The sequence below is a fragment of the Cyprinodon tularosa genome, unplaced genomic scaffold (assembly GCF_016077235.1).
Source record: "Cyprinodon tularosa strain WSP-4 unplaced genomic scaffold, ASM1607723v1 ctg488, whole genome shotgun sequence".
Classification (NCBI taxonomy): Eukaryota; Metazoa; Chordata; class Actinopteri; order Cyprinodontiformes; family Cyprinodontidae; genus Cyprinodon; species Cyprinodon tularosa.
Window position 1 is genome coordinate 144,669 of NW_024039216.1, and position 144,179 is coordinate 288,847.

General features: G+C 38.4%; 5 protein-coding genes and 1 long non-coding RNA gene across 10 annotated transcripts in view; 2 read left to right on the forward strand and 4 right to left on the reverse strand.

The window, feature by feature from the left end:
- Positions 1-1,757: 1,757 nt before the first annotated feature.
- On the forward strand, positions 1,758-43,058 carry rock2a (rho-associated, coiled-coil containing protein kinase 2a). Its single transcript, XM_038302333.1, has 32 exons — positions 1,758-2,581; positions 21,914-21,995; positions 22,095-22,195; positions 22,566-22,703; positions 22,793-23,053; positions 23,180-23,324; positions 23,407-23,545; positions 23,630-23,721; positions 23,810-23,969; positions 24,064-24,118; positions 28,110-28,198; positions 28,283-28,331; positions 28,414-28,549; positions 28,846-28,937; positions 30,018-30,264; positions 30,504-30,610; positions 30,781-30,940; positions 31,365-31,525; positions 32,143-32,327; positions 32,409-32,478; positions 35,636-35,739; positions 35,831-36,017; positions 36,094-36,187; positions 36,273-36,367; positions 36,449-36,640; positions 36,715-36,883; positions 37,252-37,322; positions 37,394-37,482; positions 37,562-37,640; positions 37,724-37,991; positions 38,081-38,285; positions 42,819-43,058. The coding sequence occupies exons 1-32, from the start codon at positions 2,483-2,485 to the stop codon at positions 42,820-42,822; spliced, it is 4,125 nt and encodes a 1,374-aa protein (XP_038158261.1). The 5' UTR covers positions 1,758-2,482; the 3' UTR covers positions 42,823-43,058.
- A 3,479-nt stretch (positions 43,059-46,537) lies between these two features.
- Positions 46,538-60,415, reverse strand: slc66a3 (solute carrier family 66 member 3). The gene is made up of 7 exons (XM_038302334.1): positions 60,164-60,415; positions 55,282-55,364; positions 53,636-53,705; positions 53,463-53,520; positions 53,014-53,134; positions 50,094-50,135; positions 46,538-46,848 (listed from the first exon to the last, which is right to left on the reverse strand). The coding sequence occupies exons 1-7, from the start codon at positions 60,307-60,309 to the stop codon at positions 46,748-46,750; spliced, it is 621 nt and encodes a 206-aa protein (XP_038158262.1). The 5' UTR covers positions 60,310-60,415; the 3' UTR covers positions 46,538-46,747.
- A 2,557-nt stretch (positions 60,416-62,972) lies between these two features.
- On the reverse strand, positions 62,973-63,786 carry cunh2orf50 (chromosome unknown C2orf50 homolog). The gene is made up of 3 exons (XM_038302344.1): positions 63,488-63,786; positions 63,347-63,386; positions 62,973-63,243 (listed from the first exon to the last, which is right to left on the reverse strand). Exons 1-3 carry the CDS (start codon positions 63,697-63,699, stop codon positions 63,043-63,045), a joined length of 453 nt encoding a protein of 150 aa, XP_038158272.1. The 5' UTR covers positions 63,700-63,786; the 3' UTR covers positions 62,973-63,042.
- A 561-nt stretch (positions 63,787-64,347) lies between these two features.
- On the forward strand, positions 64,348-115,377 carry LOC119794689 (CAP-Gly domain-containing linker protein 4-like). 3 transcript variants are annotated; one of them, XM_038302335.1, is made up of 17 exons: positions 67,940-68,091; positions 68,201-68,263; positions 68,480-68,620; positions 76,501-76,640; positions 78,268-78,361; positions 78,502-78,663; positions 83,932-84,050; positions 93,786-94,031; positions 97,013-97,148; positions 97,242-97,367; positions 105,350-105,445; positions 106,865-107,056; positions 107,152-107,283; positions 110,967-111,090; positions 113,406-113,470; positions 114,217-114,295; positions 114,562-115,377. In XM_038302335.1, the coding sequence occupies exons 2-17, from the start codon at positions 68,224-68,226 to the stop codon at positions 114,926-114,928; spliced, it is 2,259 nt and encodes a 752-aa protein (XP_038158263.1). In that variant the 5' UTR covers positions 67,940-68,091; positions 68,201-68,223; the 3' UTR covers positions 114,929-115,377. The 3 variants fall into 3 exon arrangements, with proteins under 3 accessions (XP_038158264.1, XP_038158265.1, XP_038158263.1); XM_038302336.1 differs by lacking the exons at positions 67,940-68,091; positions 68,201-68,263 and adding an exon at positions 64,348-64,404; XM_038302337.1 differs by lacking the exons at positions 67,940-68,091; positions 105,350-105,445 and adding an exon at positions 64,364-64,404.
- On the reverse strand, positions 70,046-74,845 carry LOC119794690. 3 transcript variants are annotated; one of them, XR_005282252.1, is made up of 3 exons: positions 74,630-74,845; positions 73,974-74,037; positions 70,046-73,831 (listed from the first exon to the last, which is right to left on the reverse strand). It is a non-coding gene; the product is annotated as an uncharacterized LOC119794690 (long non-coding RNA). The 3 variants fall into 3 exon arrangements; XR_005282251.1 differs by lacking the exon at positions 73,974-74,037; XR_005282250.1 differs by having other exon boundaries at positions 73,974-74,845.
- A 17,995-nt stretch (positions 115,378-133,372) lies between the features above and the next one.
- alk (ALK receptor tyrosine kinase) overlaps positions 133,373-144,179 on the reverse strand; it is a 293,190-nt gene continuing 282,383 nt past the window's right edge. The window contains exons 24-27 of the mRNA XM_038302349.1: positions 139,924-140,025; positions 139,665-139,799; positions 138,333-138,423; positions 133,373-135,745 (exon numbers count right to left, since the gene is read on the reverse strand). Coding sequence (XP_038158277.1) covers positions 134,702-135,745; positions 138,333-138,423; positions 139,665-139,799; positions 139,924-140,025 — 1,372 coding nt within the window. The 3' untranslated portion in view covers positions 133,373-134,701. The remainder of the gene's footprint in view (positions 135,746-138,332; positions 138,424-139,664; positions 139,800-139,923; positions 140,026-144,179) is intronic.

Genomic DNA, 144,179 nt, shown 5'->3' on the forward strand with positions numbered 1-144,179 from the left:
CTGTTATTAATTGGTGCCATGTAAGTAAACTGAATTTAAACTGCATTAAATGTAAATGTTTTACCATTAAAATTGTAAATATCGATATCAAGATTTTTTTTTATTTTACAACAGAATGTGAAAAGTACATAAGAGGATTAGGCCCACTGAAAAAATAAAAACATTTTTGCTGATTTTTAATCTTTAATCTCAGAATTCTGACTTTTTTTCCTCAGAATTCTGACTTTCTTCTCAGAATTCTCACTTTTTTCTTAGAATTCTGACTTTTTTCTCACAATTCTAACTTTTTCTAAGATTTCTGTCTTTAATCTGAGAGTTCTGACTATTTTCTCAGAATTCTGAATTTAATCTCAGAATTCTCACTTTTTCCTCAGAATTCTGACCTTAATCTCAGAATTCTCACTTTTTTCTTAGAATTCTCACTTTTTTTCTCAGAATTCTGACTTTAATCTGAGAATCTTCACTTTTTTCTCAGAATCCTGAATTTAATCTCAGAATTCTCACTTTTTTCTCAGAATTCTGACCTTAATCCCAGAATTATCACTTTTTTCTTAGAATTCTCACTTTTTTTCTCAGAATTCTGACTTTAATCTGAGAATTCTCACTTTTTTCTCAGAATCCTGAATTTAATCTCAGAATTCTCACTTTTTTCTCAGAATTCTGACTTTAATCTCAGAATTCTCACTTTTTTCTCAGAATACTGATTTTAATCTCAGAATTCTCACTTTTTTCTTAGAATTCTCACTTTTTTTCTCAGAATTCTGACTTTAATCTCAGAATTCTAACTTTTTTCTCAGAATTCTCACTTTAATCTCAGAATTCTCACTTTCTTTCAGAATTCTCACTTTTTACGGAGCCCCTCTGATGACATGGTCAAAAAAATGTTTTACTTGTGGCCACGAAGTAGTATTTCGTGCACAGAAAATACTACTTCGTGGCCACACAATAAGTTTAACGTGCGCACGAAATACTTAATAATAATATTAATATCATTCCTGGACAACTGGGTAAGCAAATCGAGCGCGCCTTCTCTAAGGTCTAAGGTAGAGGCGTTAGAGAGGCTTAAGCTTTTCAGAATGTCTTTGTAGCTCATTCCCAGCCTAAAATAAAATTCTATCATACTGTCCCTTTCCATCGTGCAGCTTTAGCTCCACGAAGTAGTATTTCGTGCGCACGTTAAACTTATTGCGTGGCCACGAAGTAGTATTTCGTGCACACGAAATACTACTTCGTGGCCACAATTAAAATTTTTTTTTGACCATGTCATCAAAGGGGCTCCGTACTTTTTTCTCGGAATTCTCAATTTTTTCTCAGAATTCTTTCTTTAATCTCAGAATTCTGATTTTAATGTAGGAATGTCAGAATTATGACTCAGAGTTCTTACTTTTTTCTCAAGAATTCTCACTTTAATCTCAAAATTCTCACTTTTTTCTTAGAATTCTCACTTTTTGCTCAGAATTCTAACTTTTTTCTCAGAATTCTAACCATAATCTCAGAATTCTCACTTTAATCTCAGAATTCTCACTATTTTCTCAGAATTCTGACTTTAATCTCAGAACTCTCTGTTCCCATATTAAACTGAAATAAAATGTAAAAATCAGTAAACTTTTTAAATTTTTTCAGTGACCCTAATCCTCTTCCGTAGAAAAGTGTACCTGTTCGTCTGCATTCTGTTTAGAAGCTTCAAACACTGGAGTTGGCGGACAAGGCAGAGGGACTTATGGGAAATGGAGTTCTTGCCGTTGATGTCAGGGGGAGGAGAGACTTCAGCTTCAGTAGATGTGGAGTGTGCTCAGAAGGAGGGCTTCTCTCTACGGAGAAGATAGTCCAAACTTTCCTCTCCTCTGTGTCCATCCATAGCCGTGTTCGGGTCGAGGAGGAGGATAAATGAGAAAATGCTTGAAGAGTCTCAGACGGGGAAGCGCTTCTTTTACCAGAGGACGGACATTACAGCCGCTTTTCGGGTGACTTCAGACAGCGGCGCGGACAAACTGAGACTCGAACTGTGTTGAATGGCGGAATTTTCTGCTAAAGTCTGGATTTCCAAACGGTCGAAACCCACAGAGAGAGGAAAGGAGCGGGGGAGGCGCTGGGAAAACGCCCTGCTGCCTGTTGCTGCTGCTGCTGTCTCCAAATTCAAACTTTCGAACCGAGTTGAGGAAAATATGCATCTTTCACTTAACGGGAGGTGAACATTTCAAAGCCGACGTCGTTGAAAGAAAAATACTCCCAACTATCATTACTACCTGGGTGACTAGTCGCTGGAAATCTCTTTGGAATATTTTCAACTACTGTTTTTCTTTAGTTTTTTCTACCTTTGGTCAGTATTCCAGTTGTTGGAGCTATTTGGGTGCTGCTTCTCCAGGCCTCCAGCCGTTAGCCAGGAACAAAAGAGGGGCTCCCATGTAAAGTCCTCACAGTTCAGAGAGAAACTTTCCAATAATTCCCAGGAAAAAAAACAACAACTTTGTTTTATTCAGCCATGTCGCTGGGCGCCGAGAGGAGGATGGAAAACCGCCTGAAGAGGCTGGAGGACATGATCAAGGACCCCCGATGTGCCATAAACCTGGAAAGTCTACTGGTAAGGATGGTTTATTAATGACTGTGTCTGTAACCCTGCACCCATATGCACACTTTTGACACTGATCTCCCCTTGAGAAATCAGACACCTTGATGTAATGTTCACCTTTAATAAAAAGAGGCAGTGGATGCTCTTCAGACAGGCCTGATTAATAGTTAAGACGCAGTGCAGACAGTGCAGTTTGGGGCTCTTTGAAGCGTGTCTGCAGATTAGGATTAACTGCAGGAGAAATGTCCCTACTGGGTGCTCACTGGGACTGATATTTCCTGCACCCCTGTTAAGGCTGCACATGAGGTTAATAACCGATTGCACATTGGCTCACTGGTAAAACAACTTCTCTATTGGAAGTGTCCTTTTAAACAATAAACATCAGCATTTCTTCACTTGCTGATTAAAATATGGATCATGTTGAATTTATTTGCATAAAGAAGTGCTCACACTTCCCATTTCACTCATCCTGTGTACACAACCTTTGTGTTTTATGGTTTTATTGTTTTTGTGATCACAGTTAAATGACCTTCCTCAAAAACCACCTTCTGCAGCACTGTGAGAAATATTATTTTTGGACATTCTTGGCTCTATCTTCTTTCCAACGTTGCCTTAGTTAATTAGTAGACATGTGTTTCTACATCACTTTCTTAACATTACACCACAGCTTTGAAATTACCGGTAGGTGGAGGTCTGGACTTTGACTGGGTCATTTCAACACCTGGTTCCTTTTCAGCCCCAGGAAATTAATGTACTGTTGTGATTGGTTGTTTGGGCCAATATTTAGCTTCCAGCCTGATTTATTATCCTTTATTATTTATTCCCAACTAGGTGACTTATTTTATTGGAATCAGTGGTATAGAGCTACATATTAAGGCCCTCTGATAAACACAGTCTCATATGAATAGAATCATCTGAAGCTACTAACCATAGATGCCTGATTACTGTGTTATAAACACACTGTTTTTTTTAGATGCATGATGCATCAGTTGTTCATATTCAGAATAAAAGAAGACTTAGACTTTGCCTTAGTTGGTGCTTTGCATTATAGCCGAACTTCTCTACTTTAGAAGTTTTGTGATTCATACACGTCCAGCCATGCAAACTTTAGTTTTGCTGCAATCTTAGTTGCTGTTAAGAGAGAAAAAGCTTTAACATTCAACTCTTTCCAACATGCCATGCTTGTCCTCTCATCATCTACATGTCCAGATGTGAATTTAAACATTTAACATTCTAACTGAAGGCTGTTGAGTTTGAGATGTGGCTTTTTGACATTTCTCTGAGAATTGCACATGCTGATATTATAAGGATTTTGATGGGATCTTCTTTCCATGGGACACTGGTAACTGGAAAATCTGTTTAATAAATAGAATGTGTGGAATCTGTTGAGTAGGCAAAATTAACCAGGTGAAGCTTAAAAAATTCTGTTCTGAATAGAGCATATTGACGGACGAAAAAGATTTTTATCTAAAATGCAAAATGTTTACATATTCTTTTTACAATTTTGGTATAATTACTGTTCTAAGTGGGTTACTCTTTAAGATAAAGGCATATTTTATAGTCTCTATACTCCAATTAACGATTAATCTATCACTAAATTAGTTCATTGTTATTGAAATAACCGATTAATCATGATTGATCCAATTAATTGTTTTTGCCCTACTTGAAATTAGATGTAAATCATTTGGCACCTAAGAGATTCAGTGCAATGTATTCAATACAATCAGTTGAACTGTAGTACGGTAATTCCCAATATTTGCTCCAGGTGGAAACTTAAGCTGGACAATTAATCAATTATATCAATTGTTTAAATTTTTTGTTCAGGAAAATTATTATTTTTTTAAATCCTAAATGCAAAAAGGTTTTTTTTTTATAACTAACTTTAATATAACTGCTGTAAGTGGGTCGCTCTGTCAGCTAAAGGATTTTTTTCACAGTCTATATATTCCAGTTAACGATTAATCAACTACTAAATTAATTGACTATTATTTAAATAATCAATAAATCACAAATAATCAGATGAATTGTTTCAGCCCTACTTTGGACAATACTAAGGTTTAGAGGCAATATATTTGAATTTTCAAATTTTTTCCCTTGTATGTTGCTTTTCAAAAAGTGTTCTAATCTTTGTACATCTACAGAACATCCCTTATCCATAACTTAATTATTAGAAAGCAAGGTTACACTAAAGTTTTTTTTTTTTTTCTTTTCTAACATTGGGATAGTTGTTTGCATGGACATGTGTGATTTAAGGTGAAAAACAGTTACTAATATGTGACTTTGCAGGGGATAAATCTTTAATATGTAAACGTTCCATTAATAGGCAATAGTGCTGATAGATGGCAACATTTCCCCCTCTCATTTCATGCCAGTGTGTGTTTGGGAACCAAACTATTTTAAGTACCTGTAGTATTTTGAGTCTGTTGCTCACGGGAGAAAAGAGCTATTCATAGTTTAGAGATGTTATTGTCTCTTTCTGAAGAAGTGCAGCTGGACGTGATGAGTTTTCACTTGCAAATGGTTGTGGAAAAAATTCATTTCCATTACTCAAGCGTGTATTTGTGTGTATATAATAACTTTAGACTTAAATGGGAATGGAAGATCTTCCCAAAACATTTCTTTGTTCCAGTTGGTTATGGAAATTTTTTCCACAGGATTTAACAATCTTGGAGACAAGAAAAACATGCGCTGTATTTTTTTTTTTTAATCTTTTTTTTGTTGTACTTTTGTTTTACGCTGGTTTCAAACTTCAATTAGAATCTAAAACTTACATCTAATGATAATGGTGCGAATCCAATAGAGGTTAATACAGTCGTCGGATTTTCATTATGTTTAGTGGAAAAAACAAAACAGTTGCTACACAACATCAACTATTGAAAAGCATCCAGAAAAAAAGATTTTAAACACTTACTTTGATTAATTTATCCTTTGTTTTGGACATGTTTTTTAGATGACATTTTATGCTTTAAATCAGTTGATTTGAACTCTACATTGTAAATTAAATCTTCAATGAAAGTACCACAATGTTGTAGTATTTATGCATACATGTAAATCAAAATGTGTCGGATAATCAAGTTGCCTCCAGTGAAAACAGAAATACCTCATTATGATGTTAGTAAAGTATTGAAATAATTAGATTCGTAATCATATTTCTGGTTAATTGTTATATTTAAAATTATATCTAAAGCCTGCATTGTTGAGAATTCATACAGTAAGCAGCAGTTTTGATGTGCCGACCATGCAGAGTTTACATATTGTTTTCCTCTTCTCCGTATCAGCCGGTTGATTAGGTGGCCAGACAGTCTGCAGCTGGCTTCGTACCAAGCTACAGCTCATAGTTTGCCAACTGTGGTCGTAAAAATGGATATCTACATAAGAGCAATGGGGGGGCACTTTTTATTAGTTTCCATCACACAACACGGCTTGCTTTATATGTGAGTGCTAGTACGGCAGTTTTTTTTTTTTTGTTTGATATGAAAAGGTGACAGTTTTTTACTGTGTCATACATAGTGGTAGTAATGAACTATTCTATACTCTAAATATGCTAACATTTTTAGCAAGGTTTCGTTTTAGGTTCACCTTGTTTAAGTTCTGTGAAAAAAACCTAAAGCCTTAAAAAAATAATTAACAAATTAATAGATCAGCGAAATAATGGTCCTGCTTTGAACATTCCCATGTTTGGACTCCTCTAACGCAGCAGGTAATTCTAGATCAGTTCACCAGTAACAGTGATGCTCCCAGTTTAAGGGAACCACTGGTTTCTGTTGCTCTCGTCTGCTTTATTTGGCCAGCTCGTTAGTACAATGTACAGCAGTGTGGGAGAGATTTGATTGCAGTGAAGCTTTACTGCTTTACTACTTTCCTCATTAGGAAGTTAGTTTATGAAGCAGGGAAGCAGTTCTGTGTTGGTTTTGTTCGTGCTATTTACTGGTACTGCCAAAGGAAGACCTGCTTTGGGCTGAATCATTAAAAGGATTGTCTGAGTTATCTCAGGCAGTCACTGGGTGAGAGGCAGGGTCACCAGTCCATCAGAGACGCACTAATGGGCGGGTTATACTTCTGCAACCACACACATCAAATGTCGTTTGCCTCTGGTCGTGAACGAGTTTTGCTGGTATGCTTCTGCAACGTCGGTCTGGTATTTCTAGGGATGCATAGCAGTTTCCCGCGAAAGCGATAGGGGGAGCCTATTCGAGAACTCGCGATAACGTCTGAGGATGGTCACGAGAACTTCTTTGGCGACGCCGGCGAGTGTTTATTTTCCAAACAACGTTGTCTGAGGCATCGTACAATTGGTTGTACTGTCGAACCTCCTCGATCAGCCTTTCGTCGTGGTTATCCATTGTTGTTGTTACTCCTCAGCTTTTAAATATGGCGCGCCCCGGCGCCGAATCGAGAAGGGCGACCACACAGACAGCCGGAAAGGCACACCAAGGACCAGTCACAGCTGCTTTTTGTCTTCGCACTTCTGCTTGAGATTATCGAAGGTCTGACGTGTAGTCGGGATTTTTTTGAGGTGCGCGACAACGGTTGCAGAGCGTCTGAGTGGGGGGCGTGGTCGCAGAGCCACAGAGACAGATTTGACGGTCACAGAGGCTATGCGTCAGAAGTATAAATTGGCCTTAATGCACACAAACACATCCTTATCTAAGGGACGATTGGGGCAATTTTTAGCATTTATTCTGGTTATTATTTAGTATTCATATGTTTTACTTGCTTTAACATAAAAAAAAACCTAACAGATTTTCAAAACCTTTAGAAACTGTTCCCTCTATTGAATATAATATAAATCTTTTACTTTTGTGTTTGATTTCAATTAATATGTTTAAACTTTATACATCAACTGTATAAAATGTGTTTTTTTTATGGACATCTTATGGAGGAAATTGAAATTTGGAGGAGAAAAGCGGGTTTGAAATGGTGTTGTTTCCTTTTTATAGTCTAAACCCCTCCCCAGACAACCCTGCCTCTATCTCCTGTATGCTCCCTTCTAACATCCACCAAAGACCTTAGCAGTGTTTACTTCCTGGGCATGAAGGTGCTGAAAGCAAAGTTGGAGTAGGAAGCTTGCGTAGGAGAGAAAGAGCTGCAGCTTTCCATTTTTAGCTGCCCTGCTGCTGCTGCTGGGATCAAGACGTTTTACTGGCCAGGGTGGGATTGAGACACACGAAGAGCTCAAGCATGACGAAGTGCAGGTTGAATAAAAAAAAACACACATACTTGAAGTGCCTTGATAATTGTTCATAACCTCAGCTATGGTAGCTTAGCAACAGCTAAAAAAGGAAACTCACTGGAAGAAGCTGAACTGTGGACTCAAAGTTGGTCTTCTCAGTCACTGCTCAGCAAAAACAAAGTCATTAATTTGCTTCAGGTTTCTGCTTAAAAGTCAGCGTGTAGGAGGACATGTTCAGATCTTTCCAAGAAGCGCCTCCCCTGAGAAACCGGACGGAGAGGAATCCGTTTCCTTATAATCAGCTCCTCCAGAACCCTTCTGTTCTAACACTCGTAGTCTGCACGGGAAATTCCCTCTGTTTTATTCCTTCAGTGTAACCTGAATTGTCAGATACCTTCTCTCATTATTTGGCTGTTAGCTGGTTTTCTAGGCATTCGGTGCATCAACGCTGACAGCAAAGTGATGTTTGACTACAGGAAAGGGAGGGCTGTGTTGCAGTTAAAAAATAGAAGAAATCTGTACACTTGATTGGAAGTGATGTTTTTTTTCCTGCCGTCCTAAAGGAAATGACCTCACTGAGTAAATAGTTGGCAGCTGAACGTGAGGCTCAAAGTCCCTACGAGTGGCCACACTTTCACTCTTTCATATTTTAACCTTATCTCTTTTTTTTCTCTCTCAGACTCTGTAAACACACTGCAGGTACTGCTGTGCTTTGACCCTGCTGCAGACCCGATGTGTTCAGAGAACTTGATGCACAGAGCTTAAGTAAATATGATGATAATGAGGCCTTGGAGGGAGTTGGATGTTCTGCCTTTTTATATTCTGTTGCTGTTTTTTGACTTTCTCTAGTTTTTATCTTATACTGTGCTTCATTTTCCTAATGTTTCCCATTACAGGGTTTCTCTCCCTCTATTTCTCGTTTATATGTAATTTCCCCTCAATGCTTCGGACCCTTAAGTGTGTAGCTTTATCCATGGGGAGCACAGGGTAGACCCAGCTTGTTCTCAGAGAGTCGACCTTAAAATCTGCCTCATCTCTGGAGTGTAGTCGACTTGTTCTCATTCTGAGCCTCAGAGTGCCTGCTGGAAAGAAACACTGCCTTATAAGGCACTGGGGGACGGTGGCCCCAGTACGTTTTTTTTCTTTTCTTGAAAACAAACCAGTCTCTCTGCTACACACCTCGTTTGGTGAGATCCTCAGGCTTTTGCATGGTCTTTTTTTAGGTTTTGCTCCTCTGCAGTGAAAGCCAAAGGAATTCATGAAATCATGTTTCAGCAAGCTGCTTTTGCTAGTTTGGGATTTTCCTTTTTTAATATATATTAACGACCGTGGATGAAAGATTTGTATCAAAAGGTGGAAGTGCAGCCATTTTCTTACTTTTTTTCCCCCCTCTCCCTCTCTCTGAGGGGTTGCGGTTTCTATCCAGTCTTGGAAAATGTAAAAATTTTCCTCTAATATTTCTCACATTTATTTTAGTATAGAAATAAATGCAGGGAGGAAGGGAGGAAGGACTATTTATATGTACTTAAAATAGTCAACATTTGGATCTTCTACCACGTCAATCCTGCAGTTTAAACAAATTCATTAACATCAAGAAACAAGCATACTGCTATGGCCTAATGGAGGTTACGGTTGACCATGTCTTGGATGTTGAAGGGGTTTGTACAGACAAGCCCCTTACTTATCTCCAACCGACGGCTTGATCCATGCATGTGAGCTTAAAACATGAAGAGATCTGTCTAACGGTATGGGTTTGCCAAAAAATCTAATTTGTGGTTATTTTCAACCATTTTTGTGATTGCAGTTTTATTGTTATTTCCCTTTGCACTAAGCACAACCATTTCACTCCAGTTTTTTCATGACCTTAAAGGCTTGCTTGTCCAGAGTCCATTGTTGCAGGACGTTGCTGTAACCTTTGCGTAACAAAAGTTCTTCCTTCTACTATAATGCATGGATCTTTGTGCTTGCTGCAACTTTGTCTTGCCTCCTGTGTGGCGGAAAACCCACTTCTAGTGTGTTACTGCCACCTAAAAGACTGGAGTGACAAATGTTGTGTCCTACTCTTGTTAAATATAATGTGAGTGCATCTGCAATTTGAAAATAATGTTTTTTCTAAATTGTGATAATATTGCAAATGCAATTAATTGCCCAGCCCTACATATCGGCTCACATAGCATTTGTTTCAAGAGCCTCTGCTAAATCTCTGTTAAAGAAGATGTTGGCAGCTCTGTTTTAAACATCAAGGTTCAAATAGTCTTGAGATTACTCACTAGGCCTGTTTTACAAATATTGTTTAGATACTAAAGACGTACTAAAATGTCAAAACAATTTTGTATTATAAAAATATTATAATGAAGTGAGAACCACATTTCAAACAATAACCTTTTAAGCTCAATGAAGAAATACTGTTCTTTACAGGCATAAAGTGAAGCATTCCAAAAATAAAAAAAAAGCTATATCAATAAAGTAGGTGAAATAAAAAGTTTGAAAATAAAGAAAATAAAAAAAGTTTAAAATCTAATCCAAAAGCAACCAAATGGCACATTTATAATGTATAAAAAATAAATAAATACAGAAAATAATGAACTTATAATGGTCCCCTTATAGAATTTTTTTTATCCTGTTAGTTGCATATATCAAAGTGCTTAAATCAGTGTCAGCAGGACGAAGCTTTACAAACCGGTCCAAAAACCAAAAACTCTTTCCCCTTTTTCCTGTCTGACATTTTACTGCAATGCTTAGTCTTTGCACACATGAAGCCTTGATTGTATCGGGCTGCTTCCAGACCTATTATTTGTCGTGGTTAACCAACCACAGAGCTGTGGTACATCAAACCACCACCCCTGCTGCACCCAAATTAAAGTCATTATAACCTGGTTAAACACTTTCTAAGGATACCTCTGCATCCTCAGGGAAAAAGTACAACATGAACACAGGATCTATTCTTTCTCTTCTGGAACTAACTTATGAGAACATATTAGAACAGAAGTTTAAGTACTTTTTAGACTTCCTGTTATGAGTGACCTTATTTATATAGTATTTGGAACAAAGGTGACGTCACCCATTGAGTGTGAGGGAATTTTTTAAAGGGGTTTAGCGATTTGCATTTACAAAATGATCTCTTGTTTGACATTTAGGTGGTTTTTGATATTATAGGATTTCATATTTGTTAATGGCCTAGGTGACACATGAACACACAACACTTTAACAGTAAATTTCATTGTCTCTATTGCCTTTGAAAATGTAGCTTTTTTGCAGCTAGCATTTTTTCATCCAGTCTGTTCCATGACAAACCAAACGTGAAAGCTCTAAAGGATAAAACAGAAGCTTTTTTTTTTCTTTTAGGCTCAGACTTACTCTTCTTTGCTCTCTTGCATCACTGGACAATCATAAAGATTTTTTTTTCTTATATGGCTTTATATATTGTTATACTTCCTCTAGATTAATTCCCCTCTCTTCACTCAACTTCACTCTCATGCAATCTTCTTCCTGCAGTAACAGCTTCCACACTAAAAAGTTTCCCCTAAGTGGAACTCAAAATAAAATGAAAAACATTCCCAGTCATTTACAATAACTGACTGCTGTTTCACTTTAATGGATTTCTACTGGATCAGTTCATATCAACTGGTCCTAAAGAGTTTGATACCTAGGTCTTTTTCTAATTTCAAATGGGAGAGAGAGAGCAGAGAAGAACAAAAAGCTCCCACACATTCACACCACTTCTTCCATCTGGCCTCTGTTTTATCTCTCCATCACAACCCAATGGTGAAACACAACCTCCTACACATACTCATGTACTGATTCAGGGACTTTTGCATTCATTTTCACAAGCAGACGCATTATTCTGTTGATCTTTGCGACAACAAGCCACATTGTGTGAAGCCAGCAACAATACAATGCATTGCCAAACAGCTTTGGATTGTCAGTGAGTTCGTACAGCTTTTGTTTCCTTTAAGGAACCCAAACAGGAAAATTTGTGTGATTGTCGATTTAGTCTTGCATCATCAAATCTGAAGGTGATGATTTAAATAGTCTGTGGCAATATTAATGTTTACATAAAAGCTAAGGCATTGCAATCTCTAATGACTGAAACTGAAAGTAGGACCTGTATGATGATGCTATTAGTCTGAGTGGTTTCTATTTTAAAACTATTTTCCGGCTTGAATAGTTCCGCAAAATTGGGTAAAATGATCAATCTTGAAGAATATTCAATTTTAATTGTGGGATTATGTTTTGTTACTATTATTTTTACGATTCGCAAAAATTAGCTGTTGATGGGTATGGATCTCTGCATGCAAAAGCCTTTGCAGTTGGGAAAGGAAAAACAAAACGCCATCTGTTGCTTTAGTTTTTGTGATGAGTTTGGTTCTTTTTTTATTTTAAGAACAGATTTGTTGCAAACATCTTTTCTATATCTTTTGCTTTTACTGTAGCTTACTCAATATTGGCAGTAGGTGTTTTTAAGTGAATTTCAGTACAGTGAAGGTCCTTGGAGGCCATCCTTTGAATAAGAATGCCTGTAAAGATTAACCCCTGTCCAGGAAGAACATCAGTGTCTGGAATTTCTGCTTGAAGTACCACAGAAGACTTGCATGAAGTTGTTTTATATGATGAATACTTTTTCTGATTTTTTGGGACATTTTTAAAATAATTTGTCAATAGAGTAAAAGATGAGTCTTCTATGATGCCGACAGTTATGCAACCTGATACAATCCATGTGTTTCCTCCCAAGTCTGTCCAACAACACCACCATGAATCAGGAGTGGGATCACAATCAACTTGTCCAAAGTTCCAGAAGTTAGATGATGATCAATGTTTTTTTTCTGTTTGAAGAAGCACTGCGTTTGATGGCAAAAGTGATACCAGATTTACTTAAAGCTCATAAAGTGACCCATTTAGTATAGTGTCAGGTGTAATCCTCAGATCTTAACCCTGTTAAAGTTCATTGTCATATTCTGAAAGTTATCTAGAAGCAGATGGATATACAGAAGCAAACAAGCTGGATTCAACTCCACAGTGTGAATTTTTTTAAATTGTAGAAGTTTTGAAGAAGGATCTGACAATATCAAATCCTCACTTTTAGATTTTATTTAAACTTATTATATAGAAAACAAGCTGTGCTTCAATCATGTAGGTTACTGCTGCTGATATCTCACCCTCTGGACTTGATATCGCCCACACGTTTAGGTTGCATAATCTATTGTTAGCATAGAGTAAGGCTGGCAGGTGTAAGCAGTTTGGGCATGCTACAGGCACTGGTTGTCCCCTACTTGCTGATTTTTCTGGCACCTTCTGTGTTTTTCACAAAAATGTGAAGGGTACAGGAGCAGGGGACAGAAATCTGTCGGAGGCATGAATAAGACACATGCTAAGACACATACACATGCTAATTGCGAGTCCAGGATTCCTGCTCTTGAGTTTCCATTGGAGTGTTTACTGGCCGTGCTTGGCACAGTCCCCTTGCTCTGCCCTTCTATGCAGTTTATCTGCATGACTATTTTTAAGATTACTGGAATTTAATCAAAACTTCAACTTCTCTTCAGTCCTTTTAAAGCCCAGAGCAGGGCTGCTTATTTTCCCGTTCCACATGCATGCCTGCCGATGAGCCTGGGACGCACTTCAGCTGTGATCTGAGGTTGTGCATGGTTGGGGTGTTTTGCATTGCATATTTCAGCACCAAAAACATTGCATTCCTAACTTTGAAAATCCACAAAATGTTTGTGAGTAGAGTGGAGCTCCTTTTTTGAATGTGTTATTCCTCTTATCTGTCAAATCTGCTGTCGACATTGCCTGCCTAAACTCTTCACCACCCTATAAAACAATGTAGATCTCTTCAAAAGGAAAAAAAAATTGAATCTACCTGAAGGGACATGCAGCTTTTTTCTAGTTATTACAGCTTCCTCTTTTTGTTTTGGAGTTTCTAAGCAACAGTAACCAACTAGTTGGGAGACAATATAACAAAAGATAAAAACTTGTTTTAAAGATACAGACCCACTCACTCTGATAAGATGTATATATATGTACTCCTGTGGTAGCTTGGGCAGATACTAAGGTTGGGTTGTTAACATACCTTTCATGAGATTTGTGACCCTGTGATGAAGGAGCTTGCTGTGTGTACTTTAAATTGCTTGTACTGACAGAAATTTGTTTAAGACTTTACACTCAGGATAAGTAGGCTGCTTCCTCCAGCAGAAAGTTAGCTTGGTTTCTTACTTGGCATTTTGTGGAGGACTATTGTCTTAAATAGGTTGCAGATCATATCGTCATACCGTTAATGATATTCAGCATTTAAGGCTTAAGAGTTTGATGCTCCCAGCTGTATTATGCTGAATTTTGAGAGTCAGTGATGTCTGGTTTATGCACAAAGTCTATAGTAGACATGCAATTAGGGGCATAAAAAGTTCCTGTTGTGCCTTTTGAAGTATTTAGAGTGTTAGACATGATCCGTTCTGATCTTTCAGGCATCACACTCCAACCGTGTCCAAAGCTTTAGGCCTTGAATTTGAAAAATCTTAAATTTTACATTGTGTTGCATTTTTGCAGCAGAAACAAAATTTCAAAAAGTAAAAAAAAAAAAAAAATTGTACTACTAAGAATTAAGTTTTATATACCTAGACATATTTAAACCTTTTAAGTGGCCGATTTATCATCTTGACTGAATATATGCTTATGATATCTAAAATACATTTCTTCATAGTCAAAGTAATACAAATTCTGACCAGTAACGATAGCAATATGGAGATCTGAAATTAATTTCTCCAGAGTGTTTATTCTAGATGTGAACAATGGTCATTTTGACAAGGGGACATTTTTTATTTTTTTTTCAGATATCAGAAATGGAATGCAATAGCAGACTATTGCATTGTCACCACAATAACATTATGAGGAAAACTATTTTATTGCTTTAATGGTAGTGGATCAATTTATCTATTTAGGTGAAATCACCTGTCAGCAGGAGAAAATGAAAAATAAAAACATTGTTCAAACAGGTAGGACCTGTGCATCATCTTATGGGGTTCCTCCTCAGTTTGATTCTGTCCTCCATCCCTCAGTAAATACTAAGTGGCTGTTTGCAGCCGCTTCAGATGTTATCATCCCAATAAATGTCAGTTATTAGCAGTTATCAGTCTCATAGAATGGCTACAGATTGTACTGGTAGGCTCAACAGGTTATCAAAGAATGAATCCTAATCATAAGGTAATACAATTTTCCTTATGTAATTTTATCTGTTTGTGAAATAAAAAAATAATTTCAGTAGCTCTTCATGTACTGTTAAAAAATAAAAATGAATAATCCGCATGTTACTGATACTAAACTAACCAAAAACTAATAAATGGCATATCCTGTAGACTGAGTTTTAGAATCCTCTCCCTATAAGTAGGAGGATCAGCACCTCCAAATCCGAGGCCGTGGTTCTCCACCGAAGAGAGGTGGACTCCCTTCTTCAGGTCGGTGGAGAGTCCTTGTCTCAAGTGGAGGAGTTAAGTATTTCGGGGTCTTGTTCACGAGTGAGGGGTGGATGGAGCGTGAGATTGATAAACGGATCGGTGCAGCAAAGCTCTCGATTTACTGATCGATCTACGTTCCCACCCTCACCTATGGTAATTATCGAAAGGACAATATCACAGATACAAGCGGACAAAATCAGTTTCCTTCGCAGGGTGGCTGGGCGCAACCTTCGAGATCGGGTGAGGAGCTCAGTTACTCAGTTATAGTCAGACTGACTCAATTAGTTTTATTTTCATCTAGACACCTGAGCTGCTTTGATGAGCTGTGATACCTTAGGTGTGAAAAGTGACTTATCCTAGACAGTTCTCTACATCTGATCGGTTCCTCTGCTTGGTTTTGATGTGTGTCACTGCTCAAGATGAACTCAAACATATAAGAAAAATGTACTTTTTGGTTGATAAAAGCTTGTTTAATTTTCCAATTGCATCCTCACTAAGCAGAACAGATCCCCATCCTATTTTATTTACTATTTTACTGCCTAAGAAATAAAATATTTTCATGTACCCCTTGCAATGCACTTGGGACCACTAGGGGTACGCATACCCCCGGTTGGTAAAACACTGCACTAAACTACAACAAAAATCTCCTGATTAACTCAGGAAATGAACAACGTGATTGCCGGTAAGGAGAGCAGAGACAAAGGACACCCCATGTTTACTCAACAAATCCAGCTCCGACCAGGTTAGCTCTGGCGAGAATGTTACTACGGCAACAGACAGAGGTTGAGTAAACTTTACTTTATGAAATGGAAAACTGAGTTTCCCTGATTTCAGGTTTAGAAAACTTAGTTTTCAGTAAACCCGATCTTTGAAACAGACCCCTGATCAACTGACTGAACAGAACATAAACGCCAAATAAAGGAAAGCTCCACTCTCTATTGCATCTGAGACTGGCAACACACATCAAATGCGTCTGCACAAACTTTGCTCAGCACCATTAGAGGGCTTCAAATCATTTGGACTTAGCATTACTTCTCAACCCTGTTTTTTTTTTTTTAGACATTCAATAATTGACTAAAAAAAAAACATGATATTCTTTATAAACATGGCAGGGAAATACGGTCCAGTGACATTCTAGTAAACCTACTCTACTGTCTCTAAGGCTAAAGCTCGCTAAATTTGTTGCATTTAACCACTCGTGTTTTTTTTCACCAGTTAATCAGTAATATGAGTGAAATAAGTCGAAATGCTGCATGGGAGATTTATTAAACTTTAAAATTGTTGAATCAGCTCCACTCTTCCCCAGACACCAGCAAGTTATTTATTATTTATAAATAGTCACTTTGACTCAGAAGCTGTGAAATGTTCCCTGGAGCCTTGTAGGCGTCTCTTTTAGTCATGAAACTCAAAGGAACCGTTAGCAGTCGTTTATATGCACCCCAGCAGCAGAATAATTACAACCACTGACATCTTTGTTAATCCTGATGTCTTAACAGCAGGCCTCTTAAGTAAACTGTTAACAGAAAACGGTTCTCTTTCCTGCTCTTTGAGACATCTTTTGGATTAAAGTTATTCTAATTTATTTTACTTTACTGGAATGGCTTGGATGCTATATTTTCTTTCAGAGAAAGAAAAACCCTAAACAAGGCTGCCGATATCTCCTATCTCTAATATATTACTGCATGTAGAGGTAGGTGTTGTTTACATTTCACACTGAAAAGAAGATGCAATTACACCAAAGATTATTCAAAAATTATTACATTTTTTTTTGTTTGTTATGCATCCCTCTGGTTTTGAGCTTAGAAAGAAAACATGAACTGCAATTAAAAATGTTTAAAGTTTATATTTCCCCAAATGGAACCAGTTGCTTAATAAGCTTGAATTGGTTGAATATGGATAGAAATATGTTTTATAAGACGTCACTTAAGTAGAAAGTAACAGGACTTATTTGTTTCTTAAGAAATTGCCAACTGTTATCTGGGAAGCTTTTTCAGTTCTGAACATAGTTCTGAGTAAACAGGCTAATAAGTTGTGGTTAGAACAATCCCACTAATAGGACCATTAAAGTCACTTGTTGAGCTATTAGCAGATGTGAGTCACATCCACATTTGTGTGTTGTTGCCCCTAACGATGCCATGTTAGTTGTTTTGTGTCCCCATGTTTGAATTATTGAAAAAAAACACCTGAGAAGACTTCATCTTTGACACATCCTCTGCAGTCCTGTAGTTAGAAGCCTGGATGTGAGCCACAGGCTGCAGCTGCTTTGTATGTTTTACTGTGAATGGATGAGGTTGGTTATTAGCCTGAGACACTCGTGGATTATGGGCTGATAATGGCTCGTAAACATCTGTTTATGTTTGCCGTGGCTTCATATTTCCTCACCGCATTAATGTTTAGCCTTTTTGAGTGACTCATGTCAGAACAGAATAAAGAATCTTATTTTGGACATTCGGCTAGCTCAGGGGTCTGCATTTTTTTGCTCCAGAGCTGCAAGTGACGCTTTAAAGCCCTAAAATGGCTCTTAATAATAGTGGCTTAAAATATATATTATAAAACAGCTAATGTAGTATGACGAGAGCTACCAGTCAGGGAAGCTTTAGTGTTTTTTTTTAAACAATATTTGATTACATTTTCACAACAGAATTACATAAAAAGAACCAGAAATATGTTTTTATATCTACTTTGCATTCATTATCTTGAATGCATTTGTTTATTTTTTAAATAAAAATCCTCTAGAAGAAAATCCATGCTTAAGCTTTTTTTTTTATGTATGTTTTGTGTTTTTTTCTTGTTATTTTAAAAACTAAAAATACAAATAAACTGTTGGTTGTTTGAAACCAATATATTCAAAGGTTATATAACATTTGCGGCTCTAAACAACTTTCTTTCAGCTGGACCCAAGCCCAAAAGCTCTTTAGATCTTAAAGGTTAGAGACCCCTGGACTAGCTGTAGCAATAGAAGAGCAGTTGTAATGGAAAATATCAGAATAAAAGCAATTTTTGTTGCCTTCATTCAGGCGTTCACACTCATTTGAATATGCACTACATTTGGTCTTGTTTATTATGTTGTAATTTTTAGCTTATTTGTATTATCTAGATCTATTATTTATTTATCTGTTTGTAACTAGAATTGATGATATAAAGTTTTGAATAAAATTATTTTATTTTTTTGCAAAAATCTTTCCAGTGTTTTAAAAAAACTTCTTCAGCTTAGAGTTGGGAGAAGCAAACCCTGTCAGACTTTAGTGAAACTCATATTGGACTGGAAAATATGAAGACAGGGTAAATCAATTTATTCAATTTCACTCAGAAATTAAACATCCATCCATTTTCCGTCACGCTTAATCCCAATCGGGGTGGCGATGGGTGCTGGTGCCTATCTCCAGCTGTCTAAAGGTGAGAGGCGACGTACACCCTTGACAGGTTGCCAGTCCATCACAGGGCTGCTTTTAATCTATTATTTTTGTGAGGGAATGAATTTGTTTCCAGTACAATTTTGATACAATTTTAAAATAAAATAAAACAGCACTGAGATGTTTTTGGATTAGGAAATTTCCACATTTGAATTCCTATCCCACAGCGATGCAGGGTTTGGCATTAAGTGATCTAGAAGTTATGAATTTGATGAGAAACTGTTAATCTCACTCATCATGAAACACGATCCAAAATTTGGTTGAAACTTCAGACTTTCCTTAGACTTAGAAAAACATATTTGTGAACATTTCTGGTTAAGACCAGACTCTTGTATTTTTTCAAGCTTGTACTTTGGAAGTCTGCAGGAAATTCTATTATTCTATGTATTTGACTCTTGGTTCAACTTCTTAAAGCAAAACACCTTATTGCTTTGTTACTAACAGTAGAAGTCTTTGGTTTAAATAAACATCCTAGAGCATTAGCTTAATACTGCTGAGATTCAGATTACCTGCAGATGTTTGTCAGGTTAAGCATACATTTGCACATTCCAGCTTTCAGGATGACTAACAGCCAGCAGTGTCCTCAGGAGGAAGTTCATCAAATAAAAAAAACTCTCTAACATCAGTTTGATATATTTATCTTATTTTCTCTAGCTCTTTATACATGCAGAAAGTAAGCTGAAGTAAGCAGCTGTAAATGAAAAGAATAAATATTTAGTACACAATCTTCAGATTACTATAGAGATGTAACTGCTATACAGCATCAATTAAAGGAAAAGTAATGATTCTTTATTGATATCAAATGGAATTTGCATGAAATTTTGCATTAATGCATGATAGGTGTTTCAATGACTTGTTTATGGTCTTAAAAAGAGGAAAAGCAGGGCACTTCTGGTAGCTTTTGGTGTGAACACCATCCAAGTTGCGTATCAGCGCTCAGCTGATCAAGGGGAAGTTTTCATTACTCAACTCATTAGCTCAGTCATACGCCCCCCTTAAAGAGACAGTTCTTGATTAATACTTTGAAGCAAATAACACTTTTCAAAGCTTCTTGTTTTTTGTTTTGTTTTTTTATATCTTTGACATTTCCTCCCACTAAAAAAAACAAATTTTACATCATAAATGCAGGTATTTTAACAAGGCCTTGTATTCTGTGGCTATTATGATGGTAAGCAGGCCCAAATTATCCAGCAATAATACAGTGTTTTTCCTTTTCTGGCTGCAGCTAAATAGTGCCGCTTCATAGGAAATGACTTGCAGGCAGAGAGATCAGCCTTACGACAGTGAAATTATCTGCGGGCCTCGGGGTGGGGTGGATCGTTTCCTGTATTGCCCGCGCTCATTGGGAGATCTTAAAGCAGGCATGTGTAAGGGCACTGACACTTGGTAACTCCCCTACACCCCCTGCAGTGTATGTGTGTCAGTGTTTTTGTCCTTAAATAGTAGTTTTGTGTGAGGTAAGTCCTTTATTGGGGAAGTGATGCAGAGATGAGGAAGCTGAGCGCTCAGCTTGGCTTACCGCTGACCAACGTTAGCAGAGCGTAGAGCGGCGGAGGGAGGAGGAAGAGGAAGATAAGTCTGAGAGAGAAAGATGAGGAAACCATATCAAAGGAAGTTAGTTAGATTTAAAGAGGATTGTACCACAAAGCATTTACAGCACAGGGTCAGATTTGGTCCATTTTGACCCAGTGTTTCAAACGGGGGCAATGCAGGAATGCGCAGCTGCCACAAGTTGATAGATGGCTTCCTTATTGTTGCACAATGTAACAATTAGAGACCAGAATCATTCTTAGTTAATAGCGTCCCTACATTACCCCAGCTTCGACTGCAGCAAAACGGCAAACCTGTTTTTTAACATGAAATAGGTGCACTAAGTTTTTTAGAAGTTTTGTGAGCTGAAGAGACAGTAAGTGGCGTGATTCTTACCGGAGGACGGAAGATTTTAATGCTAATGCAGAGCTGCTCAGGCTGTGGAGAGACCTTTTTCTTTATCTCTATACTTTTCTGATTTGAAAATGAACATTTAAACCACAGCTGCCCCAGCTAGGAGTTCCTGAGCTGATTTACTGATTGTCCAGATAATGATAAACACAATTTAAAGGGTCTATTTAAGATGCCTGATTAAAATAGTTTTTTTTTCTTTCTTTTTTTTTTTAAATTTAACTTTCCTGCAGGGGGGAAAAAAAACTACCTTCTTTATTGTATTTAAATTATAGCTAAGTCAAGCATTCCCTGTTCTTTCATGATTTTCTAAAAGGACATCCTGCCATGTGTGTGTTTGTGTTTTTTTGTTCTGTTTCCTGTTTTCACCCAAATTTTTTGACTCAGTTAAAAATCTAATTAAGGTGAGATAATATTATGAATTTTGATGGTCAGAGAATACATAAAAAAAAAGACTTGCCAAGTTACACCACATCAACATGTGTTTATCTAAATATATAAAAAATGCACAAAAAAGGAGCTCTCGGATGAAAAAAGATGCCTGATGCTTATTTTTCATGTTGCCATCCTGTCCATTCATCCCTCCTGTCTATAGGGGTGTTTTTATTCCTGTGTTAAAACTTTAAAGATTTAAAGCACTAGGATTGATAGAAGTTTGAGTCCATGATGAGTAGGAGCAGTGTTTTCACTCATCAATGATTGTGTAATATATGATGAATTACTGCAGAGGGGACGTATCTCACTCTGATTTTCTAAAGGTTATAAGCAGACAATGTGCTCATCAATCAAAGACAGACTGACAGATGAGGAATTAGTCACTTCCTCTGTCTTACAGCTTCCGTTAATGTGTGATTAAAGTGCTTGGGGGGGAAAGCTGCTCTATTTCATTCAGATTATCACTAAAGATCAACTGTTTTCATTCTGTTCAGTGATGAGAAAACTGAAAATAAACTGCTTAGAAATGGCAGTCAGTGGCTTGTAACGCTGAGAGTGAGCAAGGAAGCGGCTGTTATGGGAGCGGGCTCTTCTACCAAACATCTCAGCTGTAAATCAGGATGCGGTTTGCAGCAGGTGTTGTGACGGTTCCCACACATTTAGGATGAAAAGAGCACAGAAGTGATTGGTCATGGTTCACACTTTACGGCATGATGCTACTTCATGTTTTCTGGTTTGTTATGCAACGCCTCAGCTGCTAATGTTTCTGTGGAGGCTGGTGAGTCACTGGGGGTTTAATAAAAACTGACAGGAGGAGGAAAATGGAGAGAAAAGTTGCAGTTGGCTGTTTCAAAATGCACGTTTCTGTCTGTTTTTGTTTGTTGCTTCATAGCTGCTGTTCTGCTTGTCTGATTGGTGCCAATCTGTTTTCCAGGACTCCATAAATGCGCTGGTTTTGGATTTGGATTACCCGGCACTGCGCAAGAACAAAAACATTGAAACCTTTTTGAACAGATGTGAGTCGTTTTCTCATTTCTTTAATAAAAAAAAAAAAAGTTTCCAATGAAATTTTCTCTATCCAAAATCTAATCTAAATGTTTGAATTTTTAATTCAGATGAGAAGGTTATCAGAGAGCTTCGAAATCTTCAGATGAAATCTGAAGACTTTGAGAAAGTTAAAATCATCGGTCGAGGGGCTTTTGGTGAAGTCCAGCTGGTGAGTATTGATCCACTTTGTGATTTTTCATTTAAAAAATCAAGTTAATATACTTTATTACTTTCCACCATTTATAAACTCTTAATGAGTATCAACATTTATAGTTTTACAAACTCTGCTTCAAAGAATCTGTGTTTATTATACGATGCTCCAGTCTTTATGTGATAGTAGTCCATTCACCAATATTACTGTATCAAAACAAAGACTTCCTTTCAAACGGGTCAGCCTGAATTTTCTGGAATCGAATGTTCGTAATGTTAGCGATATAAAGAAAATGAAACATAGATTTTTGGAAAAAATATTTGGAGTCTTCAATTGAAAAACGGATTAACTTCGGCTTAATGTTCTTCTTCTTCTTGCGATGTTTAAGGTCCGACACAAACCTTCACGGAAAGTCTATGCCATGAAGCTGCTGAGCAAGTTTGAGATGATCAAGCGTTCCGACTCTGCGTTCTTCTGGGAAGAAAGAGACATCATGGCCTTCGCCAACAGTCCCTGGGTTGTACAGGTGAGACATTCTCCGAACTTTACTTCTTTCTAAGATTTTTCAAGCTCCTGCCTATAGATTCAATCAATCATTCTTCTTTTTCTGTTTAGTTGTGCTGTGCCTTCCAAGATGAGCACTACCTCTATATGGTGATGGAGTACATGCCAGGAGGCGACCTGGTCAACCTCACCAGCACCTATGATGTGCCGGAGAAATGGGCCAAGTTCTACGCAGCAGAGGTGGTGATGGCCTTGGATTCTATCCACTCCATGGGCTTCATCCACCGGGACGTCAAACCGGACAACATGCTGCTGGACGGACACGGACATCTGAAGCTGGCAGACTTTGGCACCTGCATGAAGATGGACTCGGTGAGTTTGTTTTCGGGGTTTAGGAAATGATGTGCTTAAATCAAAAGTGGGTCTTTTTGCTTATAGATAATAGTAATAATAGATTAAAACATATGAAAACTTACAGTTTTGGGATTTGCATTGCAGACTGGGATGGTCCACTGTGACACAGCTGTTGGAACTCCAGACTACATCTCTCCAGAGGTGCTGAAGTCTCAGGGAGGAGATGGGTATTACGGGAGGGAATGCGACTGGTGGTCTGTGGGCGTCTTCATTTTTGAAATGCTCGTTGGTGAGTGACCTTTTCACCAACTCTTCCAGACTTTAAAGGAACCAGAAGCGAGTTGGTTTCATTTCCACTCGCTTTCTTTTAGGTGACACTCCGTTCTACGCCGACTCTTTGGTGGGAACTTACAGTAAGATCATGGACCACAAGAACTCCCTAAACTTTCCTGATGATGTGGAGATCTCTAAAGATGCCAAGAGTATAATCTGTGCCTTTCTGACCGACAGGTAGAGAACAGGGAAACAGCACATCTTCTGAGCCTCCATGTATTAAATCTATTAATCATTAGTGATTTATGTATTTATTTGTAGGGATGTCCGGTTGGGCAGAAACGGGGTGGAGGAAATCAAACGTCACCCGTTTTTCAAGAATGACCAGTGGACATTTGACACCATCAGGGACAGTAAGTGATAAGCCTTATTCTGATGTTCATGAACTCTATTTTCCAACAGTTTCATGTATTTAATTTTGTTTTATTCTCCCCTGATCAGCTGTTGCTCCTGTGGTCCCAGAGCTTAGCAGTGACATAGACACAAGTAATTTTGACGAGATTGAAGATGACAAAGGCGACGTCGAAACGTTCCCCAAACCTAAAGCTTTTGTTGGAAATCAGCTACCATTTGTTGGCTTCACCTACTTTAAAGAGGACCAGTAAGTCCTCTTCGTTCTCTTATGCTGTTTCTAATCGTTTTGGAAACTTGCCTCCTTTTACTATGCATGATTTTGGTTTCTTTTCTCCTTCCAGGTTATTAACTTCTGCCAATAATTCCTCAGTGACCCATGATAATTCCAAAGGAGAGGTAAATACTTCTGAATTCATTGTGAGGAGATCTTTAAATCATATGGTGTTTGATTTTCCAGATATACATAAGATGCTTGAAAACATGTTGGATGTAACACCGATGTCTTGTAATATAAGTAGATCTGGTCAAACCATTCACTTGTTTTTTATTTTTGTAATTAATAATAATTCAGAAGGATTTTTAGACTTTAAAGATGAGGTCACAAAAGATCATTGCTGAAAGGCGAGCAGTTCTGATGGCTCTTTGCATGTATGTTTTAAAAGAGAGGTTTAAATGTGGTAGGAGGTGCTAAAAGAAATGCAAGGACAGAAGATTGTGAAGCAAAACCAAGAGTTTTGGTGAAAATGCACCAAGAGGGGACTGCAGTAGAGTTGGTGCTTCAGACACTCAGGACATAAAGTCAGAACTTGATTCATGTATTTGCTGCACAGTAATAAAAGATAGGAGTAATAACATACTTTGTTAGATAAAGAAACAGCTTGTTGTATGATGCTTGATCAGATTAGATTATAAGTTTATAAAAAAAGCATAATAAGCAAGTGTTTCATTAGCTCTGAGCAGTTGTTCTAAAGGAAGGCCAACAATTTTACAAATTAGAAGCAGCAGCAGAGTAGGGATGTTCACCCTTAGGTTAGATCTAGATCTTTTAAAACCATTTGCTTTTGGTGAGATAAAAGGTGAGAATGGGTCAGATCCTATTGAAGCTTAAAACTCAATGCTTACTTCTTAAAGATTAATCATGTAACCTAGAGGACCCCAGTGAGGAAGTGTGAAAAACTCCCCCCTTATTGCAATCAAAATCAGTATAACATGGATGGTAAAGAATATCCACTGAACTTTTATGGATTAAGACAAAAATGTATATGGATTGGGTTCTTATTTATCAAACTAAGTAAACCATGTATTGGGGGGAAATATTTAATTTATGCATGCACGACATAATCGGCCCCCTATCGTTATCGGCCTGTATCGGCCTTAAAACTGAATATCGGACATCGGCCACCCCACCGATATTTAACCCGATATTTGATCAGCTTCTGAGTTTCTAAAGTCTAAAAAAAAAAAAAAAAAAAAAAAAAAATACTACTTCTTCTTCTTCCTCAAAAACTTCTTTTTTACAGACTTAAAAACTTCTAAAGGGAAAAAATATTGATACATTTAAATATCACAATATCTTCATATGCTGATATATTGCCATTTAAAAACACCATATCAATCTCTTTTACTAATGAAATATAGCTATATGTCATCGTTATGCTACGAAATCCCCCGAAAATTCACGAAATTTTGCCATATTTTTATATGTTGATATATTGACTCGGTATCGATCTATTTTACTAACAAAATCTCACAAGAATTTGTAAAATATCACGAGAGTTTGTAACCGAACGATGAAATTTCACGAGATTTTGAAAGTAAAATAGATCGATACTGCGTTTTTAAAAATCAATTTGATATCAGCATATGAAAATATATTTGAGTATATTATTTTTCAGTGTCAGAAATGGATAACAAAACTGCTATTTTCAATGACTACTTATTTTTGTCCATCTTTAACATCTGTATCGATATCGGTTATCGGCTACATGAGTTTTAAAATATCGGCATATCGGATATCGGCCAAAATCCCAATATCGTGCATCCCTAATTTAATTATTATCCATTCACCTAAACTCCTCTGATTTCAGTCAGTGCTGGTTTCAGTGATTACTTTCTGCTGCTACTGTACTGATGCAGCAGTCCTCTGGGGATCAAAGTTCAGCCCTTATCTTGAATGTCTAAATGTATTTCCATTTGGTGCTGTTAAAGCATTAGATGGACTTTTGAATGGAGCCATGACTACAAAGTAAACAGTTTATTAGAAGGTTTTATCGATTGTAAAAAGACCGGCTTTGGATGTCATTAATGAAGCTTTTTACATCAGATTAAAAGAAAACATGAGAAAATATATTTTGATTAAAGCTCAAAGTTCCGGTTAAAACCCTTTTAGCCTCTGGTAAACTTCCCCTTTTTTAGATTTATGATGGTCAAGGAAAATGTCATTATCATCATCATCAGTAAATGGCGTCAGATGGTTGGGAACAATAAAGTATTTTTGAATTGACTTCACTTTTCAAATTTGAATTAAAAACAAAATCTTCCCTCTCTTACCATCCAATTTATTGTGGGTCACAGCATTAATTATTTTGCACATTTATTTGTATTATATATATGGACAGGAAGCTGTTTTCCGGATGATAAAAATCTAAATTAATTTGCCTTGTTTTAAATGTTCTGAAGAATGAAACTGTGAAATGATCTGAGTCATGCAACATTTATAAACATCCAAGCTAAACAGCAGATCACTGATTACTAATTAGAAGTTTCTATAAATGCATCACCTTTAAATAAACAGTCTAATAAAGTATTAACAGGATGTTTAAATAATACATGTATAAGATAATTATAGTCTTTATCTATTTTTTTATAGGGATTGTTTTGAGTGCTGACAGATTTGGTGTTGGAGTCATGATGCCTCAGCCATATAAAGTCATTTTACCAAGTGCTGTTATGTAGGACTGTTCATTTGTCTAAACGGTAGTATGGATAAGAACAAGCTTTTATTCTATACTAAAGAAAAACTGTCAAGGTCTGTGTCTTTTAAAGTTTGGATAATCATGTTTTCAGATATTTTCGCATTTATATTTTTTGTGTGAAAGCTTTGATAACATGCAGTTTTGTTTTAAAGGAGTTTTATAGTAAGATATATTCTAAATGTTTCTACTCCAGTTGCTCACTTACACTCTGGTTGAATATCAAGGCTTCCTTAATAAATTATGGCAGCTTTTGGCTTTTGATATACTCCCTCTGTGTATCACTGTTTAAATGTCTGCGCTCTGTATTTTTACCTTATAAATACCAGAGGTAATATTGCATATTTGTGTGAAAAAATACCATGAAATATATTTCCTCAGCAGTGGTGTGCATATTATAGATTAAATTAAAAGTATTAAAGTATTTAAAAAAAAAGTGAAGTCCAAACTATTTAAAAAGCACAATAACTATCAGCTGTGTTGGTAATGCTAAAAATACAAAATGAACGTTTGTGTTTACTTAAGTAGAAGCTAAAGCTGCTGAAGCTGGCTAGTGGATGGATGCATAAGAAAGTACTACAATCAGATGGCAACGATGTAAAACAATGTTTAAGTGTTGAATAGTGAAAAAAGTATGTTTTTTTTAGGCTCAAAAAGGGCTGAAGAAGCTCTCTCATCATGAATACTTTCCGTATGTTGTTTTATTTTAACAAAAATGTATGGATTTTGTTGTGTTTATTATTTTTGTATAGGCATAGTGCATGACTGCACCTATTTAAGGCTTTCCATGTTTTGTTTTTAATATTGGGGTTAGAAGCCATGTGAAGATTTGTTTTGGTTATAATTAGAGTAGTTTAAAAAAAACTAATTGTTATTTTAAAGGTAGCTTAAATTCCCCTGAGGCAGCTTAAGACCTGAGTAGATGCATCGTTAATCGCTGTAATAGACAGATGCATCTGTTGATCTTTGACCTAATTGAGGCAGGAAATGTTGTGCGTTTTTTGAAAATGGACACTCAGGAGAATGAGAATGGATGTAAGAAGGAGCCTAAAGGTACCCCACACATTCACAGAGGAGCAGCACTTATTTAGATGAAAGATGAAAAGAAACAAAATCAGGGTCGTTCCTTCTAATGCCAATACATTTGACTACATGTAGGACGGGGTAGCTGTGGTTCTCAGTTTTAGAGGTTATGATAATTTTTCAAAATATAGAAAACACCTGGCTGACCCCACTCTGCATAGCACAGTTTAAAAGGTTGTTTTTTTGTGGGTCATGCTTAGAAATGGCAGAACTGACTGCAGTCAGGCTGACATGTGTTCCAGCTTTATTCTCAAATGAAACTCGGAAAGTATCCTCCATAAATCCCTCCTCCATAAGCTGCTTGGTGATGGGTTGATGCCTTCTGTTTTCAGTCTGCGGCGCTTCAGAAGAAGCTTCACAATCTAGAGCTTCAGATGAATAAGGACAAGCAAGTCAAGGAGGAACTGGAGAACAAATGCAGGTGCAAGATCAGTCATCCATTAACCTGCTGTAATGTGAAAACTGTTAAAACCTGCACTCATGTTTTGTCCTCGTTTGCCTCCAGAGCTACAACTGTCCGTTTAGAAAAAATAACCAAAGAGCTTGAGGAAGAGGTAAGTTCCCTATCTGGGATCAGATGTTTTTCATTAGATCGGCTGTGATTTTGATTTAATTTTTTTCTCTGATTGACTTTAGGTGAGCAGCAGGAAGAGCCTGGAGTCGAACCTGAGGCAGCTGGAGCGAGAGAAGGCCCTGCTGCAGCACAAGAGCCTTGAGAGTCACCGGAAGGCCGAGAACGAGGCCGACAGGAAGCGCTGCCTGGAGAATGAAGGTAACAGACGCCCTCTACAAATGCAGGATCCCTCACGGGTCTTTAATTTATTTGCATGCCAATAATTGCTGCTATGAGTTAATTCTACTCCATATTACGGCCAAGTGAGAGTAAAGTATTATTGGCAATAGATTAAATTGAGTTAGAAGATGTGTGCAACGCTGCCACCACCTGGTCAAACTGTGAAACCTTTAGATTTTATCAGGCCTTCTGATGTTTATACTTTGTTTTGCATACATGAAGTTTTAACATAAAGGACTCTAACTTATCTATGCTCGACTTCTGTTCTGGTGCAGTTAACAGCCTTCGAGATCAGCTGGATGACATGAAGAAGAGAAATCAAAATTCCCACATTTCCAATGAGAAGAACATTCACCTGCAGAAACAGGTCCTTTGTATTTATCAATTTACTTTTCTTAACCTCTTTTAAACCCGGTGATTTAAGTCTTAAATATGAGGATCCTCTCCCAACTTGTGGTCATTTTGTTCTAAAGCTCCTTTAGGTCAAGATTTACCTAAGTTCATCAACAAACATTACCAACTAGTCTACAGTAAAAAGGAATTTAGAATTGGGAACAAAGTACCATCAAATTCACAAAGCTACTGTGTTCTTCAGTGTGGTTTTTAACCTTTTTTTTTTTTTTTGCATTAGGTGTCTGCTTTATTTTGCGTGCAAATTCACATCAGAAATTTAACTAAATGGTTTCGAATCTGAAAGCGTCAATCTGGAACAAGCAGTGCCTGATCAAATCATACAGATATGTTTAAAGTTTTCTATTTATTGAAACCCAGCTGTTTGCATCGACTCATTGAATCAACAACAATTTAGAACAATTTCTAAATAAACAAATGTTCTTAATTTAGAAAAAATAGTTTTCATCCTAAATAGATTTTTTAAATATCTTTTTGTAGATTTACGTCATCGTTCTTTCCATTGGTGGGCTATTTTTTCAGTAAAATCCATCTAATAGTCTATGTATCTCTACTCTAGGTAGTGATTCAATTACCAAATTAGCTGACGATTATTTCTATTTATTACTGTTAGTTAATAATTTCAAACCTAGTCAGGTTGCATTTGCGATCTTTGCAGCCACAAAGTCATCAGTTGCAGAAATAATCATAAAGAGAGCTTAGTATTTAGGAGATGAAGGAGCGCACAGGTTGTGTTTCTGACAGATGAAGCAAGCCTAGTGCCTTTCATGGCTGCAGTTCTTGGTGTGTTTATATATATATATATATATATATATATATATATATATATATATATATATATATATATATATATATATATATATATATATATATAAAGCTTAGTATTTAGATTTTTAAGAATATTACTTTATAAAATCCTTTTAACTGTTTATGCTTTTGATGGTGGGTCTGGTCTGAGTTGCAATGTTTTGTAAGAACTTATATTTATGTCCTTTAGCCATAAACTCAGTAAACTTAATCATGGATCACTTTGCAGCTGGAGGAAGCCAACACGCTGCTGCGGGCCGAATCTGAAGCGGCCACGAGGCTCCGCAAAGCTCAGACAGAGAGCAGCAAGCAACTGCAGCAGCTGGAGGCCAATGTGCGTGAGCTGCAGGATAAATGCTGCCTGCTGGAGCGCAGCAAGCTGAGTCTGGAGAAGGAGTGCATCAGCCTGCAGGCCGCTCTAGAGTCGGAGAGGAGGGAGCACAGCCAGGGCTCCGAGACCATCAGTGACCTGATGGGTGGGTGAAACGCATGAACCACGAGCCAGAAGACTGTTGGTAGAGTCCTTTGTTAGTGTGCCGTTTCCTCTGATATCATTCCTCTGTGTATATGATAAAACATCGATTGGAACATCCATTAATAAAAGACTTTAGATACGCTTCTGACTTTTCTTTCATTTACAGCCTATGTTTATATGCAGTGCAAGGATTTTTTTTAGGGTGTAGCTGATTCTGACAGCTTATTTTATCCTTTTCAGGACGTATTTCTGGACTGGAGGAGGAAGCCCGCCAGCAGAGACAGACTCTGTCGAAAGCTGAAACTGAGAAGAGACAGCTCCAGGAGAAATACACAGATCTGGAGAAGGTAAACAAAACCATTGTTTAGAAAAGTAAAATTACAAATGTATTTCCTTAAGCCTTTCTGTGTTCCCCTGCTTCAGATCTATCAGTCAAATTGAATCATTTTCCGGTTCGTTTTCTGCTTGGTGTCACCTTACAAATGAGAACAACTTCTGCCTTTTATTCTTTGTGCAGGAGATGAGCAACAAAGAGATAGAACTGACCTACAAGCTGAAGGTTCTGCAGCAGGAGTTGGAGCAGGAGGGGGCCTCACATAAAGCCACCAGAGCACTGCTGGCAGACAAGAGCAAGATTAAAGTGACCATCGAGGGGGCCAAGTCTGAGACCATGAAGGGTAAGGGTGGCCTCACGCAGTCAGACAGATCTGAAAGCACTAATTAAGTTTGTTCCTGGAAACCCAAAGGCAGATTTAATAATCGGGTAGATGTAATAAAAAAATGCATTAAAGGTTGATAGAGGAGCAACAGATTCATGGGACCCGACAGTTTTTGGCTCTCCAAGAAAGATGGACTTAGACTCAACTTTATTTGAGTCCAAGTTTATCTTGTTCAATGCTGAATATGCAAAGCAATAAAAGACCTGATTGTGTAAAATGTTTTGCAGAAGAATTACTCACAGTATTGCTAAAAATCTCTGATATACTTTATTTTCCCCACCTATGTTGTTTTAACCTTCCTTAATTAGATATCTAGTTAAATGGATTACTTTTTTCAGTCATTAATGATTCCTTGTAAACTCTTCCTGGATCCTTCCTGCAGAACTGGAGCGTAAGCTGTCAGAGGAACGAGCGGCCAAGCTGCGGTTAGAGAACAGAATCCTGGAGCTGGAGAAACACAGTAGTATGATGGACTGTGACTACAAACAGGCTTTACAGAAGCTGGATGAGCTACGCAGACACAAGGACCGACTCACGGAGGAGGTCAGAGCGTTACCAGTTAGAACCTGCATGTGGGGATATACCATCATTTAGGGTTGTCAAAAGTATCAATACTCAAAAAAGTATTGATACTGAAACGTTGTATCCAGATACAATACTCGTTTTTAAAAGTATCGATACAGTGCCACCACCAGTGGCACCTAAGCAGTCATTCATCTAAAGTGCAGAATAGAGGACAATGCACTTTCAGAACACTGTGTGATTGAATAATTCTACGCACTTTTCAGTTTCAGACTTTTTTTTTGTAAGAGGTGCAGCTGCTGAGGATTATTTTTGTTTCTTAACCGGTTTGGCTAGTGTCATTGTTATGTGTGCAAAGCATAGCCAGGGAAGGAACACTTAATTTTAATTTTAAGTTTTTTATCAAGCTTGCTTAATATTGTGCACAGCATACAACCTTTATTGTATTTATTTATTGTATTTTATTTATAAATGAAAATATTTCTGTAGAATTTTGGAGTCTTTGTTTTTATCCTTGTGGTATCGAAAATGGTATCGAGTATCGAATATTTTCCTTAGTATCAGTATCGAGTTGAAAAGTTTAGTATCTTGACAACCCTACCATCATTTAAAGTGGTTCCTCCTTTTTTTTTTCCCAGGTGAAGAACTTGACACTGAAGATTGAGCAGGAAACCCAGAAGCGTAACCTGACTGTAAATGACCTGAAGGCCCAGAACCAGCAGCTGAACATCCTGAAAACCTCTGAGAAGCAACTCAAGCAGGAAACCAACCATCTGCTGGACATCAAGCGCAGCCTGGAGAAGCAGAACCAGGAGCTACGCAAGTCCGTTCAGCTTTTTTCTGCTCTTTGCTGTCGTCACTATCTTTATGTGTTAGTCGCTTAATTTGCCTTTTTAACCTGCAGAGAAAGACAGGACACAGATGGACAAATGAAGGAATTACAGGACCAGCTGGAGGCTGAGCAGTATTTTTCTGTAAGTCTGGAGGGAAATGATGCACTAAATAATGCAGGCTGATTATTTGGGATTTCATAAGTTCCTTTGTTGTTTGTAAAACATTATATAAAAGATGATAAATAAGGGGAGGGTCCCCCACTCAATGAACAGACTCATGCAGTTCAGGATTCCTGTGCAGTCTGGAATTTGATTTATGTATTATCCAGGTCTGGAAAAACTGAAAATATTTTCTTCCCTGGCTTTATTCCCCTTTAAAGGCTGCATGTGTGAAGCCTAAAAACTTTGGAAAAGTTTTCCATAAATCCTCAGTGAACTTCTGCTTTAAAACGTGGCTGTAGGAGGATATAAAAAAAATTGGGTCTCAAAGAGGAAGATTCACCTGTTCTTTATTTACCCACAAGGGGGAGATTCAGAGCTTTGAAGTTTGGAGAAAAAAGGCTTCTGTAGAATAAGATTAGATATGACTTTATCCAATGCACGAAAATAATAGCAAGGCATTAGAGTGGAACTCAATAAGCCAAATTAAGAGGAAGAGGGGAAAGTTTGGTAAAAAACTGTAGTGAGATCATTTGTGACATCGATACAAGCAGGAAATCAGGACTCTGGAAATGTGAAACCACAGAAACCTGCAGCATTCTAGAGCTAGATCCAGTTTTTTAAACACATAAACAGCATTTTTGGTTAAACCATTACCTTTATGTGGGAAGCCACTTATTTAGCAGATTTGACTCTGAAGACATTCAAAAGTTTAGTTTTTATTTAAAAGCATGCAAAGTCAACTTTTTTTTAGTATTTAATAATGATATATTTCTCTCTGCTTTTAAAATGGTATTTTACTCGATTCCTACATGCCTGAAGATTCAGTCTGTCCAGTAGCCACTTCCTGTCCTATGAAAAGGAGCAGCCATCACTTTCCTGTGGAGAAAAGTGTTAACCTGCTCCCTCCAGGAAGCAGCTACCTCACTGTGCTGCACCTGAACATTAAAACATATGGGCCAGTTTTTCCGATCAGGAAGGGCTGATGTTAGACAGAGCGTGATGTTTCTGGCTAACTGTTGAGACAAAGTGACTCTTGTAGCTGATAATCTGCAGAGGGCGGCATCTGTTCCGTTATAAGCAAATGTTGAACAGCCCCCAAATAGTTGAATGGAGGATGTACATACTTTGAGCCACTCCCATTCGCATGTAAGCCTTCACAGTAGCTTTTTTTACATTTCTAATGCCTTCATTTCCCACAACGTCATGGCATCATCAGTTTTTTCTCTAGCTATACAAAAAATAATAGAAACAAAGACTAGATGATACTTGCATCGTTTCTGTCTGCGTGAGGTGGGAGTTAGAAAGGGACGGAGAGTGTGTCGCTGCCAGCGATCACCTGGGGAGCAGCTTGGTGTTTCATTCAAGTCATTTCTCTATGAATGCTCATTCCTGGTGAAAAAAGATTCCCTGCCCAGCAACGTAGTTAAACAGCTCATACGCAGTCGTACTAAATGTGCCTAAACCGCGTCTGTCCACGGGAAGTCGGCCTTGAGTTTGCAGGCTTAGTGCAGATGTTTGCAGACATTTGTTAATGTGAGTATTTGGGGCAGAAAATATAAGGAAATCTGTTTTTTGTTTTTTTTGTGGTGGGCTGCCATTTGCGGCGCCCTGGGAGCAGTGTGGGGTTAAGGGTCTGTGGGAGTTGGTTTCAAACTCAAAACCTCAGGTTTCAAAGCTCTATTCTCTAACCACTATGCCATCGCTCCCTATTATTGGCCTTGAGAGGTCTTAGACTTTGCTTAGCCTTTTGTAAATAGCATGAAACAAGGTCATGAAATGGGTGGTGGGGAGAAGCTTTGAAGGAGAGTTTTCTTCTTGGTTGTAAAAAAAAAAAAACCAAAACACTGTTCAATAAAGATTAATACTGCATAATGCTAAAGAGATTATTGTATCATATATATATATATATATATATATATATATATATATATATATATATATATATATATATGCCTATAGTTTACTTAAAAAGGCTTTAAAAGCAGGATATACTGTAGATCCTTTAAGGTTTTTTTTTTTTTTTAGATAAGTTTGAAAATATTCATCTGGAAAATTGACTTTGCTATCATTCAGCTTCTGAGATCTGAAGCGTGAATGAAGGATTGTTTTTATTTGATGATTAACTTGTTGGTTTGTTTTGTCACATTTTAACTTAGACGTCGTAGCAGCAAAGATTTCTAAAGATGACAGAGATCCTTCTGAAAGGACCAAAGTTTTAGGTGATGTCTGACTTCTGCCTGTTTGTTTTGGTTGTTTTCCTAAAGCCTTACATTCCTGCACAAAACAAACAGGCAAGCCAGTGTGTGAAGGGAAGCCCCCTGCTGAGGTCTGGTTCAGATGAAGGCCGTCTTTATGCTTCACTCTGTATGGATGCAAGTTTTTCTTTTGTTCACTGTGTTTGTATAATGCTGACCCAGTCAGTGGCTTTGAATGGAAGCATTTAACCCTGTAGTTTTACCAGAATATATGTATATAGGCAGTGTTTGTTTGCTTTGCAAAGCATGAAAACTTCACCCAAGCATAGTCTTTCAGATGACCAGTCGGACAATTCATCCAGCCTAGGTTTTGTCTGCTGAGGAATAATGTGATTTAATAAGAGAGGAGGTAGAAATGTATCTGCACTGTAAAGGTTAGTGAGCTCTGCTCTAACAAATGTAAATCCTTACCTAAATCTGAGAATCCCAGAAGACCGGCGACATTTTCTATTCATGTCAGATGATTTGTAGGATTAAAGTGAAATGACTAATTAATTTCACCTTGTTCAGCCCAGCTGTTATCTTGTCAAGTTTGCTCTCTCACTTTGTTGCTGACTAAATGAATTAGTCTGGATATGTTAGAGAGAAAAAACAATCTCTTAATAAGTTTTATCTCTTTGCTTTCTTTGTCTTCTTTAAACCACCTTAGTAGAGGTCTTTCTTACCACTGTTGTTTGGTTTGGTGTACTTTGAGGCTTTTACCGCCACTAGACTATTTCTTGATCCATCTCTTGATATTTTATTTTTAAAACTGTGGATAACCTGTAGCCATATTATAGTTATATCACAGACAGATTGTTTGTCTACATCTAGCAGAATAGGCTGGTGATAGAAGGTGTTTTGTGAAACGTCACGTGTACATTATCTGGTGTTTTTTCCAGACACTTTACAAGACTCAGGTTCGGGAGCTGAAGGAGGAGTGTGAGGAAAAGAATAAACTCTACAAGGAGGTACAGCAGTCTTTGCAGGAACTGCAGGAGGAGAGGTGATCACGCTGCTTGAAGGTCTAAAATAAAGTAGTTTTTGGGGGTATTTAGCTCTTTCAAAGTTGACGTTTATTTTCCAACCTCTTTCAGGGACTCCTTGGCAGCCCAGCTGGAGATCACTCTGACAAAGGCGGATTCAGAGCAACTAGCTCGCTCCATTGCTGAGGAGCAGTACTCTGACCTGGAGAAGGAGAAAATAATGAAGGAACTGGAGCTGAAGGAGATGATGGCCCGGCACCGTCAGGAGCTGTCTGACAAGGACATCACAATCAGCTCGGTGGGTTTCAGGATCCTCCACCTCCTGGTCGTTGGACCTGCCACTTGGTTCTGAGTGTGTTTTCTGCTATGTGCAGCTGGAGGAGGCCAACAGGACGCTGACCAGTGATGTCGCCAATCTGGCCAACGAGAAGGAAGAACTGAACAACAAACTGAAGGAAGCACTTGAAGGTTGATGAAAGGAAAACTTTGGCTCATCTAAACAAAACACAACACGGCATCACTGTTCAGTTTTTTTTCCTGTTTCTTCTTTCAGAATCTGATAAGTCAAAGGATTGGGAGCAGCAGATCAACCAGATGAAGCAGTCTTTTGAGAAGCAACTGCAGTCAGAGCGCACGCTGAAGACTCAGGTCCCAGTTTACTCATCTCATTCATTCCCTCTGTTCTCTTTGCTTCTGTGAGGTCCTAAAACTACACCCCCCCCTCTGCAGGCTGTCAATAAGCTGGCAGAAATCATGAACAGGAAGGAAGTTCGCGGCGGAGGCAGCCGCCGTGGAAACGACACAGACATGCGGCGAAAGGAGAAGGAGAACAGGAAGCTGCAGCTGGAGCTGAGGTCAGAGAAAGAAAAGCTCAACAGCATCATGATCAAGTACCAGCGGGAGATCAACGAGATGCAAGCAGTGAGTGCCGCTGTCCTTCATAACTCTCCTGTTCGCAGAGCCGTTTGGTTTCAGCCGTGCTTTCCTGTTTGCAGCAACTAGCAGATGAGAGTCAAACGCGTATTGAGATGCAGATGGCACTGGACAGCAAGGACAGCGACATCGAGCAGCTGAGGAATCTGGTGCAGTCGCTGAGCGTTCAGTCTATGGACTCGGCCAGCGTCAGCAGCGGGCCTGAGTTTGACACTGATGATGCATACGCGGGTAAGACACCACCTTCCAAGAAGTGGAGAATGTTTTATTGGAATGGTTTCAAATGAATGAGATAATGTTGCTGATATAAAAACCATTGCATTAGAGGTTCCAGTTCATTAGGAGGATTCATGATTTATTTGTATAAACTAGAACTATTGGGACACAAATGCTTCAATAATTAATTAAAATCAGTCAGAAGCTTTCTGCATTAACAACATCAATGAATAAAGTTACATGGGTTACATGGGTGGGGTTAGCAAGGTAGAAGTTTAATGTTCAGAGCTTGAAATGAGAACAAAAAGGCTAAAGTGAGGATTTTAAAATAAGAATGGAAATGTTTTCATTCTGAATATTTAAAACATTTTCTGTTTCCTCAGAAACGAGACTGGAGGGCTGGCTTTCTCTTCCTGTTAGGAACAACACCAAGAAGTTTGGATGGGAGAAAAAGGTCTGAATAAACCATATCTGAACTTTCACTCAAACTCACTTAGCTCTGAAATAATTGTCTTGTTCTTGTAGTACGTCGTCGTGAGCAGCAAGAAGATTCTCTTCTACAATAGCGAACATGACAGAGAGCATTCCAGTCCCTGCATGGTGCTCGACGTCGAGTGAGTGGAACTCCTGAACTGGAAAACACGGAGAGATGTTTGCTTTTGTGTTAAAATGTTATTTATTTCCATCTTGCAGCAAACTTTTCCATGTGAGGCCCGTCACCCAGACAGATGTGTACCGCGCTGATGCCAAGGAGATTCCCAGAATATTCCAGGTGGGGCTTCAACCTCTTTATTACTCGATACAGGAGTGTTTTGAAGGATGGAAACAACCAACCAGCCTCTGTCCATCTTCTAGATCCTTTATGCTAATGAAGGAGAGAGCAAAAAGGAGCCTGAGTTTCCTGTTGAGCCGCTTCCCATTGGGGAGAAGTCCAGCTATATCTGCCACAAAGGCCACGAGTTCATCCCCACGCTCTACCACTTCCCCACTAACTGCGAGGCATGCACAAAGCCCCTTTGGAACATGTTCAAGCCACCTCCTGCTCTAGAGTGCCGGCGCTGCCACATCAAGTGCCACAAGGACCACATGGACAAGAAGGAGGAGATAATTACTCCCTGCAAAGGTATTAAGATGTTATGATTTTACCAACTATATGTCAGCCTCCAGTTCGTGTTCAGGTCATTGAAAAGAGGTTTTCTCTTCTGCCATCAGTGAACTACGACGCTAAGAACCTTCTGCTGCTGGCCGCCTCCCAGGAGGAGCAGCAGAAGTGGGTGAGCCGGCTGGTCAAGAAAATCCCTAAGAAGCCTCCACCGGCGGAGCACTTCGGCCGCTGCTCCCCACGCACCTCCATGAGAGTTCAGTCCAGCCAGTCCTTGAGGAGGCCTAGTCGACCGCTTCCAACCAGTAAAAGCAGGTATGGAAAGCTGCTGATTGGTCCAGGGAGGATGTATGGTGTTTATTCTAACAGGACTTTTCTATTGCTCTGATGGTTAACTCGATGAAAGAAACAACAACTCGATAGTAGAATTTAATAAAAGTAACCATCAGAACGAATGTCCTCCTTTCAGACTGGAGGAGTTTAGTCTTCAGGACTGGCTCTTGGCATTGGATGAAATTGAAGAGGATTATTCCTCCATACATTTCTGATCAGGGTAATGCTCCGTGTGCTGTGTGCTGTGCTTGCAGTGCAGTGGCTGAATTCAAGACATTCATGCCGGAATTGAGCATCAAGGCCTACAGTGTGAACGTAGCCTGTGATGCTGTGAATCAACATATGTTTGAATGAGTAACCGAGAAAAGGATTAGAGTAGTCTTCTAGAGGATGAGTGGGACTGAGAATGAGGGAGGAGATATGGTGGAGGTGGGTGAAAGTTTGCTTGCATGCGGGAGAGAGAAGTTAGGTCAGGAGCTAAATAAAGGGGATCTTACAAGATGATCGGCTTCGGAGGAGGTGCGACCCCTGAGATAATTGGCTGGAGCTGAACGAGGAACATTGCAGGTGGCTCAGGTGAAGCTGATAAATCTTTCAGATTGAATTTAGGCTTAAGCTTAATTTACTGATTTATTCAGATTAACACTACTTTTGTTTTTTTCCATTCTAAGGGCGCTAATAGGAATAAGCCTTTAACACGTGTTTTTTATACAAACGGGATGTTGAAAATTACGTTTTAAAAGTTTCTGGTTAATTTAAAAACAGATTTAAATAGATTTCAGAGAATATCAAAAATGACCTAGTTCGGATCTTCTTTGCCCATGATTTGCTGTAACAATTAATACCGGTATGCGCTGGGGAGAAAGAGAAATCAATTAAAATTAAATAAAAACTATAGGCAATACAGGTGCTGGTCATAAAATTAGAATATCATGAAAAAGTAGATTGATTTCAGTAATTCCATTTAAAAAGTGAAACGTGTATATTATATTCATACATTACATACAAACTCATATATTTCAGATGTTTATTTTGTTTAATTTTGATGATTACAAATGACAACAAATGAAAATCTCAAATTCATCATATCAGAAAATTAGAATATTGTGAAAAGGTTCAAAATTGATGGCCCCTGGGGCCACACTCTAATCAGCTAATTAACTCAAACCACCTGCAAAAGCCTTTAAATGGTCTTTCAGTCTAGTTCTATAGGCTACACAATCATGGGGAAGACTGCTGACTTGACAGTTGTCCAAAAGACGACCATCGACACCTTGCACAAGGAGGGCAAGACACAAAAGGTCATCGCTAAAGAGGCTGGCTGTTCACAGAGCTCAGTGTCCAAGCACATTAATAGAGAGGCGAAGGGAAGGAAAAGATGTGGTCGAAAAAAGTGTACAAGCAAGAGAGATAACCGCACCCTGGAGAGGATTGTGAAACAAAACCCCTTCAAAAATGTGGGGGAGATTCACAAAGAGTGGACTGCAGCTGGAGTGAGTGCTTCAAGAACCACCACACACAGACGTATGAAAGACATGGGTTTCTGCTGTCGCATTCCTTGTGTCAAGCCACTCTTGAACCACAGACAGCGTCAGAAGCGTCTTGCCTGGGCTAAAGAGAAACAGGACTGGACTGCTGGTGAGTGGTCCAAAGTCATGTTCTCTGATGAAAGTAAATTTTGCATTTCCTTTGGAAATCAAGGTCCCAGAGTCTGGAGGAAAAGAAGAGAGGCACTTCATCCACGTTGCTTGAAGTCCAGTGTAAAGTTTCCACAGTCAGTGATGGTTTGGGGTGCCATGTCATCTGCTGGTGTTGGTCCATTGTGTTTTCTGAGGTCCAGGGTCAACGCAGCCACATACCAGGAAGTTTTAGAGCACTTCATGCTTCCTGCAGCTGACCAACTTTTTGGAGATGCAGATTTCATTTTCCAACAGGACTTGGCACCTGCACACAGTGCCAAAGCTACCAGTACCTGGTTGAAGGACCATGGTATCCCTGTTCTTAATTGGCCAGCAAACTCTCCTGACCTTAACCCCATAGAAAATCTATGGGGTATTGTGAAGAAGAAGATGCAATACACCAGACCCAACAATTCAGAAGAGCTAAAAGCCACTATTAGAGCAACCTGGGCTATCATAACACCTGAGCAGTGCCACAGACTGATCGACTCCATGCCACGCCGCATTGCTGCAGTAATACAGGCCAAAGGAGGCCCAACTAAATACTGAGTGCTGTACATGCTCATACTTTTCATGTTCATACTTTTCAGTTGGCCAACATTTCTATAAATCCTTTGTTTTTATTGGTCTTCAGTAATATTCAAATTTTCTGATATGATGAATTTGAGATTTTCATTTGTTGTCATTTGTAATCATCAAAATTAAACAAAATAAAAATCTGAAATATATGAGTTTGTATGTAATGTATGAATATAATATACAAGTTTCACTTTTTAAATGGAATTACTGAAATCAATCTACTTTTTCATGATATTCTAATTTTATGACCAGCACCTGTATATTCAATGAGGTGACTGAACATACTGCAAATAAGAGAACTGTCTATCCTATAGTGGGAAATGCACCTGTTAAAAACACCTAAACACGAAATCCACACAAACAAAATATAGGAATAAAACACAAAATCTCTCCAAGAAAATATTAAGCTATTTAGATTAAAATGGGTTTCATGAAGAGCTATCTGCCTAGGCGTAGTGCTGCAGTGAGTATTTTTAAATTTAAATGCCTCATTTGTTTACCATTGTACAGAGTGGTAAATTATTTTTCTTTATTTACTTGTACAAAAAGTGTTTGTTTTTTACTGTGAAGATGTGCTCCACAGCTGTTCACTCAAACAGCCAGTTTCAGAAAAAGAAAAGAAAGCCACGTGCTTTCATTATAGCTTGTTTCTGCTTTGTGTGCAAACATTTCTATTTTTTTTACAAGTGTGAAATGGTTGTTTCTTGTTTTGTTGAATTTTCTTCTTGTTTTAGTTTGTTTTTATTTATTTTTTCTCTATTTTTTTGTGCTTAAATTAGATTGGCTAACATTTGTTTATACATCAAGGAATATCTTACTGCATGCATCCTCTGACTTTAGCCCTCGCAGATCAAACGGCTTGCAAACAAAACCCGACGACTACAGCAGCGTTTGGTACAACTGATGACTTCTGGGATCTTGTTGCTCATGTAAACGACAGAATGAGTCTGTGTATGTGTCTGCTCTGCTGTCACTCAGCAGTGGTGTGGGCCCACAAGCAGGGGGTGAACACACTTTCTTCGGTGCACACTGTGCAGCTTGTGAATCAGTTTACTTGATGGTCAGGATCACGTTGTCACTGGGTGAATCAGAAGCTTGAGCTTCCCTTCTAATGCATGTATAAGCAGAATATAATGTTCAGCACACATTTCAGCTAAACATCAGAGCAGCAGGGAGTCTAGGTGAAGCTTTCAGATCCCAGAGGACATCCCCGACCTTAAAACATGGTGCAAGTACCAGAAGAATATTTAACTCTATGCCAGAAAATCAGTTAGTCTAAATAGAAGAGTGATCCAATGTCCAGCCAGTTCTAGTATGCAAAAACGTGCTCAGGGCCGATGTGGATTAGAAACTCTCATTGTAAAGTAAAACCTTTGCTTTCAATTCTTATTTAAAAGTAAATGTAATTTGGTAACCCATTACAATAAGCTAAACAAAATGTAATGAACTATTACAGAGCGCCTAGGGAACTAATGGGTAGTTAAGAAACAACTAAGAAACAACTAATGGATAGTCTTACTTTACTTAAGGGTACACAAAAACAATAGTTCAGGTAGTGATTAAGTAATCAATAGCTCCTCAGTAAGTACTTGGTATGATTTTTTACATCTTTACTTTAGGGTACATGAAAACATTAGATAATGGTTAGGTACTGATGGGTAACTATTAGTTCTTTAGTAAGTACTTGATATGTTGCTTCACACAATGAAGTCCATTAAATAACAGCTGGGAAATAATTTTCTACTCAGTAAAGTAGATTTCATATTTGTGATTCAGAACCATAGGGTTATTCAGAACAAACATTTATTTTTCTATTCTAATTTGTCATTAACCAACCAGTAGTCCCCTAAGAAGTACTTTTTAACTCCCCATTAGTTCCTGATTAATTCATCTTTATTTCCATGGTAACTCCCCATTAGTTCCTGTTTAGTTCGTCTTTTGTTTCCTTGGTAACTCTTAATTAGTCCCTGATATGTTCCTTGTTAACTCCTCATTAGTTTGTCCTTTGTTTCCTTGGTAACTCCCCATTAGTTCCTAATTAGTTCATCTTTGTTTCCTTGGTAACTTTGAATTAGTTCCTTGTTAACTCCTCATTAGTTCCTGAATAGTAACTCTTGGTTTCCTTGTGCTCTCAAGTTCCTTGTTAGTTATCTAGCAGGTGATCCCGTTTTCTGTTCCTTATTGTAAAGTGTTTCCTATTATTTAAATAATCAGCTATATGTGCAGTGCTGAACATCTGTCTCTCTGTTTTCTCTAGTTAACCCTGCTTGATGCGTCTCCAAGGTGATGCAGTTTGTTTCCTACGATGTTCCATCTGCAGGTCAGCAACTCCACATCCATCCCTTGCTCCATCCTGGGAGGAAAGGCTCCCCACTCCTTTCAGTCACTTCATAACAACCAAGCTTGGCTGCGTTTCTGTGAGCTGGACGGCTTATGAACAAAGTCTGCTGTGCTTCTTGAGAGTTCCTCCTTCTACAGAATAAAAACAAAAAACAGGGAGAGGCTGGATGGGAATTCACTTACCTCAACGGTTCTCAACAGGAAACAGTGCAATGGATGGAGCATGCAAAAACAAAAAAGCTTTGGAGGTTCAAACAGCCAAAAATAAGACATTCAGCTTAAAAACTGTGAACAGATTGAAGGGTTTAAAGGGGAACATGACACTTAAAAATATTCTGTTGGGTTTTTATCCCAATGGTTTTTGTTCTCCACATGATTGTAGCTTTTTCGCTTTCCAAGGTTCTGGTATTAGAATCCGAATTAAGGTACAGGAAGCTGTTACTTCACAGGAACTCAGAGTAGGAGGACAGAGTGAATAACTCTCTGGTTGCCTCTTACTGTGATTTGTCAGTGAAACACTTGCTCTGCTTGCAGTAGCGGTTACAAAGCGAGAAACCTGCACTGTCCAATCCAAGGGATGATGTTTACCGTGTTTTCCTCCTTTTTTTGTTCAGTTTGAATGTAGAATCTGGTGCTGTACCAGAGGCGACACCGGGCATCCTATTACCAAATATACTTGATTAAAGCCTGTTTCCATCAGCTGCTTGGAGCGAACCTGCATGCTTTCCACACGCCTCCACCAGGGTGTTTTTTTTTAAAGCAGCAGCGACCTTTAAGGCATGAAAAACCTCGTCCTGAGCAGCACTAGTCCACTGAAGGCTTTATTCAGATATTTTTGTCTATTAAAGGTAACCGAACTTTTAGATTGGATGCGTTGTGTGTTTGCGGCTCATACAAGCGCCTGGAGAGTAAACTGTATGTTGTGTACAGACAGCTCTCCTTTAACCAAGAAGCATGTTTTATACATATAAATACCCACAATTTATATTTTACATGCCATACTGTGCACATTATATTATTTATACAGCCTTGTCCACTTTGTATTTAAGGGCCTTTACATCGTGATTGCATGTTTGCTACCAAACGGCTCTATAATGATGATATTAATCACTTATCAATATAAAGACATGGATGTGCCTTTTTTGGTTCAGATTTTTATTCAACTTCTTCAAAAATGCATTTTAAATTTCAGTAAAATATTCAATATTTGTATTTTTTCAGCATTACAGAAAGGAATTTCACACATACAGTATAAAAGGTCTTAAAAATACAGTGTTTGTCATCTTTGTCAAAATCCTAACAGATAATAACATTAGATGTGAATAAACTGGAGTTTTGACGGTAAAAACTTTTTGGTTAAAAACAAATACTTCAAAGCTACAGGAATAATCAGTATTGGAATGTTTGATCAGTATATTTATATAAAATCTGAAGAAGTAAGTTCACCCTATCTCTGTTCATATGTTCTTTAGCAGGTGGTAAATTATTTAAATGTAACCCGAGATGCTCAGACTGCTCCAGTTCACATTATTAGACCCATTTCTTAGACTATATTCATAGGAGTCAGGGATTTCTATGATTTTCTTTAGGGATAAACAACACACAAAAATTGAAAGTAGATATTAATATATTAGCTTTTTATGGTTTTGGGTGTTTTTTTTTTATACCCTATCTGTTTCAATAGATTGAGGTTCTGATCTCATTTTGGGCTATCAGGAGAGTCAGAGCTCTGATCAAATAAAGTGGTCCCTCTTTCATGTAGATGTTTACTGAAGTCAGTTTATTTTCTGACGAAATATTAAAACTTACTGTAAGGATCTAAAATGATAGACGGTCAGAACTGATCGCCTTTTGAAAGACTGACTCAGCCAAGAAGGCTGGATATATAAAAACTAAAAACTGGAGGACTAAGATGGCCAGAAACAAATGAGAGATTTCTAACTGGATTGCCACGTAAACCAAGTCCAGCTCTGGGTTATTCCTCCCTTTTCAGACATTCAGTTATAGTTTTTCCCACTGTGGTTTGACAAGTTTGGACCAAGCTTTTGCTGTTGAATGAATGACCTAACCAAGAGTGATTTGGTCTATGAGTAACGGTCATAGTGATATTTTTCCATAGGAAAATATCCCCCTTTGTGATTAAAATTGTTTATATTCTCAAAACATTAATATGACATGTCGTAGAAGCGAAAACTAAAAATATTTTTCCTTCCAAAGACTTTTTTACATCAAATCAGGTGTTAATGGATACCATCCTCCATTAGTTTGTTTCTAATAGATGATAAATGTCAAGAATTTATTTATCTAAAAAAGCATTTTAGATTTTGCCAATAAAATCTGTGACCAGATCTTTCCTGCACTAAAGTGACACCAACTACCTGAGACATTGAAGCTCTTGGGATTCCTGCATTTTATCTGAGCTTTGCAAAGTTTGACTGCAGAGTTAACTGAAAAGGACCTTTACTGTTGATTCATGCCTTGGGGAAAAAACGAGCAGAAAACATTGCTTCTCTTAGGACTTCCTTCAATCTTGGCATTGTGTTGTTAGACCTGTACGCTCTGTTGGTGTTCAAACCAGGAGTTAAAGGAGAAGTTCGGTTTTTAACACTTTAAGCCCATTTTCTGTAGTGTCCAGGATGAAATCGAATGATCGACACCAAAAGTTTGACAATTGCTCCTGTCTCTGCTTTTTGGCTCATTTAGAATCCACCCCTGGCTGCTTTAGAATGGCTTGCATAGAGCATGTCCGATAATGTCCTTAAAACAACCTTAAACGTTCTTTTTTTAAAATATGCTACTCACCGGGTCGTCAGCGCTGTTCAATGACGTTCCAAAAAAAGTTTCGTGAAGAAAAAACGTTCCTGTAGTGTTTTATTTAGCATTTTGTAAATCCCATTGAGTTCTGTAGGAATAGTCAATATTCCGCTGCCACCGGAAACGGAAATGGGGCCTGTTTACACAGTTGTAGTCTTTTCGCTTCACTCTGTGTACTCCGACGTCGAGGTGCTAACGTCTCTGTTAAACACTTTAAAAAACTCTGAAAATGGAATACGAAAGGTGGATTCTTGATTCTCGACGTCGGAGTACACAGAGTGAAGCGAAAAGACTACAACTGTGTAAACAGGCCCCATTTCCGTTTCCGGTGGCAGCGGAATATTGACTATTCCTACAGAACTCAATGGGATTTACAAAATGCTAAATAAAACACTACAGGAAAGTTTTTTCTTCACGAAACTTTTTTTGGAACGTCATTGAACAGCGCTGACGACACGGTGAGTAGCATATTTTAAAAAAAGAACGTTTAAGGTTGTTTTAAGGACATTATCGGACATGCTCTATGAAAGCCATTCTAAAGCAGCCAGGGGGGGATTCTAAATGAGCCAAAAAGCAGAGACAGGACCAATTGTCAAACTTTTGGTGTCGATCATTCGATTTCATCCTGGACACTACAGAAAATGGGCTTAAAGTGTAAAAAACCGAACTTCTCCTTTAATATATTGATCAGTGTGATCCCTGGTCTAATTAGCAGCTCCTGGCTTGAACTTTCCTCTTTAATCCTATGGAAATATCAGGGTTTTCATTCACCAACAGATTTTCATCAAAATACTGGAAGTATATACCGGTAATCTTTTTTTTTTTTTTTATATAATAAAGGTAAGATTTGATCCATTTAAGAACGTGGTAAAGACCAGAACTTTTTTTATATAAGTAAAATCCCTGGCAGTGAAAAAGGGTGAATCTCTTTTCATCAGAAATGTAACCGTTAACCTGTTAGACTGTTTGTTCCTATATCATTGGCGATGCAGTGGGCTCCGAAGCACAGCCCGTCCAGGTTGCCCCCTGGATTTAATCTGCTTTCTTTGAGCTGCTTCTTCTTTGTTGGTAATAGATAACAGTGAGCAGCACCCACAAGTTCAGCAGAGTCATTGCCACAAATCGAACGAGAACTGCAACAAGAGAAAAGACCATTACCAACAAGGTTTATGCTTAATTTTATTCATAAACTGTGTATTCAAAGCTGTAGAAATATAAATGTATTTGCTGCCTGTTAAATGAAAACTTTAGTCTTCTGCAGTTCGGGAAAGCACTGTTGGGGGTGTTGGAGTAAAAAACTGGCATGGAAAATTTCCAGACTAAATGCAACGGCAGCCACAGCTGTGATGACATTTAAAAAAAAATCATAGATTTTCTATTTTATCTTTTTATTGGTTCCCTGTAAAGCCCAGAATACAAAGTTCTCCTACTCATCTATAAAGCCCTAAATAAGCAAGCTCCATGTTATCTCAGAGATCTGATTGTTTTCTATGTTCCTAACTACTTTGCTCTAAAAGTAGAATGGGAGGCAGATCTGTTTATCACGCTCTTCTCCTGTGTAACAACGACCGGTTTTTGTCTGTGATACAGAAAACCTGTCTAATTTTATGACCAGGCTACAAACGTTCATCGGCTTAACTGTTCATTCTGTAGTTAATATTATTTATAGATCAGCGCTTCTGTGTCGGTTGGAAATTAATTTCAGCTTAAAGGGAGTTCTTCCTCTCCACTGTCGCTGCATGCATGCTCAGTGTGAGGGATTGCTGCAAATCAGGAGAGGCCATATGGAACCAGCTGGTTTTCAATAGATAGGTTTGAACCAACCCTTTTGGCTGATTTTATTCCATTGTCTCTGTAAAGTGAATTGGTGGTATATAAACCGAATTGAACTGAATTAAAGAACACAAAAAATTACATAGAGATGGATAGAAGATATTGAAAATAAATATTATACAAAGTTTCTAATTAGTTAGGATGCATTGGTCACAATTTTGTATAAAAGATTATAATCTCCAGTATTCGTATGAAAAAATGTTTTACCAACTTATGCTAACCTCTTGGACACTAGGCCTGTTTTCGAGAAATATGCTTGAAAATAACATGCCCAAAATGAATTTAATATACCTCAAGAACTACACAGTTTATTTTAATTGTTTTGGTATCAAAATAAAGGTAAGACCCCAGAGAATATGTTACATTTCTAAAACCATCTTGGGGCGAGTGCTGAGGACCCAAATTTGGGTCCTCATGTTATGAAAAGGCTAAATGCTGCAGTTTCAAATTTTTTTTTTATTAACTATATGGCAAGAGATTGTGTTAACATTCAAATTATCTAGTGTCTAAGTACCTAATAGCAAAAATAAAAATTATTTCTTTTGTGTGGCCTTTTTTAGAAGTATCTCGGAAATTTTCTCTAGAAAGCAGACATGATGATCTTGCATTGCAGCTTTTTATATTACCTATTAGCATTGCTAGCTTTGCAAGAACTCCAATCTGAAAATATGTGTATTCTACACTCACCGGCCACTTTATTAGGTACCCCATGCTAGTAACGGGTTGGACCCCCTTTTGCTTTCAGAACTGCCTCAATTCTTCGTGGCATAGATTCAACAAGGTGCTGGAAGCATTCCTCAGGGAGTTTGGTCCAATTGACATGATGGCATCACACAGTTGCCGCAGATTTTTTTCGGCTGCACATCCATGATGCGAGTCTCCCGTTCCACCACATCCCAAAGACGCTCTATTGGATTGAGATCTGGTGACTGTGGAGGCCATTTGAGTACAGTGAACTCATTGTCATGTTCAAGAAACCAGTCTGAGATGATTCCAGCTTTATGACATGGCGCATTATCCTGCTGAAAGTAGCCATCAGAAGTTAGGTACATTGTGGTCATAAAGGGATGGACATGGTCAGCAACAATACTCAGGTAGGCTGGGGCGTTGCAACGATGCTCAATTGGTACCAAGGGGCCCAAGAAAATATTCCCCACACCATGACACCACCACCACCAGCCTGAACCGTTGATACAAGGCAGGATGGATCCATGCTTTCATGTTGTAGACGCCAAATTCTGACCCTACCATCCGAATGTCGCAGCAGAAATCAGGACTCATCAGACCAGGCAACGTTTTTCCAATCTTCTATTGTCCAATTTCGATGAGCGTGTGCAAATTGTAGCCTCAGTTTCCTGTTCTTAGCTGAAAGGAGTGGCACCCGGTGTGGTCTTCTGCTGCTGCAGCCCATCTGCCTCAAAGTTCGACGTACTGTGCGTTCAGAGATGCTCTTCTGCCCACCTTGGTTGTAACGGGTGGTTATTTGAGTCACTGTTGCCCTTCTATCAGCTCCAACCAGTCTGGCCATTCTCCTCTGACCTCTGGCATCAACAAGGCATTTCCGCCCACAGAACTGCCGCTCACTGGATGTTTTTACTTTTTCGGACCATTCTCTGTAAACCCTAGAGATGGTTGTGCAGGAAAATCCCAGTAGATCAGCAGTTTCTGAAAAGTCACTCAAATCACCTTTCTTCCCCATACTGATGCTCGGTTTGAACCGCAGGAGATTGTCTTGACCATGTCTACATGCCTAAATGCACTGAGTTGCCGCCATGTGATTGGCTGCTTAGAAATTAAGTGTTAACGAGCAGTTGGACAGGTGTACCTAATAAAGTGGCCGGTGAGTGTACATAATATAGATCTTTACCTTAATTTTGAGAAGCGGATATTTTCTTTATGGTCAATAGGCAGAGGTTCAAACCTCAGAAAGTTCAGTTCCTCTTTTCCAAACTGTTAAGCTTTCCTGTTATCTGCTCAAAATACGATTCTTTCTCACAAGCAGAAAAGTGTATCAGACGTCTTGCAAGATCTAGAAAATGCTGTTTAAAAGTTTCTTTGTTCTCTGTATTTCTCTAGCTTCCTTTATGATTCCTCCTTAATGCAGGAAAATACTTTTGCATGACACCTAACCTCCATATTGGCCTACAAAGCAGTTTTATTAGCTCAACCTAACTATTAATCTACTTATTAGCTATCTACGAAAACTGATTAAAATCTAAATGTATCACTATTAGTATATTTTTTCTCTGAATATATAAAATATGAATATTACAGATGATTAGAGTGCTATCTTCAGGTAAGCTATTAACAGTTTAAAACTTCCCAACAAATCCTCAGAAAGACTTTAACCAACTATGAGCTTAACACATTATAATGTTCATCTTTTAAAATATTAAAACAACTTTTTTTATACATGCAATATACACAGATATCTGTATGTGCTGATCATTGTTTAATATAAAGCCATACTGCAGCACGATTGCACACAGCTGCTGCAATGGAGGAAGTCTAGAGTAGAAAACCAAACATTTTTATGCCAGCTTACCCTGCACGTCTCCTGTCGTCACTGTGGTTGTGTAAATCCGCGCTGAAACAAAAAGGAGGCTGAGTTACTGACATGCACATTTTCTGACTCTCATATTTAATTAATGAAGAGTTGAAATGCTGATTTGCTGAACATGTAGCAAAATGAAGAGATTATCCATATTCATAACCTGAAAGTGATGCAAGTGGAAGAATTTGTTGAAATTTAGCAGCTGATGCATCAAAATAAATTCATTTGAGATTATAATAACAGTCATTTGAAATGCAGATATCTGATTTTAGGTCTTTCATTTCAAATGTCTAGTTTACCTGTTTGGGTGCATTCTTCCCGTTTAAGTTTTTTTTTTGTATGTCTATTAAATAAGAATCAAAGTTTAGGGAGGGGGGTATGCAGAGGTGTATTTATCAGATAGGACTAAAAAAAGCTGCAGAATGCATGTATAGGAATGTTAAGTGGAAGGAAAAAGTGTGGTGGAAAAAGGCAAACAGGGAACGAGGGTAACCGCAACCATAAAAATAAAATAATTTGGGAGAGATTAAAAAAGATTAGCAAGGCATGTACTGCTGCTGGTGTGCTTCAAAGGAACCACACCCAGGAGCCCATATTTACTCAGCATTCACTTTCTAATCTGGATTTAGAAACAATCTAGGATCTGTTCCAGATCTGTACTTCTCTGCATTAAAACACAAAACGATTTAGTTATTTCTTTCCCATATTCCAGCAGTGGAAGGCCTAAACACAGAGTTAGGACTGGCTAAGGAATATTATGACAGTGGTCGATAGAAAAAGATCTTGCATAGTCCTTTTTCACATCTTTTCTGCCATGCTTGAGGAGGTCGGGAAAAACTTTCCAGAGACTGACCAATTCAACTGCAGTGAATTAACAATCCCTTCGGGCATAATCTTTTCACACCTTATTATAGGGTCTTTCTTAAAATATCATATAAAGATATTGCTCTTTTAAATAAGTCATTACTGCTCAGAGTTATATACTTTTTGTAAGTTTATTCTTTTCAAGCAAAAGTGATGCTGACTGAACCTTATTGGCTGGTTTATGAAGTCCTCTTTAATACCCTGAAGCAGCTGGAGGAAGGAGGGCAGACTTCCTGTAGCAATGGTAACTTGTATTAAGCTATATTAATGTTAAAACTCCAGGGAGTCTCATATCTCAAAGGTCAATAAAAATGATGAATGCTATTTCCCCAGAAGGCAATTTACTGTTGCATAGAATTAAGCTTGGGGCGAATTTTGAATACCATATATAATTTAGAATCAACCTGAAATTGTTATTTTAACTTAATAATGTGAAAAGGATCAACCTTTCAAGAATCATAGAGTGACTCAAACAAGCAAATATAAATACCAACAGACATTAGATTGTAAATAATCTAAAGCTAAAAGGATAAACTTTCGGGTGAGTGAAAAGCTATTAAAGCAAGAAGGGGGCACCTGATCTGTAATTTCAAAGTGTAGCACCACTTATCGCCAATGGCAACAGTCTCCTTCAGTGTTTTGGATTCTGATAGCCAACCAATTTGCATCAGCAAACTGAGAAGTCATGGAGTTACTAATAAATTCAGTGCTGCATTCAATCTTCTGGATTAAATCCTACATCAGATAAACATGTTTTTTTTATGTTTTGTTGCCAAACAACTTTTAGCGTTGTTATCTCTGGTGTTTAAGGGAAGCTCAGACTGCTGTAAAGCAGGGTTCTGGGTCACATGAGTGATCTGACCCTCTAAGGTTAAACAGGGTGAGTTTTTGAGAAGGTCAGCGCATATGGAGCATTGGAAAACAAGCGTCATATATACTGACTTGAAAAATCTATTAATCTCAAATTAAGCTAATATTTAGTTTTAAAAGTTACACACTGTTGCTTGAAATTATCAAATCAAATGCAAAGGTACGTTCACAGCTAATGCAAATTTCACAGCTGAAGTGAAAGATTCCCATATTATCGATATGTAGAGGGCGGAAAGTAGAGCTGGGTATTGTTAGGAACCTCACGATTCGATTCTATTTAGATTATTGCTTAGATTATTACTGTGGGAATCTGGTAAACCTAGAAACGCCAATAGATTTGTTTGGCCCTCTAAAGTAAAAAAAACACTGCCTGTTGCGTTGTAAATCCATGTCCGCCATGATGAGGTGAAACCAACGACCAGCAGAACCTGTGATGTAGGAGCCTTTCACCCACCATGCAAAAGGCTTTCCCTGGTCAGATGAATTTCTGGGCGAGCAAAAGGAGACAGATTTCGCTAAATAATTGCATGTTTCGCGTTCGGTCTTAACGCAACTTAAAATCCGAGCCAGGTTTAACACAGCATCTTTTTTGAGAAGCTGACCATTCCTCCCTGACCCCGTGGAGCGAGTATGGTTGGTTGACAATATAATTTGGTCTAAATCTCAGAACCTAGTTAATCTCATTAGTGCATCAATCTCCAGCTGAGGAGCCGTCAGCAGGGACCGGTCAACCAATCAGGAGAGAACTTTAACAAAATATGTCAGTGAAACAGCCATTAAATAATGGATACCAATCTTTCTTCATGTCAGAGACTTTCTAAAATTCCCAAAATATTAGAAATCTATGACATTTAATTTTATTCCATTTAATTCAAAAATATTGTATTAATCCAAAAGGAAACTCATTGCCTTTTTTTAAGTTTCAAACATGTTCTATTAAAGAATGAATCAGTTCAACAACAATAACGATAAAAAGCTGTCAATTTAAAACTAATTATAGAAGGATTACAAATTTTTACACAAGGAATTTAACATAAACCAACAGTAGTTCAGACCAAACCTTCTTTGATAAGTATTCTATGATGTATTGTGCAATTCTGGATATTATAAGGTTATTTGGAAGTGGGCAGTATTCTCTACGGCCCACAGTGAATGGAAAGGCAGGTCTCTCACTCACCCATACACGTGTAGGTGGCCATGGCCCAGGAGAGGGCGCTAACCTGTCCGGCATCCTTGGACCTCCACATGCACTGCAGCTGGGCGAACTTACTGGCTGCACTAATGAATGTGCACAGGCTCTGAGGGGACATCGAAGGGTGACATATTACACAGTTAGAAGGCGACAGATTGAACACTGCAGGTGGGCTGGGTTATAAACAGTAAAAAGTTACTCTATGTGCCATCTAACATCTCAAACTCTTAAGTGGCAGAATACTTCCTTTACCTATTGAAATGTAAAATGCCTACAGACATGTTCATCTCATTAACCAAGCAGGTATGGCTGAGTTTCAGGGAGAAAGAAATGAGCTCTGGGTGAGTCTCTTCTCAAAGCTCCACATCATTACTCCTGACTGATGACGTGCCAACTCTTTACGGTGTGTGACTTATTTAAATCTGATGCATTACCATGGCCAGATCTATGATCCACCTCTCCACAGTGAGGAGCCTCCAGCCTCCGACCAACCTGAGCATGCATCGTTAAGGCAAAGCACAGAGCGCCCTGGGGGAGGGGTTATACATTTCCCTCAGCATCAAATGACCAGTTTCACAGCTATTACTGCCGGAGAGCGAAAGGATACAGCAAGGCGTAGATCAGGCTCTGCCGCAGGCTGCCGTTGTAGTGAAGAATCAGGAGCAGGAGAATGACATCTGATGACACACAGAGCAGGTTATAAACGTGCTCCACTCCAGGCTGGGTTAAGGCTTCATTTCAGGGGCCACCGATGTACAACTTATTCATAATGTTCTAGAAAAAGAAGCATCTTGGAAACATTTCCTGATTTGAATTTCCCGTAACTCTTCTCCGCACAACGTTCGACAAACAGGCTGCAACAAGTTTTAAAAAGCATCCCCACAAAAATGTCTTAGAGCAATTTGCAGAGTAACTATATAATTTTTCTTTACACTCACTGGGTTCAAGGTAGCCTACAGATGTTAGCGCATTCAGAGTTGTTCCTGATCGATTTTCTGTCATTTAAACGACACAGGGGACACACCTGATCCATCCTACTTTTACCTACTATACAGCGATAAAGAAAACTACCAGCTGGATATAATCATGATCCAAATCAGGCATTATTTGATCAACTCTAACGCTTGATGAGAATGAATGCATATATATATGAGCTTCTATGTACAATTTGACCTACTATGATTAGAAAAAATTTAATATATATATGCATAATTCACATTTTTGAAACTAAGGTAACGCTGCATAACTTTTAGCCATCAGATTGTGTCGGCCTGTAACTTCCAGGCTCAAACTCGCCTTTACGCATTAAATCCTACATTATGAAAACAAAATATCTGATCAGGTATTTTAGGAGGATCTTTGACTGCCTTAACGCTCGCGGCAGTGATGGATCCGAGTATAGTTTTTTATAAGGGCAGGCTAAATATAGCATCAGTATTCGCCTTCATGCTGTATATTGAACTAAGAATTATTTTCATATATATGTATAATAAGGTATTACTTGCGTCAAGTTATGCATTGTTGCTTTAATTTAGTTAATGCTGGATTTTCTCTGTCATAAAAATGTGCGATGTCCTGGGTCGGTCCTTCAGTGGCTGAGAAGTGATCTATGAGTTTATATCGTCTCCCCCTGCTGTTCTAGAGGACTTCCGTTATGCAAAGCCAGTGTGTTGATTTTTTTTACATTCATCTATTTATTTCTTGCGGCTGTTTCTGTTTTTTTGCACGTTTTGTATGTTAGTCTATTTTTTTTGTTTGCAGGTCACAGATTTACAGCCGCACAAGCAGTGCTGGGAGATCCGGCATCACCGAGTCATCTCCATGTATTTGTTCTGCCCAGCCGCTGACCCAGGTGAGTCCAATCTGCACAATCTAATACACTGTGCAGTTTGGACACACTTGGTTCAGCGGCTGAGCAGAACAAACACATGACATAGAGATGACTTGTTGACTCTACATCTCCCACCTCTGTACACAAGCAGTTTTTGTATTTGCTGCGTGTTTCCGCATTTTCAGTGTATCTGCATCCTACATCCGTACATTCCTTATTTCTGTGCAATAATTACATACATTTATTAATTTTTTTTAACTAAGATTTTAATGGGCCAGTTCAGACTTTTGCTTTTCAGGTTCTAATGGCATCCAGTATTGGTAAATTCTCAAATGAAAAAAATTCTAGAAATCACATCGTTCTAATTCATTACACTCATTACACTTAAAATACTCATTATATCACGTTACTTCCTAGCTTACCTTGAGCAATAAGGATGGGATATTCCAGGTATGTTGGGGGTGGGTAGTCGTAGTACATCTGGTAAGTTACAAAAACTATGAATCTGAAAAAGATTAAAAATATTTATAGTTGTAATGACTTCCTGGAGCGGAGGAGAATTTTTTGACAGATGTAATCGGTTCAGATCAGAAGAGGATTCTGACATCTTGGGTTGATTAAGAAAATCAATAACTATCATGGGAATCCCCGACCTCCCCAGATACATGATGCTGATGAGAAATTATATTAACTTTTGACTGCCCACTCTTTGATCTTTAGGACATTGCTTCCTGCTTCTTGGACAGTATAGAAACTTCTGCTTCCTTGAGATTCTCTTTTTTTCCCCAGTGATGCTAAATCTATCTTAATAAAGAGTGCTAAAAATATCCACAACACCTTGCAAATTTAACCAAACTTTTGAACCTTCTGCTACATTCAGACCTCACGCGCTAGAGGCAGCAGAAGCAGCTAGTTTACATGCAAAGTCAATGGTTGACGCGCATCAAGGAGCAGCAAAAGGTATGCGGTGCAGTGCATCTGAGCAGCTGAAAGAGCGCCTCACAAGCTTCTGAGCATCTGATGCGAAAAAGCAGCAGCTGCTGGAGTTGGAAAATTTAACTTTTTTTGCTCCGTGTGCCATATCAACCAATCAGAGAAGCTGATCTGGGAGCTGGCAGGGAGACAGACACAGCACTGATGATGCAGATCGCTATCATCACTCCTCTGACATACTTTAATAACGCCTTAATTAACTTAAAATGTCGAAACCTGCTGACAAAATATGTTCACTTTTATTCTGGTGCCTGCAGTTTGGATTATGTACATGAAAAACACCTTCCAGCCGCCACAAATGTTAGCCCCTCTCTTTCAATGGGATTCCCACTAACAGAGCGCCTCCGGTGGTCTGAGAGGCTTCGACAGCGAAATGATATTTGAAGGCAGGATCGTAATCTTAATGAACTGACCTCAGAGACGATGTTTTCAGGTTTCTCACATAAAAACATATTAAAACTGCTTTTTACCCACTTATAACAGCAAATATAGCAAAGCTGCTTTCTACCATTGAACACAAGAGCAGCAGAAGCATCTGGACACACTTTTTTTACGCGTCTCAGGAGCATCAAAGATGCTCTAGATGCACGTCTCACCTTAATGTGTACGAGCATCAAAAATGAAGTAGCAGAAGCTTTTTTGCTGCTTCCAGCGCTTACAGTCTAAACTCCCATTACTCAGATTATTTTACAGCGACAAACTTCAATGCTTTTTTTATTAGTATTTAGTGAGACAGACTAAATACTGCATCACTAAATATCAATTAAAAAAGGGGTTGTTCATGTCGCTGAAGTCTGACTATTTGATGTTACTGAAAATTACGCATTGTAGCTTTAAGATTATTATTAAGGAAATCGGGCCTAACTTTTTATTTGCTATATCTGGGGTCTCCACAGCCACAATCAGCTTTTTAGTTCAGCAGCTAAGTATATTGAAAGGTAAACTAATGCCCTGTTCTTTGTTCATGCTCTTGTTTTGTGCCCCCATGAAAAAAAAAATATTTAAGAACTTAATTCTAAAAATAAAATCACACTCAGAGCAGAGGCGTAGCCAGAATTTTTTTTATAAGGGTGGCCAGGCAATAAGCCATGTATACTGAGGGGGGGCTGAAGGTGGATCGGCCCCAGAACCTCAGGGTCAATCTACACTATGGCAACAGGAAAATTAACAAGCACAACATCCATATTTCCTACAGCCTTTGCTAACAAATAGACCCAAATATTTAAAAATCAGTGCTTTCTAAATAAATATTGGATACAATTCTTTCAGATTTGAGTTCTGGGGCAAACACCTCTTCCTTTGTCATTACTTACCTACTTTTATCAACACTTATTCTGCATAAAACTGATATTTACTAAAGTATAAGTATACTAAAACATACATAAATTCATTATTAAGGTTTTATTAAAATAGTTATTTATCTATGATTTCACTAAAGACTCCTAGAAGACTTTCAGAGACTCACCATTTTCTCTTTACCCCATAAAACACAAAATCTAGTTCTGAAATAAGCATGTAATATCATCTTTAATGTTAGTATATTGAAGTGCATAATTAACTACATTGTTTTTTTTTGTAATTGTTAATATATTAACAATTATAATATATTGTCACATGTTAGGGGTGGAACGGTTCACAAAATCCACGGTTCGGTTCACGGTTTCGTCGTCACGGTTTTCTGTTCGGTATATGTTGATTGTTAGCCTGACATGTTGGTCATGTTGCTGTTAGCATAAACAAAACGTGTTGCACAATGCTTGCACACTGTTGCACTTTCATCCACAACTTTCTTTCCACCGTCATCGTAGGTAATGCTACGTTCGCACCGGACGCAGCAGGAGCAGCAAAATCTGCTGCTTCATTTTTGCTGCTTGTACAAGTTCAGTTTTGACGCGCATCTGATGCAGCTTTGCTGCTCTGGCTGCGCAGTAGAAAAAGTGTGTCTGACGCTCGTTGGATGGAGCTACTCTATCCTTTCTTTGCCTTGCAGCTATATTTGCTGTGATCAGTGGGAATAAAGTAGTTTTAATATGTTTTTAAGTGAGAAAATCCATCTGAAAACTTAATCAGTGCAGCCAATTCATCCAGATTACCATCCCGCCTTCCAATATTATTTCTGTCGGAGCCGCTCAGACCCCCACATACCGGCGGTGCGCTGTCAGTAGGGCTGGGCGATAATTCAATAACGATATATATCGATCGATAGACGTGTGGCGCAATAGAAAAAAAGAGGGTCGATAAAAGTTCGATAAAAAAGAAACGCAGTTTTCCGTCCTTCTCATTGTAGCCTAGCATGTAGGTTTATGCTAGTCACTGCTTCCTCCCAACCAATCACAATCGCGGACCCAGGCACGCCGTCACCAAGCACCGCCCTCTCAAACCACAACACAGAGCACATGAAGATGCAGCAAGGAGAGGCGAAAGAAATTGTTTCAAAGAAAGGTTTTTGTAGTTCGGCAGTCTGGCAGTATTTCGGTCATGGCAAGTCGGACCAAAAACAAACCACAGTCATCTGTAAAATGTGTCGGGAACCAGTGAAAACCAAGTCTGATAACACAACCAACTTTTTTTTTTTTTTTTTTATCATCTCGGCCGCTCACACCCGCAGGAGTACGAGCTGTGTAGGCCCCAACGCGGCTCTCCTCCGAGGAATCTTCGGGAATTTAGGGAAAATATATATATATTTTCAGTTCTGGGCAGTTTCCCACGTAGTTCTAACAATTGAGATAAAAATGCTGAGGGGCCAGAAACTTCAAAGTAATAACTCAGGTTAAAGCAGGAAACGGGGGCGGCGGTGGAAGGGCAATTATTTATTTGTTATATTTATTTTGGTCACTTTTCTGGTCACTTTAGTTTATTCTTTGTCAGTATTTAATAACATAACTCAGGTCTCTTAAGTTATTTTTCTTTAAAACAATTCTGTTATGGTTAAAAAAGTTAAATAAAGATTTAATTGGAAGTCTGTGTTTGTGTTTTTTATTAAAATTAAATCATTTAGCAATATTATAAAAAGTCCAGGCAGAGCTGCACATAAAATATGGTTTCAAATCTTTTCAATAATTATCGATATCGATCAATATGCATTTTTTTTTATCGATAAGCTTTTTTTCTATATCGCCCAGCCCTAGCTGTCAGTAAGAATCCCATTCAACAGCAGCCTATGGCCCGGTCGCCTCCTCGCGGTTTGCAGCGGCGGATGGAAGGTGGTTTTCATGTACATGATCAAAACTGCAGGCACCAGGATAATAAAAGCGAACACGCTTTGTCGGCAGGTTTCAGCATTTTAAGTTAATTTTGGTATTAATAAACTGTTTCAGAGGAGTGATCATAGAGCTCTGTATCATCAGCACTGCATCTCTCTCCCTGCCAGCTCCCAGATCAGCTTCTCTGATTGGTTGATGCGGCGCATCAAGCAGCAAAAGTTCAATTTTTCAGACATGCTGCACCTGCTGCTCAAATCGTGCTGCGGGACCTTTTGCTGCGCCTTGACGCGCATCAACCATTAACTTTGCATGTAAACTCGCATCCGAGTCCGGTGTGAAGCATGAATGCAGCATGAATGCAAAGCGGTCCCAAACAGCAGACCTATAAATTGCTGCTGGCACGTCTTCCAACTCCTGTTCTTTCCCACTCGCCATACCCACACAATTCTCTGCAACAATTGATTTTTTTTTCTGCTACACCGGCTACACTGCTTCACTTCTTCTTGTTGTTTACTACTGGTGGTTGGCTTTGGTCGCAGTACCGCCACCTTCTGCTCTGGAGTGTAAACGCTTCGCCTATGAGAAAAAGGAGCCGCGCATGAACCAAATGCAACACATGCGAATCGAACCGAGACAGTCGAACCGAACGGTTCGGACGGTTTTCATAAACTATTCCATCCCTATTACATATTATAATAGTTAACATATTAACAATTATAACATTGTTAATACATTAACAATAATACATACATAATACATACATAATGCATACATACATACAATAATACATTGTTAATACATTATAATTGTTATAATATTGTTAATATATTATAACAATAATAGAACACAGATTAGCTGCAGGTGGCCATGGCCACCCCTGCCCCCCATTATATCTTCGCCCCTGCAGTGTAGAAACAGTGTTTGTATGACTCCTGATAAAGTTGCATCAGCTTATAAACTACCTGGAAGATTATAAAACAACCTTTGTGCGCAGTTAAAAACAGAAAGACTTTCCTCACATCTGTCCAAGTTCCTCTTTTCTCCGCCTGCAATCAAGTCTCCAGCCCCACTAGAAGTGGACCAGAGCCTCCTACAGAGCAGCACCTACCCGATGAGCTCCAGCAGCAGACTGTTGAGGCTGACCCCCGTTGAGCTCTTCGCTCTCATCAGCACGAAGATCTGCGGAAACTTCAGCACCATGCACATAAACAGCGTGCTGAAGTTGGCGATGTGCAGCAGCAGGTCGGACTCCATGCTTCTGAAAGATGGGAACTTTCTATCTTTTTTAAATCTTTCTTTATTCTGCTTTAACTACAGTAATACTAGCTTCCAGATGCTGCCGTGATGCAAACACTGTGAAGGTACTGAAATAAGCATGCTGTAACAGGAAATTAGGTATAAAACTTTCAAAATAAAGTTGGTAATTAACCTTCTATGCTCGCTAAGATGCTGTTATCAGGAATTTTATAACTCACTTAATAAAATAGAAATTTTCTAAATATTGAATTAACCACAAAAACAGTGTTATTCGTAATATAATAAAATAATCAAAGAAAATATGCTTTTAATGTGAAATAAATGTGGCTTACTTCCGGTGATGTAATGTAAAATTGACAGCTTCCTGTCGACACCGGCATAATTTTTTCATTTCCGCGTATATCCTGTGAAAGCTGATTGGTTCAGAGTCAACCACAGGGTTTGAAACCTGGTTTGGAAAAGTAACGCAGCTTTACTTTCGATTCTACTGAAGAGTTTATGATGGAAGAGAAAAAAAAGATTTCCTGGATTATGTTTGCATTTATAGTTTAAAAATAAATGTAAAGCTAAGTCTGCTAAAACTCAGAAATATATATATATTTTTGATATTTGCTCTAGTTATGAATTTCATTTAGGGTTTAAAACATATTTTCTTCACTGTCTTATTTTTTATTTTACTTTGAGAATTTTTTTTTTTTTCACAATAGTTAAGCAGTATTGTACTTTTATTTATTATTAATTTTGTTGTAGATACAACTCCAGGAAGAAATATAAGCAATTAATACACCTTCCCTAATGTTTTAATTGTTTTGATACAGCTTTTAATTACATTTCTGCACAGTACCTTACTATTTGTTTGTTTTTCTGTTTGATTTAAAGAACAAATTATTATGATTTTTAAGTTTCCTAATTAATGATCTTTTAGCATTTTCTGTACAGATTCAATATTTTATTTATTTCTATCTGATCTTGTATTAAAACGTATTGCCTTTTACATCTGGGTAACAAGTTTGATTCCAACCAATCATTATAAGAGTCCTCTTTTCAGCATTGGATGGGATCAAACTGGAATATGAAACATAAACCCAACAAAAAGTTTCCCAAACAGCTTTAGGTTTTAAACGTGGCATGCAGCGAATGATCAATGAACAGTGATGCCAATCCAGTTACAGGTCTTTGGAGAGACTTCCAATTTTCTCTAAATGATTGTCTTTTAAATTTTGTTTTCACTACTTTCACACCCTCCCTCCAACTTTTAAAACCATGGTGCAGGAACATCCAAATAAGTCAGAAATGTAGGAGTTTGCTTTACTTAAATATTCACAGACCATGTCAAATAAAATAATATTTTTCATAATATGAGGTATATTAGAGAGTTATATAGAGAGAATATGATACAGGGCTCAAGGTTTTTAAAAAACACCCTTTGCTGTCTTTAGTTGAACCAGTTTACCAGGTAAATTATACCCATATGCATGTAGTTGAGAAGAAGGACTAAAGAGGGTTAGTTTGTTAAACTACATCCTGGTTCTCATAAGGAACTCTGTTCTAATTTGGAAAAGGTTTAGTATGCTAAAACTACAAAACCATAAAGCTGTGATGGGCCAAGTAAACCAAGGATGGTGCAGGTGGAGTGATAGATCAGAAAAGCAGCCAAAATGTCCATAGGAACTGCACCGATCCACATTTAAGTTGGAGAATCTGTTAACAGAATGCTGATTAGTTTTTTGCTTCCTAATTCTGAAATTTATGGAAGAGTGATGGAAGGAAATTCATTTTTTAAATGAGGCATTTGGAGAGGCTCTAGCTTTTATTTGGCTACATTTCAGAGGATTTAGAGGAAGACAAAATATCTGGTCTGGTGAAACTAAAAATCTAATTTTCTGAGAAAGGCTACATACAAAAATCCCTCAGAGTGTCCAATCCCTACAAGTAGAAGCAAAAGCTTTCATGTCAGTATCAGCATTGCAGTGGAAATGTTATTTAAACAAAGACAAGCTGGTGAGAGCTAATGGGAATAGGGATGGAGCTAAATCACTCCTTTGAAGCTAAAAATTTAAAGCGAAATTGAACATTCTAATAAGACAACTAAAAACATTCACCTAAAGTCATAATGGAATAACTTAAAATATTATTAACAATTGGTGATAATAATTGAAACATGAAATCCAAAGCTGATCTCTTTACATGATCATTGAATTAAAATTAGTCAGAAGAAAATGTTGATCAAGGTTTAGATAGACTTTCAGATGGATTGCAAGTTTTTTTTTCTCTAGTATTGACTCTGGGGATGGATCCACAACCACACTGCAGTTTTTCAAAATAAAAAAATTTGAAAATTTGTAGCATTTTTTCTTCAGTTTCAAGTTTACCTTTTGATTCCTGCCGGTTTATCACATAATCGTTCAATAAAAACAGTTAAAGATAGTTTCTGTGTTGATTCCTATGAATCTGCATACTTTCAACAGTGAGCGGATGAGGTGATACAACCTTTCAGTTGTCCAAATAAGCTCAGGTGTCTGTTTAACCACACAACAGAGCTCAGATTACATGAAACTGATCTGTCTGGATCCTATTTTCTGAAGATGCAGTGGCATACTTTTTTAAATTCCTGTAGTTAATGTCAAACGATAATCAAGAAATAATAGAATGCAAAAATAATTTTGGACTATTTATTGGCTTTATAAGATATCCAGGTGCAGACCCCTGCTTTGGTGACACATCCTGGCTTTAACAAGGCTGCAGCTCCAGGTCTGGCTTCATCCTGCGTCTGTGGCTTCCAGACCAGAGAATCAACCTGTCCCGTCTGACCATCTCCCTCCCCAGAGGTGTGAACTGTCTGTTCCCGTAAATCTGATTAGTGGTGTTGGGTGAGCTATCAGAGAAGACTGAGATGTTGTTGGGTAAAGATATCTCTTCCCTTGGCCCACCCTGCAAACATCCACATGGGGAGTGGAAAAGATAGTCATGCATTAATAGAAAACTGCATTGTGGATTTTAAGAGTTGAGGAAAGCAATATTTGTTTTTGCTTACCAGAGTATCAGATTTTAAAAGAAAGTCCCAGGTCTTCTCCCTGTGGACCACAGCTTCTTGATTAAAGTGATAACTTGTTTTTTAAAATAGAGTGATCTAAGTTGGTTAATCTTTTTTTTGCCTTTCCACACATCAGCTCACCATTGCTGTGCCTGTCCCCTCTCTCTGCACACCAAATCTTTCCACAGTTCGTCCTGTTTTACCGCATTTTTCCTGGACCTATCATGTTCCGCTGGGTCCTGCTGCGTCCTGCGGTCCCCTGCTGCGGGGCTCGTTGCGGGGCTGATCTCCTTTGGTCGCTGCGAGACCCGGCGGCCTGCTGAGGACACCTGTCTGACGCCGGTCAGGTCCATTGCTACGGACACGCGACTGTTTAGAATGGAAGTGGACACAAATCACGGACAGGTTTTTGTTTACGTTTCCATGGAAACCTTTGAAAAAAGAAGCTGACGTAGGCTACTTCATCAGACGTAGCTGGCAGATGCGTTACCAGCCTATGTAGGAGGCCTGTTTGTTTGTTGATTCTTCATTAGCTCTAATAGAACTACTACTACTACTATTACTACTACTAATAACAAATACTTTTGTGTTGGCTTAGAAATGTAACTAATTGATTTTAGGGCTTCAGTGACTACAGTAAAATATGCAGACAATAAAATAACTTCTTTGAATTATTATTATACTGTGCTTACATTTCAAAAAAACATAAATCTTAGGGGGTTATTTCACAATCTTTAAAATAACTCGATTAACTGATTAATTTAGTAAATGGATGGAAGTACCTGTATGTATTTAATCTTTTAAGCTTTTTTTGTGTTTTATTTGGTGTAATTATAGAGTTAAATTAAACTTGTAGGATCTTTGTGCTTGTCTTTAGTTAAGTCTGTATTTATTATTTTCGGAATTCTGTGCTTTTATTACGGCACCGGAAGTCATCAATGGGAGCTTTTATTCTGAAGGGTAAATGCCAAAACAGGAAGCATTGAGAGTGAGGGAAACATAATCCGCTAGTCCTAGCTCTGTGGGCATTTTACACTGAAACCAACCACTGAAACCAGGTAAGGTTAATATTTATCCACTATATTTGTTCTACACATATCGTTATTTACCTCACATTTGAATTAGCTGCTGCTCGAGCTGGGCTTTAGTATTTTCCAGGGTAAAAGACCATCCTGGGTTCGCTGTGTGTTCCTCTAATTTAAGGATACAACTGAGGAGTGTGGAAAAGGACTTGACCAACTTCTTTCCTGCATATTTTCAATAGAAGCACCGAGTCCTGAATGCTAACTGTAACTAGGTATCCTATGATGCAGCATTAGCATAAAGTTCAGCTTTTATAGTTGAAGGTGAGCAGCTAACCTAACGGCTAACCGGCTAACCTACAGAGAAACTTGAATCCTTGACCTGCAGGAGAACAGGCAATGAGAGGCCACTTTTAATTCAATTAGAGACAGAGACAGACAGATTTGTCATTTTGTTAGACAAGTGTAACACAAAAATAAAGTTGGTTTGGAAATAGCTCACTGGACAATTTCATTTTTTTAAAAGTGCAGCCTTGAAAAATGATAAAAATGACTGTAAATTTACAGTTCTAACATTTTTAAATTTATTTCTATAGCGCCAATTCACAACACATGTCATCTCATGGCCCTTTACAGTTCACCAGATCATCCAATCAAATTGATTTAAAGTTTTCTATAAGGAAAACCAGTTGATTGCATCGAGTCATTGACTTGAATGCAATCCCTCACACTAAGCATGCTTGTTGCGACAGTGGAGAGGAAAAACTCCCTCTTAACAGCAAGAAACCTCTAGCAGAACCAGACTCAGTGTAAGCGGCCATCTGCCGAGGCCGACTGGGGTTCAAGGAGACAGAAGCAGAGATACTAATGAGGCAACACCTTCAGTTCCTGCTGCTGTGTTGGCAACTTCGAGTTCATGAAAAAGAATAATATAAAAATGAGATAATAATCTCAATCCAATGCCTTATAATAAGCTGATTGAGTATAGCATGAATTATTTTGACCAACGTTTTTTTTTTTTACAGGTGTTGTCAATTATCCCGGTTAGAGCAGATAGTATTATCATGGGGGAGTAAAAATAGGGGTGCACCGTGCAGGTTTCTGGCCAATCACCATTTCCCAATCTTTTTTACCGGTAATATGAGAATCAGAAGTTTATTGCCAAGTAAGTTTGCACTTACAAGAAATTTGACTTGTGTTGGTGCAGACAAATTGGATATATATAAAGAATACAGAATCTATAACTATATCCAATATAAAACATACAATATACTATATGCAATATATAGTATATAGCTTTATACTATATACTATATACACAGTAGGCTCTGCCTTAATTTAACGCAGAAGATCTGGAGATGCCACGATGGTGTAGCTCCTAGGTCCTGAATGGGGAGGGAGAGGCCGTGTCAGGTGTCACTGGGGTCTCTGGGCCTTGTTGGTTTTGGTCCTGCCAGAGTGAAGTGTCTGAAATAGTTTGTTGCCGGGGAGGCGAGGGATCAGCCATAATCTTCCCTGCACGCCTCAGAGTCCTGGAGGCATACAGGTCCTGGAGAGATGGAAGATTGCAGCCAATCACCTTCTCTGCAGAGCAGATGACATGCTGCAGTCTGCCTCTGTCATTGCTGGTGGCATCAGCTTAGCAGATTGTGATGGAGGAGGTGAGGACGGATTCAGTGATGGAGGAGTAGAAGTGCACCATCATTGTTCTTGGCAGGTTGAATTTTTTCGCCACTGTCAGTTTTTATAAGATTACAAAACTTACCATCTTACTGTGGGACACTAATCAGTTCCTGTAAAACAATAAAAACGTCTAAAATAACTGCTCTCAAATATAAATAAATGTTAAGAGCATTGATTTTCAGACCTTTGCAGAGGTAGATAAGATCTGTGGAAATTGTTGGTTTCACACCTAAATATCGGCCTATAACCAAAAAATTAAGGAAATCTAGGTGGATAAATCGGCGGTCCGATCAATCAGTGCACCCCTACAAAAAAAACCACCCGCATCAAACCTGTCCTATCGCATGTCCATTTATACCAGGTGTCCATCTCAACACCAGCATCAGTGATCTAGATCACCTGAATGAAATGGAAGCTTTATTACTAGGCCTGTACAGATCCTGTGGAATATGTTATTCAGACGTGTCGGAGCGATGATTAGCTTAAAACTTACAAATCAGAGTCTAGGTTCACCTCACACATTCCTGAAGGGGGCAAGCTAATGTGTTTAAGAATGATTTAAAGACATCAGAGATGTTCACCCATCATGCTGTTCAGTACACGTTGTCCGTTTTAGATGAACACACTTATGTGTAAATGTGCATTTTAATCCTAAAAGCCTCAAAATGGGATCATGTAAATATAACCTTTTAAACTGTTGTTCCTTAATACCAGGAAATGGCAGATTTCTATTCTACAGATGGAGACCCTGTTGGACACCAAAACCTGGTCAGAGGTCATAGTTCAGCTAGCTTTAGCTAACTGGTACCCCAGTGACTCTGTTCTAGATATTATGTTGACAAAAGTTAGAGATACACTGATTGGAATACATCAATTTGTTCTCTTTACTGCTCTGGTTAGTGATTAAAAAAATAAATACCGCAATCTTGCGGCTATAAATGCAACAACTAAGAGTTTATACTTTTTATCAAGTTTGAGTTAATATAATTCAGTAAATTTCATTTATAGAAATACCATTTTAAGATGAGAGTTTACTTTAAAAATGGTTTTCCCAGTCCGATATTGATATTGGAAATAATACGTATTGAAATATATCGACCTTCATCTAAAATCTCTGCTATAAAGCTGATAGAAAAGCTCTGTTAATTAAGGTTGGTTAATAAGAAATGGATAATGACTATTGTTTACTGTTGTTTTCAGAGTAAAAACACTAGATCAAGCCTTTTATAACATTCTTTCTACAAAATGAGTAATAAAAGTATTTAAAATATCATGTCAGATTCATATTGGTCAATAGTCATAGCTGTAATAGCTGAATGGTGTTAGAAATATTTTATCAGGAGATCTAATATTTAACTTATCTGGTCAAATAAATATGATATAAAGGTGTTGAATATTTTATTAATATTATGATAAGTATTATTAATTCAAACCCAGCATGCTAAAAGCTGCATTAACTCTGATTTAAAAAGAAGAACATTTGGGGTTTGGTTCAGAAGGCAAGCAGATGGCAACACAAGACATAGAAAAAATGTATACAAGGAAAAAAAACATGTAAAAGATCACAAAGGGACAGACACTGAGTATATATAGATGGGGAGGCTGACAATTAAACACTGGAAACAAATTTAATAGAACCTATCATTGATTCCCCAATGTTGACAATAGACTGGTTTGAAAATGTGCCAATCTGATTTTTTTTCCCTTGTGGATTTACAAACAAAAAAAACCCCTTCAGCATTCTGCTTACAGCCTCTAACTAGAAAGGGCGGTATTGTGAAAGACAACCCTAACTGCATCCCGTGCCCTTCTGCACGGTGTTTATTTGCACTGTCACCCTACAGTCAAATTCTCTGCGTTGTGGATCCTATGTCTGGTAAATCAGATGAGTTGGCAGCGAGGTCAGTGGTTCACATGTGAGAGTGAAACTCCATCCTGGGAGATCAGAGCTGAGACCACCGTGGCTTTAAAGTCTGCAGACCATAAATAGCAACTGGATCTACCTCATAGTCAGAGGATAAACGGGTGTAAAAGGAAAGAGTGAGTTTGGAGACTGAAGTGATAGAAGTCAGTTTACCTGAGAGGTTATTTTGGATGTTTTCCTCATCTATTGGACCCAGTCTGTGTCTTTTGATTGTTTTTTTCATAGCTTAGATCAGCTGAAGGTTTCTAATGGAGTTCATCAAGAAAGGGGCTAATGGAGAGGAAAACAGTAAGTGTCAGGCTGTGTGTGAATCTGTGCTTATAGTTGATTTATAGTCTCCAGTGCTCCTTCTACAGCCCATGTGTTTGAACCTTAGGCCACTAGTAGTTTAAAAATCTTCAAGTGGATCAGGTGAAGTCTTCAATGTGCTAAAGCTGCTTTTATTGAGAGTGAAGACCTACTTGTGTTCTCAGAATAGACTTTCTAATATTGTTTCTGCCGCAGGCCCTGAAGGGGAGATGACAAAAGAGGATATTTCAGAGCCCGCTGAAGGAGACAGAGTCCTCGGCTGCTACGCCAGAAATGCTCCCCATCAGCGGGCGGTTATCCACCAGGTGGCCTCTGCACCCATGCCCAGTGACAGTGGTGAGGATCTAACTTTGCACGTGATTGAAGGGGGAAATGTTGAGGTGTTAACTTAGGTCACATTTTAAGTCTGGGTGGTTTAATGGGTAAGTTTAGATGAATTATGAGAAAAGTCCTTCAAAGCAACAAGCAAAGGAGTAGTTTTTAAAGTACATACCTAGTTATTGCTTCCAGTGGCTCTTAAAAGTATGGAAGAGGATTAGGGTCAATGGGGGGAAAAAAACAAAATAGCAAAAAAAAAAAAAGGCAAAAAAAAGTATTAAAAGTATTAATTGCAGCTCTAGTGAAGTAAAGTCAGGTGTTCTTATTGCTTCATGCATTAAAAGTATGGTTACCCATCCCCCAAATTGTATATAGCCCCTCAAATGCTATTTATAACTCTGCTCGCAGTAAAAAACAAACAAAAAAAACAAATCAAATTAATCAAAACAAATAAAATAAGAATAAAAATAAAATAAATGGTGAAGTTTTAGTCCCTGGGCCTGGTATTGAATTGCCATAAGCTCATTAACACTATAAGTCTTCATCGTTATTGCTTATATTGAAAGAAACCATCATTTGCTTTAAACATTTGCTCCTAAAATGTTATAATTTCCCCTAAATTGCATTCTGTTGATGCAACTTTACCATTCCCAAAAGTTAAAGTTTCAACTTGTTGTCCCTTTAATAATATTATGCTAATTAACAACTGACCAAACCATTTATCAAAAAACCCAGTCTAATTTATCACATAGTAAAACATCTCTAAATCCTCTTTTTTATTCCTCTATGTAAGAATACCCCACCCCCTGATGATATAAAGAAAATTTAGCAGACCATTTAAAATCTGTCGGTAAAGTTACTCCTATAATTTATATTCTATGTAGTTGCCATCACTTCTGATATTTCTCTTTAAGAAAATAAATAAATAAAGCAATAATACTAATAATCTCCAAACTACTGCCGCGTTGTTCAGAAAGATATTACATCTACCTGTTGATCTCCGTAAAGCAAAAATATTATTCATAGATCTGTATTAATAAACCGGTTTAAAATAAGTTGCCCATAATTTTTCATTGTGAATAAGAAATCTGGTGTGTCAGTTCACTTATCTTTTTTTTTTTCATCCGTCTTGTCCGATGATCCCATGACCTCCATCAACCCATCACTGCCAGTGGCCTTTTCTCATCTGAAGCAGTGGGCATCCAGTCATTTCCTTAATGTTCGCATCTCAGCAGCTGCAAACCATCCCTCCTTCTGAAGTTTAGGAGCAAAGTGTGTCTCTGTGCCCCTTGTAGGTTAATCCATCCTGTGACTCAAGAAAGAAAGTGTCCAATGTCTCTCCAAACAAAAAAGATCCATTGTTCATTTTGAAACATTTCCATCCGTAGTGTAGTCAAAACTATTAAAAAAAAAATTAACATGCGTGCCACGTCTTTTTTTTTTCCATAAAGGCTAAGATGTTAGTAAACAAACAGAAAACAGAAAACAAACAAACATACAGACACAAACAACGACAAACATGTAAGACAACAAAAACCCCAGTGGTGCCTCCGACTTCTCCAAATAGTTGTTGGTTCATCTTGTCATTCGTTAAATGCCTCTGTCAGCATGACTGCTCTTAATGTTCCACCCCAACAAAAGTCTGTGAGCTTCAAACCACCACATCAATCTGTACCTCATAGGTCATATCAGAACCAGAGAGGAATTAAAACAAACTCAGAGCTCACCAGAATGGCCTTCAGCCGGGAACAAAACATGCAGCCACAATCTCTACACCCTGTCTCTGGCATGCTGCGTTCTCACACCATCTCTCTCATGTCCTAATCCATGGTTCCGATCCAGTCCAGTTACTAACCAAGTCAGTCCAGTCAGTTCGAACCTATTCAAATCCTCCTATCAAAAAGTTTTCAACTATCTGAACCCCCCTCTCTCTCTTGCTCTAGTCACTCTCAGCCAAGTTGTCCATTTCACATGCCAGAACTTCTGCAGCTGTTGGGAAAATAAGGGTTAATGCACATCTTGAACAAAACACAATGAAGGATGAGACTTTTGTCAGCCTGTCCTGGAAGAAAAAATGTTAACATTTAAGGATTGTTACAAACACAGCCTGAAAAAGAAAAAAGAACATGTTTAAGCAAAACAATCTCCTGATCCTCCTTAAATGGGCCTCTGAATAATCATGCCTGCTCCCTGACAGCCGCACTGTCACCCTCTACAAGCAGGGAAAAAGTAAATGACCCCTCTGGTTTGTTACCAGGAAAAAGCTATCAAAAAGTTAATCAATTAGTCAATAGTTAATCACTTCATTCACAGAAATTTGTAAAGTTAGCAGAATTTAACACTTCATGCAAAGAAGGTAAGGCCCAGATGAACAGTGAAAAGTGTTAGTGTTAGTAATGATTAGAGATGCAAATTAATCAGTTCGTGCTTAGGCAGTTTCCAAACGGCATTATACACAGATACAAATAATTATGGATAAAAACTGACAGCTGAAAAAACCCAGGGTCAGGTCACACCGAAATCGTTCTTAACTCTCCAGCCTTGTTTAGAAAAGTTGACCCCGCTAATCTACTGAGCTCCTGCGGGTATCTTGGCCATATGCTGTGTCCAGTTCCAGCTCGAAGTGTGAATAACCTGTCCCTAATCAATCTCTAATAAAATCCTAATGAGAGAAAAATGAAACTAATCAATCTCTAATGCAATTCTAATGATTGAAAATGAAAACTACCTTTAAATTAAAATCATGTAATGCCCCTGTCTGAGATTTTAGTTCCCCAAAACGTAAAAACACCCATTCTGCTTCTGTCTGGATAATTACTTATATATTTAATTATTTTTCTAATCTATAATCTATTAATCTACAGTATCTCAGCTGCACTCCACACCCAAAAATTACCTCACACCTTACAACAGCAACCTGCTCTGGTCTTGTCAGGGCCTCTCATAGGTGGGGCCCCTGAGCAACATGTTTGATACGATTACCCTTCTGTTATGCCCCCAGAGCTCCTTCTCAATCCTGTAAAAATGCAAATCATGTTAATGTCACATCAAAAAATATTCTTAATCATGTCCAACTTCACCACACACATTCTACCTCACATGCATTCCACATTTAGGACAGACAGACAGACATTGGCCACATAAAGTTTGTTTAATCCATCAGTATCAATTTAGATTTATCTTCTTAGAGGATTTTTTCCCAATTTAAACAAAAAGTCATAATCTTTTTACCAGTCCGGTCTTAAGACCTCTGCGCCAGTGCTTGTCAGCCTCATTTTAGGATCCTTGTTAAACTATATGTGCACATTTATGGAAACCTAAGATTTATTTGCTCACGTTAGACAGCAAAATAAGTTTTCACACCCAATGATTTTTAATTCTAAGCGTCCCCCAAAAATGACATGTTTGAATTTTCAAATATGAGAACACCTCTAAGGGGTTCTGAAAAAGTGGTATGTTTTGTTTGTCTCCTGAAAATCCCATTACCTGTGCCGTTTTTTGGCAGGGGGCACGTGAAGATTCGTGGGGCTGTATCTGGCCCCCGTATTAACCATAAAAGGACAGTTGCTGCCCTCAATCAAAATATCTATCACTGCTGCTGGAAATCTCTCAAAAAAACTACCTCCATAACTACACAACTAGTGGGATCCCGGCCTCCCTAGTATTGCTGCATTTACTTCCTTTCTCTAATCCTTACTGAACCCGCACTTCGATCTTCTTTGCCCATTTCTCCCCTTCTCTATCAAACTCACCCTCCATTTCATCTACTGCTGTCTGCCTCTCTTCTTTTTATCCACTGAAATCAACCTTCCTAATTTATCTATTTGATGTAACCCACTCTATTTTGAACAGTTGACTGAGTAAAGATCCATTTAATCCACCTTAGAGTATCCTCAGTGATCAGTGTTTAATTTATATTCACTTTGCTACAGTTTGACAACCTTAGCTTGTGTGGTCTAACATTTTCAAATATAAGCTCCTGAATCAGTCACTCTAAATGCAGATTACAATACCATTCTAGTGTAGTAATTGGTAGATGTCTTTAAGGTAAAAACTGCTTGTAGACTCCTGGGCCCTGCCTCTGCTGTGATCGGCCCTGTGCGCACTCAGTCTCTCTGTGTCTTCTTTTTCCTTTCTCTCCTGCCTCTAAGTGAAGGGCTGCTCTGTGTGATCCACCTTCTGGAGCTCAATGTTGGGCCGGGGTTGGGGTTTACAGCACTGAAAATGTACTAATTGATCTTCTTACCTTTAACATGTTAATTTCAAGACATCGTAAATTTTAAATATATCAACCTGTTATATTTTAAGCTTTCCTTTCCCAGGTTCACCTCCAAAAATCACAGAAACATCGACATTTTCATAACAATAGGAACTGAAATGCTGAAATGCTTTATTAACCGCCTCCTCTATTAAATCTTGCATCTGAAACTCCTTTCGTACCTCTTGTCCCAATTCTTCCTCTGCAGGCCTTATTTCACAATTTATCTGACCTTCACGCAACTCCATAACAGGCATCTGCACACATGGGTTTGATGGAAACATTGCATCACCAGCCTTACGAAATATTTCTCTGACACCTTGGTGTGGACTGGGGTCCATAATAGGCTCTGTTTCTGCAATATTAGATGTACTCATTAAAGGTTTTTCTTACCCTCTGAAGTGTCGAGTGCCTGCTCACCTCCCTGAGCCCCGTTTTGCTCCACCTGTTCCTGTTCAGGGTCCTTGTCAGAAAAATAGTTACTAAAATTGAACTTGGTTTGTCTAATCAAATCCAAAAGTTTTGTTTCTTCCTTCTGGTGTTTGTCTCGTCCGAACACACCAGCACCAGCCATTTTTTCACGAGCTTGTGACAATCTATTTTTTAGTGTATCCAAATAAAAACCACGTTGTGAAGTGTTTGGAGGGGGCCCCTCTAATTCCCCAAACATTCCATCTTCTCTCATTTTTTCTTTTTCCAACCCATTCATCAAATTTTCTAATGTGGTGCTCTGCATCCTTCAATGGATAACTCGCCATGATCATATTTCTCCCTTTATCCAGACTCGCTTTTAACGAGGTGTTTCTGGATTCAATTTCTAGTCCACATGCATCCATCTTTCACACCTTCCGTTCACACAGTGTATAAAATTAGACCTCGACGTCTTACGTGAGATCCCTCTGGGCTTTAAACCTTTTCCCTACAACCTTCAGTGAGCCGCTCTTCTGCTAAGGAAGCGCGTCCGTCAACAACTGTGTCCGTCAAGGAAGTGTGTCCGTCAAAAAATGCGTCCGTCAGTGAAAAGGAAAAAGGAAATTTAGAGAAAAGAAAAGATTTAGATATAGTTCCGCCTAGTTCACTCCACCAACTTTGAGGATTAGACAAACAAGTTACCTAATCCGGGCATCAGTCTCTTCTAGTTTTATGAGGAATAGCATTTTATCGTCTCTCTCTTTTCCTTTTATAAGAGAAGAGAAGGAAAGAGAAAAACACCTCAAAGGTCCGTTTCAACCTGACCCGCTCGCTTATTTCCAGTCTCGGTTTTTCGTACATGTCCTTATGGGAGGCATACTGGCAAACTCTAGCCGGCTATGTGACTGGTTTCTGTCTGTGCGTCTGTTTTCAGAAGTGCATCTTTCGTGTCTGCAGGCAGACCGGGAATAAAATCACCGTCCCTTTCTGCATGCAGAAACCGTTGGGCTTTCCAACCAACTTATCCTAGTGAGCAGTATAATTTTTGAAGGTGTTTGCGCAGGGTTCCTTCAGTCGGACTTTCAACCTCTACCCACAGCAGAACGCACGACTTTCTTTCTCTCTCTCTCTCCTTTTTTTTTTTTTTTTATGTGTACACGTTCGCAATGTAAAAAAAATAAAAACCAACAAATAAAACAAAACAAAAACCGCAAAAACAAAAACTAAAATCACTCTGAGCAATTTCTCTGTCCTCTTTTGCATAAAAAGCTTCAGCTCACTTCAGAAAATCACAACACAGCCAAAGTGTTTTAACATTAAAAACACTGGAGATATTTTGTAATAAGGAATCTCCTCACCTTATCAGTTGTTTCGGCCGCAGGCTGTGGAGCTTTTTCCGTCGGTGGCTCTGTTGTCCTGCTTCCAGGTCACGGGCGGAAACACCAATTTGTTAAAGTGAGAAGGATTTGTCCCCTTCAAAGTAAAGGCTGTAACGCCCCGGGGCCTCCTCACACGGTTCTTTTCCTGGGAGCAAGTTATTTACCACTCTTAACTCAAACTCATTAATACCATATAAAAAAGGACTATAAAAACAGGAGTAAAAAAGTAACAGAGTTTATTCTAGATCAGGTCGTTACAGGACAGAGAAAAATGCTTAGAGCTATGCACAGCTGTGGTCTCAAAAATCACGTCCGCAAGCGTCCGGCAAAGTTTGAGCCCCGATGAAGGTCATCCCCTGCTTCTTATACCTTGTGAGTCTATGTGTTGCATCATGTGGATGCTTAGCTGTCCGTATCAGAAACTGACACGCCATCCATGTCTTGAACTCCATGCAGGTTGCCTCTCTGTCTCAGGGTTACAGATACAGCAGCTCTCCTATCAGACCGGCTCCAAGATGTGCCCATATTCTGTGTACTCTTAGAGACACGAAGGCTGTCTTGATTAGATGACCTCCGTACACACCGCGACATCCACAATGTGAAGGAAGGCCTTCTGCTCTGTCTAATCTGACAAACAAATTAACAGTGCACCTGATGTATAAATAATAAACCTAACACAATAAAACACAATGGCTAGTAATTCTGACATTAATCTCAGATTTATGACTTTATTCTTCAGATTCTACTTGAATCTATATTCCAACTTTGTCAAAGTGATAATCTTGAGCTTTGGTGATAGAGGCCTAAATAACTATACTTTATTTTTAAGTTGAATTCTGAGATTAAAGTCAGAATTCAAAAGCATTTGTTTCTTTTATCCTCTTTTTTTTTGTAAAAATTTGAATATTTCTTGTAAAGGAGAAAAGAAAGTTTGAATAGATGTGAAAACTTATAGGTTAATGTTTTGTTGAAGCATCATCAGTTTGAGCATTTCCTCCTTGTGATCAGAGTCTTTAAGCATCATCCATTATAGCTCTCAGCTTCACCTGCCAATTTTCTCTGAATCTGTCAGATTGTTTTTTCAAACAAATCCATATTTCCTTTCTAATTTCCTTTCTTTAACGGAAGTCCCTTGCTGTTTTCTGTTAATTTTAATGTTTGCTTTGACTCTGTATGATGCAGAAAAATAAAACACATCTGGATCTTTCTGTTAGATGCCATCATTTCATCCATCTTGACAAAAACTCCGGTTTCATCTGAGGAAAAGTAACCCCAGAGCACCGTGCTTCTACAGCATGTTAGAAAGGGGGATTGCTGTGCTTTTGAACATACCTTTTTGTTTTAAGATCGGTTTCATCTGATAATGACAACATTGCCCATGAACTTTGAGATTAAATTCAGGCCAGAATGTTTTTCATTGGAAGAAAATGTTTCTGTGAAATATTGCATTTATTGTAGCATATTATTGAAATATTGCGATTAGGTTTGTGCATCCTTCTCCTGTCTCATAACTTTTTAGAAATCTCTTTGCTCTGTTGTAACCTCTGTGCAAGCTTTTCCCTTAGCTGAAGCCCTTTAATTGTCAGTAAATCTAAGCTGGAAAGCCATTTTCTAGTTCTTTTTTTGGATTAATAAAGTTTTTTTCTTTTTTACTCAACTGAAGTTGAGTTTAGATCAGTTGTAACTGAAGGCTGTTCACACTTATTCAACCATCTTAGACTTAGACTCCTTTAATCAGTTTAGATGTCAGATATTCTGGTTTTGGGACATCTGGAGATTATTTGTTTTATGGTTTATGGTTTAGTTAAAACTGCTGATAATCTCATTTCTGTTTTCTCTCTATCTACCAGAGTTTTCCTTCTTTGATCCTTCTGAGCCACAGTGTAGAGAAATTCTTCAGGATCCAAACACCACCATCCCTGAGCTGTTTGCTGTCCTCAGGCAGTGGGTTCCACAGGTCCAGAAAAACATTGACGTCATTGGAATTGAGGTGACGGTTGTTGTTTTTTTTGTTTTTTTTTTTTAACGCTGTCTTTCTCTGTTACTGCTTTAGCTGCTGTTACAACCAACATCTAAACAAAACTCTTAAAAAGATTGAGGTTAAACTCAGATCCTACGGCCGGAGCGATCTGCCTTCTGGTCCTTTAAACTGGTTTTGCTGGAAAGCCTGTTCAGTGTTATCTGCTTTGAAAGCACTTCAGTTATCCCTTGCAGTGAATGCTTAATCCTCCCTGTGGTGCCTTTGACTTTCTGTGTATTCTAACGTTGCAGGGAGGAAGATGGTTAAACTACAGAAACCAAACTTTAGACTTATCAAGAAAATATAAAAATGTAAAAGAAATAGAGATAGGCTTAGCTGCTGGTTTAAACACTGGTTTTATTGTTGATTCCACGAGGTTCTGTTGAATGCAATTATTGCATCCTGTTTATACATGCAACAAAACTATTTAAAGGGAGTGGTGTGTGAAATAAGCCATTTGATCATGGATCACTTCCATTTAGACCAGTTTTTGTGTCTCTGGGCTTTAAACAAATGCAGTGGTAGTTTAATAAACTAAAATACTTAAAAAAAAATTTTTTATCATCACTTTAACTGTTAGGATGATAAATGCATGGAAATTCTGTAATAGTCCTCATCTTTAGTTCAGCTTCACGAAATACTGAAGTGACTGGGTTTCTTTCTGGTTGTAATACACCAAAAATAGCTGTGCACTGCCGGCCAGCTGGCTGACAGAGGGCTACAACGCATTTCCTTCTCTTACTTGAATGTTTGTTATTTCTAGACATTGAATAGAAGCTAACAGAAACCCGTCCTTTCTATGTTTATGAGGTACATCTAACTGAAGCAGCTATCTGCTCAGGCAGCCAACCTCAGGGTACCTGAGCAGATAACCTGATTATTGAAAGATACTAGCTAAGTATGTTGTTTTGTGTAATATTTTAAGAGCAGAAGTGCTAATGAGGATGTTATTCATAAGTATGTTTACTTAGCAACTGTGTTATTTAGCAGGTGGTTTTCCTGATTTTTGCTAAAAGTTTGTATTTAAAAAAATGCATTTAAAATGTTAAAGGAAACATATATTTTTTTTTGTGTTGAACCATGAATTTTTGCAGCAGTGACAATAGTTTTCAGTTTTATTGAAGGCACTAAAATCATTCAAATAAGCCAATCAGATTTGATCTTATATTAATATATGTAATGGTCCCGATATTAAAGAAATTAGTATATTATCAGTAAAAATTGCCCTTTAGGAAACAGGTCTCAGTTTTCACTTGATTTGATTTAATAAAATATTCCAGTTGTCTTTAGAGAGTGAGGACTCATCATCAGTAATAAGCTTTCTGAGGTGAGTGATGTTTCTGGTTCCTCTGTGGATTTCTCACTCAGTCACCAACAAACATTTTCTATAACTTGTTTTCCTGTTGGGGATTTAATTAAACAGTTTTTCCTGTGTACTTTCTTTTTTTCTGTCTCTGGAGAAGCAAATATCTATTTTTTTTATGCTCCTGTTGCTTAAATATAAAAAAATGGTCCCACTATTCTTCAGTTCAGCCTGAGTTCCACTGTTATTTTACAGTGAGAAGGCCTCTCTGTGACTCATTGTGTCTTTGCACAGATCCTGAAGAGAGGTTGCGATGTGAATGATCGAGATGGTTTGACAGATATGAGCCTTCTGCACTACTGCTGTAAGGCCGGGGCCCCTGGAATCGGTTAGTACTTCCTTTCAGCTGTTTAAACATGATTTTTGATTAATCTGGCTGGTGGAAAAAAACTCTAGAGCTTAAAAGTACTCTTTTCCATCAACATATTGTTTTAAAACTGAAAAAGTGTATAAATGGTCTCTCCTCAGGCGATGCAGAAATTGCAGCCGGTTTTGCACGGCAGCTGCTAGCCTTGGGTGCCGACCCCAACCTTCGCTCACGATGGACCAACATGAGGGCGCTGCATTATGCTGCCTACTTCGACGTGCCCCAGCTCCTCGGTGTGGTGCTACAGGCGTCTCAGCCTGGAGGTAAGAGGAGAGAGAGGCTGCCATGCAATAGAGGGGAAGGCCGTGGCAACAGTCGGTGCAGGTCAGGCGTTTCTATTTTAAGCACCAACTGCCACTGGGATTAAAACCGTAGCAGTGAGTTTATCTTCTTGCTGTGGTAAACATTCTGGGTGGTACGTTTATTAGCTGCTTCCACGGATGAACGGAGGCAGCAGATGGTGGTGCTGTTGTATTTAATGGAAAAGCTTTTTCTGTTTACTTAAGTTTTTTTTTTTTTTCTGGTTTGATTGAAAAACCAATTATCTGACATTTGCTACAAGCCATGCAGGAGGAAAAGCAAAACAGTGTACAAAGGTTCCTTTTTCAAGTTGGAGCAAAATGCAAGTTTTTAGCCTACATTTATACCTGCCGTGTGTGAGTAAAATTACTGTTCCACAATCAGTGAAAAAAATCTATCATCTGTGAAACATGGTAGAGATGGCATCATGCTGTGGGAATGCTTTTCATCAGCAGGGGAAGCTGGACAGAACTTTTGATGAGATATGCCTCTTTTTTACCAGCTCCATTGTTTGGTAAATGTGTAGTTTTTTTTGTTTTTTTTTTTGTTTTTACCACCCCCACTTTTTTTGTTTGAACAGAGCAACTATGTTACAGGACAGACTGCCATTCACTGGTTGGCCATGAGCGTAATCAGCTGCATGCTGGCAGTGGGATGGGGAGAACTAAAAGAAGGAAGAAAAGAGAATAACCACAGGGTTTCCCCTATATTGGTTGATTTTGGCACAACGTCACGCCAAAATAAAAGCTCCCAGCATTAGGAAAAAAAGTTAAAATAATGTAAAAACATGATGTATCATACTTTCTATTTGCACACTTATTCTAATCATAATAAGAGTTTGAAATGAATGAAATCTCATGAAATAGATTTTTCTGTTTGGAAAAAGCAACACCAGCTGCTGTCTGTCTGGCTGTCTAAAAAGCCATCATTGATGGCTGCAGTGCACTGCACTGCTATCAATAATGAAAAAACAAGGTTTAAATACTTTAGACATTTTCCTTGGTCTTTATTTTTTAGGTTACCTTGTGAAGGTGATGCAGTGATGCTAACTTAGTGACTTTGTTGCAATTGTTGGGGACTTAAAAATCCTCTAAAGACGGTTTTTTGTTTTTTTTGTTTTTTGAATTTGAAACAAATGTAGTGATTTTTCTGTGTTTTTGGTGAGTTTAGAAACTTCACTTCTACTTTTGCTGCTGCCACACAGCAGTAAAAGCTTCTGTTAATCTCTCCCTGAGCGCTGTCTCACAGGCACAGGCCACTGCGTCTTCCTGAAAGCCCTGCATGCAGGAAGAACAGAGAGGAAACCTGCTCTGTTTTCCCACAGCTAATGTATAACACATGCAAAAAGCTACTAGTTATTCCACCCTAGATTAAAAATTGGGATAAAAGTATAATATAAATATTGTTTTTAATCCCGTCTCCCCCCCGAAACTGTTGCACTAAAATGATTACAACACAACTTAAATCACTTATTCACAAAGCATTTGCCACTGGCACTGATTACTGATTCAGGCAATGTATAAAAATTCATGCACCGTTCCATAAATTAGGGTTAACGTATGTTGCTTTTCAATGACATTTTAATGAATCCATTTACTCTTTATAATGATTAAAGATGCCTCACGGTTAAAGGAAAATAACTTCAGCTTTCTGAGTTACTCTACACACAAACTTGGCGCAGTTCATCACAACTTAAATCAACCGATCACAGACGTACACACTCGTACTCGTACTCGTCGTCTCCTGCTTTATCCGGAACCGGGTCGCGGGGGCAGCAGACTAAGCAGAGACTCCCAGACTTCCCTCTCCGCAGACACCTCCTCCAGCTCTGCTGGGGGAAGCCCTAGGTGCTCCCAGGCCAGCCGAGAGACGTAGTCTCTCCAGCGTGTCCTGGGCCTTCCCCTGGGCCTCCTCCCAGTGGGACGTGCCTGGAACACCTCCCGAGGGAGGCGTCCAGGGGGCATCCGAAGAAGATGTCCGAGCCACCTCAACTGACTCCTCTCGATGTGGAGGAGAACCGGCTCTACACTGAGCCTCTCCCGAATGACCGAGCTCCTCACCCTATCTCTAAGGGAGAGCCCAGCCACCCTGCGGAGGAAGCTAATTTCAGCCGCTTGTATCCGGGATCTCGTTCTTTCGGTCATGATCCAAATTTCATGGCCATAGGTGAGGGTAGGAACGTAGACCGAACGGTAAATTGAGAGCTTTGCCTTTTCGCTCAGCTCTCTCTTCACCACGACAGACCGGTGCAGCGTCCGCATTATTGCAGCAGCTGCACCGATCCGTCTATCGATCTCCCGCTCCATTCTTCCCTCACTCGTGAACAGGACCCCAAGATACTTGAACTCCTCCACTTGAGGCAGGGACTCTCCTCCAACCTGAAGGGGACAAGCAACCTTTTTCCGGTCGAGAACCATGGCCTTGGACTTGGAGGAGCTGATTCTCATCCCGGCCGCTTCACACTCGGCTGCGAACCGCCCCAGCGCACGCTGTAGGTCTTAGCAGGAGGGAGCCAGCACAGCTACATCCTCCGCAAAAAGCAGGGATGAGATCCGCTGGTCCCCGAACCAGACCCCCTCCGGTCCTTGGCTGCGCCTAGAAATCCTGTCCATAAAAGTTATGAACAGGACCGGTGACAGAGGGCAGCCCTGTCGGAGTCCAACATGCACCGGGAACAGGTCCGACTTAATGCCGGCAATGCGAACCAGACTCCTGCTCCGATTGTACAGAGAACGGATGGCCCCTAATAAAGGGCCCCCGACTCCATACTCCTGGAGCACCCCCCACAGGGCAGCACGAGGGACACGGTCGAATGCCTTCTCCAAGTCCACAAAACACATGTGGACTGGTTGGGCAAACTCCCAAGAACCCTCAAGCACCCTGCAGAGGGTGTAGAGCTGGTCCACTGTTCCACGGCCAGGACGAAAACCACACTGCTCCTCCTGCAGCCGAGGTTCGACAATCAGCCGGACTCTCCTCTCCAGCACCCTGGCATAGGCCTTTCCGGGGAGGCTGAGAAGTGTGATTCCCCGATAGTTGGAACACACCCTCCGGTCCCCCTTCTTATGGAGGGGAACCACCACCCCAGTCTGCCAATCCAGGGGGACTGTTCCCGACCTCCACGCGATGCTGAATAGACGTGTCAACCATGACAGCCCAACAACATCCAGAGCTTTAAGATACTCAGGACGGATCTCGTCCACCCCCGAAGCCTTGCCACTGTGGAGTTTTTTGACCACCTCGGTGACTTCAGCCTGGGTGATGAACGAACCCAGCCCCAAGCACCCTGTCTCTTCTTCCCCCATGGAAGGCGTGTCTGTCGGGTTGAGAAGATCCTCAAAGTATTCCTTCCACCGCCCGACAATATCCTCCTTCAAGGTCAGCAGCTCCCCACTCCCACTGAAAACAGTGTTAGCGAAGCACTGCTTTCCCCTCCGGAGGCGCCGGACGGTTTGCCAGAATCGCTTTGAGGCCAACCGATAGTCTTTTTCCATGGCCTCTCCGAACTCCTCCCAGGCCCGAGATTTTGCCTCTGCAACCGCCCGGGCCGCGACACGCTTGGCCTCACGGTAGACGTACACACGTTTACCCTAAAACACCATGAAAGGGCAAATGGAATAATTTAAATCAGGGGTGCTCAAATCCAGTCCTCAACAGCTACAGTCCTGCAACTTTTTGATGCACCCTATTTTTAACACACCTGAATCAAATGAGTGGCTTGTTAGGATACCCCTACTGAGCTAAATGAGGGGATTGAGCCTTTAGATTCGGGTGTGTTAGAGAAGAGATGCATCTTCACAGATGTATCTTCACAGAGTACATGTCAGACTAAATAATACTACTTCAACAATGGTTTTAAGGTGTTGCTTTATTGTATATCTCGTACCATGTCTTTCGGTTGTGCTGTTCTTTTTGCATCTCGTTACAGGTGATGAAGCAGACTGAAAATGTTTTGTCATGTCTCCGTTCTATCTCCTCTTTCTTTCATCTTTTTTTTTTTCTTTTTCTTCTTCTGTTTTCCTCTTCTGTTCTATTTACATTGCAGTGTCCGTATAAACTGTAAAACTCCCTGCATAATTGTAATAAAGCAATTTATATGCATGAAACAAGTGTAGCAGTATGGCAATTGCCATACTGCTACACTTGTGAAAGTAAAATCTGTTGGGCTCTTTTTGGCATCAAGAGAATTATTCTTATTGCCACATTGCCAGACAGGACACTGTAAAAAAAAAAAAAAAAGAGAGAAGAGATGCATCTAAAAGTTACAGGATGGTAGCTCTTGAGGACTGGATTGAGCATCCCTGATCTAAATGGAAATAGAAAGTGTGTGTGAATTCAGGAGACAATGGAACACCAACAGGTTCTGTACGGAGTGGAGTCGTGTGGACCTTGATCCTTCAAGGAAAAAGGGGAAGAAGAGAGGGAGAGGTTTAAGGAGGAAACCTGTTGGTAGCCTTGTTTCCATTCAAATGAAATTCAAATTTTAAACAAACTTTTAGAAAAAAAGGAAATGCAAATTTGTTGCGTTTCCATTTGGTTTGAAGCAAATTAGTTAAGGACTGCAAAGGCATGGTACGTCGTCGTCCATATTACGTCGTCAAGCTGATGTAGTGAACAGGAAGTATAGACTATAATCTGACCACAGATCAGTAATGGAGGACAGTTTTAATTAATGTGTTGCAATCAGTTAAGTTTGCTGACATTAACAAGTCAGTTAGTAATGGCCATGCTGTTTCCAGTCATGTCTAGGAGCATTATAGGAACATCCAGGAAGACGGTGACGGCTGAAAGATCAGATCAGTCATGTGAGAAAAAGTTCTCTGCGTCAGATCAGGATTTTGCGCATCAACCCTTTTTCGCAAAAGCCAAAAACTAACGTAAGAGGGCAAAAAAACTTGCTGATGCATTAGAAGAAGCTGAGGAAATCTGTAAAGACTTTGCTGCTCCCATTTTCTTTTCAGGAATATCAGCCTAGAGGCTTCTGATCATAAATACATCCCCATGTTTCACATTTCTTTTTGTAAAAATCAAATCACATATCTTTTTCCTAACCCTTTAGTTGATCCATCAGAGAAAAAGTTTGAACAGGTTTTATTAATGTCCGTAATGCGACACATTGTAAAAAGCTTCAAGAGGTAAAAACACTTATGCAATGTAATTGAAAACACAGAGCTCTCTGTAGTTTATGCCTGAAATTAAATTAGGTTTCCTCTGCCTTTTTTTTCCTGCAGAGGTTGATGCCACCTGCAGTGACTTTGACTTTGGCACAGCTCTTCACATCGCTGCATCCAACCTGTGCACGTCGGCTGTCAAATGTCTGCTGGAGTTTGGAGCTAATCCAGCTTTCAGGGTGAGCTTCTTATGTTTCTCTTCAATCACACGCCACCCAACTTTACTTCTGAGTTCAGGAATTTTTTCAGCACACCATTGCGACTGTTTATTTTTAACAGAGTTTGTTTTGTGGCATCGATCTGCCTATTTTCTCTTGAATCAGAAAGTGAATCCATTATTTACAGTTCTTTATAACGAGATCAGCTTGTTGGAAGTACATTTTGAAAAACACAATATTGGAGAACCGGTTTAGAAATAATTTGCTACTCTTTTTACTTGAGCAGCTGCTTTCTTTGAGCAGACAGTAAACAGACTTTTTTTTTATATATAGGATACTTAAAAAGAAATGGAAATCAATCTATAAATGGAATGAATAAGACGTCATGCCATGGAGGCAAAGCAGATGCTACCGGCCCGGTTAGATGGAACAAATAAGAGTTTATGAAGATTAAGCAAATCACATTAATGAGTTGACTAAAACTTTGCTCTTGCTTTGATTTTTGTAAGGAGATGTTTGTCCAGAGTTCAGACCAAGATCTTTAACACGTGCAACAATAAACCTTTTACACTTTGTCTGCGTGAGGAGTCATTGACCCCAAGTGCAGTCAAGTTCAAAGTTTAGACTGATGAGTCATAGTAATAATTTAGTATAGTAATACTATATTTACACTGATCATGTATGCCAAGGAAATTGCTGAAAAAAGGGCTAAACATTTATAAATCATAATAAAAATTTATCCATTGTATTTAGCATTTTTTAACTATTTTCTATAAGATTATATTAAAAACACAGTAAGTGAACATAAAAAATGGGTAATGAATAAACAAGATAAAGAGTGCAGTGGAAACATTATTTTCAATATAAATAGAAGACATAATGATTAGATGGGATGAAGGAGGGAATGCTCTTTATAGGTGGGTTTAAAAAAAAAAAAATTATTTTTAGGATTAGTATTCGTCCTCGTCATGTAGCCTTCAGTGTTGACCCCTCCCCCTCTCTGCTGCACTCTGCCCGGCTTCCCGTCTCCCCGGTTAGCCTTCGGGGCTAAACGCAGCCAGGTGTCTGACTCAGATCTACCGCTGTCTTCCTCCAAACCACCGGCAGAGAGTGAGCCAGAACGGGGCAGATTTGGTGGGACCGTACCTGTTCTAGTGCATTCTGTCCAACGCCTGATCCCCCATGGAGCTTAGTCAGGAACAGCAAGAGATCAGTGTAAGAACCCCCGGCAACGAGTGAGCCACAGCGGGGGAAAGTTTGCGGACCGTGCTCCATGAGCTAACAGCAGGAGATTGAAGTACTTGATCATTTTTTCCCGAACTGGCACGTTGTTAGACACTTCATCTTCACTGGTTGTCCTGCAGTTTGATTTGATGGATGCTGTTGGATCAAAACAGCGTGGATCTAATTTGATCAGATGTTGTGCTGACAGAAAAAAAACACACAGATGCACACATACACACAATAAGAGACACAGAGCGCTCTGTTGACGTCCTTTTTTGTGTTCAGGTTTTGAGGAAAGCAGCAAGTCTTGTCAAGTCAAAAGAATCAAATCCAAGGGAAGTCACAAGTTAATGATGTGAAAGTCCGAGTCAAGTTTCAAATCTCCTCATATTTATTCAAGTTGAGTCTAAATTTATTGATTTCATGATTGGAGTCGAAAACAGCCATTTAGATGTGCAGCAGTGGTTAGGGCACACCACCCATGTACGGAGTCCTCGACGTGGCCAACCCGGGTTCGAATTTGGCCTGTGGTCCTTTGCCGCATGTCACTGAACCCTTTCCTGTCGGCCTACTTTTCAAAAAAATGAGCCACTAGTGCCGTTAAACACCCCCCCGAAAAAAAAAAAAAAAAAAACAGCCATTTATACTCATTCACCAGCATAAAGGGACTGCCTGCAGCCTGAGGAAGATGTAAGTAGGCTCCTTTGAGTCAGAGAACCAGGAAATAACCAGAAGCCTGATAGTTTCCTCCTCTACATGAAAGCAGGCAGTTAAAACACTGGCCCCCATCTTAACTCAGATCTTCACAAAGCTGCAGGAGGCTCACTATGGCTTCAAGCATTCCACTGTCATTCTCGTCCCCAAGGTGCTGTAAACTAGCCTTTGTTTGCTGCTTCAGCTCCCTATGGCTGATAAAGTTTTACTGCACCTTTGAAAATGCACCATCATGGTGTAAAATGATTACAGATCTGTAGCTTTGACGTTTCTGGCCTTAAAATCCTTTAAGTGACTGGTTTCTAACCAGTCCAACTCCAATAGACATAAGGAGAATAGAGATAAATCCTAACGTCTAAATATTGTAATGAAAGACAGTAATAATATATATCTAATTTATTTGTCAGGTATTTACTAAAGTGTTTGTTGTCTTTAACGACATGATTCAGTAAAGGTATTTATTGTGTTATGCAATTTATTTATCAAACTGTTTATTAATTTCTAGTCCTGCATGCTGCTGTGGCCTCATTAAATATTAATAAAAAGGCTGAGTTGCACTCTTGAATATGTTTTAAACTGACCCTGAAGAGGGATTTAAAATGAAATATATCTTTAATTTTTAATCAACATCCCTTCAACAAACAGATTAAACAAAAACTGAATTCTATAATACCTGCCATCTTGGTTTTCTTCCGTGTCTGTTGACTGCTATAAAGATTTCCAGGTAGATTTTAATGCATCATATGTATTTTGGTTGTATCTTTGATAGAAAGCCTCTTGGTTTTAATGTTTTAGCACTAACTACCACTGGAGGTCACCAAAGCACTGTGAACAATTACACTATCATTTACTCGCTCAGACGTTAATCCATAAGTTCTCTCTGTTCATTATTCAGTTTCTTATAGGCTGTGAAGGCGAAGCTCTGAGCAGACTGACTCGGATGTTTTCAGCCGTCCTTGTCTACCTTTGAATTTAGATTTAATTAAAATGGTAACATAAATGTTGCCTCTTTTAGCCTGTAGCTTTCTTTATAGTATAAAACTAAGTAAGATGAGGGTTTATTAATGACCCAGGTGTTTGCTAAAATTGCTACCTTTGTTTTTTTTTTTTATCTTTTACCAATATCAGTTTCTTTACTCTGAACTGCTTTATTTATTACTGAAGCGTATAGAAGTCCTCTTCTTAGTTTTCTTTAAGTTGTATTTTTCAATTGTTTGGGAATAATCATTTTTACATAAAGGTTTTTTTTATTTTAAATGTGTGTGTAATTCTTTTTTTTCTTCCCAGCATAACACGTCCAAAAGTGTAGCAGTTGTTTAATTATTTCACCAGTTTAAAAGTTCAATGATTTATTTATTTCAGCCATTAAGTCAAAAGGGAGTTTTGTGTTATTGTTTTAATAACACAATGATGTGTTTGTGTTTATCTTGTGATTTTAATGTTTTATTAGAAAATACAATGTTAGATCTTATTAAGAACACTGATTTAATTTTGGAAATTAAGTAGGATGCGCATTAACATCAGTATTGGGTTATATAATTATTTTTTTAGCATATTGGTATTGGTCTTAAAAGCCAGTTTGAACAATTTTTATTTTTATTTCCATCCTATTGTTTGTTTTTCAGGATGGGTAGGGGTTGGCCATGTTATTCCTTTGGTCATGTAACAGTGAGGCAGCATTGTGGAGTGTTTAACTGAAGCAGAGGAGCTATGTCAGTGGTGAGGTCAGAGGGGTAATGTATGGAAATGTATGGTATGGTTAGATATTGGTTTTTGGACGTACGGCTGCAGGCCACAATGGTCTAACCCCTTTAGACTTAAAGGCCTGTGTAGAGCAGTGATGTGGAGTTCTGTGGGACCTTTTTAACCTCAGCTTTACCCAGGAGGTGGTTAAAGTGTTGTGGAGGATCGCCTGCCTTGTGTCGGTACCAAAGAAAACTCAGCTGTCTGTTTTTAATGACCACAGATCTGTTCGTCTAAAATCCCACGTCAGGAAGATCCTAGAGAGACTCCTGATGGGCACAAGGTTCAAAGCCCCTGCTCTGTGATCGCCGTATAATCTACTAATAAATGCCTCACTTTGAATATGGAAATCCTTTTATTATATCATTTAACTAGAAATAAGTCTACATCGTAGCTTTTTAGAAACTGTATTTTCATGAAGTATCAGATTACATCACATTTTGTCCTATTTTTTTTATTTTTTTAAATTCCATTTTATACCGGCTAGTAGGGCTGGGCGATGTGACCTCAAATAAATATCATAATAAATTTGGCAGTTTGACCTCGATAACGATAAATGCACGATAAATGCTCCAGCCCCTCTGTCTGAAAATAATAGCCTGTGCAGCAAATGTAACAGACCTATATTTCATTTAGTTATCAAATAAATAACATTACATAATAATTTCCATTAAATATTATACTCTTATACCTATTCAAGAACATTCAACAATGTCTTACTGAACAGGAGAATAAAGTTTCCTCTTGCAAACGTTTTTGCGCATAGGTAATAGAGCTTTTTGCACATCTTTAAACTCAACATGATGGCTGTGCTGTAGGTGGTGGAGGCTGGATGTGTTACTTTTGGTGGTGCCAATAATTTTCAGGCAAACTTTGCATTTCATGTTCATTTGCTCAAAATCTATGCTGTAATTTTGGTGCAAAAGAACTCTTGGTGCTTCAGAACAATGTGCATTGTTAAAACCTGCACACCCTCACTCAAAACCAGTTGGCTGGGCGCTCAACTCCTATAACGCTTGCTCAGCTTCATCTCTGCACGCCTTTTCTCTGGGCTCATCTGCCATTCTCTTTGTTTATGCTTCTGACTGGATGGATGGAGTCACGTGATTGCACAAACCCTGCCGCGTCTTGAAGAGTAAAAAAACCAGCCACCATCGCATGCAGGCAAAACAAGAACAGCCATAGTGGACCAAAAAAAGCAAAAAACAAACATGTTTGGAGCTGCAAAGATGTAAAAGTCTTGTATAAGTTTTATATGGCCTTTGGGATCCATCCAACGCTTTGTTTCCAACAGCCACCTGCCTGGCACCACGCAAATTTTTGCAGCATTGGAAAACGTAATGAATGAATGTTTGTTTGACCTCCTGTACACCATATTAAAACAAAAAAAAATCCATCCTTTTTACATTTTCATAAAGTTTTGAAAAAGCAAGGGGGGCGCTAAAGAGCCGCGGGTTCTAAAAAATCTACGATATTTTTGATCACCATATGGAGGTTCCTCAGGTTTAAAAATCTGCCAATAATTTTAAAACCTGCTTTTTGAACCAGGCATTAAATAGAGCCAAATGTTTACAAATTACCAAAGATTTTTTCACATCAATGAACAGAGAACAGTAACAACAAACAGGGAGGATTTATATTTTTTTACTGATAACTGATAAACTAGCTCCATATTCCTATATTTGTTTATAGGAATCCGTTAAATGGACTTTATCACCATATTTTGTGTTGTTTTTTTTTTTTGTGAGAGCAGCACAACTTAAAAGAACTTGCAGACTTTATGGCGATCGATTTTCTGGGAACGCAAATCACTGAAGTCAAAGAAAGAAATGACTGTTCTTAAAAATTAAAGAATAACTGAAAAGGCTTCTTTAGAACACTGCAGAAATTATTTAATTCAGATTTATCACCGAAGGCGACACGACTACTGGATTTAATCATATATTTTTTAAAGTATTAATATTTATTTCTATGTTTACAAAATCTGTGTGGAAAATAAAAGAACTAAAATTGACCAAAAGGTGCACACACCGATACAAAACTTAAAATGTAGATGAGCAAACACAAAAATAAGAGAAACACACAAATGAAAGGGATAAAAGCTGCAAGTTGCAAAAACAACTGCATGTTGAGAAAAGCTTCAAACTGGCTTCGCCTTATAAAGGTGCCCCAGACCACTAGGGGGAGACGATCATTGAATTATATGGTATCAGGAAATAGTCCTATTGCCCCTCGCAGAATAACGACCATCAACTCTTCCCTAAGATATGCAGCGTTGACTTCCTACCTTAGTCGCCTCCAGTCATAGATGTGATCACACCTTCAGTTGGTCTGCTCCCTTGGATTAGTAACACCCTGCCGCTGCAGTGTTTTTACACCTTGCTTCCAATTTTACTTTCTGTTTGTACAATAAAGAGTATTAGATCTGTTGTGTATTTTTTTCCCAATTTTAATATCGACTGAAAATATGGTATAGTCTGTCAAAGACTAGATTTCTATTGGTTGCTCGAAAGTGAATCTCGAGAAATACTACAGACGGCTCTGTTTCTCTTAAATATTTTCTGATATTTCTTGCACAAAAAACTCTTTTTCTGTTCAGTTGTTCTATGAGCTGTTGTGGATAGAAATGTGAAACCCTTTTTAGTAATTGGGCTCTTCGTCTCTGCTGTAAATGCCTCTGCAGCATGCTTGTTGACGACCCCTGAACGTTATAATTTAACTGTTGTAGACACAATAGGGCGGCTGTGTGGGAGAGGGAGTCATCAGCGGCTCGTCGATGTCAGAGTGTGGGAAAGAGTTTAAAGGAAGTCTGTCCTGCTGCGAGGCAAGGCTCGGGATTAAATTTGATTACGAACGGTGATTAACACAACTGATCATGTGAAAATGACTTGGCTAGAGTTTTTTTTCTTTATAAAGACAAAAAGTATTGAGTAAAAGCATAAGCAGCATTTTATTTCTTTCTCCAGTGTCTCACCTTCCCACGCCAATTTGAACATTAAAAAAAGCAACTGGTCTTTTGTGAGGATTATAAATCACATGAAATGATGACATGGAACAATCCTGCTCAGGTTTCTCCTCTGCCGGTCCTCTACAACAACCTCCCTCTGCAGCATCCTCTCATAAATTTAGCCTGCTGACTCAAAGATGTCTATCTTCGCTGTCATTGAGTCACCTGGGGAAACTTTCATCCCGCCTTCTGCTGATAAGCCTCTTTGAAACAAAACTGATGGGGATTTCATGCTGGGAGTTGCAGTATAATTAAAGAATCAAAGACCCAAAAAGCCTGTCTCTTTAGAGAGGTAAACCCAAGTTTAGAAGTTTCTTCGTGATCCAGAAGCTGTTTTGTTTGTTAAACCGATAAATTGCAAAAGGAAGTGGCAGCTATCATAGTTACAGTACCTTCAGACCTTTTTTTAAAAAATAACCTCAACCCTTCTTTCTTTTTGACTCACAAGCTAGCATTATGTAGCATTAACATTGCACACATCATCCATAATATGGACACTAAGTTGGTATCAGAATCTGATCAATAGTGATGTCCGATACATACTTTGGTCTAAGATTCAATCCTTTACTCACTAATCAGTAAAAGGTAGACTCACTGTTATACTTTATTTTAGAAAGAGCAAGAAAACAGCTCTGCTCATTACATTTATTTCATTAATGTAGTTTCTCAACTCTCTTCATAAAAGAGATTTACTTTATTTTTCAGACTATAGAGCGTACCTCACTATAAGGCTCGCCCGCTAAGTTCTTTGAAAAAACTGGGAACCTACATATATAAGCCGCACCGGACTATAAGCCACTGATGTCTACTGAACTGTTCTCCACCAAACCTGGAGGGAAAGCTCTACATATAGCCCCTAGAGTAGGGAAGAAGAAGAATGCTGGCTTCCGTGTTAGCACAGGGTTTCGTCAGCTCTTTAGCTCTGCAGGAGTTGAGCCCAGTCGCTACATCGGTTTGGCAGCTTTAAAGGGATAGTTCGGTATTTTTGACATGAATCTGTATGGCATCCCCATCACCAGTGTCATGCAATCACACTGACTTACCCCTGGCAGCATCCTGTGAGCAGAGTTCTCGTCCAGTTTTGGTCAAGCCGAAAGTAGTCCGGCAGGTTTGCTAGAGCCAGCGAAATAAAACGTTTCTCTTCCCAAAACATTATGTGTTCAAAAGAGCGATATTTTTGCATCCCAAAAACGTTGTAGTGGAAAAAGTCACACGTCGTTATCACTTGGTCCTATTTTCTCTCTGTTCGTATCAGTGCGCGCCGTCATTCAGACAGCTAGGGCCTACTAACCTGACAACAGCCAGATGCATGTCTCCCTCCGCCCAGCTAGGAGCTAGGCGGAGGGAGACATGCATCTGGCTGTTGTTGAGCTCGCTGTCTGAATGACGGCGCGCACTGATACGAACAGAGAGAAAATAGGACCAAGTGATAACGACTTGTGACTTTTTCCACTACAACGTTTTTGGGATGCAAAAATATCGCTCTTTTGAACACGTAATGTTTTGGGAAGAGAAACGTTTTATTTCGCTGGCTCTAGCAAACCTGCCGGACTACTTTCGGCTTGACCAAAACTGGACGAGAACTCTGCTCACAGGATGCTGCCAGGGGTAAGTCAGTGTGATTGCATGACACTGGTGATGGGGATGCCATACAGATTCATGTCAAAAATACCGAACTATCCCTTTAATGCACCAAATAAATGTCAAAATGTGTGAATTTGGGACATTTGTTCTCCTTCATGTCTACTACTATCATATTCTTGTGCTAAATAAAAATTCGCCCCTTATTCTTTAATTTCAGACTTTGTCTTCCCCTTTTAGCGGTGAGGAAAAATTCACAGAAAAGCCACACCTTCTTATAAGCTGCATGGTTCAAAGTAAAATACAGTAGTTTTTTTATTTAATTTAATTTAATTGAATTATGTTTTGTGCTTCCTTTCTCCAAAGAAAAAAATGCACAAGTTATTTCAGTGTTTTTTCTGTTGATAATGTTAATATCGTGATAATAAAGAAATTACCTTTAAACTTGTCCTCTCCTATGTTTTAACAAAATAATAAGAGAAAACCACAAGAAACAAGCAAATAATTCAAAAGTTTGACACACATCTCAAGTTTTCTTGTTATCAGTCTTTATTATCATGAACTAATCAACGAATTGAAAGTTCAAGAGAATGAGTGAGAACAAGAAGAGGAGCGTTATAGCCTGTATGAATCAGGTTTTGTTCATTCAATGAAAATAAAATAAAGATAAATATCATATTTATTTTGTTTTGATTATGTTAAAAGACAAGTCAGCAGAAATTTAGTGCTAATTGTACCTTGCAATGGGCTTAAATTTTTTCCAGTCCCAGCTACAATATAATAGGATTGGTGTAAATTTGCATTTTATGGACACATTAAGAGGTGACATCAAAATACTTTTAAATTGAGTGGATTTAAATGATACAAGTGCATTAACATAAAACAGAAGAATGATTTCAAATAGAAGGTTTTATTAAATGTTATCTCTCTCTTTATTGATATTGTTACTATTTAGGATCATTATAAAACAAAGTAAAGTTAAAAAGGACATTATTTGAATTGTTCCCTAACAAATCCAAATTTCAGCATTAATGTAAATAAAAACTGATCCATGCTTAAATTTTCTTTTCTACCCTTATAACTGAAGGGGGATGAGGGCTACAGGCTATCCAAATAAGAAAAATGTCAAAAAAGCAAAATACAAAAAGAGACTTGTTGAAATTAAGTTTTTGTTTTTGAATTAACTATTATTGTAATAAATAATGCTCGTAATGGTTTATTATGCCTATTTCTACCATAATTTTGCTTTTTTATTGAAATGAAACCTAGTTTTCTACAAACAATATATAGACCTGCAAAGAAGACAGATGGATATAATGAAGCAAAACAGGCTTCAGTTATCAGCAGTGCTGCACAATATGAAAGTTGGGAACCACCAGCTATCAAATGCATCTATTTTGGAAAGTGTTTATTTTTCCGCCTTGCATCTTATGGGTTTTTTGTATGGAAGTATTAAACTCTTGAATAACTGTCCGCTGTTTTTTCAGAATGAAAAAGGACAGTGTCCAGCAGACGTTGTACCTGACCCACTGGATATGCCCCTGGAAATGGCCGATGCAGCCGCCGTGGCCAAAGAGCTCCGTACTCTGCTGAGGCAGGCTTTACCCAGACCCAGCTCACCTCTGCCCCTCACACCGCAAGGCCAGGTCTCTGCTCTCTCTGATAAGGCAAGGAAACAGCTGGCCTCCATGGGAATCCGACTCGGGGATCGTGTGTTGATAGCCGGACAGAAGGTGCGTTTCATGTTGCTGTGAAAGGAGAAAGCGACATAATCCTCCCTGCTTATTTTGTCTGGTTCAGCAGCTTAAGTCTTTCATTAAACTGAGCCAAGTTTTATCAAGATGAGATGAATTCTCATATCTACAATAAAGCAAATAGTCATAAATCTCACAACAGGATACAAATATTTTATACAAAAATAATCCAAAAAAGTATTGAAAATTACCATTTCCTACACGCAGTGAGTGAAAATGTGGTATTTTTAGTGTCACATAGGAGTGCTTGGTCTAATTTAGCATTTAGCAAACCTATATGTCATGCAACTGATGTAAAACTAAACCTCAATCTAATGACTATTCAGTACTTTTTCTACATCTTCTTAAATGTCTTCACAACCTCATAGTGATTATGCATCTTCTTCATCTGTCAGTAATCTGCTTTCACACCTTTCTTTGATCTTTACCACCAACGGCGTCAACCAGACTTTGACTGTTGTTCATACTTCTCACTTGAGCTCATTACACATGTTTATTTCCTCAAAAGTGGCACACATGTTATCAGCACAAACCAGCACTCTAATGAGCATTACTACAAAGTCTTCAGACAAGTCAGTGTGTAATTACAGGTTACATTTCAGGAATATCCTCAGTAGTAGACCATTTATTCCCTTGGCTGTCACATCTTTGCAGCGTCACAACAGAAAACTCTAATTTATTTAAGATAAAAATTGTATCAGAATATATTTTCAGAAAATCTCTTTATACCTGAAAGAGATCTTTTGTCTTTCTGATTAGCGATCATTGCCTGTAGGCTGGAAACCACTGTAATCTCTTTGACGTAAACCAGGAAAGCTCTGTGGGAGGAAATATGTTCCCCATTAAGCTTGTGGAGTAGTGTTGAAGTGTTTAGTTTTCTGCTTCAAAATTCAGTTTGGATTGATTGATTTGATTCAGGTTCAGATAACAAGTAACCAACCTACTCATCTTGGATGGGTTACTGCGTTAGAATTGACTATTTTGTAAGTAATAGGAAAAACAGTAAAATCAATCTTTTCACTAATAACCTGACGTGGCTAAGATCGATTATCTTCCTGTTACACAGGAATCACTTCTGCTGCAGTGCTGTTAGGAACCACTTTTACTCTTTTTTTATATTAGTTTTCCTCCTTGATTAATTTGAAAAAAATAATCTCTAAATCTGAAATACCCCCAGAAACAGAGTTTATAGCATCAGGGACTGCTTCTTCCACACTGTACTCAGGAGTTTATTAAATTTAAATGAGGCCTTAAAAATGTTCTGTTTTATGGAAGCAAGAGAGAACATGGTCTAAGGGTCTGTAGTCAGTTTTCAATGATTCAAATAGAAAGTTTCTCTTTCTAAGAAGTTTCAAAGTTCAAATGAGGTCAGCGACGCTATAAAGTGTTGGAGGTTGTTAAATTCGTAAGTTGTGGTGCTAAACTTGAAGGTTTTAGGATTTATTATGCAAATCAAAGTAAATGATTTCCAACAATATGTGAGATTTTATCTACTTTAGTTAAATAATATGCATGATCCAACAGGGTGTGTCAGTTTAACAGATATCAGTTATAAATGTTGCCTCCTCTGAGACTTGGAGTTCATAATTGTAAACTAAAGCACAGAGACTAAATAAACAGACTACATCAACAAAAGAAAATAAGAACTTATCTTATTTGTAGCTGCATATTTTTTATTAATATTGAACAATCTAAAAAAACAATAACCACTGATGTTTTAATGTTATTGTGGATAATTGAAAAATTAAATGCCTGAAAAGACATTTGGATCCATCTGTTCAGAGCGTTGCTAATTATGGCTCTTAACCTGTTTTCTTATTGTACATTTTATTTTCTTCTCCTTCAATATAGATGTAGGAACTATAGATGCGCTGATCAGAGTTTTGTGTTTTCTTTTAAATCTTTGTTTTTTTATTAACTCTTAATGGGCCCAGAGTTAGTATTATAACCTTGTGGATTTCCTGACTGCAAAAAGCAGCTGTAAAAGGCGCCCAGGCAGATGAGCTCAAAGACGGCTCCAATGTCAGAGGATGAAGAGAGCACATCCAGCCAGTCACAGTAGGACTGCCTAGATGTGCCACTTGCAAAGTAGAGATGAAATAAGATATTATAACAGATGAGCAATAGAAAATCAGATGCCTGTGTTACGAAGGAATTTGTAACCATTACTGGAGCGAGTTTGACTGGAAAACAAAAGTTACTTTTAAATGTTGGAGAGGGGTGGGCATGGTTTGAGACCGTACACATATTTTCTGGGACCGGCCAAGGATAAACAGATTCTGGAAGATTTTCTAGAAGATTGAAGACATCATTGATCACCAATATATTTTACAAGTACTTCAACTGGTAGCAAAAACCTAACCCTAACCATTGCGCAATGGCTACAGCATCTAAAGCAGGTATTTTAGATTGTGTCTAACCACTCAGCTATGCCTTAAAATTGAGATATTTACATGTGCCATCTTTTTTTGAGGGACCCTAGTTGTTTTTCTCCTTTCTTTCTCTTTTTATTCTATCTTTTGATTAAAATAGAAAATAGGGAAAACAAATTTTAACAGTATAATAAGCCTTTTTAATGTACTGATGTACTTTAATATATCTTACGCCCAATTTATGAGCCAATCCTCAACACTTTTTTTATCAGATTGTAAACTATTATATATTATATTTTTACTTTTGGCAATAAATAAAAAGAAAAGAAAATATAGATACAGTAGAGAAGATGAACAAAACAAAGAAAAAGAGCTTCACTTGATCACCCCCCACCTCATTAAGCTCATAAATAAAATCCTCTTCCTGCTTTCATCCTAATATATAATCAGCCGTGGCTCATCAAACACATAAATGTTTGTCTGTGTTGAATATTTATATTACTTTGGCATTTAGCTGCTTTTATAGTACATTTTAATAGACATCCTGTTACATAGTGTTATTCTATGCGTGTTATTTGGTGTTTACAGGTTGGGACGTTACGATTCTGTGGCAGCACCGAGTTCTCTGGAGGCCTGTGGGCCGGAGTGGAGCTGGATAAACCAGAGGGGAAGAATGATGGCTCCGTAGCAGGGGTTCAGTATTTCACCTGTCGATTCAAACACGGTAGGAAACGTCACGCCGCTCTGCTTGATGATCAAACACACCGACTCACCCACTCGTTAATCTGAGTCATGAATCCCATTTTGTTTTCCGTAGGAATTTTTGCTCCCCTGTCCAAGATAAGTAAACCCTTGGAGAAACATAAGTCGAGCTCTGCAAAGACTCCTCTACGCCCCCCTCGTCGCATTGACGTGTCGCGTGTTACTGCCAAGATTAACACAGGTAAAAGATAAGAGCTGCTTATCAAGTCTTTGTTGTTTAGACTCATTGGAAACGGGGATGTGTCGAATTTGATGCAGCAGCTCCTGCTGGTTGAGCAGTGATTTCCCTGGTTCTGCTCTTGGGATTAAGCTGTATTCTGTCCCTGTCAGGTTCACTGAACAATGCAACAAGGTGAGCAATGAAGGCTTTTAGGAAAATATGTTTCCCCGAGGAGTTCTGCCACTATGTGCATTAATAAAAAGACATGTCATAACTTCGACCAAAGAGACGAGGACCTTGAAAAGCAATGAATTCCTGAATATTTGTGAATGTGAGTGAAAAAAAATCTTGTCAAAAGGCAGCAGATGAATGTCATGACACCGACAGGTTCTCGTACCATTCCCAGGAGATGGCCATGGATACAATGTTGAGGAAGAAAAAAAAGGAAAACCTGTTGAGACCTGCAACAACAGCAGGTCGGGGAAGAGCTTCCTTCCTTTGTAATGCCTCTTCAGAGAGTTCAGGTTCAAAACGTATTCTCATTAGAAAAGACTAATTATATTAAAAGGTGTTGATTGTGGCAGGATTAAACTTTGTAAAATGAGATCAAGGTTATAAACTAGTCAGTCTCACAATCAATACCAACTGAAGGATGAACTAAGCTACCTTTGTCATAAAGTGAGGAGCATTAGGGGATGTCTGTGTTTTTCTCAGGATTCACATTTTATTTGGATACAATATTATTAAAAATAGAAATAAAAAAGGAAATAAATCAACAATTAAATTAGCATCCAAGCAAAATAATTGCTTTTGATTTGATTAAGAGAAAGAAACATGCAAAAACAAGTCAAATTCTATTACTGCTTGACTGCTACTAATTAAAAATATGGTTTATTAACATTTTATGAACAGGAGATAAAAAAAAAACTGTTTTTACACCTTAATCTTAATTATAATCTCTAAAGTTAATTCTAAGAAAATAGAAAAACAATTTCAGTCTCTGAAAGCCAGAATGCAAAACGCTTTCAGCACAAAGTCTAACAGCAGCTGTTATCTCATCCTGGGAAGCGATATTTCATCTGGAAGCTCATTTTAGGACTGCCCGCCTGTCTGTTCTGGAAGAGTTACTGAATTTTTCAGCGGTTCCTTACATTAGATGTAAATGCAAGTGCTCCTAAAGAAGCTTAGGGAGCAGTGAACCCTGTAATGTGTGATGTACACAGAAACAGTCTTTGAATGATGATATTTCCCTGATCCAGTTAGCGAAGGCTTCTTTTTTACTGCTTTTGTTTTACTGAACCTAAATTCCACTCAAGAATAAAAAGGAGGATCTGTCACCAGGCTAATGTCTGCCAATCAGAAGTGGAGAGTTTTGTCATTTTAGATAGAATTACTGCAGAAATATATTTTTCTATGAACAGCTCTTCATACTGAGAAGCAAAAAATGCACAAGCAATAACTATAAACATAACCTGTATCTGATCAAGGTATTTGACTTTATAGTGTTTTTATAATAAATTTATACTTTGTATGAGACTTGTTTATATCTAGATATATAATTTACACATTGATCCAAATTCAACTTCGTCTTGAATTATTTCAAATTGTTTGCCGGTTATCCTCTATTAAAAAACTTTTTTGGCTTTTTGATTATGGAATCTTATTTGTTTGGTTTGATTAATATTGAAATCACAAATCATTAAAAAGACTAACTTGCCTGACAAAATATTTATTCCAGTGTTGGATATAAACAAAATAAACACAGCGGAAATCAACAAACTCAGATATGCACAATTGAAGGTATTAAAGAGGATTTTCGCAAATTTTTTAAAAGACCTGCCCTCTCCACTCTAAATAAACTGTGCGTGCGAGAGCAGAAACGAGCCCATTTCTCCTCGTGCACGCTCTGTTTAAAAGTTGCTTTTCTTATTGTTTATACAAGCTTATTGTGTCCAAACATCTTCCCCAAACCCTAAATGCCTCAATCACTGTACTGAACGGGGACTATATAGTGGACTTTATAGCGAACTCAGCCAACTTACTATTTGGATAGATGATCACTGCTTTCTGCTCCGTTGGTCACTTAACTCCTCCTCCACTGCGCGGTGCCTGCGCCATCTTTGTTATTAGTCGCCACTGTTGGGTAGCGACAGCCTATGGCGACAGCAGGCCGCTGTCACAGCAAATCCCATAATGCTTTGCATGGAGAGCTCTCCTCGCGAAGCATTTTGGGATATATCTGCCTCTTCTGAGGCCTTTCTTTTTTTTCTCATACACTTTAGACAGTTTTTCTCTTACGACCCTCGGCCATTTTCAAAGAACCACAGTGAGAAAAGTGAGCTTCAATGACTGTCTGAAACCGTAGCTCACCACAGATATACGCCTGAAAGTGTGCATGTGCAGAAAAAGATAGCTAACGGGATGAGCACGTAGAACGGCCTTATGTAAACATATCTCCAGAATGATTGACAATTAGGAGGACCACTTATTTACATGATCCACCCGAAAATAAAAAATCCTCCGTTATACCTTTAATGAGAAGATATATGAGGGGATTGTGTGGAATAGAAATGAAGGAAATCTTCTGTGAAGATTCTCAGTCATCCAGGTCATGGCCAAGCTTGAAAAAGTTCTGTTTAAGCAACTGGACGTTAAATTTTTTTTAGACGACATTTAATGTCTCATTCAAGAGGCCTCTTCAGTTCTAACTAAGGGTGTGAAGCGCTGAGATTAATATACTCTTGCTCTTACAAAGAATGAGGGGAATAAACAAAAGGGGGCTGTGATCCCACACATGGGATTAGCTAAGGAGGTCACATGGGGGGTGTTAATGGTTGTCGTTGACTCCCTCATCAGAGTGGTTTCACCCACATGCCTCATTAAAATTGTAGGTTTTTTAGAAAAGCCCATCTGGAATAACCACATTTCTTCAGGTATGTCCTAATATGATCCCGTTCTCTCCTCCTGCCTCTGTTGGTGGTGGCAGTGGTTTCTGCTCATGTCTGAAGGGTTCTGATGACGCCTAGTTTGCGGTCGAGTGGTTGGTGTGAGTCAAAACGGAAGTACTGGTCGGTGTGGGTGGGTCTCCTTTAGACTTCTGTGTTGTCTGTCTTCCATGATGTTAACCGCGCAGTCCATGAAGGCAAGGCTGCCATCTTTCATGTCTTCCTGGGTGAACTTGATGTTTCTGGCCACTGCGTTGATGTGTTCCGTGTACATGTTGATATCCTTGGTCTTTATTTTGACACATGTGTCATCTGCATCAATGACTGGGTTTTGATCCCATGTATGAGTGTAGAGCTCTGCTTTCCACTTCTTCCATAGGTTCGCCACTATGGGAGACACAGGAAACATTTATCCAGGTGGTTTGGTGGTTACTTGCAGAGTTAACATTTCAATGCAGTAAAGATCCACTACTGCCAAGTGCTTTTTCAGGAGAAGGGATTGCTGAAAAGCTGTGCTTTGGTGTGATTGGATTACCGTCTATATTTCGGAATACGAAATGGGGGCATCTGTCTTTTGAAGTACCTAGAGATGCCATTTACTGTGAATTGGTGCTGTGTAGATAAATTGTATTGAATGTCCTGCCAGTGTTCATTCCTACAGTGGAGGTTTGGGCCTCCTGTAGGGGGGACTGTGGGCCAAGGGGAGAAGCAATCAACTGAAAATGGTTAAGTCACATATAGATGTGATTTTATGCTCATTTTTATCCCGTTGAATATTGATCCTGTTTTATCTTGCCTACCCTGAGTGAACTTTGTTACTGCATGCCTGGATTTATTGCATCTCAACTTTGATATTAATCTTTCATGAAAGTGGGCTCTGAACCACTGCCAAAGGACAATGCATATATTAGACTGATGACGGGAGCCTGCTCTCTCAGTCCTTGAATGCTTGTTTCCACCAACTTCAGACAAATGACTCCAGTTGGTAATTTCCATCAAAAACCTTGTCTTGCGTTTTTTCGTTATTCCTGCCACTCCTCAGGTTTACAGCTATATTGTGTTTTTTTAATTATCAGAGTTCCGAGGGCCCATTGATTGGGATGTGACTAGAATACCGGACCTCAGAGAGGCCTATGCAGTTTAGTGATTGATAGTCCAATTAAGCCTAGTTTAATAACTAGGGCATAGACAGGCTGAGTGGCCTGGCAGCCATTAATCACAAGGTGTGTGAGTGAGTGTTTACGGACGGCGTGCAATGCATCTGAGGGCAAACGTGTCTGCACCGCTGTGCAACTTAAACTAGGCTAATTTATGAGCGCACACTTCTCAGGGCTTTTGTCAGCACAAACTTTCAGAGCCACCTGCTTTTTACTGTCCCACTGAATCACTGCTGGAGACAGCCTGCTCGTGTTTATCGATGGATTGCTTCGGTCATTGTTGAACAGTCAGTGAGGGAGACGGACGGAGGAGAATGCCAGGCTAGTCTCTATTGTGTCTCAGAGGGCAGGAGAGGCAGATGTGGAATCACAAAGGGGCTCTGCTTTGACTTGTAAAGCCTTGCTCTGCCACCTGAAGTGACTATCAGGGCGAAGCAGGGAATGGACGGCACCAGGGGCGCTCCGCAAGCTAAAGGTCAGGTGACAAGAAACGTTTGCTAAGTTGGAATGCAGTCAAGTGAGGACAAGAGCGTTCCCAGGAGCCTCCAAAGTCAACCTTTTTCAGCACATGCCTGTCGTATGACTTTCTCATGAATCCTCATGAGGGATTTTTTTTTTTTATTCCCTTACATTTGCTGCACAGATGTTAACTCAGTTATTGCCAATTAAAAAACATTTTTTTCTTATTTGAATAGATTTAATTTACAGCTATACGCTGGAGAACAACCTTGAAGTTAAATGCTTTATAAGAACGTGAAAAGAGGCACATTTGTACTTCAACTTCGGTTACCTTCAGCCCATTGCCATATGAAATTCTGTTCTAAATGCTTTTTGTTTGCTGATATTTTAGATTTTGTTTGGATTTAATTGCTTTTTAGTATTTAAGAATAATTCTTTGCTTGTTTTGTTTTTAACACTAGGGATTTTTGTGTATTGTTGAGTTGTTCTTTTATTTACTGTATACATACAATTCAGTCAGTAGCTTTAGCAACAGAGGGAATTATGCCTGTTTAATGAATGTGTAGCTTTTGTTTTGATTAGCTGCAACCTGACCAACCAACCCTTCTGCATTAGTTAAAGGAGAAGTTTGGTTTTTTACACTTTAAGCCCATTTTCTGTAGTGTCCAGGATGAAATCGAATGATCGACACCAAAATTTTGACAATTGGTCCTGTCTCTGCTTTTTGGCTCATTTAGAATCACCCCCTGGCTGCTTTAGAATGGCTTGCATAGAGCATGTCCGATAATGTCCTTAAAACAACCTTAAACGTTCTTTTTTTAAAATATGCTACTCACCGGGTGCGTCAGCGCTGTTCAATGACGTTCCAAAAAAAGTTTCGTGAAGAAAAAACGTTCCTGTAGTGTTTTATTTAGCATTTTGTAAATCCCATTGAGTTCTGTAGGAATAGTCAATATTCCGCTGCCACCGGAAACGGAAATGGGGCCTGTTTACACAGTTGTAGTCTTTTCGCAAGACCCAAGTGTTTCTGCTCCACTCTGTGTACTCCGACGTCGAGGTGCTAACGTCTCTGTTAAACACTTTAAAAAACTCTGAAAATGGAATACGAAAGGTGGATTCTTGATTCTCGACGTCGGAGTACACAGAGTGAAGCGAAAAGACTACAACTGTGTAAACAGGCCCCATTTCCGTTTCCGGTGGCAGCGGAATATTGACTATTCCTACAGAACTCAATGGGATTTACAAAATGCTAAATAAAACACTACAGGAACGTTTTTTCTTCACGAAACTTTTTTTGGAACGTCATTGAACAGCGCTGACGACATGGTGAGTAGCATATTTAAAAAAAAGAACGTTTAAGGTTGTTTTAAGGACATTATCGGGCATGCTCTATGCTAGCCATTCTAAAGCAGCCAGGGGTTGATTCTAAATGAGCCAAAAAGCAGAGACAGGAGCAATTGTCAAACTTTTGGTGTCGATCATTCGATTTCATCCTGGACACTACAGAAAATGGGCTTAAAGTGTAAAAAACCGAACTTCTCCTTTAACCATACTGTCTCCTTTTGATGCTCAGAATGGTGTTTTATCTAGACAGTAGAAAGTGTTTGATATGTCCTGGAGCTTCATGGCTTAGTTATTCATGATCTAATTTATAATTACAGACAGATCACCCTCTTGGAAGTGAACAGCATCACATATCATAACAATTATCTGGTCTTTATTGGAATCAGTTATTTAAATCAGTTCAAACTAGGAGACTAAGTAATGTTTTTTAAAGGATGTGTTTAAATGATTAAGCACACTCATGATTATTGTTTAAAGAGCCAAAATTATGTGTGAATTAATTTGTTTCATGTCATTGCTTCATTCTTATCTGCCTTGAACCATTTTAATGACGACTAAGCAGCTATTTAAATGTTTTCACTGATATTTTCGGGTCATTCCTTGCTGATAAGCTACATTTACATTCAAGTTGAATTGCATCCCTGCCATCTCCACAATCTTAATCTCTCTAAGCATTTTCTGTCAGTTTTAAGTGCTCACTCTTGCTAGAGTTTCAAAAATTTTAATCAAATTAAACTCTTACTTTAAACTTATGTCAGGATTATTAATAAATTTAGGGTGAATATTTTTTTTTTTTGCGCAAAATTCTTCCTGGAAAGAAAAATCATCATGGTGAAGCTATAGTCTGCACCTACATCGCAACAATAATCCACATGTTCAGATCCAGAACTTTTAAGTTATTGTTGCAGTCATGCTCACACTGCCCTCTACAGGCAACTAAACAAAGCCGAAACAAATACCTAAAATGTTTTTTCTATAAACCATTTTAAACAGAGGTGGGTAGAGAAAGTAAAAACTTAAGCCAAGTGAGGGTATAATTATTATTAATATGTATTTATTTATTAATTTGATGGGGGCCGTGCATGTTAATGGACACACATGAATGTAAACATGCCACATTGTAGCCAAAGGCTAATTTCCATCCGTTGTCCCACAGGCAGGGGTTACTGAGGGTACATAGTTATAAAACAATAACATTAACAAACCTTTATATATTTAGAAAGGGGTAACTTATTCATCACTTTCACAGCTCAACATACTTTATAATTCATGTCTGTATTTGGATAGATGTATAATCAACTCTTTTACTTAATTATTAACAGTAGGAAAATATTTGTTAAATTCTGCGAATACTATGTACTTATTTGATCAAAATCTGTAATTTAACTTATATAAATATATGATTACACTAATGAAAATATGACATCCTTTGCAAATTCTGGTATTCTGCAGAAGGGATGACAAAAAACAAAAAAGTGAACCCTCCCTTTATTTTAAAAACAGAAAAAGGAAAATGCTAATAGTATAGTTTTTAAAATAATTTTTTTATGACAAAAGCTTGTGAGACTGAAACTAATACTTCACGCTATCCATTTTATAGAGCATAGTATGCGATACTGGTAGAAAATAACATTTAAACACAACAGAATAGAACTAGTTGGTCTGAAGTTGGACTCTTTGTTTTTATTACGGTTTCTCTAAGCATTTTTTCTCCGAGCTTCTCATAGCTCTTTTCTTTCTTTACTTGGCATCCTGTTAACACACTTTGTCTAAGCTCCAGAGCAGACAGCTGGTTAAACCCTGGCTCTAATGGACGTCGTCACACTAATGGTCCAGTTCGTTTAATTAGCAGCCCTTTGCCACACTCCTCCTTAAATACAATAAAACATCAAGGATGTTCCTGATTCTTTGCGTATATCATTTTCCTTGATAGCTTTGTGTTTAAATTAATGAATAATAATCATATTGATTCAGCTTATTATTCATGAACTCGAGGTAAAATTTGATCAGATGATTTGATGTCCTGGTCAGTGCAGTATTTGCTTTTGTTTGCATCTGTATGCGTCGTTAAGAGGGCACTGTCTGTCTGTGTGGAAAGGTTTATCCCCCTGCAATAAAAAAACCCCGGACAGTGAAAAGCGTCCACCGAGTCCCAGTCAAAGCACAGAGGACGACAGCTCAGTCAGGAAGACAGGTAGTGTGGTGTGTACTGACTCCTGAATTGGTTCTGTCTGGTTTAGAGCTTATGGTTTCTGTTTGTGTTTGCATTAATTGTAAGTGTTGTACTAAAGCCTCTGTTACCACTCGATCTTCATGGACTTTAAAACAAGAATCCAGCATCTAAAGTCTGTCTGTAGGGAGCTGAATGATGATCCCAAACATCATTTAGATGCTGAGAACGTGTTGTAAATTGTTATGAAATGGCTATAAAACCCTGAGGCTTTTTACAGGTTTCATGTCCATTACTGTCTCTTTTTTCACAGTTTGTTTGGGGCCTAATCTTCCTCTTAAAGCACTTTGGCACAGATCAGATCAATTACCCTCAAAGCAGTGGCTATTTAATGAACTTACAACCCGGGAAGGTCTGTTGAAGGTAAAAGCCTAATGAGGTCCGGCGTCCAAATGGCCTCTAAGGAGGGAATTGCAGCCCTCTGCCCCATGTTTTCCCCACCATGTTGGAGGAGAGCATAAACACGTTGGATCCCGCTAATCGCTCACTAGAAACAAAAGCAATAAAGGCCTTTGTTTGTACTGCTGGAGGTTTCTAAAAAAAAAAAAAACACCTGCTTTAATTGTCTGAATTTCTTTAATATGTCACTATAAAATAAGGAATCATCATTAAATCCTAGTTTGAGTCAGACCTGAATGGAAAGATGGTGGATTTATTCATTCAGTGTCTTCAGACAGCTGCTGGGTTTCTACACAGTCTGAGAACGTTTGGTTTCTCTGTTTTCCAAGGAACAGATAGCTTGATTTACTTAGATTCCCTTACTTTTTCTGTTCCATCCTCCTAAGAGTTCTCCTTTTCTAAAAAATGTTTCCCCTGCATTATTTCCTCACCCTCAATCCTGCTTTTACTTCCTTCTGTCCATCCTTTGTTCCTAATATAAGTCCTCCTTCCTCTCTTTTTTCCTTTCTTTTTCTCTGTACCAATTTTGTCTCCCTCATTTCCTTCCTTTGTTTTCCTTGTATCCCACCTCATTTTCTTCTTTGTGTCCTTTCTTTTCTTCCTAGATTTTACCTCAATTTTTGGGGTGTATTCTCTCATCTTTACTTTCTTCTCCTTCAGTTTTGCGTCCTTCCTCCCCTTTCCTGGTTCCTACCTTCTTTTTTCCATTCTTTTTTTTAATTTCCTTTTGCCCTTTTCTCATTGTTCTGTCTGTTTTCTCAATCTGCTACTTTTTTCTTCACTTTGTTCTTCCCTCTTTCCTACCTTTCCTAACTAGTGTCCTTCCTCTTTTTTTTTCTTGACTTGCTTTCCTTCTTCCCTTTTTCTGTGTATAAACCCTGATGTAATGTTGGCTTTCTGGATGCTTTATCCTGCTAATATAATAACGGGAATGTCTGCATGTTTTTGTTTTCCACTGAACTTCTGCTTGGATTTTCTGCACAGGGATACTTTCCCGCTCCCTCTCGTCTTCTTCATCTTCGTTGGACTCTCGTCACGGACCAGGTGGCCGACCTCATCCTCTGCCAAGGCAGCGCCTCCCTCCTAGGCAGAGAAAGGAGAACATCTCCCCAAGTCTCCGGATGACTCCACCACCCGCACTCCACTCATCGCGCTCCTCAGCTCCTCCAGCTGTCGGTATGAATCACTGACCCAGTGAAGGTTTCAGAAGGTTCCTTTTTGTAAAGAAAGTCCGCTCGCCTCAAACAGATGAACTGTCCGCTGTGTTTCAGGTTTCAGGAGTAGGACCCCCTCAGCCAGCAGCTCTCTGTACGACTCTGAGGTGCGACAGGGGGAGAGGGTGCTGGTGGCGGGACAGAGGACCGGCATTGTTCAGTTCTGTGGGAAAACCAGCTTTGCTCCTGGTTAGTAAATCACATTTTTTCTTTAGTTCTACTTCTTAATATTTTGTGTTTCCCTTTATTTTCTAACTCTTAATCTAAAACTAAAAGTTCAGAAATGGTTAAAATATGCAATGTTTTCTCCTGATTTTATGTGTGTAGAGTTACTAAATCAAAATCTTCTGAGTGTAATAGGTTTAGAAAACGAGCTCACCAAACATTTTCAAGATAAAAACAGAAACAGGGTAATAACCCTTTAATATAAGTCAGAATCACAACCAAACTTCAGGGTTATTAGTTTAATGGTTTTAGGAGCCCATCAGCTGTAAAACTAAAGAGTAATAAAAGCCTATATGGCTCTTTGAAGAATTGAATGACATTTCATGTCCCTAATTTGAAATTTCAAATAAACTGCACAGAATACAGAAACTTATAGCTTTTATGGAAATTATTGTTTTGCTGACACACAAAATAAATTTAGTTGTTGGTGTTGCGCCGATGCCATTTTTTTGGCTCTGATACTGGGCTGTGAAGTATTGGCCGATACCAATTTGCCTGACGTAGTCCTACTCAATTCTAGTCAGAATATGAGTCTGATACTGCTCCTTAGAGCTGTGATTATGGGGCGTGTTTCGAACGAACCAGGAAAAAAAATGCTTCTGCACTCAATTGGATAGACCTACAACCAATAAGAGCAACGGAGTGCGTGACTTATGTTAAGCGAGGCATAGTTGTTGTCAACAAAAATCAAAGCGTGCAGTTGCACGCCTATAATAAGAAGATGAGCCTTGATCGCGTTTCTCTGTTCCTCTTTTAAAATTAATTTGCTGTCGATATCTTCTAGAACAGACCTAATAGCAGAATCTACACACCTCAACTCTCAAGCGGCAGCCATTGTTGTTGTCACCCAAGCGCGCTTTGGTGAAGTGGTTGATTACGTTACTGTTGATCATCTGTCCATCATCGTATAAAGCCCGCCCTGACAATTTGATTGGCCCGCCAGATATTGTGCGAGCATACTCGCGCTACTATTGAGCAATGCCAGACCGAACTTCCCGACCTCAATCGTTGTGGGCGGGACTAAGTTCGGAATGGCACCCAGGCTAGATACCGATACCATCTGTTTGAAATTGATATGTGTGTGTATATATATGAAGAACTACATACTGTTTGGATGTAAAATAATTGCCATCATGGCTTTCTCAAGCTGCTGCCTCCCTTTGTGAAGCAGGAAAAAGACAAATACAAAGTGAATCCAGTAGAACTTTTTATTGCCTACCTGGAATGGGTGACAATAGTTGAATCAACCTTTGGCTCTCACAATGGTATCGTTGCCCTATTTGTTGGTACTCGCTGCTACCGATACCATCATTTTAGTGCTGAATCAGGGCCCCACCTAATACTGGTATCAGTGCAACACTAGTAGTAGCCCTGAACGCACCCTAATATGGCTTTTTGTTTTGTGCGCCTCCCTGATGATGCTCAAGGTAAATCAAGTATAATAGATAAATTAGTTTAAAATCAGTTTTTCTTTTTTTTTTTTTTTTTTTTTTTTGATGATATATCTTTCAACATTTCTTATTATCGCAGGCATATGATATATGTTTTTAGTTGTGTTCCTAAGCTCTTTCCCTCAACATACAAAAAATCCTTTATTTAAACCCTTTAAGCCATTTGGAGGAAAAGAAAGTCAACTTTCTTGATTTAATGTTTAATGGATGCAGCTTATTAAATTTGTCTACTGAACCATTTGCCCAGAGCTCGGCTGTTTTGACATATCAGTATTTTCTATAGATCATTCCTCTTTATACTTTCAGAAGAAATATGTATTAAAAACCTTGTACAACATTTCTGTTATTCAGAGTATTTATTTGCCTCAATTTCTATCATAATTTCCAGTCAAATATAATCTGTCCCTTTACTCAGGTTTTAACCTGTTACCATAGCAATGAATACTTAATATACTTAAGATGATCTGAATAACAATCTAAGATTACAAGAATTTCAACTGTTGTCCTTCTCATAATTAAATAAGTTAATTCAGGCAAATGTCAATGTTAGTAAAGAGGAACATGTGAAACTTAAAAAATGTCAGTAAGTTATATTTAAAAAGTCAACATTTTAATTTAATTAAATCAGTGCCTGAATAAAATATAACTTCCTAGATTCAAGTATCTAGGATTTTTTTCTAATATATATATATTTTTAATTCAGTTAATCATGTGCCTGATAATGCTTCATCAAAAGTTTGCAGTTGATGGTTGAGCTGAAACATATTGTAATAGTTTGTGTTTTTCATGTAAGCACAAAACACCCACAAAAACAAATGATCCACTTCTGAAAAATATGGGACCCTACATTTTCCTTAAATCCTGCAATAACTCATATTCTCCCCGTATATGTACTACTTATTTTATTAAAGAAAAGAAAATCTATGAGGCTTGAAATCTTTGAAATGAAAAACAAATGAACCTTTTTCTATTCACTTGATTCTTCCTTCAAGAACAGTTAATTTCTTTAGGCCGTGGAGCAATTTACTTGTGCTGCTGAAGTTAAATGATCATAATTATTGTTTTCTGAATGTTGTTTTATACTTTCACTATGAAACTGATTCAGTGATAATCAGGAAATCTGGAAACATTCCTGAGAGACAACCTGCTTCAGACCAAATCAGCATCAAACAAAATCACAGCAGCTCACATGACTCATGGCTGAAGAGAACGGCTTCCTAAATATTAATGGATACACACTATGTCTGCCACCATGGTGGGGTCTCAGTCCTTTGATTCTCTTTTGCTCTTAATTGCAAAAAAACAAAAACACTTTTTGACAACATGTTTCTTAATAAGACCTTAGTTCTAATATTTGCTCAGTTGTTTTTTAGAGTAAGGAGTTCAGACATTTGTCTGTGTAGAAAGCTTGTTTATAAAATGTAGCTACAGAACTGTTGTTTGTGATCCAGGTCATAAATGGTGAAAGTGAATATTGTGTGAAGTCATGCTGGCTTGTAGTTACTGCTGTTTACTTATAAGGATGATAACAGAGCTATGTTTTATAGATGTATTAGATGGACACAATAACACATCATTTAAGTTGAGCTTCACCCTGTAAAAACCTGGAAGTTTAAATTAAGGTTCACATAAAAAAAGGAAAAAAGACCTCATATCTATACGTTCTCTTGTATCCATCCATCTGCTTGTGTTGCTTCAGCTATCAGAGGGAGGCATCCATGGATTCCTGTGTCCATCCACCCACTCACTCAGTGGTCCTTCCTTCCATTTGTCCGTTCACCCTGTGGTCCGCCTGTTTTTCCAAGATGTGCCGCTATTTATCTCTTCTTTCCTCCATCCATCCCTCTGCTGAATCAATCTCTAGTTTATGCTGGTGCATTATTTGGAAGCAGACAATTTTAAAAATATGTGCTATTATGTTTAACTCAACCTTTTTCTCTTTGTTCTTCTAAAATTATCTTAAGAGAAGAGAAGATTTAGGCATGAAAAAAAAAATGTTTTGAAAATGATGCACCCTGTAGTTTAACAATTTTAAGATTTCGTTTTTGATTTATTCATATATTTTTTTTATTTATTATTGTTGGTTTTGTTTTTGAGCAGCTGAACTTTAGGAGCGTCCATTTATCTTTCTTTGCAACATTTCCACTATTTGAAGTGATTCCTCTAATGTTCGCTTTAATCTCTGTTTCTCCTCAGGTATCTGGTTGGGCATTGAACTGGACAAGCCTAGTGGCAAAAATGACGGCTCAGTTGGAGGAGTCAGATACTTCAGCTGTCCTCCCAAACATGGAGTATTTGCTCCTCCCTCCCGTGTTCAAAGGTGAGAACTCAAGATTTTAATGTAGCCTGGATCCTGTCCTTACAGTCATTAGTGGTCATTTGTAGAGAGAGAAAAAAACAGACTTAACCACTAAAAAAAATAAAATGATTTAACATTCACAGCAGATTCAACAATAAATCCCCAAGGCTGCCTTTGATTGCCCTCATATATAAGTCTGATGGCACTAATGAGTTCCTTTGACAGTGCCATTTGCGTGACTGCTGACACATTTGATTTCGCCCTCTGTGCGGTAAACGCTTCTCTGTTCTGGTGATTAACTAGAGTCAGAGTTATCCAATGTGAAGCCCGGGGCCTTCACTCAGCAAGACTTTTCAGTTTAATATGACACCTTGTAATGAGCCAGATGCCGTAACGTCTGCGTTTAAATGAAGATAACGAATATCTAAAGGAAGACGTATTCACACAAGCTGGCTGTCAGCAACGCTGCATGTTAAAATGGGGTTTGTGTGATGCATCTGTTTGGGATCACAAAGTAGAAGATGATTAAACTGCAGATTAGTTTTAAGGCTTTTAGGTTTTGTTAGAGTGCAGCAATAAGAGAGTCTGGAATAATGCAATTTTGATTGTCTGACTGAATACATGAAGGAACAGCCGGACGTTCAAACAGAAAATCAGTCGGTCACCATCCATCTTTTTTCAACCAGCCAGTCCCCCTTCCTGTCTCCTGTGTAAAACATGCAGAGTGTCTCCAAAAGCTTTCAACATTTGCTGCCGATTAACGAGCCGCTGAATATGAAACACAAGCCGAATGCACTTTTATAACCGTGGATTAAGGTATTTAAACATTTCCTTGGTTTGTTGTTTTTGACCATTTCTGCTTCTGCCAGAGATTGGAATCAACCATTTATTTTTAATAGCACTGATCCATAATTATCATGGAAAACAATGGAAACAATATTTGGTTTTATTTATTTTATTAATGAAATGTGTGACAACTCAAAACATTCCACATTTTTCAGCCAATTAACAGACCAGCCAATCAGATGGAGGTTGGGAGCTGGAATGTTTTTATGCCAACATGAACAGGATAAACACTATTATCTTTAAGAGGAATTATTGTCATTTTGTTTTTTTTGCAGATGAAGAAAATATAAAAAAAAAAACAAATTAGATCTAGAATGCAAAAATTGCATTTGAAGCTTTCTGTTGTGCCTATTATGTCAAATTACAGCTTTTACAGATTTTACTTCCTGTCTGGTTGAAATCCAAATCAGACAGAAAGTGAAATTTTTGTAAACCCTTATCATTGGATCTCTGCTGACGAATGCGTGAAAGCTCGATACCTGCAACACGTTTTTATACCCTTGACTCAAAATATGTCTTTTCTCTTTTATAAATCATGCAAACTTATCATGCAAACTTTTTTTTTTTTTTTTTTTGTAAAATCAACATGAATTGAGGAAGAGTTTGCTTTTTGCACTTAATGCTAACACAAAATGGCTCGGCACATAACAGGACACCTGTTATTCTGCATTTGATCTCATCCTTATGCTCTGTTTTCATACCAGGCTGGTTACATCTCTCTTTCCTTTCCCTTGGTTTGTTTGGATTATTTTATTGCAGATACAGATGTGTTGCCTTAATTGTTGGGACTTCCAGGACGGCTGTTTTACTGAAATAATTTCATCCTGGGGAAATTCTCCCTGACAGTAATATTCATGGAGTCACTGAGTTATCGGATGGCACATTAGCAGCCCGATGCCTCAAGTGTATAATGGTCATAACTGAATAAAAGCCATTAAAAGGCAGTTGACATCTATAACAATGTGTGCGTCTGTGAAAGGCTTTATCAGAACTGATGGACTGTTGCACTTTCATTTCTTCGGATAATTTGTCTCTGTTCATGATGTCCTCTCAGGGTTTTTCCTTCCCTTTTCATATGTATATTTTTTCCACTACTGTTTGTGTCTTTCTTTAGACAAAAGCAGCTTTTTAGAACTTTAAATCTTTCTTTTTCCTTCTTTACTTCCTAATTAATCTCAAGACACAAAGTGTGCATCCTTTCCAACTGTCTAATGAAGGATTTAACATTATTCTCCTTCTGTATTCTTCTGCTGTCAGCAGCCAAACCACTTATTAGAAAGTAAAAGCTTTTATTTCTGTTCTTATATATCTTTGGATTTGTGCTTGGAGCTCCTATGGCTCTTGTGAGGAGACTGACTCTAGTTGCCTTTTAAAACTATTTAAAATTTTCTGTATTTTGTAATAAAATCTAAAAGGTTATTAATTCCTATGCGATGCTGAAATCTCTTTTAAACACCAGCGAAGAGACTAATACTTCTTCCCTTTACCAGGATCCACGGCTCAGTCGATTGCCTTTCAGAACTCACCTCCTCACGTCTCCGTCATCCAATCAGTGGTAAGGATTAGTTATTTGAAAAGTATTGCTTTAGTCAGAGGTGTGTCATGCACTAATCAAGTCATTAATTTAGGGTTTGAGCATTGCTAAATGATCATGATGATTGAAGAGTCTACAATATATCTAACTGCAGGGTTAAAAAAGGAAACATTTAATTTCTTTCTTTATATACATAAAAGCTTAATTATATACAGTACAGACCAAAAGTTTGGACATACCTAGACAGAAGAGTTTTCTTTAACACATGTGGAATTATATACTTGACAAAAAAGTGTGAAACAACTGAAAATATGTCTTATATTCTAGGTTTTTAAAAGTAGCCACCTTTTGATTACTGCTTTGTACACTCTTGGTATTCTCTTGATGAGCTTCAAAAGAATTAGACACTACTTCTACATCAATCTGTCAAATGGAAATAGACAGGTTGAAGTAGAAATTCAAATTTCTGCTTCAACCTGCACAAACTTCTTAGACTTTTCCTCTAGTCCCATTAAGTATAGGTCAGTCCAACGACTTCAGTCTTTATTAGACATTGCTTTGTCTTGTTACCATGTTGAAGATGTATGGCGTTGTGTGGCTTTGATTGGAATACAGCAAAATAATGGTGTAGTACCTTAGTAAAAGTAGCTTTGATGACATTCATATCCATGATGAGTGGATTGAAGCTTCCTTCTTCAGCTCAGTTTGTATTTCGTAGTGTGATGTCAGCTCTTTGCATCTCTGTGACTCTCCTGATATCCATCCAGGGACGATTCGTCGCAGTTTGAGCACATCAACAGCCATCGCCACACCAAAGGAGCTGAGCAGGAGAAGCCCCGTCACCAGGTGAGAAGCTTTCCTCAACAGTTTTAAACCTCTTTCTCTCCTTAGGTTTTCAGCTTCATCTGAATCCTGTGCTACAGTGACAGATTTAGCAGGTTTTAAAATCGCCGCTAGATGCTTCTGCTGAGGAGAATCAGTTGAGGATTAAACTATGGAAGATGACGCTCCGGTTTGTCACCTGGTGTTTATTTACCTCTATGCATATTTTCTCATAAACCTTTCTTTCTGTTTTTTGTTCCCTGTACTTTCACAAACAAAAACACATGAAGGAGCCGTTCTACTCCTCACCGTCGCCGCTGGAGCACCCTGAGCGGCAGCAGTGGAGGAATTCCCGGAAGCACGGCAGGATCTAGTCCTTCCGCCTGCTCAGACAGCCAGGTGCGTCTCCAGGTGGGCATGCAGGTCTTCCTGACCAGCGCCAACGAGATGGCCTTTATACGCTTCCTGGGAGCAGCGGACTTTGCGCCAGGGCTCTGGCTTGGTTTGGAGCTCCGAAGTCCAAAGGGCAAGAACGACGGCTCCGTAGACGGCCGCCGCTACTTCACGTGTCGACCTGGCTACGGCGTCCTGGTCCGTCCCAGCCGGGTCACCTATCGTGGCATCAACGGTTCCCACTTGGTGAATGAAAAAAGCTGAAGACTTTGAATATGGGTTGGATCTCACGCTGTTTAAACTTTTTGCATTTCTAACTTTTTGCATTCTGATTCTCTGCACTGCGGAGCTTTGAGCTAAAGACATAACTGCTTTAAAGTTTGTAGGAGGCAAAAAGCACTTTATAAAGTTACCAGGAAATCTATTTTGCATAAAACTCTGCACTACTTTATTCTGATTGCACTGACAAGCCTGTCACTATAAGATCAGACTGACAATATCAGTGCTTTCTGGGATTTTATCAGTTAATTAGGATCTAATTAAAGGTGTCCTTGTGTTTTTGTTGGTGCATGTTGATCAGAAGCACTTTAGAAAAGGAGACCAGGATTTTTTATAAACAGGGTTTATAATGGAAGTCATGTTGGACTTATTAGTAAATAAGATTAAAGGAAATGATGCTCTGTTTGGTGGCAATAAAAGTATTTAACCAGTTAGGAATGGTTTGTAATGGTGTCTATAAATCACTTTTTATTAGGTCTCTTTGTTAATATTTTGGTTATTAGGTCAGATTAAACATTAAAAGACGAAATAATTGCCAAAGAGAATTAATGTTAGGCCATCTGACATAAAAAAAACCCTCAAACCATCACACAGCTGAGATGGTTTGTCCTTTTTTTGGAAGAAAAAGCAAAAGCAGAGCTGACTGCTTTTACATGGATGTGTTCCCTAACCTTGATTTCTGATGCACATTGTCCTGCATGCTTTAGATGTTTCCCTGCTGGGAAAAACCTAATTTAAAAGAGGCAGAAAGCTGATATTTCTCTCATCAGATTTGAGCTAAAGCTTCCATATTATTTATCAATCTGCAGAACAATCCATAGCAATTAGCACAGCTGGCAAACGTGTCAAAAGCTTGAAAATAAATCTATCTTTCATGAAGTCCCTGATGCTTCAAGTCCTGTAAAATTTAATCATATTGATAATTATAGGCAAGGATCTGTGAACCTGTAGGCTTTTTATTTTTCATCAGGTCAGGGAATTACCTAAACCCATCTTTAACTACAGTATCATAATTTCATCCTTTTTAACCCTTGATCTTAATTGTCAAAGGCTCTAAGAAGGCTTTCAGAAAGACTGGGTTGGATGGAGGAGGGTGGGCATTTATGTGGAATAACAGATAAGGTCAGTTATTCAATTGCAGCGTTATTTATAAAGCACTTTTAAAACGAGGTTAACCAAAATGCTGGACATGACAATAAAAGACAAAGACAGACTCATACAATAAAAAGTCACCATCAGGTTGTGTTAAAAGCATAAAAGTAGAGGTGAGCTATGAGGCACGATTTAAAAATAAAGAGATTTAATTTATTTAAAATAAAAATCTACTGAAAGTTGTCATAATGTCAAGATAATGACAGAAGCCACAGATAAAGCTGCTCTGAGCTGTGTTAAACTATAAAGTGATATTAAAAATTGTGCTATTGCTCACAAGAATGATGATCTAAAATGCTATAATAATGCCCATTGTCCTTTATAATGGCTGCTGTTTGGGTTAATCCAAAGAGTAACAGTTTGAATGGTTCCTACCAAACATTTGTAATAGTCTGTGGTGAAAGAGCCATTTTTTTCCTGGGCAAACTCTGCATAATTCTAGTTCAGTCCAGAGAGCAATGGGCTGCTACGACTCATTGAGAAGGACTGCAGGTCCAACAAGCCCATGCAGAACATTAGAGATCGTAGTTCCAAGCTTCAGGATATTCACCTACAGATCAGGGCTGGTCACATCTCTGAAGTGGACATTTTATTAGTCGGTTTAATTTGCTGTTTTTTCAGACTTTATCTCTATTTATCAGGGCCTCAGTGGGCTCCTTTAGATGGTTGACCATATGATGAGGAATCAAAAGTTATGCACAAATGTTGTCAAACTGTATTAATCAGGCAACGAAGTGACAAATGACAAAAATTAACCATTTTTAGTTTTCTTGCAGGTAGGGTTGTCACGATACTAAAGTTTTCAACTCGATACCGATAGTAAGGAAAATATTTGATGCTCGATACCATTTTCGATACCACAAGGATAAAATTTCAACAGAAATATTTTGATTAATAATTAAAATACAATAAATAAATAAATACAATAAACAATAAGAACAACATTTTGAGGTTGTTTTCTGTGCAAAGTATTTAGCAAGCTTGATAACAAACTTACAAAATTAAAATGAAGTTTTCCTTACTTGGCTATGCTTTGCACACATAACAATGACACTAGCCAAACCGGTTAAGAAACAAAAATAATTCTCAGCAGCTGCACCTGTTACAAAAAAAGTCTGAAACTGAAAAGTGCACAAAATTATTCGATCACACAGTGTTCAGAAAGTGCATTTTCCTCTATTCTGCACTTTAGATGACTGATGACTGTTTAGGTGCGACTGGTACTCGATACTTTTGAAAATGAGTATTGTATCCGGATACAACGTTTCAGTATCGATACTTTTGACAACCCTACTTGCAGGGGAACCAAACTAGCAAAGTATGGTATTTAACAATTCTCAGGAAAACAGGCTGATTCCAACTCTGCTTTTCCAAACATTGCAATTTTATTCTGGATCTTTTCATTATATCGCTTTGTGCTTACATCCAAACTGATTTGAAAAAAAAAACCCCAAACACTACCAGGGTCAAAGCGATCATGCCCTTGATGCTAATGGTAATAACTATGGGTTCCTTTTTGATAAATATAGGAATATAGGAGTCCCAGCCAATTCTTTTGAATGCTTATTTTAATTCATCTGAGTACAAAGCAAAAACCCTGGCAACTTTCCAGCTAAAAACTGAGGATATTACAAAATATACACGTATCCCTCTTTCTTTATCATTCTTAATAATCTTAATGAGATTCCCAGTGCTTGACACACTGAGGCATCCCCACAGCATGATTCTCTCAGCACCGTGTTTTGCTGTGGGGATGGTGCTCTTTAGGTTATCTTCTTCTTTCCAGTAGAATAATTAAGTTTCTGGGTGGACAGTAAATTAATGGAAGCCTCCAAAATATTAGGTAAGATGTTTGGAAAAGATGTGGTAAGAATAGATCTGTTTTGAGAACATTTGGTAAAAAGTGTGGAAACTTGCAGTTGCGTACGAGGGCTAATAGTTTTGTCCTAAACTCTATGCATACTCTGGGAAAACAGGAGATGATGTTATTTGAATGAAGCTGTAATAAGTAAGCAGATCACTTGAACATAAAACATTCAGTTTAATTTACCTTTTTTAGAACAAAGTAAAGAACATAAAGTTTTTTTAGTATTATGTTTAGGGTTTAAAACAATTTATTGGATTAATCATGATTAATCAATTATTCTTGAAATAATTGTCAACTAATTTAATCGATTAATCATTAACTGGGCAGTAGAGACTCTAAAATATGTCTAACTGACAGAGCAGCCCACCTTGAGCAGCAATTATATGAAAATTGTAAAAAAATAAATAAATAAATAAATGTGTAAACATTTTGCATTTAAGATAAAAATATTTTTCATCTGTCAATATTCTGTACCCAGAACTCCTCAAGTGGAAAAGCTTTATTTCCACTTTGTTTAATTTAGCAAAAAGTCTTCTTTAAGCAACCTTTATGATTAATCGAAAAAAATCAACAGATCAATCGATTTGAAAAATGATTGTTAGTTGCAGCCCTAATTATGTTACCCTGTTTAATAATTGTACCCAAATTAATCATAAAAAAAAAAAAAACATTTTAAAGGACAACTATTTATCCTATTAAAAAGTAAGATAAACATTATTGTCCCCGGAGGGCCAACAAACACAAGAAAGAAAACAAAGAACCATGACATTATTTATAGTAGAGCAAGAGTGCCAACAAAGGCCACTACAGTTTCTATAAGGACTCATCAGGTCAAATGATTGAGGATGGCATCAACAGGGACAGATGAACATTTCTACCTTTCTGTATTACACTAATCATGCATCTGTGAACAGCTGGCAGCAGCCTGTAATTACAGGAAAGTGAGTGACTGGTGGGCAAAGATAGCCTTAGTCTTCCATATGATGCTGCAAGAGCTTAGACCTGTGGCTTTACAGGACATCTTTAGCATGCTGTTGACTCTGAGATTTTGGTTTGATTTAAATACTTTATCCACATTTCTACCTGTGGTGCCAAGAAGCTTGATTCAGAGAGGGAAAGGCTTAAAGTACACAACGCTGTTTGCTTTAAGGAACCAGGTTGTAGAAATAATTTCTTAGCGTGATTCTCATCCTGATTAGAATCTGTTCTATTAATCTATTTCTACAGTCAGTCCAAAATTTGCCGCAGATTTGTAAGCAGTCTACACTGGAAAAACCATCTAGAAATAAGTAAAAATATCTTAAATCAAGTAAGTGTATTTACCCTTAATTTGAGTAGTTAAATGAGAATGGAATGAGTGTTTTTACTCTTAAAATAAGATAATTAGATAATATGCACTTGAAATAAGAAAATGCAATAGTTTTTTTCTTATTTTAAATGTAAACTGTCTTGTTCAATTGGCAAAATGTCTCTTTTGCCTCCTCAATCCAAGAACAAATACATTTATTTTAAGAAAAAATGACTTATCTAGATTTCGATTTTTTTCCCAGTGTATATCCCTTTGTTCATTATACGCAATATCTGGTTAAGCAGATTTCTTTTGGCTGTGGGTTTGAGCAGACAGAGCAGACGCAAAAAGGAAGACAGAAGCACTGATCTGGAAATAATTTCTATGTTGGAGAAGGTGATTCTGCTCTGACTGCCTAATAGCCTTTAGGAAACAAAGTAAAGCTGGGCACAGCAAGTATACTGACCTTTAATCCTCAAACTTGTCTCCCCCAACATGACGGCCATGGTTAAGAGTCTTGGATAGCCACAAAAGAATCTAACTCTAAAGCCGGAGCCATGATGAAGCCTGAGGAAACCATACTTAGCTCTCTTGGAACACAGGAAACCAAAACAGCTAAAAAAAACTCAGCTTTTTGAGCAATAAACCCTTGAAGTGCAGCTGGTTGACAGCGAGAACCAAGAGAATGTAGCCTCCAGGTGCCAATGCCCTGCTAGGCATTAGCACCTCATTTACTAGACTTTGTTTACATCAAATCTTCAGCAGTTTGAAGCGTCAAATCCACTTTGTTTACTGGCAGCTGGGAAGTAATGAAGCAGAACTGATGTCAACCCTTCTTTCTTTCTACTATGGGTTTGAAAAAAAATCATTAGAGTCCTAAAATAAGTAAGAAATGAAGTTTAAAAGCTGTTAAAAACACATGCAATCATAAGATTATAAAATGTGGAGTTTGAAGTTTAGCCTTAAGTTCATACAGTGAGAGCAGTCACCTAATTACACCATTTCTACAGATGTATCCAACTTTATAATCGTAGCTTTGTTAATCCATATAACAGCACTTGAGTGAATTATATTTTTTTTGAAAAGCATTTAGTGGGCCATGCTGGTAAGAGATGCCTGATTAAAATAGCTTGACACTTGGAACTATATAACTATCCACACATATCAAGGATATAAGCTGCAGTCTGATAAGGTTTGTGCAGCTCAGGTGAGAACAAGTCATTGATTGTGCATGTGGAAAACAAGGCGTCTGTTCAGTAAAACACTCATGGTCCGTCCAATTAGAGCTTGCCGGCCACAGCGGCAGCAGCAGATCTCCAGTGGCCCTCCCTCATTGATCTGTTTTGGTCAGGCCCCATGTGATTGAAAAGCTGCAGCCAGTGTTTGCTGAAATGTCTGCAACAGATGAATGAGGGGAAAACAATAACTGTTCTTCTGAAGTGGAAACATTTCCATCTACACTCTTCTTCTTTACATAAAAGCCATCTTTGATGTATTTTTTTCACGTTATCCTTGTTTATAGCTTGTTGTTTCTACACTAATAAATTGTTTTTCGTGGATATGTGACAGAAGGGGTTCAGTCTTATACATTTACATGCTAAATCTCTTTAAGAAATAAAATGCTTTATCATGTGTTATGTTGTTTTTTTTTTTCACAACACAAAACCTTTTCAGTTCATCTACTCTTCAATCCCTGCAGGTTTCACCTCATCCAGTGCCGGGAAAACCTGCTATTCAAGCAGCATTATTCACTCATCATAAGCCTGCGTTCACAAATTCAACTTTGGAATAGGAGAGACATGCCTTATTATACCATGATTGTGGAGCAAATTGATGTTTGATTGCTTGCTGTAAATTGTTTTCAACGCTTATCGTTGTTTATTTTTATAGTCCCAGACAGGAGAGGGTTCCACTGAAGCGGAGTTTACTTCTACTCTGGTGGGTTTAAAGTGACACTGGGAAAAAAAAACTTAGTCTGGCTCATCATTAAAGACCTTATAGAAACATTTGTGCAAATATCTGAACCCAGTTTGGTCCAAGATTTAGCTACCAGATAGAGTCCGTCACATTTAACTCCAATTCTGTATTATGCAGAGGAGTCCATGGAAGGAACTCATGTATTCTATTTGCAAAACAAAACTTTTTTGCAAAACTTTTCTCCATACAACATAAATTCATTACATTTGTTTATGAATACTTGTATTTTTGTTAGGAATTCTTTTGTCTCATCTGTCAAAAAGTCTTCTAATATAATTTTGCGAACATGCATTGCGTTTTACAAGCAAATGATACTTGTTCATTCTTGTTTCAATAGACCTTTCATCTCAAACCACCCTTTCATCATTAGAATTATTGAAAAAGTTGTGCTTTATGCCATCTTAACAATGAAAAGCTGCTTGTCATCTTGTCAGGTTTCCATGCCAACCACAGTACAGAGACTGCCCTGATTAAGGTGTTCAATAACATCCTTATAAATTCATACTCTGGAAGAACTACAGTTCTGTTATTATTGGACCTCAGTGCAGCGTTTCATAATGTTGATCACTTGATTTTATTAGAGAATCTGGAAAACTTGGTCTGCCCTTCTGGCACAGCACTGGACTGGTTTAAATCCTACCTGAAGGATAAGGATTTTATGTACGGAACTTAAAATCAGACCAGAGAAATCATATGCAGGGTTCCTTAAAGCTCCGTTCTATGGCCCCTCCTATTCAATATCTTGATACTCCCTTTGACTCTGATTATAGTAAACCACAAGATCAGTTACCATAACTATGCAGACAACACAAAGCTTTACATCACAATCTAACCAGGTGACTATGGACCCATCAGAGTGTTGGTTAGATGCAAGGGCGTAGGTTTGATTTTAACTTTGGTAGGGACACGATTGGTCGGGTGTCATTGGTGCTATGCAATATGCACGCCCTTTTTTATGCTCGATGTGAGCATCCGTACTGATAAGAGGAATTCAATGTTAAAAGAGAAAAGCATAATTTTGCTACATTAATAAAAATTAAATAAAAAAAACACTACACTCATTAGATGCTGTTTATCAATGTTTGAAGCATTAATTGATTATTTCAATAATCGTCAACTAATTTAATAATTGATTCATCATTAACTGGAGTATAAAGACTCTAAAACATAATATAAATGTAAAATGTGTCTTTTTCCAACAGAGCAACCCACTTAGATCAGTAATTATACCAAAATTGTAAAACTACAATACATATATATAATCAAAATTCTCCATCCAGAACTCCTCATGTGGAAATATTTTAGTTTCACCTGGTTTATTTAGACGTCACCTGAAGCACTGAATGGCAGCTGCTTCACCTACAAGCTGCCCTGCACCATTATTACTGGATATCTGTGTTTCCTATAATCATATAATGTATAAGTGCATTTTTAATAGTAAAGGATTAAATGTAACACAACCTTTTATCATTGTCCTATATTGCTACTGTCTGACTGTATAAATAGCTCCTTATGTATATTTTCTTTTTAGTGGCATCATCTACAAACACAACACTGAGAATGAGCCTAAGTTTATTAAAATATAAAATCACTTTTAACAATTATAAAAGACAATATAACACTATCTTATCTGTAATTTAATAATATCCAAAATAAACAGTCAGATTCCAGCATTTTTACCAGACATTAATGTTTGTACTAATTTACTTATAGACTGTGTGGAAATCTATGTAAGATAAAATCAATGTTAATATTCTTCATCTGTTTGTTCTTCTCTTTATCCTATTTCTAGAAGTATAAATAGTCAATTAAATTATTATTATTATTTGGAACCCTAATTATGCTTTTTAAACGATAAACAGCAGATGTTTAGCCGCCATTTCTTGTTGTTTTCCTCTATAAGAGAAATAACACCTGCTAATAATTATACCTGAACTTCCTCAGAGTCATCAAAAAATGAAACCAGTAACAGCAACTAAATATTGGTAAAAAGGAAACCGTCACATTTTCTTTTTTAGGTGGCTGTGGCTAAGAATCAGAAATGTTGATGGCTTACAGCCTTTATTTGCCCATTTTGTGTCTTCAGAACTCCTGGCTGACTCAGAATATTTCGTTTTATAAAAGAAAAAAAAAGGTTTTTGTTTTTTAGTGTACATGATATTCATTTTTTTTATTGGGACTAGTTTCATAGTCTAATATTAATTGTAGTAACCGCTGCATTCTAGTGTGAATAAATTTTCAATGTTGTGCTCCAAGCACAGCGGACTAGAAAACAGCCAATCAGAAAGAGAGAAGGCGGGACCTAAGGCAGAACAGCCAATGAGAGTGGAGTTAAACAGCGCAGCACAGTTCAATGCGCTGCTAGGTGAAAGGGACAGGAGAGACCAGGCAGAGGAGCTGCGAGAGGAAAAGAGCCACTGCTGTAAATTATAAACATGTTGCTCACATCCAATTATTGGTCGGGACAATTAGGACGGTTCAAAACTTTGGTAGGGACATGTCCCTATGGTCCCTATGCAAACCTACGCCCATGGTTAGATGCCTAGAACATAATATGTGGTTGGACTATAATCTTATACAAATTTATAAAGATAAACTGAGGTGATAATCTTAAGACCGGAAGAGAAAGGAGGAGAAATCCAGAGTTAGCTCACAGCTTTAGCTACTACGCTAGAAACCACCGATTATGGCAGAAATCTGGGTGTCACGATGGACTCAGACCTGAACCTTCAGAGGCACATAAAGACACAAAGTCAGCCTTTTATCACATGAAGAACATTTACAGGACTAAAGGAATAATGTCCATGCAGGATCTAAACACTGATTGATGCATTTATCTTTAGTAGAATTGATTAATGCACGTGTGTCTTCATAGGTTTGCCTAAAAAGTCCATCAGACAGCTGCAGCTCCCTGTAGCTCAGAGAATAGACTTTAAAAACCTTCTGTTTGTCTATAAATCATGGAATTGATCAGCACCTCATAACAGATTTTTTGTCAATGTATCAACCTCCCAGACCACCCAGGTCTTCTAGTTTAAGCCTTTTCTACACCCAGAACTAGAACCAAACACAGAGAAGCAGCATTTAGTTCCTGTGCTCCACTTATATGGAACAAACTCCCAGAAGACTTTAAAAGTGCTGAAAGCCTGATTTCAAGTCAAACATTTTTTTTCTCTGTAGATTTTTTATACTTGAGTTATCTCATCATACTAAGGCATAGTGACAACTGGTTCTATTGATGTGTCTTCTGGCTTATAAGGCCGTTTCTTACATATATTTTTTTATATGGTTGAATCATGTATATTTCTTGCTTCTGTCACTGCAGTTATTGCACTAGTACTTAACCAGCTTATTTTAAATCCCTGTAAGCAACACATAAGTTTTAATAGTGCCACCTTTAGGAAGCATTATTACTTTATTTACTTCCCTTAAAATAAAGTTTCTGTTATTTCTAGTTGGTTTTCACAAGTATTTTTATTCCAACTTTACCTGTTCTGCCGTCTTTATGCCTATGTAGGTTTTACTAACTAGCAGCCATTTATCGTTTATCTCAACAAGCTGATTATTGCTAGAATGGCCTCTTAAATCAAATGACATCTTTATGTTTAGGATTTGTCTAAATTACAGCAAAATTACCTTTATAAACATAAACAGTCATCTTCCTGTGTGTTTTACTATAAGTTGTCCTTTGGATTGCCTGTCCAACCTTTTGCTTTGTTCTGTGGAGAGGCCGTTCTGAAAAGAAAATGGGAAAACGTGTTCATGCTGTGTGGCGTTATTACTTTTAGCATAAGGGCCAATGAAAAGGACTTCTCAGCATTATAACAGGCAGGAGGCAGGTAACCTGCAGCCGATGAGAAATACAGCCAGGTTTCAGACGGCAAATCATTTTCAAAGAGAGAAGCTGCAGGCAGGACAAGAAGCTTTTTGAAATCATGGAATAGCTTCCTGTCGCCTTCCTAATCTGTACTCTAGTACAGTTTGTGCTTATTCACATCCGCTCTTCCCTTATTGTTGTTTTATTAAGTCAAGCTCTTTTCCTCTCTCAAGCTCTAACCCTCTCTGGGTTTTTAATGAAGACTTGGTGAGCTTTGAATGGTTGTAGCATTCAAGCTTTTCATGCAGATTCATGCTTTGCTTTATTCGACTTTAGATATCTTAGCTGAACTTGTATCTGCACCAGCCATCATGTTTTTTCTTTGCAAGTCAGTTTGCATTCTCTTTTGATTCCAATAATTTCTTTTTCTCATCTGCTGGATGTTTTGCTTTAAACTCTTAGAGCCAAAAGTGCTCCTTTTAAAGATCGTTGCCTGTCTTCAGCGGTCATTTGTGAGGACCTGAAGGACATATTTCTCCTCATTCCTGGGGTGAAATGCTTACTGCTGGTTAGAAAGCTGATTGACGGCACCCTCCACCACTATTAACACCTCTTGCAAACAGGTGCAAAAGGCTTTGAATAAAGTCTTGTTATTGTAGAAGTCTAATCTCACAATGGTTATTTTAGGACATTTATTTGCTGAGGTGAAAAAAGTTTCTTTTAAGAGATAGTTGCTGGTAAAGCTACTGATATATTTAAACTCTAAGAGCGAGTCGCTCTTCCATATATTAATACCGTGCTGGAAACCATGGACATGAATCTGCAGTAAAGTGTCCTTTATGAAAAACAGTCTTAATTTCTGGTAGTTAACAGCTCCTTGGTGACTCCACAAATATGGCGGACATGCGGTTATGTCTCAGTAGACGGCCAACCCACTTAATGAAGCCTTTACGCATTCATCCATATGCTGAAAACAGCGAGTCTTCTTCACTCTTCTGATCAAAACATACATTTCAAGATAGAAAACCCAAGTAGGTCCAAATCAACAGCTTGGTGTTTTATTTGTTATGGAGACCCAACATGGCACATTTTAGCTATTCTCAGTGCAGTTTTATTTGTCCCAGTTTTGGTGCCTGGAAATCTTTTTATGGCTCTTACTGATAAACAAAACTCTGCATTATTTGAAAGTCTTGTTTCCTCATACTATACACCGTGTGCAGAATTATTAGGCAAGTTGTATTTTTGAGGATTATTTTTATAATTGGGCCAAAATTGTGTTCTCAATTAACCCAAAAGACTGCTTAATATCATAGTTTCATATTTTTGGAAGTTGAGGTGTTTTTTTTTTAGATTTGGCCATTTTATGAGGATGTCACTGTGTGCAGGTAAATATTACTGTGCAGAATTATTAGGCAACGTAATAAAAACAAATATATACCCATCCAGGTAAACCAATATAACAGCTTAAAATTCAGAAATAAACATTTGCCACATTCAAAAGCAAACAAAGAAAACAAATCAGTGACCAATATAGCCACCTTTCTTCACACTCAAATTCTGTCAGTGTCTTGATCTGTTTGCGATCCACATTGCGTGCAGCAGCCACCACAGCCTCCCAGACACTGTTCAGAGAGGCGTACTGTTTTTCCTCCCTGTAGATCTCACATTTCTTGAAGGACCACAGGTTCTCGATGGGGTTCAGATCAGGTGAACAAGTGGGCCATGTCATTATTTTTTTCTCCTTTTAGACTTTTCCTGACCAGCCACTCGGTGGTGTATTTTGATGCGTTTGGCGGAGCATTGTTCTTCTTGTACTGCTGTTTGAAGAAGGTGTCTTCCAGAAACTGGCAGTAGATCTGGGAGTTGGTCTTGACTCCATCATCAACCCGAAAAGGTCCCACAAGCTCATCTTTGATGATACCAGCCCATACCAGTACCCCACCTCCACCTTGCTGGCATCTGAGTCGATAAGGAACTTGCTGCCCTTTACTGATCCAGCCTGGTGCCCATTCATCTGGCCCGTCAAGACTCACTCTCATTTCATCAGACCAAAACACCTTGGAGAAATCAGTCTTCAGATATTTCTTGGCCCAATCTTGATGTTTTGTCTTGTGTGTCTTGTTCAAAGGTGGCCTTTTTTTCGGTTTTCCTTACCTTGGCCAGGTTCCCGAGTATTGAGCACCTTGTGCTTCTCGGCACCCCAGACATGTTGCAGCTCTGAAATATGGCAAGACTATTGGCCAATGGCTTCCTGGCAGCTTCATGCTTAATCCTTCTCAATTCATGGGGAGTTATTTTACGTGTTCTTTTTTCAACATGCTTCTTGCACCCCTGTTGGCTATTTTGCCATGAACCACTTCAAAAGCTTGGCAATTTCCAAACTGCTGCAGCCCTCTGAAAGACATCTGACAATTTTTGACTTTTCAGAGTCTGTCAAATCTCTTCTGACCCATTTTGCCAAAGGAAAGGAAGTTGCCTAATAATTAAGCACACCTTATATAGGGTGTTGATGTCATTAGGCCACACCCCTTCTCATTACAGAGACGCACACCACCTGGTGTACTTAATTGGTAGTTGGCTTTCAAGCCTATACAGCTTGGAGTAGGACAACATGTATGAAAAGGATGATATGGTCGAATTACTAATTTGCCTAAAAAATTCTGCACACATTGTATAAGGAACCAATTGGGCTGTATGCTCTGGTTAAATTGTCTCTGTAAAGTGCCTTGAGATGACATGTGTTTTGAATTGTCGCTACAGAAATAAACTGAATAAAAGAGAAATTTTCCTCAATAAGTTAATACCTCAAAAATAGATAACTAATTAAACTAGAAAAGGTAACATTTCCAGTGAAAAGCAATATGAATGCTGTACGCTAAACTGTAAGCATGCAAAAATCAGCTGTACTTGAAAGCAAAAGCCTGAAATGGTTCGAATTAGCAGAAAGCGGAAATGCCTATTTGCTTTTCTGAAACACAGCGGAAGCCTTAGAAAATGCAGTAAATTAATCAGAAAAGTATAATATCTCTCCTAAAGTATAGTGCCATCAATCCAACGTTGACAACATCAAGGGCGCTGAGATCTACTGAATTGGCAATAATAAAGCAAGATATCAAAAAGCTGAATGATACCATAATAGCTGAAGGTTGTGAAAATGTTTTACAAGTTGAATGGTGTTTGTAGCTAAAATGTATGAGGAAAAACAGGGACGTTTTGAGGTTTTCTATTTTAATGGGAGCAAAAAACAAGCTGAAAAGGTTATGATTTTAAAAAGTAAAAAGTTTTGAAATTTCAAAAGCTGGAAGGTGAATATTGCAAAAGTTGAACAGCAGAAGTAGTTGCCAATCAAAAGGTGTCACATTGGAGAAATGTACCTCTGCATTTAACCCATCCCTTTGGCAGTGTGGCACCTGAGGAGCAGTGTGGGGTTAAGGGTCGTGCTCAGGGACCCAGAGTGCAGGCTAGGGGATCAAACCGGCTACTTGCAACCTTCTCAAGGCACACGCACACTGCTCTAACCCACTAGGCCAACACTCTCCAGTTGCTTCCTGTATGGAAGTAACCAGAATATTAAAGCGGAATAAAGAGAAACAGGTTTACAGCATTCACACAAGATCAGCCTTTAAACTATTTTAAAAGTGTCTTTGTTTAATGGGACTAGCTCATGAAAATGATAGCTGATTTTAAGGGTTTTAAAACATACCTATCAGGCTGACAAAAAAATAGCATTTTGTGAAAGTCTATTTAACGTACATATACAGTAGTAAAACATTTCCTGTATGTTGTAAAACTGATCCAATGCCACACGTTGTGCTTTAGTATTTATTAGTAGTGTTTGCTTGTTAAGTGGCTGCATAAATGTTGTTAAACATCAGAATTTTGTGAAATAAATCATCTTGTCTGGAGGGAAGCTCTTCTTATCGTTTAGTAAAAAGAATCCCCAGCGAGAGCCAAATGAGCCGAGTGATGCCCCTGCTTGTTGGTGTGATGGAGGGAAAATGGAGCTTAGCTCAGGAATTCAGTTTTCTTTTTGAGATAAATACAAACCGCCGGCTACAAAACCTTTTGTTCATGTTTACAGTGCAGGGATAATCCTGTTGGGTCTCCATTCACCTCGTCAGGGTTTATGTACTATAATGACCAGCTCACTGTTCGTAATCCTGTTTATTACACATTTCAATGACATAAATGAGCTTCTGTACTTTCCTTTATTAGTTAAATCAATTATTCCTTGAGCTTTCTCCGGCACCGGTTTCTAATCTAACCTGGAGATCAGAGCCGAATTTTCCCTTCCTGATAATTGGAACTGTTTCACCTTCATCACTGCTGCTCCTCCTCTCCAGCAGCACTGCAGTGCTTTGCATGTTTATTACACAAATGCTGCTTGAGGCCTGAGCTCAGGAGAGCAGCAGCAGCTCTGTCTGTTTCTGTAGGATCATCAAACCAAAACGCTGCGGTTTCAGAGCCACGAGGAGGTTCTTTCTTTTAAGAATTCCTTCTCTTTATGTCCCGATGCCTTAGAAAGAGAGATATCTTAGAAAGTCCCCAGTTTTGTTCTCGTGAGACGTTTTTCTTGAGTTTCAGCTCACTCTCTAGAAACTAAGGTCAGAATGAATGTCAGTGAAAACCAGTCTGGCATCTTTATTAGATGCTTTCTCCTGAGTGTCCATGCTCTAAGAGACTTCTGGACAGCTTCTGCTGCTCTGTAAGAAGAAATTGTCATATTGAATTAAATGCACATCGCTGCAGAAGACAGCTAAAGGCGACCAATAATGATTTAATCACTTACGGCTGGCTCCAAATTGAAGAGGGACATTGTGAGCAGAGGTGAGGCATCAGTCAGAGTTATTTATCGGATTATTGAATCAGACAGAAAAACAATGTTCTTGAATCAGAGCAGTAACAAGTCTTGGCACTTCAATAATAAAATATATAGCTGAGACAAAATGTTTATACCTAAAGCTGTTACTTAACTCTTGTTGAATCGAAATAGGATTTTAATGTACAGTTAGGGGATAAAAATAACCGCCATTCGTAGAAGAGTTGCTAATTAACTTCTCTCAACTAACTGATTATCATCAATTTGACTTCTTTTATAGAAGCCTTCAGTGATTTAGCTGTCTGGGCTTCGGTTTCCAATGAGTCAAGGTGGAAAGACTTTAGCAATGACCAGTGAAGCTCAGTAGCTGCTGCTCATTAGAGTGGAGTTAAACAAAAGTCCATAGTTCTACAGAAAGGTGGATTATTCATGACTTGGAAAACATTTTGGTAAACTGCCCTGATGTCAGACTTTATGCCCAGGAAAATACAAAAACTGCAAAATAACAAGCTCAAGCTCCTCAGATACATTTCATAACATGTATGAAATGTATGTTTAAGAAACATCAGAGCAGACTCTTCCTGCTGAGGAGGCTGAGGTCTGTTGGAGTGCAGGGGGCGCTCCTAAAGACCTCCTATGACTCTGATGTGGCATCATCTTCTAGGGAGCTATTGGAGCAGTATCTTATCTGTAGCTGAGAGAAAGTGGCTGGATAAGTTGATCAGGAAGGCCAGCTCTGTGATTGGATGCCATCTGGACTCAGTGCAGGAGGTGGGAAACAAAAGGATCCTAACTATAATAACATCTCTGTTGGATAATGTCTTCCACCCCATGCATGAAGCTGTTGCAGAACCGGAGAGATCCTTGAGTGACAGACTGCTGCGACCTAAATGCACTTAAATGATCCTTCCTCCCAGCAGACTCTATAACCATCTCTGCTCCAAACGATCTCAATAAGTTGTTAAATTTATAACGATTTTGCACAGTTTCTACCTTATTCAGTTTAATAATGCTGCTGTCATTTTGCACATCTCTGATGACATTGATATTTTCAAATAACCATTAATCTGAAAATGTCCATGGCTGTATATTGGTTATATGTTCTACAGGCGCATAGTTTTGATATTGTTAAATCACTTTACAGTACAGTATTTTATTGTTTTCTTAAAAACAGTATGACCTTACACAGCTTCATTGAAAATACTTTGTGCCATCTGTTAAGTAGAGGATGAATTATTTTCTGGGCCATATCACATGGGCATTATACAGTCATTTAGTAAACCACACATTCTTTTGTAGACTAAAACATTTTAAATATCCTCTAAATGAGCCCAAACACAAGAAATCTTTAGCAAAATGGACAAAAAATGAAATAAAACTGAGGTGCTTCAAAGCCCTAGTTAAAGTACAGACCCCACCCTGGTGGACATGAATGTTTTTCGATGCATCTCTGCTCCAACCCTGCTGAATGAAATGACAGAAGCACATTCTCAGCAAACTGCAGCCTGTCAGCTGTTTGACAGCAGGATAATAGAACCAAAGCACTGAGATTATAAAGAAAAGTGACATTAAAGCTACAGAATGATGTTAGACTGAGAGCGATGAAAACATTCTTCGTAACTGAATCATTAATATAATTTCAAGCAGAATTAGAACATGGGGTTCCATAATGAACTGGATCTGTCTAGCAAAGCATTTTGGGAAAACACTAAGCCGATTGGTAAGTTAGTTCTCAAGTTATCCTCTGTGTCTGGCTGCTAGGGTTGCCAACCGTCCCTCTAAAAACGGAATCGTTTGGTATTGAGAAATAGAAGTGCTGTACCTGTCCCGTATTTAGTGGAAAAGGAACGCACTTTGTCACATATCAATGTGAGAGTAGAAATAAAATAGTCAATAAAAAGCTAATGGAACATCAAGAACAAGGACACATTCCCGGGCCCTGTCCTGCGTTGTCACAGATGAGCTGACAGCATGTATGTAACGATCCAGAATACCCTCATCCCATTGGTCGAACCAAGTGTTGCTCACCGAGAAGATAGCGGGAGACAACAGAGCAGCAGCATTCGTGGAAAAAATAGACTATACATAAAGCGGCATTGAGCTGTATGAGATGAGAGGAACAGAAAACGAAGGGAATAACAGCAAAAAGAAGACAACATGTAACCAAAGTAAAGTTCAAGAGCAGCGGGAATCCTTTCCATGTGTGTTGGAGTCAGAACCCACAGCGACTACACTATGTTTATCAGGGTGGCATATGTCTGTAGCTGCAGCTTAGTTTTTTAGTATTAGTGGATATAAATATTCGGGGGCGACAGTAGCGTCGGATGCAGGTGTTTGCCGCTTCAAGCCCCACTTCCGGCTTTCAGTGTCGTTGTGTGTAAATGACATATGTAAAGATTCAAACATTTTCCTGTTTGTTTTGCTAGATTATACAAATATTTTCTGTTAAGGTGAAAGCTTACAGGAGCTCCTGGGAGATAGAGGTGAATAAGCTGAAAACAAACCCAACATTTCTTTACATCTAGAGAAAACAAAGACAGACATCAGGATAATTCGTTAGGCTGGCTAACATCATTCAAACCTCACAGCTAATGTATAAAGGTGGATATAAACAGTTACCAGTCAGCATGCAAAAACTATTTGTTGAGAGAGACGGAGGGTATAATTACAGGGGTAATCTGTAATTCAAAATATTACATGCTCAAACAAACAGGAAAAAAATAGCCTTTCCCTTGATGGTCTACTGCTTGGAATAGCTTTAAATCAACACTGAGGTTTTTTCTTTCTCTAGAGTTTCACACCATTTATTGAAATACACAAACTGTTTTGTTTAAAAGATATGAGGTAGAAGGTCGGTAAGCACTGATGGGAGCTCTTTGTCACTGGAGATGGTTGTATACAGATTTTTGCAATAACTTTCATGAGTGAATGTTTACCTGTTGATATGTACATAAACTGATTTTCTCACCTAATGGACTTCTTGGTAGTATGAACTTATTCATGGCAAAAATGATCTAGAAATAAGAAAAGATTTCTTCAACTAAGTGTTGTTAATCTTGAATTGAGTGGGCAAATAAGATTTCCAATCAATTGAGTATTTTCAAACTTAAAATAAGATAATTAGATAATATGTTCTTGAAATAAGACAATGCACTTATTTTTTCTTATTTTAAATGTAAATTATGTTTTTCCATTGTCAAAGTGTCTCACTTACCTCCTCAGTTCAAGAAAAAATTAACTATAGTTTCACTTTGTACCCCTTTTTTTACTAAATGATTACATATAATATGATTACATATATCAATAATTATGCATACCATTTGTGTGTGTTAAAGTTGTAAATTGACCGGATTTTCTGAAGTAGAGTTATTCATTCAGTTGCTGCCTGATACAGCTGCCACTTCTTTTAAGATGTCCGTTTAAAGTCTCAGAACCTCACCAGCTCAGTTATGGTTTGCATCCAAATGATTTGTTACAAATATTATAGTCATAAAGCAGCAGACACACAATCATTTATATAGTAATTTATTAATTTTGGCGGATGTTTTCTGAAGGGGCAATGTACAGCTTTTACCAGAGCCAGAGTACAATACTTTATAATTCTACAACATTTACATTTGCGGTTGGGTTTTCTACATCAAACGACAGGTGAGCCGTGAAAAGAGGAACACAGAGTGAAAGTGGTTCAACAGCGGCACTGGAGACGAGGCAAAGTAACTCAGAAGCCAATAGAAAACTTTAAATACAGAACGTGGTGACAGCTCGTGGACTGACCTGTGCCCAAATACCGTCAAAGCAAAGGCATTAAAAATAGTCTTTCACTTCAATATCGATAACCAATCAGAACAGAGAGAAGCAGACGGAGTCGGTAATAGAAGCGAAACTGGGGTTTTGTCCACATGTGAAGCAAAAAGCTACATTTTCACGCCTTCATTTTCCACAACAGTCTCCTGGGATAGAATAAGGGATAAAATATACAAATCTGAGATTAAATTAAGAGTACAAGATCAATCCATCAACAACAATGGGTTCAATATGTAGAGAAAAAACAAATATTTAACAGATTAACAGTGAAGTTTCTAAGAGATGTGAGTGGAACTCCTGAAGATCTGCTTCTTGTTCTTTAAATCCACCTTAAAGAACAAATCTTGTAACCTGAGTTACATTTTTGGGGGGGTGGGGGGTATGTTTTTGCTCTGCACTGATAAAATATATGAAAGCAAATAAAACAAACCAAAAAACAACTAAAATAGATGTTTTGGATTTGAAAAGGTGTTCATCAATAAATTATACTGCCACCTTCAAATAATAAATAAATGAATTTATAAATAAACAAGCAGGCAAGCAAGACATCAACACTTTTTTTTTTTTCAAATCCTCCAGTGTTTTTTTTTTTGTTGTTGATTTTGTTTTTACCAGTATAAATTTTTCTGGTAATCCAGTCTCAGATTTTTGAAAAATATTCTGATAAGTCCTTGACTGTACTGTGCTCCCCATGGTTCTGGTTCTGCAATTCTTCCTGCGGCAACGGGCCACCAAAACTTGCCTTAAACGTATCCGGCTGGTAAAATAAAGAGTGTCCGTCCGTCCTTCTGTCCACACACATACAGGAAGTCAAACTCTTCACACGATTCCTTGGTTTACTCTCTGCATTGAAAAAATACATTTTTAAGACTTAAAATTCTTTTACTCTGTATTTTCTTCTTTTTCCACCTCTCAAAGCTTTTTTTATGTGCTTAAGGTCTCCAGGATAGTGTCCTGTGAAAGGCCCATTTTAGAGAGGGGTTCTATCATGAGATTAAAAAGAACCAAAACTGAGGGACATTCATGCCTCAGGGCTAAAGCACAGTGGCATTGTGGCCCTCCATCCTGGGCAGCCTTGTGTCCTGCACTGTCCCCATGGTAACGAGCAGTGGCCGGCTGTCCTCAGACATGCCTGTGCGGCCCAGGGTCATCGAAGTTGGCATGGGGGCCCCTCTCTGGTGGCCTGCAGAGGATGGTACAGAGGTGCCTTGCTGGGGTAGAGGGGGGTTGCTGTCCAGTGGCAGGCTTGGTTCCTGGTAGCCATATCCAATGTTCCCACAGGGGAATCTTCTCAGTCGGTACAGGGGGACTGGGGGCAAGGCTGTTGAATCTAGGAGCAGAGGTGACTGGGCAGCAGGAGGGGGTGGGGGAGGCAGCAGCGGCCTGCAGAGACCCTGCTGCTGCTGTTGATGGTGCAGCAGCTGTAGCTGGTGTTGCTGCTGCAGCTGATGCTGAAACTGCTTGTGCTGGTGCTGGAGACCCAGTGAGCCCGCCACTTCGGCCACTGTCCGGCCAACGTGCTCCTGCCCCTCGCCGGGCACCCTGCCCACGCTGCCCCCAGGCCCTCCCACCCCTCCCTGCCTCTGCTGCTGCTTCCTCTGCTGCTGCAGGAACCAGGAGCCGTAGGTGGGATTCCACAGACTGGTGTTTTTTCCACCGTGGGCGTCCTTCTCCTGTTGGTGACCCTGGGTGAAAGCCAGGTTAATGTGCCCCCCCTCTGAGCTTGGCTGGGCTGTAGCATGAGGTCCCTTGGCAGTGAGAGACGACGGAGCTGTAGTGGCGACTGAGTTAGTTGTCGTCACAGAGGTCTGCATTTGAGGCTGGTGAATGCAAGCCTGAGACGGAACAGATGCCTGCACTTTAGCCTGCGGTGGTGCCCCGGGTAAAGCTGTATGCTCCCCTCCTCTCCGGTCCTCTGCTGGGTAGGATGGGGGCTGCTGCTGCTGCAAAGGTTCTCCATCAGGCACCTGTGCATTCAGCAGAACCAGGGGTTCCTCGGGGTGCGTTGCAGCTTGCTCCTCCTCCTCAGGAATGGGCCCATACTCAATAGGCAGAGTCATGGTCACAACATCAGGGTCCTGAAATGAGTCGATAAAAATCCTGTTTAAATTGTTCATTTATTGGCAGTTTATACTATACAACATAGGGAGCTTGGCTTCATTAACATTCATCGAACTCTCAGATGGGTGATGCATGCAGAAACTCTGGCAGTGAATATTGGCATATGTTCCTAAAACTGAGTTAATGGGCTGAATTATTGAGATATTTTTGGCTGACGATCCATATTTAATATCAAGCGACTCTGTAACTGTGACAGTCACTGTGTTGCCAAAAATATTTGCTCATCTGGCTTCAAACACCCACCAATGGTAGCTATGATGGCTGCAAGCAACTCTTCTACGATGGGTTTCCACAAACATTAGAAGGGTTTGACCATTTTAGGCCATTCTTCAGCTCCTGTGTTGGACTGTTTCATTCCCAAGGTTTTTGGTTTTTCTAAGGTCAGAAATATCAAATTCTATTACTCCAAAGTCACCATCCATCTCTCAAGGACTTTGCTTTATGAAATAATGGGCGGTTTGAACAATAGGCCGACCTCAGTGTCTTTATGTGCTAAAGCTTTAGCAGTTCCTTCACTTGAATGAAGCGACCGTGACTTGTCCATCAGATTATCAGAGAGACAAATAATTTATCCCACCAGAAATCACCTCTTTACTGGATCTCACACTTTGCGTTACCATAGAAACCCATTCTATGAGGCTTCCAGATGTTCTGAAGGCCACATGATGTTTGGAGAGCTGTAGCTTTTGGTGAACTCTGCGCCTCAGCATCCACTATCCACAGTCTGTTATTTTACACAGCCTACCTGTTTGAGACTGAGTTGCTTTGGTTCTTAAACTCCTTACCCCTCACCATTATATTTCACAGCTGACTATGAAATATATAGTAGCAATAAAATTTCATGACTGAACTCATTGTGCAGACTGCCTCCTATCACAACACCAGCCGGGAACACACTGAGCTTTTACAAATGTTTGTAGAATTCCTCGGCACGCTGAGCCTGCTGAATTCTATACAGCTGTAGTCCTGGAAGTGATGAGTACATGATGAATCGATTGGAGTTTCATTAGAAATGGGGTTTTAGGAATTAAATTAACAGTTTCCTTACATGCAAAGGGAAACACTTTGAGTTTTTATTATTATTTATTACTAGAAATCTGAAAATTTTCTCTAATAATGATCTAAGAATAATTTTAGTAATAATCTTAGGAAAGACAGCTGATCTGACAGTAGTTCAGCAGACAGTCCTTGCCTCCCTTTACAAAGATAAACCACAAAAGGCATTTTTTAAGCAATGGCTGCTGTTTCCAATTGGAAATAAAGTGGAAGGAAAAGGTTCACAGGCAACAGTCCTGAAGCAGAGTTGACATCAGAACTGTTTTACCTGATCTAAGAAAAAAATAAACGAGTTAGCCTTTTCTTAAGGTGTTTAATGCACTCTCTTCAATGAAAGTAGGTTTAACATTTAATTTGGAAATCAAAAATCTATGGAAAGAGTAGTGAGCCTAAATCCAATTTGGCTGAGGTAGGTTTCCCGAAGGCAGTGGATTTGGAGCCATATAATCTGTTGTTGTTGTTCCACTGTTTTTGCCCACACTGCAAAAAGTATGTTAATTGCTTTAATAAACTCTATATTACTGTGTTTATCTGACCAGCAGCCCGCTGTTCAGTTATGCTTTATGCAGATAATGATCCAAGTGAAAATGAGAAATGTGGACATAACTACTGCAGATTTTATACTCCATGCTTTTCCTCTTCTATCTAATATTCTGTCCGATTCTAGGTGGGTGCGCAGATTGCAGGCCTACAGCTCCACACAATATGTAGAAGCAGAAAACACAGCTGTTCTCAACATTTCAAAGCCTCTTCCCGCCAACCAAGAGAGACGGTCATTTCTTTCTAAGGGTTTTTTTTTTTTTAAATAATATGTGGATTGTAGTGTTATTTATGGGCTAAATCATAAAAGACTTTTATATTTTTATAATTTCAAACCTATGAGCTATCACTAATCCAGCGGCATTAGACTTAGATGCAACCCTAGCTCTGATTAAGTGCTTAAATGACATAATTTTTTACTACCAGACATATCGGGCTTAAAGCAGGCTGTAAGAGGAATCAATTCTTGCTGACCTGTGTTTACCACATCAGAACTACATACTGATCTGCTTTGGTGAAGTAAGTCATGGCAAACGAGCCCCAACCAGTCACTGACTCCATATTTAGCACAGTAGGGGGATGTACTTTTTGTGATTAAAAACACAGTTTTCCATAAAAAAAAAAAAAAAGGAACAAAAATTTAGTTGAGGGTTTTTCTTGCCTGTATGTCAAATATATTTAAAGCTAATGGAAATAACAGCTTAAAAATGACGTAACACTGTTTTCAGTGTAAATTTTATTGAATAGATTTTCCAATCATATTTAGTTTTACTAACGTGTGCATGTATGAGGTGATCACATAAACCCATCAAACACACAAGGAGAAGCAGAAGAACAAAATATAGATTTTTGTCATGAGTAAGCTCATTTATCACAGCTAAGAACAGGTTTGCAAACTCTTTATTCTACTTTGTATAACCAATTGAATAATTGAATGATTTGCTTCACCTGTAAGCAGTAGTCAAGTCTCTCCAGAATAGTAGAGAAGTTCGGTCTATCTTCAGGCTGATGCTGCCAGCTCTGGGTCATAATCCGGTACCTAAAACATAGAGCAGGAATTACTTAATTAATCAACCCTTCTGTGGAGCTCCAGAGAACAGAAACTCTCTAGCTTCATTTATTCGGTTCATTTAACAAAACACACAGGAATAACAGGGATTGAAGGAAAAAACAGTTTCTATTTAATCTTTCCTTTATTTCCTTCAAAGGACCTGCTACAAAAAGCTACCATGGTCAGGTCAGATGAGTTCATTTAAAATAAGTCAATCATCGAAAGAGCTCGGAACTACTACTTAATAAGATTGTTTATAATACATATACATACAAATATTTTCTAATGAGAGTTCATCTACTAGTCAAACACAGAGTATCGTAGACCCCTAAATAAAGTGTAGTCCAATCGATTGCTGTCAGAGGACACCAGATGAACAAGTCGAATGGACGAAACTGGCAGGAAGGAACAAACTATTCAGGTCAGGGATGAGGTGAGATGTTTAAAGCGAGGTGACGTTACAAAAACATAGAAACTTTGTTCAGTCTGTGAACTAAATGTGAAAGAGGATGGACCAACTGAAAAGACAAGAAGTTGTTATTTTGGACAAGATGCGCATTAATATGAAAAGGAGCCAACAGTTTCTTAGTAACTCTGGAGGAGCAGAAGAGATCAACAGCTCAAGGGGAGGCCAAATAGCGGTGGAAAATAAGTTTGTAGGTGGTGCAGCTAAATAATCCTGGAAGGAAACCTGTGAAAGGCAGCTAAAGTCTTCAGGATGAGAATATTAAACATAAAGCGAGAGCTAAACAGTTTAGATTGAGGCACCTTTATGTGTTAGAATGGTCCAGTCAAAAAACAGAGCTAAACCTAAAAGCTTATCAGTGACCAGACCTGAACATTTATATTCACAGATTCCACTCAACATCCAAACCTTTCAGGTTTTCTTCTACTTCACAGTCCTTCAGAATGTCAGAAACAGGTGCTAAATGTGAAAAGTTCAGGGTATATAAATACTTTTATAATGTACAGGGGAGGGAAATTAAAGCAACTTACACTCTGGGTGCTGCAGTAAGTATGGAGGATGGCAGGATGGGCTAAACTAGTCTGCAAAGGTTTTAAAACTCAGGTCGAAATGGTATTTATATTAATTTTTAATTTATACCTCTCTCTCTATTTATGTATGTTATTGAATTGGAGTTTATATTTCTGTGTTTGATCCCTAAAAAAAGGTCCGTATCATGTATAAAGCCTAATGAAATGATGAAGAAGCAGCGTAATGGACTTACACTGGCCCAGGACAGTTTTTAGGCGGGTCCATTCTCCCACCATTGGTAACAAACTCCAAGACTTCCTGGTTGCTGCGACTTGGATACGGCATGTAGCCCAAAGAGAAGATCTCCCACAGCAGCACACCAAATGACCTGTGATGGCAGAAATGATTTACGCTTAAATTACAGACAGATCAAAACTTAAAGGATGAAAAACATCAGATATACAGGAGATGAGCTAAAGGCAAATTTAGTTACAATTGAGCATGAAACTCACCATGTGTCCGTTTTAGAAGTGAAGATGCCCTCCATGAAGGCCTCAGGTGGCATCCATTTCACTGGTAACATGGCTCGCCCACCCTTTCTGTAATAGCTCGCCCTGCACAAAGAAATATTTTGAAAGGAACATTCAGATTTTAGTTAAAACGGTGGCAGCCATGGCCTTTCTTTGTGGGATTTGGATCACCAGAAAGGAAATTCTACTGCCGGTGTTAGAATAAATCAACCACCACTGAAAGATTGGTTTAGTGACAAAATTAGTTATTGTTCAGATCTGCACAATAAGTGGATTGATAATTATTAAATACCTCAGCCAGTTACCACTTCAGTTTTAAAATTATTCAACCCACTGAATAAAACCAGGCATGTTCTCCACAAACTAATCAACCGATTTTATTTACTGCTTAAGATTAAACACCACAAACACCAGACTGTCGATACTGATAATGTTTCCTGGATAATGTGTTAGGCATGTTAATGTAGAGGCATCTAAAAGTTGCACGAACCTCAAGGACTAGAGTTTGAGACCACTGGCCTGCATCAAGAGATTAACCACTAAAGACCCCAAACCACCAGTAAACCAGGGAAAGAGAGATAGGAATTTGGGATTATGGGAGAGTGGCATGTCTGGAGTGAAAGGAATAACTAGAATGAAGCATGGTGGTGGCTTAGTAATGCTCTTGTCTAATCTGCCCTTTCTAGCAATGAAAATAGCCTGCTGTCTGTGAGGAAGCTGAAGTTTAGCTATCTAGAAATACTAGATTGGCCATCAGTGCTGCCTGAATAATTCTCCTGAAAGCCGGCATCATATAAACCCCAAAATATCAATTAGCTGGAAGGATTTGGTCATGAGATAAAGGCTAAGATCCCTCAGGAATGTTGGATATAATTAATGACAACAAAATGCTGCTCTGTTATTTAGTAAAATGCTTATCACGGATGAGTTAAAAAGGTTTAACGTCAATTAAGTAATTTAAAAGTGATGTTCTTTGTTAATTTCATCTGTAGTAATTTGAGTAACACCACCACTAGTCATTAAAGTTTTAACAGATTGTATTTTCTATGTTTTGTCAAAAACCTAATTTATGACCCTGATTAAAAAAAGTCAGTTTATCTCCCCGCGAGCCGCTTCTAATTCATCGCACGGCTGAAGAAATGATCTGATCAAGGCTATATCTGATTTTTGATGCTTATCGAGGTCTCCGCCTGCTTTATAGCGCAGAGCGAGCACAGATGTGAGGGGCTGCCACTCCGTGCCCAAGTAAAAAAATAAATAAAAGGGAACGCCTGAGGATTTATGGTCTGTAGTGTCGCAGCTGGCTTTGTTTGGCATCTTTTGCTTTTGCAGAGCAGTAAATCAATTTGGCATTTAATTTTGCCATAAAAATGTCAATTTGCTCCCCAAACACTGCTCCATAAACACAGAAAAGCTCTTGATGAGAAACGAGACAACGAGGGCTGGGCGTCTGCCAGCTGTAGTCTATGAGATTTTGGATGGGTAAAGGAGCTGCAGGAGCATTTTCATCCTGGGGAAAAGTAAAGCTCTGCCATTACATCTCACAGCTGCCCACAACTGATTTGTTATTACAGCAGGAAGCTCCCAGGTGTTAACGTGACGCAACGTGAGCTAAGAACTCAGCTGGATGAAACTTTTAAAGGAGGAAAAAAAACTTTATTCATGAAATGATTAAGTGAGAAGCAATAGAAGCTAGAATAAATCCTCTGAGAAGCTAATGTGGACATCAGATTTCATGTCCCATTATTGATTAAAGCAGTTCAAGTTCAACTTTGAATTTATTCTGCATTCAATTTGATGCACACAGTTCAAAATATACACACAGCCTAAAGTATATCAATATAAGACCATTAATAACTTTCTTGTTTGATATTTTTTGCAGAATTGGTAAAATCTATTTAAAATCAGTTAAAAAACGTCTTGCTCTCAAGAAGAAAGCAAGATGGCTACAACCAGTATTCGAGTTGAGGAGGATGGCATCCCTCTTCTTAAAAATATCTTAAAAATCACCCCCCCTTCTAAAATGACCCTCCCCCCATACCATCCTCTGTTTATTACTGAATGTTTAAAATGTCTACTATATATTCAATTTAATTTATCCTATATCATTACTTTTAGGTATGGCAAATTATTATGCACCTTCATTTTATGATGTCTGGCTTTAAATGTTTATTTTGCTGAAAGTAGCTAAAAAGTAATGAGTAATTTATTACTTTACACAGATGGTAATAATGCAAAGAAACTAACAAGGGTAACTTGTTATATGAAATATAAAATAGAATAGAAAATCCCTTTATTGTCGCACAACGTGGAAACTCTGATGTTTACAGCAGCAAAAAGATTATAGAAAAAATGGTCACACAAATATGCACCTTAAAAAATGTAAAAGAATAACATAATATTGAAGAGTTTACAGTACGTAAGTAAGTGTTTTAACAATGTAAAAAAAAAAAACTGTGCACCTGGAGGATAAATAACCAATATACAGCTATGGACATTTTATTTATGGACAAATATATTAAATTTTGGTGGTATTTTGCTCATCACTGTATGTAGACTGATTACTGACAGACTGATGCTTTAAAGGGCAGATTGTTCCAACATTTATTCAGAAGTCTCGGCCGTCGGCACAGCTTTACCAACTTTAGGATTAACCCAAAGACCTTCTCTCTACTCCCATCTACCATCCAGCAACTGTCAAATAAAGACCACCATTGCAGAAAACAGTGTTAAACGTTACAATTTGATACAGAAACATCCTAATATAAAAATGTATATTTGCTTCAAGATGCTTATCTTAAAAAATTACTTTTTATCTGACAACAATGCTGAATTTACCAAACAGGGCCGTAAACATATGAATAATGTATAATCGAAGGCTCGTGTGTGAGCACATGGCATTTAAAAATGAATAAAAATCTTATGATTAACATGGTTGGATTCTTGGGGGTTCAGGTCTAAACGAGAGTCAAAGCTGTTTTCACCTCAGGAAAAACACTTTGCTGGATGCGTTGAAAAATCACACATCTAATTAAATCCAAATGTTAAACTCAGTGTTTGCAGGGGGCTTAATAAGACATGCAGTATTCATGCAATATGTTCAATCTGAAGCTGAGCAACGGCCCTGGAAATTAAATAAAAACAGTTTCATTTGTATCCAACCTGCTTTTAGTCCATAGTGACCCTAACCTGGCTTCATTACAATAGCATGCTTAGAATTTAAAGTTAACTGTTGGTCTTCAGAAGATCAATAAGAAGAAATAAGTGTAGATGACATGAAGTCTGCTAATAGAGTAAAAAAGGGAAGCACACAGTTATACCATCAGCTGTGGAGAATCACCCAATCAAGCAGAGAAGACAATCACTAACAGATTCTGTTTGCTTGACAGAGTATCTGAAAGCTCCTTCTGGGCACTTATTCACCCAGCTCCTTAATCTTTCACTTATAGTAAAATGTCCCCGACAGTGATGAGAAATGGTTCAAAGCAGCATGTTTAGCCTCACAACTACAGAACGGGAAGCAGCTACCATCTTGTTTTCATGTCTCTTTGTGCTCCTCTAATTTCAGCGTCCATCGGTATAAAAGAATAACAAAGAAGCTTCAAACAAACACATACAGTCATCCCGATATGTTAATGTGGCCTTTTCAATGTCTTCTTTTAGAAGAAGAGTGAAAATAACAAGGTTGCTGCTGAACATCGATCTCTGCAGCTTATTGCTTTATCTGTTCTAGAGAACGGTTATATGTTTTGATGGAGGCTGTTTCACTGAGCTTGAGAGCCTGTTCACTATCGACAGAGTTAAAAAGTGAGCAGCAGATTAAGGTGGATTAAATATAGTCTCAGGCAACCTAAAGTTCAACCAGAAGCATTTTATACTTGTGTGTTACTGTTGGTGTAACTCTGAAGCTGGAGGATAAAGATGCATTTGGCTTAAAACGCTGTGGGAGGTAAAGGCAGGCTGGACAGAAATGATAAGGTGGCAAACACCTGTAGCTCTAAAACTCCAGCCTGCTTCTCTGCCGTCAGATAATGATGTACATGATCAACACCTACATGCTTGTCAAAAGGAAAACAAACCCTGTTTACATTCTAATGTTTTTTTCTGAGAGTTGTGAACCATCTAGTCTTTATATGATTTAAATCTTGCGTCAAACATCAAAAAGCTAACCAACAGAACCAAGTGTTTGCCTTAAAATGGAAAAAGTGAGAAGGAAATAATTAGGCACATCCCTTTAA

Bases quoted from the DNA above. Each gene is read 5' to 3' on its own strand.
- slc66a3 (XM_038302334.1), bottom strand. From the start codon at position 60,309: ATGGAGTCCGACCTGCTGCTGCACATCGCCAACTTCAGCACGCTGTTT. The intron at 55,365-60,163 runs GTAGGTGCTGCT...AATCTTTTTCAG, and splicing joins CTGCTGCTGGAGCTCATCGG to ATTCATAGTTTTTGTAACTT. The intron at 53,135-53,462 runs GTAATGCATCAG...ATGTCCCCTCAG, and splicing joins GGATCATAGATCTGGCCATG to AGCCTGTGCACATTCATTAG.
- cunh2orf50 (XM_038302344.1), bottom strand. From the start codon at position 63,699: ATGGACCTGACCGGCGTCAGACAGGTGTCCTCAGCAGGCCGCCGGGTC. The intron at 63,387-63,487 runs GTGAGCTGATGT...TGTGGTCCACAG, and splicing joins AGGGGACAGGCACAGCAATG to GGAGAAGACCTGGGACTTTC. The intron at 63,244-63,346 runs GTAAGCAAAAAC...GGATGTTTGCAG, and splicing joins TTTTAAAATCTGATACTCTG to GGTGGGCCAAGGGAAGAGAT.
- rock2a (XM_038302333.1), top strand. From the start codon at position 2,483: ATGTCGCTGGGCGCCGAGAGGAGGATGGAAAACCGCCTGAAGAGGCTG. The intron at 28,550-28,845 runs GTAACAGACGCC...GTTCTGGTGCAG, and splicing joins GCGCTGCCTGGAGAATGAAG to TTAACAGCCTTCGAGATCAG. The intron at 37,641-37,723 runs GTGGGGCTTCAA...TCCATCTTCTAG, and splicing joins AGATTCCCAGAATATTCCAG to ATCCTTTATGCTAATGAAGG.
- LOC119794689 (XM_038302335.1), top strand. From the start codon at position 68,224: ATGGAGTTCATCAAGAAAGGGGCTAATGGAGAGGAAAACA. The intron at 76,641-78,267 runs GTGACGGTTGTT...GTCTTTGCACAG, and splicing joins TTGACGTCATTGGAATTGAG to ATCCTGAAGAGAGGTTGCGA. The intron at 113,471-114,216 runs GTAAGGATTAGT...ATATCCATCCAG, and splicing joins TCTCCGTCATCCAATCAGTG to GGACGATTCGTCGCAGTTTG.